This window comes from Carassius gibelio, chromosome A3 (genome assembly GCF_023724105.1).
Source record: "Carassius gibelio isolate Cgi1373 ecotype wild population from Czech Republic chromosome A3, carGib1.2-hapl.c, whole genome shotgun sequence".
NCBI classification, from domain to species: Eukaryota; Metazoa; Chordata; class Actinopteri; order Cypriniformes; family Cyprinidae; genus Carassius; species Carassius gibelio.
In genome coordinates this window covers 30,652,729-30,775,849 of record NC_068373.1, presented here as the reverse complement: position 1 = coordinate 30,775,849, position 123,121 = coordinate 30,652,729, and the positions used below count along the sequence as shown (strand labels likewise).

The window sequence follows — 123,121 nt, the reverse complement described above, 5'->3', positions numbered from 1 at the left end:
AAGAAAAAATAGTTTTATAGCCAGTAGACTAAACTTTTGTTAAGCTAAATGTGAAAGTTAGCTAACAGGAAACATAAATTAATTATGTAATATTTTCCAGTATTCTCTTTTGAATGGTCAAACAATCCAAATGAAAACAAAAAGAGAAGTCACTTACAAAATAACACTGAATAAATGCCAAAAAGTCTGACAAAATTTTTCAGTGTAGGAGCATTGCCAAAATAAATGAATGAAGACTTCTTCAGAAGAATGACAAAAACAGCAACTCACGTCAATGTCTAACTTTAGTTGGGTAACATTTGTGAATTATCTTAAACGTTATTTATTTTACTTTGTTGGTAAGCAGATATCTAAGAGGCAAGGTCCATACTTTCTCCCAAGGTATATTCTCCACAATGCTATTCCAATTAGGTATTATGTAAGGAATTGGTATTATCTCTCTCTGAAAGAGAGCTCTAATGTTATAGTTATTTTTTTCTTGATCTGTAGAAAAGCAAAGATTTCCGATCATTGTGTGAGTTAAATTCAGAGTGTAAGTTCATGGCCATGTACTTACAATACCTTGTTTAGTGTGTGGTTCACATTTGTGTAAATAAATAAATAAACAGTCGTGGAGCAAAAAGCCCAACTCATCTGGTTCAACGTGTCGAGGACTTTGTTTTTGCATCTTTTTTGTTTTACTGGAAAGACACAATGCAACAAAAATCCATTGAACACTTTAACATGGATTTGACTATGAATGCTTAAAATCACTTTGTGAGCTCAGTTTTGAAGCGTTTCATATTATCATGGTTTTGCGCACTGAAAGATTATTAAAAGCTTATTATATTTTTAGCCTGCACAATACATTTAAAATAAGCATAATTTAATTGTATATTATTTATGTGTAGTGTTAGCATTATAAATATATACACTTCTGAATCCTTGACATTCATATATAAATATTAAATTGTGAAATGTATGATTGCCTGATTTAATTTTATAAGAGTACTAATATTAATTTGTTTTTATTAACATGTTTAGATTGTGTAAAATTACTGTGTAGATTTTTTCAAGAATTACTTTTTGTATTTATTTGCATTACATTTAAATAGTATATGTTGCCATTTTTAATGTGCCCCTCTGGTTAAACACTGGCTCCTCCTTGGCCCCCCTAGTAAAATGTGTCTAAAGCTGCCACTGCAGCTGATGAATGATAAAACTCAGACAGCCAATCAGAATCCACCCTGCTGTAATGAGCTCACGAATTTAAAGTGTTTAAATTGGTGTGGATGCTAATATCGTTATCTTTACATTTATCATTATTGGTGTGAATGGGGCTTTTGGCTTCAATAATTAAGTAGAAATGGGAACACTTTCCATAGCACTCAATGTACTTGCTTATGATTGAGCTGGGCATTTCAAACTTGTCTCTCTCCTCATTGCTATTTGCTGGCCAAGAGATATCTAAAGCTGTGGTAGGATCTCACTTCACAATTAATAACTCTCTTAGGATATGGTGTCAGATCAGGAAGACATTCAAACTGCCAAATATGTAATTTTTTATAGCTTCTGACTGTCACGGGAATGGGCAGGTAGGAGATGTTCACAGTTTGATAAGCATAAAAAATATCACAGTGAATGGGGCTAGAGGAGTTGGGGGCTAGAGGAGTGGTTATGAACAAAGGCAGAGTTTCTCTGTGTCTGGAGAGGATCATTTCATTAAAAACTTTTTAATTAAGTTGAGCTCAAATCTCACTTTTAGTCAGCAGCGAGTGTTTGAAATAACATGATTCAATATGGATTATAATCATCAAACACGGCAGAAATATTTATAAGCAATGCAAACTATGCACGCTATCCATTAACGTTACCATAGTAAACATGGTAAATGTGACCACTTGAAGAGATCAGATTTCAGCTTCTTATTATGTATCACAATCATGTATTTATTTAGTAAAATATTTGAAGGAATGAATTATCTATTTATATAGCACTTAATTGCGTATTATTGTACACTCAAAGCACTTTACAAACTTTACAATCATGTGGGGGGTCTCTCCTTAACCATGACTAGTGTTCAGCATCACCTTGGACAGCAGCGACAGGACAACGGCGCCGGTGTACTCATCACACACCAGCTACAGGTGCAGAGGAGAGAGAGATAGAGCCAATCAAGTGGTTGGGGATTATTAGGAGGCCATGATTGACAAAGGGCAAGGGGACAATTTTACCAGGACACTGGGGTTACACCCCTACTCTTAATGAGAAGTACCATGGGATTTTAAATGACCACAGGACCTCAGTTTAATGTCTCATCCGAAGGACAGTGCTTGTTGACAGTATAGTTACCATAACTAGTGTAAACATGCCAAATTCAACCGCTTGAAGAAATCAGACGTCAGCTTCTTATCCTTTATCACAATTTAGTAACACATTTGATCTGTCATTCTTCTTAAAAGTTTAGTGCTGCATAGCCTGTCTTAATTATGATAATGGTTTTTGTTCAGGAGGTTTTATAAAAATATAGAAATTATAATTCTTTCTAAATGTGATGTATATGCTACTGTGACTTAAAATAAACAGAATCAGACTCTACTGAATAGCAGATTATGTTCATACTGCTTTATTTCTGTGACTCATTTTCAATCCTGTTACATTTATTCATTATGATCAGTCTATCACTTACTATAGTAAAACAACGATGCTTTTGGATTTAAATATTTAACAAAGCATGCAAACAAACAGACGTTTTATGTTCATTTGGCTAATTCCAGTGACTTATTCGTTTTCTGATAACTTCTCTTTGTTGGTGAAATGATGGGGTGGCGTCATGTTTTGTTCATGAGAGGCGTGTAAAGGGTGGGTTTTAGTGAAGCGCAGTGGAGCTTCTTGCCCCACGGTGGAAATGCAGAGCAATGTTGGCCTTGGTGCTACAGGTCCATTCGAAACACTGGCTTGCACTGACTCGACAGTGGAAATGTAACTAATGAATGTTTGTGGCTTACCATCCTTGTGAAGGGTGTCAATGATTGTCTTCTGGACAACTGTCAGATCAGTCTTCCCCATGATTGTGTAGCCTAGTAAACCAAACTGAGGGACCATTTTGAAGGCTCAGGAAACCTTTGTATGTTTTTTGAGTTGATTAACTGATTGGCATGTCACCATATTCTAATTTGTTGAGATAGTGAACTGGTGGGTTTTTGTTAAATGTGAGCCAAAATCATCACAATTAAAAGAACCAAAGACTTAAACTACTTCAGTCTGTGTGCATTTAATTTATTTAATATACAAGTTTCACAATTTGAGTTGAATTTCTGAAATAAATGACATTCTAATTTATTGAGATGCACCTGTAGATGTAGAAGTGAAAACAATGGGGAAAAAAATAATATTGCAGTATTTGACATTTTTATGTAATACTGTAGTATGCAAGCAATATGAAAATGCCAATATGAAATGGTTCAAAACAGTATCAGAAAAACTAAATGAAATCTTTTTACATTTTCTCATTTTGTCAGCAAGGCAATTCTAATCAAACAGCTTAAGGTAAGTTAATATAATAAAAATTAACGGAAGCATAAATGTTGTTGGCACTCATCTTTATGCTTGAAATCAATCACATAATGATACAGCCTGGTTTATTTTTCAGTTTTTCAACTTGTTTTTGTAGCTCTTTTATTTCTTCTCCTTTTTGTGCATGCAGGTGCTGATAGAGTTTTTCCAGTAATTCCTGTTGTTTCTGACGTTCTTCCAGCATCTCTGTGAGCTCCTGAACCTGCTGATTATATCTCTCTCTGAAATCATGCAGTTCTTCTGCTTGTTTTCTGGCTTCATCTTCATGTTTCCTCTTCATCTGTTTTATTTCCTCTTCATGTTTCTGTTTCATTTTATCTCTCTCTTTCACTTCTCTTTCTATTCTCTCTCTTTCTCTTCTCTTTATCTCTTCTTGTTGTTCTTGTTTCAGATCTTCAATCATTTTTTTCCATCTCTTTCTTTCTTCTTCTTGTCTCTCATCATCTTCTTGTTTTCTTCTCTCCCATCCCTTTTTTCTCTCTCGTTCCAATTGTTCATAATGTCTTTCAATTTCAGTTTTCTTTCGTTCATATTCTCTTTCTTTATCTTCTCTTTCTCTTTTCTGTTTCTGTCTCTCATCCTCTATCTTCTGTTGTTCTTCTTCTCTCTCTTTTTCAAATTTCTTTCTCATTGTCTCCATTTCTTCTTGTTTTTCTCTCAGCTGTTCCTCATGTTTCTCTTTTCTCTTTCTTTCTTCTTCCTCTCGTTCTCTCATCTGTCGTTTCTTTTCTTCCTCCCATTCTCTCTGTTGTCGTTTTATTTCTTCTCGAGTCTCTTTTCTGTCATTTTCAGCCTCTTTTATTTTTCTCACCCATTCTTTTCTTTCTTTCTCTTCTTGTTCTTTTTTCCTTTTTTCCTCTAAATCTCTCTTTTTCATTTCTTTTTCTTCTTTCATCTTTAACTCTGTTATAACACGTTCTTGTTCTTTTTTCATTTTTTCTTGATCTCGTCTGTATCTCTCTTCTCTCTTTCTATCTTCTACTTCTCTTTCTTTTTGCTGTTTTTCATACTGTGATCTCTGGTTTTCAATCTCTCTCTTCATTTCTTCAATTTTTTTAATATATTCAGCTCTTCGCTGTTTTTCTTCTTCTGATCGTTTCTGGTTTTCCTTCTCTCTTTCCTTCTTTTCTGTTTTTTCTTTCTCTTCAAACTCTTTTCTAAGTTGTTTCTCTTTTTCTCTGAATTGATTCTCCATCTTCATTCTCTCCTCATCTGCTCTTTGTTTCTCATCCTCGAGTCTCTTCAACAGGATTTTCATGCCCAGCTCATATTTGGCTTCTAATTCTTCTCTTTGAATCTGAACTTCTCTTTCTCTCTCTTTTAGTATTTCCTCCATTCTCTTCTTAATGGACATCTCTGCCTCCTCAAACATGCTGTTAGTGAAGTATCGACCCTGATTACTGTTCTTCACCTCTTCTATCATCTTTAACAGTCGGCTCACTTGAGTTCTGTCTTGTTTTTCTCTATTATTGAAAGCCAAGAATCTGTTTCCACAATCTCTAATCAGTTTCTTGACCTCAGCATGGTTTCCTCTCTCCACATAATCTTGTATGGACTCATCATTAAGTTCGTCTCCTCTAGTGAACAGAACGATGCTGAACTGAGCAGCTTTTGGACCGAAGATCTTCATTATCAGATCCACAGTGTCTGCTTCTTCCTTGGTGAATCTCCCCACACTCAACACAATGACAAATACATGAGGTCCAGGAGATGAGAGTGAAACACATTTCACTATTTCATCGACCGCTTGTTCATTTGAAAGTGATGTGTCAAAGAGTCCTGGAGTATCAACCACAGCTACTGATCGACCATCAACTTCACCAACTCCCTTCTTACAAACAGTCGTCACTGAATCCATGCTTGCTTTACTCTCAAACTCATTTCTTCCTAGAATAGTGTTTCCTGTTGCACTCTTTCCATTTCCTGTTCTCCCAATCAACACAATCCTCAAACTCTCCTGATCATCTGAACATTCAGCACCTGAAACTAATGCATGTACATGTGTTAATATCATGTGGTTAAAAGCACAAGCTACACATTCAAGTGTTACACTTCCTAAAGGGATAGTCACTCTAATAATAAAAATTTGCTGTTAATTTAGTCACCCTCAAGCCATCCAAAATCTAGGTGACTTTATTTCTCTTTAGCACTCTTTATACTAGCACCTAAAACATGAACACACCACATCTCAAGAGCCCTCAGTCTCACTGAGGCTTGTGGTTTTGCCCCTGTTCCCTCCATCTCTCTCAGTTCTAGGTCTGAGTATTCTGGTTTGAACAAGAACGGCTGTGCATAAAATTTCCATGTCATTTCTTTCACATAAAAATTATCAGTTATTGTAACTTTTATGTTGTGAGCTTTAGACGCTGTTACTGCTGATGAAGGTCTGCACACTAGTCCACGTTCTCCATTGTAAACAAAAATTTTCAGTATTTATGTGTAGTATGTGCCTGCACATACACAGAGCTGGGTAGATTACTTAAAAATTGTTATCCATTACTGATTTCAAAATACATGTTGGGAATTGTAGTTAGTAACATAATCTAGGTTGCTAACTTTTCAATGTATTTTGACTGTTTTTTTAATTACTTTTAGATTATATGTAGGGTGCTGGATGTCCTGCTAGAAACTTGGGAGGATGGACCTTCAGAAAGTCGAAATGAAATACAATATGTGCTGGACATGAGAACAAAACTCCACACCTTGGGGTGGCTGTAGATGGAGAATTTGTTACAGGCCCAGGATAGGCAAAGCCAGCTATATAACATGGGAGCCAGACTACGTTAATTTGCACAGGGAGAAAAAGTTCTTGTATTGCTTCCTACGTCTAGCTCACCCTCCACTTGCAAGGGATTTTGTTGCAGTGCGAGCTCTATCACAGCCAGCAGGCTCCAGAACATCGCACCGATGAGGGTTCCATCTTTCTCATCTGCACCCTGCTTATGGGAAAAGCGCTGGAGTGGGCAACGGCACTGTAGAAAATCCTGCTGTGATCTGATTGGCTGACTGTGTCTTGATAAAGAGCACCTGTGGCCCTTACTAATTATGTTTCAGTCTCCTTTTGTTTGAACCAAAAGCTGTTGTTCAGACATGGCTTGTGTGGAATCGTTGCGTTGTTGACTATAAACCAACAATTACCATCACTGCCATCTGTGCAATGTCTACTCCTATATGTCAGCACAAATAAACTGGGAAAAGTACTTGATGACTGAATGAGTTTTAATGGACCCACCATTCCAGTAGCAGATTAGTGATTAGTGATTAGTGAAGTGACATTCAGCCAAGTATGTTGACCCATACTCAGAATTTGTGCTCTGCATTTAACCCATCCGAAATGCACACACACAGAGCAGTGAACACACACACACTGTGAGCACACACCCAGAGCAGTGGGCAGCCATTTATGCTGCGGCGCCCGGGGAGCAGTTGGGGGTTCGATGCCTTGCTCAAGGGCACCTAAGTCGTGGTATTGAAGGTGGAGAGAGAACTGTACATGCACTCACCCCACCCACAATTCCGTCCGGCCCGAGACTAGAACTCACAACCCTTCGATTGGGAGTCCAACCCTCTAACCATTAGGCCACGACTGAAACATAGGCCACGAGTATGTGCCATCTACCTCCTCAATGCCTACTTCCTCAGCAGTCACCACTAGAGGGCCATCAGAGAGACAACACCAGCATCTTTCTGATCCATGTTCGCCTATTAGGCTCTCAGTTCCACTCCCAGATAACCTCAGGCCACCTTTAATGCATCCAAATGTAATGGGTGAAGGCTTAACTCAGCAACAACGTAATGGTCTTTCATCTTCAGTCATCATCAAATGAATCCCAGTTTTTATCCCAGTGATCAACAAGTAGGAAGGGACCAAAGCCTTTGGCCACCTGATCAAATGCAGGGAAATGCATTCTGTATGCCTGGTCACCAGTGGATGCCTCCAAGTTGGCCAACTTTCCCTCCAAATGGAGGATTTTTAAGGCCTCCATATCTACCTGATTATTCGTATCCAGTATTATATCCAGCTCATATCCAGAATGTTCTGCCAGTTCCTTCAAGGGTTGCAACATTGCCTCCTAGAGATTTATCAGCTGGATTTACTTATGCTTCTCTTGGTCATTCACATCAAACTTCTTTAGAACAGCAGACAACTAGTACTGTACCGCAGCAAGATAATCCTTCTATTATGTCTCATCAGAATCCTTTGATACCCAGAGTTATAACCACTGCATCAGCAACTCTGGAGCAGGGGCAGCAAAGAGATGTAAATCCAATAACTGCACTATCCCCAATTGGAATGCAAATGATGGTCCCTAACCAGCATATGTCTATTCATTCACCCATGAATGTGCCCGACGCAAGTATGACAGCTCTACATCCCTCCAGGTCGGCCCGTATTGAAAGACTTTCATTTCCATATTTGAAGAGTGATGACCCCCATGAGTTTGCCATGCTGAATATGGCTTTAAAGAATTTGTTACCCTCAGAGGAAACTGAGCAATACAAGTATCATATTCTTCTTGATCATTTGAAGTTGGAGGCAGCTCGACTTCTGGCCTTGGCTTATGCCCATCATTCCCAGCCTTATACTACTGCCTTAAAAGCTCTTCAGAAAAGATATGGGCAACCTCACCAGTTGGTGCTGCGAGAGATTGCTACAATTAAGAACTTACCCGCTGTACGTTCAGGAGATTCTGGTGGATTTGGTGATTTTGCTGTACGAGTTCAAGCTCTTGTGGGAATGCTTCAATCCTGGGATCATGAAGAAGGAGCAAAGGAATTATCCTGTGCATCACATGTCCATCAGTTACTCAGTAAACTTCCAGCACATCAGGTTGCTAGTTTTGCAAGATATGTCAAAACCACCCGACCAGACCAGTCCTACAACTTGGTGAATTTTTCAGTTTGGTTGGAAGAAGAATCAGATTGTCAGAATCTAGCTACCCAAGTGTTTGAACAGTCTAAAGGTATGAAAAAGTATCAGGTAAGAGAAGCAAGGCCTACCAAGTCCCAATATCACACAGCTACATTTCTTCATGGCATAAGGCAAGAAGTTAATCCAACTCAAAAAAGGAACTCTGAAACTGCAAACCACGAAATTCTGCGACACGGCAAGAAGGAGGGCCTTAAACCGTCATGTGCAAGCTGTGGCAGTAATGATCATCATCTAAGTCATTGTCCTGAATTTCAGAGCTTCGATACGGCAGCCAAACGGAAATGGATTATTGACAATAATCGTTGTTGGAGATGTGGTTGGGCCCATAGATCATCTAAGTGTGACTTAAGAGGAAAATGTCCATTGTGTCAAGATCGTCACTTAGGAGTACTGCATGAAGTAAATGTTCGCAAACCAGATTCTAGGATATTTTATTTGAGCCGATCAAGTGGTCCGAACTCTGTTCTTCTGAAAATTGTGAGGGTAGTTCTGAGCCACAAAGGAAAGACTCTGGAGACATATGCTATCCTAGATGATGGTTCTGAGAGAACTATGCTCATGTCTTCTGCAGCAGAGAGTTTAGGTCTTCATGGGGCGGCAGAATCATTGGTTCTTCGAACCATTCGGCAAGACACAGAGAAAATTGAGGGTGCAACGGTTTCCTTTACCATATCTCCAGCTTCTCACAAGCAAAGTAAATACCAGATACAAGGTGCATTTACTGCTCAAATGATTGACTTACCTGAACAAACTTATCCTGTACAAGTCCTACAGAGACGCTACCAACATCTAAGAGGCCTCCCTCTGGAGGAGTTTCAGAGAGTTAAACCTTTGTTACTAGTGGGATCTGATCATCCTCACCTTCTTTGCTCCAAAGAGCAAGTACGTTTTGGTCCTCCTGGAAGTCCAGCCGCTTTGCATACTCGACTGGGATGGGTACTACATGGACCTACTTCATTGGGTGAGAAGACTAATTCCACGGCTCAGTGTTTCTTCCAGGCATCTCTCTCCATAGATCAGTTGCATAAAGATGTGGAGAAGTTATGGCAAGTTGACGTAATTCCTTTCTCTCAGAATCCAAAGCATGCTCTGCGGTCTAAACAAGATAAGAAAGCTCTCAAATGTCTAGACGAGAAAACAAAGCTAGAAGAATTGAACGGAATCAAAAGATATGCGACTCCTTTACTTCGAGTTGAGAATGCACCAGTCCTTAAAGCATCTCAAGAGGCAGTAATGCCGGCTTTGCGTCGAATGGAGAGACACCTAGCTAAGGATCCAGCACAGGCAGCTATTTATGAGAAAGAGATTCAGAAGCTCATTGAAGCTGGATATGTTAAGAAACTAAAGTTAAATGAGATTAATCTCAGTGACGAATCTTGGTATATTCCCCACCATCTTGTAGAACATAATGGCAAGCATCGTGTGGTATTTAATTGTTCCTATCAGTATCACAGAGAGAGTTTAAATGCCTATTTGTTACCTGGACCGGTTCTAGGCCCTACCTTGATTGGAGTTTTACTTCGGTTTACAGAACATCAAGTTGCGATAAGTGGAGACATTAGATCAATGTTCCATCAAGTTGGTCTCCTGGCTTCTGATTCTCCTTTGCTACGTTTTTTGTGGCGAAACATGAGACAAAATGATCCAGTTGATGTCTATGAATGGCAGGTCTTGCCTTTTGGTGCTACATGTAGCCCTTGTTGTGCCATATATGCTCTCCAGAAATGTGTTCAGAATCTTCCAGTCTAATTTCAAGATGTTCAGTCTTCTGTCTTGCATTCCTTTTATGTGGATAATTGCCTACAAAGTTTTCCAACTACTGAAGAGGCCAAGGAGATGCTTATGAAATTGCGTTCTTCCTTGGCTGAAGGAGGTTTTGAGATTCGACAATGGGCCAGTAACCATGTCTCTGTGACTGACCACTTACCAGCCGAAGCTCGTTCAGTAGAGACCAACCTGGGGTTAAGTCATGACTGCACAGATCCATGCGAGGGAACTCTTGGATTAAGTTGGCATTGCTTGCAGGATACTTTGAGCTATAAGCACCGTCTAGTGGAGTATACTGTCCTAACTTTGCGAGTGATATATCGTATACTTGCTCGCAAGTATGACCCTCTGGGTTTTATCATTCCATTCACGACACGTACTAAAGTTCTTCTGCAACAATTATGGATGAAACCTAACAGAGGATGGGATAATCCAGATATCCCAGGGGATCAAGGCAGCTTGGAAGGCATGGGAAGGAGAGTTGCCAGATTTGGTCAAGCTCCAAGTACCTCGATGGTATGGTCCAAGAATGAATTGGGAAGATCCAGTCATCAGAGAGCTTCACATATTCTGCGATGCATCCGAAAAGGCCTATGGTTCAGTTTCCTATTTGCATCTGGTAAACGGAAATGGTGAGATTTCTATATCTCTATGGCTCATTCAAGGGTAGCACCAAAGAAGACCATTTCTATTCCTCGTTTGGAACTATGTGCTGCTCTGACCGGGGCTCAGCTGGCGAACCTGTTGCAAAAGGAACTCACCTTGGATGTTGAAAGGGTGACACTTTGGTGTGATTCCACAACTGTGTTGACCTGGATCCAGTCCGAATCCTGCCGGTACAAGATCTTTGTGGGAAACCGCATTAAGGAGATTCTTGAGTATACTAGACCGGATCACTGGAGATATTTTGACACTGTAAGTAATCCAGCAGATGACATCACTCGAGGCAAGAGACTTGATCAATTGTCCGCAACCAGTTCTTGGTTTCAAGGACCACCTTTTCTATATTTGCTATCAGCAATGGCCAAAATCTCCAGCCTTAAGAACAGAGGAGGTTGGGACAGAGCTGAGAAAACCTTTGTTTTGTGGACTTAATCAAGCCTCAGTAAACTCTCTCAAGTACGATGCATCTCAATTCAATACCTGGTCAGAGTTGATTGAAGCAACCGTTGAGAACCTCTCTTTGGACTTAAGAGCTGAGACTAAACCTTCTCAAACACAAGCAGAATTATGTCTTTTGCGTCAAGCCCAGGTGGAAGATTTCCCTGAGGAATATAAACTGCTAAAAAACGGTCATGGAGCTCCCTCACACAGCTGTTTAGTTGGTTTGGCACCAGAATATGATCCCGTTACAGAGCTAATAAGAGTGGGTGGACGACTTCGTCAGAGTGAGGATTTGGATCTTGAAGCTATTAATCCAATTGTTTTAGATCCTAAGAATAATGTTACCAAACTTTTGGTTGCTGATTATGACTCCACTCTGTGCCATCCAGGACCACAAAGAGTGTTCGCTCAGCTTCGTCGGAAATACTGGGTTCTGAGAGGGCGACAGTTAATAAAGAAGATTCAGAGATCATGTCTTGAATGCAGGAAGTGGAAAGGTGTGCCTTCAGTTCCTAGAATGCCTGATCTACCAGTTTCCAGACTTCGCCTGTATAAGCCCCCCTTTTGGTCGACAGGTATGGATTGTTTTGGGCCTTTAACCATCAAAGTAGGTCGCCGACATGAGAAGAGGTGGGGCATTATATTCAAATGCCAGACGACACGGTGTCTTCATTTAGAACTCCTCTCTGGTATGGATACTGACAGTTTCCTCTTGGCCCTTCGAAGATTTGTAGCCCGTAGAGGTAGGCCCTATGAAGTAGTATCTGATCAAGGAACTAATTTCAAGGGAGGAGAAAGAGAACTCCAGGAGGCATTTTCGCAGCTTAGTCCTTCCTTCCAAGAGATACTAGCCCAACAGCAAATTAAATTCTCATTCAATCCGCCATATTCTCCCCATTTTGGAGGTACTTGGGAGAGAGAGATACAGTCTGTTAAGACGGCATTACGAGTAGTTCTGGGAATACAAGTAGTCTCAGAGGAAATTTTGTATACAGTGCTCGTTGAAATTGAGGAGTTGTTAAACTCAAAACCTCTTGGCTATGTATCTTCAAAACTTTCACACCCTGATCCAATCACGCCAAATATCCTACTGATGGGGCGGCGAGATGCATCTCTTCCTCAAGTGATGTATGCAGATTCAGAACTACTTACCCGTAGAAAGTGGAGACACAGCCAAGTTCTTGCGGATCGATTCTGGGTCAGTTTTGTTCGAGATTATCTTCCAAGTCTTCAGACTCGTCAAAGGTGGGAACTTGATGGTAATCCTATAGCTCCTTCTGCTATCGTCATGATTGTGGAACCTCAGCTTCCTTGGGGACACTGGCCTATAGGGACTGTCAGTAAGATTTTGCCAAGTTCTGATGGAAGAGTGAGAGTTGCTGAGATTTTCAGCAAAGGGAAATATTTAATTCGTCCAGTCAACCGTCTGATTGTTCTTCCTGAATTGACTGATTCTGATAATTCAACCACATGAACTTTCTGTAAATGCAAATATGTTAACATATTTGGGGGCGGCTGTAGAAAATCCTGCTGTGATCTGATTGGCTGACTGTGTCTTGATAAAGAGCACCTGTGGCCCTTACTAATTATGTTTCAGTCTCCTTTTGTTTGAACCAAAAGCTGTTGTTCAGACATGGCTTGTGTGGAATCGTTGCATTGTTTACTATAAACCAACAATTACCATCACTGCCATCTGTGAAATGTGGAAAGGATCTAGGGAAACTGTTGCTCGCCCTGCGTCAAGAGAATTCCACTGCAGCGGATTACACTCTCTCCTTCTGTATGCACGCCGCTCAGACTGGCTGGGGGGAGGTTCCTCTCAAACTATTGTATCAGAAGGTTTTGAATGCGGAGCTGCAGGGAGAACTTGCTTGTTGTGATGACGGAAAGACCCTCAGTCAGATCATGGAACTTGCCATCTGGCTCGATCATCTCATCCGGGCTTGTCGCACTCCGGTCAGGACCAGCCTGAGTTTCAACCTGGTATGAGCCCGAGCCCATGCAGTTCGGATACACCCACCTCTCCAAGGCAGAACGCGAGAGGAGAAGGCACAATCATTTATGCATGTACTGCGGTCAGGCTGGTCATTTCAGGGCTTCCTGCCCAGTGAAATCCACTTCTTGTAACCCCGCTGTGGTGAGTTCACGTTCACTCTCTTCTAAAAATGTTTTATTTTTCTAAATTAGACTCGGGAGCTGCTGGAAATTTTATTGACTTAACCTTTGCAAAAAGTAACTCACACCACCTCTCACCCTCAGCATCGACTCGCAACATAGGGAGACCATCCAGTTTTACACTATTCATTTGCCACTTCATCCTATGATTCTGGGGTTTCCTTGGGTGGAGAGACATAACCCGCAAATTTCCTGGTCAGAGAGGAGGATTATCCAGTGGTCTTTGTCTTGTCTGAATAAATGCATGCCCACTGTCCAGGGTCCTGAATTGAGTGCCAGCTCCTCCGTGGACATTTATCTACAGGAGATCCATCCATGTTTACCATCATCTTGCCCAAGCATTCAGCGAGCGTGAAGCTTCACACTTACCTCCACATCATGCTGTCGACTGTGCTATTGAGCTCCTGCCGGGAACCATGCCGCCGCACGGTCGAGTAAACCCCCTATCTCAGCCAGAGACCGAGACCATGAATTCGTACATTGAAGAACAGCTTGCTAAAGGCTTTATTACCCCTTCAACATCGCCTGCTACTGCCGGTTTCTTTTTTGTTAAAAAAAAGGATCGGGGTCTCCGACTGTGCATAGACTATCGGGGTCTCAATGAGATCACCGTCAAATACCGCTATCCGCTCCCTCTCGTCCCAGCTGCCCTTAAAATGCTCCGCACAGCCCAATATTTCACCAAGCTCGACCTACGAAATGCATACAACCTTATTCATATTCGGGAGGGTGATGATTGGAAGACGGCGTTTTCTACAACCTCCGGCCATTATCAATATCGGGTCATGCCGTTCGGCCTTTCCAACAGTCCTTCAGTTTTTCCAGCGTTTGTCAATGAGATCTTCAGAGAACTGCTCAATTGGAGTGTAATTGTATACATTGACGACATCCTGATTTATTCAGACAACCTTGAAAGGCACGTTCAGGATGTGTGATCTGTTCTCAAGCGCCTCATCGAGTACCAGTTGTATGCAAAGATACAGAAATGCGAGTTTGATCAAACTCGGATCTCATTCCTGGGTTACATCATCAGCGCCGACGGAGTGGTGATGGATGACAACAAGGTACAAGCGGTGGTCAACTGGCCTCAACCCACGTCAGTGAAAGAGCTACAGCGCCGCCGATTTACCACAGATTTTTTCGAAATTTCAGCATGATTGTGGCTCCTCTCACTTCTCTACTCCAAGGAGGAGGAAGACGTTTCTGCTGGTCTTCAGAATGCACTGCGTCGTTTGAAAGTTTAAAGAGGAGATTCACCACAGCACCCATTCTCCATCACCCAGATCCTGAGAGAGAGTTTATTGTGGAAGTGGATGCTTCTAACACAGGCGTGGGTGCCATCCTGTCACAATATCATGGTAATCCAGCTAAAATGTATCCTTGCGGTTTTTATTCTCATAAGCTGAATGCAGCAGAGCACAACTACGATGTGGGCGATCGAGAGCTTCTGGCGATGAAGGCCGCCTTTGAAGAGTGGAGACATTGGCTGGAGGGGGCGTGTCATCCTTTCACTGTGCTTACGGACCAGAGAAATCTGGAATATCTCAAATCCGCTAAATGTCTGAATGCTCGTCAGGCTCGCTGGTCCCTCTTTTCTCCAGATTTTATTTCAAAATCACTTTCAGACCAGGTTCTAAGAACGGCAAGCCAGATGCTCTCTCATGCCAGTTCGACAGTAATCATGACTGTTCTGAACCAGTCCCCATTCTGCCTGCCTCTCTCATTGTCGCACCAGTGCAGTGGGATATCATCACCGAGGTTTCTACAGCTCAGCAAAGACATACAGAACCCCCGGAGTGTCCGGGGTACCGCCTCTTTGTTCCTCCCAAGCTCAGCGACCGTGTCCTCCAAGGGGTTTATTGCATTTCCAGCGCGGGGCATCCAGGTATCACAGCCACCACTCAGCTAGTCTCCAATCACTTCTGGTGGACTTCCCTTCGAGCTGACGTGATCAAGTTTGTTCATCAGTGTTCCACTTGTAACATGGTCAAGTCTTCTCACCTGAAACCAGCTGGCTTCTTACAGCCTCTGCCGGTACCACAACGCCCTTGGTCCCATATCGCTTTGGATTTTGTCACGGACCTTCCTCAATCCCAGGGTTTCACCACCATCCTCTCGGTAATTGACCGGTTTTCAAAATCATGCCGTTTCATCCCTTTGTCTGGTCTTGACACAGCCTAACAGACCGCCAAGGCCTTCCTCAATCATGTGTTTCAGCTCTTTGGCCTTCCTGAGGATATTGTAACTGACCGAGGCCCTCAGTTTACTTCTCGTGTGTGGAGGGAACTTTGCTCGAAGCTCAATATTAATGTTAGCCTCACCTCGGGCTACCATCCTCAGGCCAATGGGCAGGTTGAGAGGTTGAATCAGGATCTAACTCATTTCCTATGGACCTACTGCCATCAAAATCAGCAGGAGTGGAGTCGTTTCCTTGTATGGGCTGAATACACTCAGAATTCCTTAGTTAAGCCTGCCACTGGACTGACACCTTTTCAGTGTGTCCTGGGATTTCAGCTTCCGCTCTTCCCGTGGGCGGGCGAGCCCTCAGATCTCCCCGCGGTAGATTCCTGGCTTCGGCGCAGCAAGGAATGCTGCTCATATGCATTTAATATCAACACTATGTAGATCAGAGGAGACGCGGGGGTCCCCGGTACCATCCCGGCCAGTGGGTGTGGCTTTCAGCCCGAGATTTCCGTCTCAAACTACCCAGCAAGAAGCTATCCCCTCGCTTCATTGGTCCTTTCAAAATTCTGCACCAGATCACCCCGGTCTCATTTAGGTTGGCTCTTCCTTCTCATAACAAAATCTCACCTACCTTTCATGTGTCTCTTTTCAGCCCCGCAGTCACCCCCAGGAGAGCGGAGGTCCAAGAGGGGAACACACCGGTGCAGAATCCTCCTATTGAGGTTGACGGGGAGGAGGCCTACCAGGTGCAAGCGATACTGGACTCCAGACGTCGTGGCGGGGCTCTACATTACCTCATTGACTGAGAGGGGTACGGTCCTAAAGAACGCTCCTGGGTCAGGTCTCAGGACATCCCGGACCCCTCTCTACTTACCATCTTCCATCATGACCATCCTGACCGACCTGCTCCCAGACCCTGAGGAAGACTTTGTGTGCCATATTGACCCTCTGTTTGTACTTATCTGAGTTCTCTACGAACATCTGCCTGAGTTCCCTTTGATGCCACCCTGAGTTTATGTCTAATGTTCTCTGTTTAATTACCTGTATTAATAAACTGCTGCAGATGGATCTAACTGACTCAGCCGTTTCATCACACTTATTACACTTACGGAATTAGAATCAATCCTAGAGATGGCAGTAATAGAGCCGTCCCATAGTAATTAGGCAGGCCTGATAGTTTTTGTACCTAAAACAGACAGTTCCATCCAATTCTATGTGAATCATCGTAAGGTGAATGCTGCATTGAAATTCTACGCATATCCAATGCCTCGGGTTGATGACTTGATTGGCTTGGTATAGCTCGATTTTATTGGATACAGGATTTGACAAAAGGATATTGGCAGATCCCCTTATCTCCATCATCCAATGAAAAAACAACCTTCACAATGCCGTTTGGATTACACCAGTTTGTCATGTCTCCATTTGGGTTGTTTGCGGCACCGGCCATGTTTCAGCACCTCATGGGCAACATCTTATGGTTTACTGGGGTTTGCAGCAAGAGGGAGCGGTTGGAGATGAGCAGTGAGTAAGTAGGTCAAGTGCAGAATGACATTCATCTGCTTCTAATTACAGTGATTGGCATGAGGATATCGTAAAAAAGCCATGGTGATACTAAAGTGGCAGAGATAGAGCAAATGAGGACTCGTGGGCTGACTCAATGCTGTCTTAGACAAGTATACAGCCAATGTTCTCTGTGTTTATGTTATTTGATGCATGTGATCTCGTCTATATTTATTGTTTTGTCATATATATGGCTTCTATACCAGAGCACGTACACACACGTCATGTGCCGGATGTTGGACATTGCGTTGTATAAGAGGTAAAAAATTATATAAATAATTTTCAGGTTCTTCCACATGCCAATTGTTTTGTGTCTTTACACATCAATGCCACAGGGTTTAATTTTGTTTTGTTTGTGTATGTTTTATGACTCTCAAAAGCCTTGATTCACATTCAATTTAATTATATGACTGACAGACTGCAACGGTTTGAGTTAAAAAAAAATCTTTGTTTGTGTTTTACAGAAGAAACAAAGTCACTTACATCTTGGATGCCCTGAGGGTAAGCAGATAAACATCAAATTTTCATTTTTGGGTGAACTATCCCTTTAATTATGAATCAGATAAATATTGTTCTACATTAACAACAGACTTAGAGAACACACATCATTGTGAGCAAACTATTTCTACATTCTGATGATGAAGCATAAGCTTAAAAAAATCCTTACCTTCTGACTGAAACTTCTGCTTTAACTGTTTGATCTCATCCTCCATTTTCTTCAGTTTCTCTTCATATTTCTCCTCTGTTTCATGTCTGGCTCTGTTCTCTTGAACTTTCAAATACATCTGAAGTGAATAGGGTTCAGTCTTCATGTTCTCAATATAATCCAGTAGTTCTGGGATCTGTCTTGAGCTTTCATGCTCTTTTAAACCCATCACTCTGTACCGACCTCCACAAAGACTGATTAACCTCTGAGATTCTGGGCTGTTTATAAACTCTGTATCTTGTCTTTTAACAGTGCCTTCACTGATAAACATTACCATGAAATGCTCTCTGGAATAAAAGTTATTCTGGATCTCCTCTATTTCTGCTTTGACTTCATCAGTCAGTGGACCAACAGGAACAATGAGGAGGAAAACATGAACTCCAGGATGACAGAGAGACAGGCAGTGCAGAGTCTGACGCATCACTTCCTCCTCTGAGAGACGAGACAGAGCTGGAAGCTCTATCACACTGATCTGACGACCATGAATCTTCTCATCTTTCTTCACACACTCTTCACTGCTCTCTCTCTGAGGTGAAGATTTTATAGTTTTTCCACGTAAAAGTTTGGACACATAGACTTCAAATGTTGGATCACTTCCACACAGAACCAGATTCAGCTTCTGTTTTCCAGAGTAATTAGCTGGCACTGAAAAACATATTAAAAACATTAGACTTCCGTAAACAACAACCACATTTTAGAATATGAAATTCTTAACTTCCAATAGTTTCGTCAACTTACAGTTGGAGCGAATCCACTCTCTTATGTCAACTGTTTAAAGAGAAAGAAAAACACAACTAAATGTTTGAAAATTTAATGTCATTACAAATTTAAAATCTGCAATCATCTTTCATATAAACTGTTTTGTTTTTGTTTTGTTACTATTCATTTTATTTTGTTATTTGATCCATTATAAAGCTGTTCTCTCTTCTCCATGTGTTTTTCAGTTTACATTATACACATGCACACTTTATTCATTGAGAATGATTAACAGTACAGGTTTTGTGAAAATCTGTCTGCTGGAATCTTTCCAGGACAAAGGACACAGGTCACAAGTTTACAGTTTTTCTCAGTCACTTTGGTGCATTTTTCAAAACAGAAATGAAATTCTCAAAACTACTTGTACAACCTCCACATCATCTAGTCATTTATACACATCATAAAACCAGTTTCTCATTCTTTTGAACAAGTTGCGATTGCTTTTGTACATTCATGCAATTGATTATGCATGTTTATCGGCAGTTTCCTACATTATCAGTTGCTCATGTCATGTTGCTCAAAACGTATTGCATAGTTTTCTGTGCAACAGTCTTACCCTTCAAAACATCTAGTCTTTAGTTCATCATATAAGTCATTAAATGCAAAATGGTTAATCTAGTTGTCAAAAACTGTCTAGCACACTTTTTATATTTATTTTTACACATTATTATTAGACTTTTTGTACATTTGGCATGAATTGTCCAAGTGAATCTTGACTTATGTAGAGAATGTAGATGATAAACCAATGATAAACCCTTTCTCTGAAATAGCTCAAAGGTTCATCTCATGAATCTTCAGTAGGAAAGCTTATACTGTATAGACAGAGGACAACACAAGAGTTACACATTCTGAAAATGGACTTATTTTCATATTTGTGTCCATATTTGTTTTTCCTTTTCTATATAACAATGACATTGTAAAGGTTTTTTTTTTTGGTCAGACTTTGTAAAAGTGTAACTGGGAATTCTATCCAGTCTCTTTCAGTCAATATCCCACATACAGTAATGTGTAAATGTGTACGTTTGAAATGGATATGGCATACATAAGCATATGGCATATTGTTCAATACAGAGGTTTACATCAGATCATCCCTCCAGAGTACACTGTTATATTGACAACATGACTAAGCAATTTGACTGTCTTATCCGTACACTATAACACAAGGACTTGTCATTCTGATGGCAGTGATATGTTCATTGACACAGATATTTATTTTTGAGAGATGAACTAAGGATTTTGAGCAGGAGACTGGCTTTTGCAGGTAATTCATGGTGATTTGCTATTTGTACGGGTTGTTTTGAGAAATGCACTTTATGTTTTGCAAATTGTGAGTTTGATTCAAGAAATGTACCAAAGCGACTGAGAAAAACTGTAACAACAGTAACAAAATAAGTGCTTCTCATAGTCAAATTGGTATGAAAGCTCTTGCCATGTTTTGTTTGGAAGCTTTTTTTGTTTATTAAAACGTAGTTTTGTTTAGTTATTCTATTTGATTATTATAATAAGAAAATTAATTCTGAAATTGTACTTAGACTTCCTTCACTTCTCTTGCTCTGTTCGAGTTTTCCATCATCTTTGTAATAAGAACGCTCTTTGTATTTTTCCTCTGATCTGACTGAACCATGAGATCTTCGCTCTTCATCCACTGATGTTCCTTCAGCATCATGAAATATTTCACATGTGAGGTATTCTTCCATGTTCTCCTGAAGTATCTTATCAGTCCTATGGAATATGTCAAATTGCCATTCTGGGTTTTCTCTTTCAAACTCCAAATGTCTTGCTCCACACTCCTTTATTAACTGATGAATGTACGAGTCATCTCTCTCTTCATCAGTCGTGACAACGATAGAGCGTTTTATCGCTTCTCCACTGAATTTGTTGAGCACATGTTTCACTCTTCTCAGGTCCTCCTCAGTGAAGTCTTTATATTGCAGTATGATTATGAACGCATGAGGTCCTGGATCAGACAGAAACACACACTCTCTCACTGTCTGTGTGATCTGAAGATCTGAGATGTCAGGATTCAGCAGATGAAGAGGATCAATGACTGTGACGTGTCTGTTCTTCACTGTTTCACTGATTTTCAGCACATTGTGCTGCTCTATAAGTGCATCTGTTCCCAGGATTGAGTTTCTGACTCTGCTGTTTTCTGATAGATTCTTCCCCAGAAGAACAATCCTCAGATCACACACTGGAACACACAAGAACACATGCATATGTAGAAACACTGAAAATCCTTAATATTCTGTTTTTAATTAAGGAATGATAAAAGGCTTGGCTGTTATTCATATAGGCTAATTGAATTAATTCACAACATTAAGAACAATTCTAAATATTTTGAAAATATCTATATTTTATAAAAGTCTGTGGTTATAATATAGCTATAATTTAATGAACTTACTGTTAGGGCGTCCTCCACTGCGACTTCGTCGCCTTTGCTTCCCTGAAAATAACATCACCCATATAATATCAGATGTGATAAATATGACAATAGAATAACGGTCTGTCATATTAGGTTACTAGGAAATAATTCAGGACAAATGAAGATCACTATATTAACATTTCACTAATATGGAAAGAAGATTAACAAATCGGTAATTAATAGCAAATTTAGAACTGTTACAGTTCATTATTACTGAATGGGATTAGATATATTAAGAACTATGACCAATTATAAAGATTTAATAATTAATTATGCCTCTTTAGAGAAAACTCAAATTTATATTTAATATTAACCAAATACCTATTGCTTATAATTGGTCATAGTTCACAGTTTCTTAATTAAACTACTCTCAGTGAACAATGACTGATTACCTAATAATGATGAACTTAGAAAATGCTAAATTCATAATCCTAAAATCAATAATATTTACTGATTAGTTTGTTTACAAGTTAAAAATAGTTAAAAGGTAGTATAAGTAATGTGATAACGTAGTGCTACTCACTGTCCTGCATTACTTTCTGTATAGTTTGTTACCATTATTTAACACATTTCAGCTTTGGCATTAAAAGTCAGTAACCTTTGGTAGATAGAATATATACCTGGAAATCAAATAGGGATATTAACATGTGCATCATCAATTTATATTTCATTTATTTTGTAAAAAATTACCAAACTAAACATTACTGGGTGAACCTTTTAAATCAGACACATTATAATAATCAGACTGGTATATGAACACATTCTTCATAGCAGTAGATAGCAAGTGTAGAAGACTTACTGCCGTCTTCTTCATGCAGAGATGAGATCTGCTGTGTCTCTTCAACTACACCTTGACTGATTATTTCATCCACTCTTTGAAGTATTTGAGAGTGTTTTGTATTTTGTGCAAGTTGAAGGCATCCTCCTGCACATTCTGTAGATATTTCTTGAATATATTCATTTTCAAATGTATGTTCAGCGCTGCGTGTCTCATCATCAGTAGTCAGAATCATTGTGCACTTCATCGCATGCTCACCAAAGCAGTTCAACACTGAAGGCAATATGTCTCTATTCTTCTGACTAAAATCATTGAGCTGCAGCACCAGTATGATCACATGAGGCTCTGGAGGACACAACCTGGACACGTATTGTGTTATTTCTTTAAGTCTGAGTTCTGGATTGAGCAGATGAGTTGCGTTGATGACTGTGATGTTTCTTCTCTCCACTCTTTCCGTGAATGTCTCCACATCAGGTTGTGGTGTTTTCTTTCCAAACACATTTTTATTGAAAATTAAGTTTCCCACTCTGTTGTTTTCTGACTCATTTTTCCCCACCAGGACAATCCTCAGATCACTCACTGAAACACACGATACATACTGTACATACATGTCGTCAAAAGGAGTTTTACCATTTTGATTACATAATACTGACTCAAACAAACAAACAAGCGTTTTTGAGAATAAGAATCTTTGAATTAACATGCAAACATTAAGTCTGGTTTAATTATTTATGGTTTAGATCCTGTATCCAGTTATTAATTAATATTAATAATATGTTTTTGTCAATCATAATTTGTTATGTTGTACTTACTGTTGGGACTATCAGTTGGGCTTTGGTCTCTCTTGCTTCCTATAAATGAAAACAAACAAATTAATTAATTAATTAATTAATGCTAATTAATATCTGCATTATTATCTTACTGACTAGAACACATTACAAAGACTTTTTTTTTTTAATCTGAAACTGAGTGTTCAAGTTACTATCAATTTTACTGTTTGGGATTCATGAATAATTTAAGATGTAATACTTTAAGACCTCTGTATCAAAATGTTAATTAAAATCAGATTCCCTCTGTATTTCTTGATTGTAGCTGAACCACTGCTAGATCAAGTACGACTATGGATAGAAACAGCCAAGTTTTATTATTTTTTTTTATGTCTGAACAATGAAACTTCCTGTGGTCAGAATGATTGCTGAACTGTGCCCAACCCTGCGTAGAAAAAAAAAGGAAAAGAAAAAAAAACCTTGGTCTCATGGTCTGTACTCTCTTACTCTCAGAGAGCAAGGAGCTAGACAGTTTGTCAAGTCAATCTAATGTGTATATATATATATATATATATATATATATATATATATAACTTTATACAAATGCAAACTGCTTCAGAGTTACAATAAATGTGAGCAACACAGAAAGCTGTTTTATAATCAGTATTTTCATTTCGACAAAGCAGCTCAACACGACTGTCAGTGAATTAAGTGCTTAAATCAGTTCAAGAAAAAGACAAAACTACTTAAGATAGTTTATTGCACCAAAAGTAATTTGTAAGGGATCATTAAATATGTTATATGTACACCTGAGTTCACTAGAATAGATGCACCTCTGTAAAATTATCATTTAAAAAGAAAATACAATATAAGAATTGCATTTTGTATTGAATGCATACTTCGGGTTATGAAAAAGTGAATAAACATATTTCAAGTTACAGCAGGCCACGTTTCTCTTGAGCACACTAAGTTTGTCATCAGAATGACATTAGCAACTAATGTAGGAAACCGCAGATAAATGTGTGTAATCAATTGCATGAATGTACAAAAGCAATCGTAACTTGTTCAAGAGAATGAGAAACTGGTTTTATGATGTGTATAAATGACTAGATGATGTGCAGGTTGTACAAGTAGTTTTGAGAATTTCATTTCTGATTTGAGAAATGCACCAAAGTGTCTGTAAATAATAAATGTACTAGAGAAATATTAGATATGAACTAATGTTTTATGTAAAATAATATATATATATTATTTTAATATTCAATTCAAATTGTTCAAATTGTTCAAATTGCAGAATTCAATTCAAATTGTCAACCATTATTTAAGTAAAACTGAGCAGGACTTTCGGTTTGCCCCGAGACTCACTCGAGGAAGTTTAGGCAAAAGGAAATACCCAAACTACGCAGCAAACATCCTTAATTACAGGAATGTGAAGAAGAAGAAGAAAAAAAACATCACGAACATATTCGAACCGAATTGCACAAAATTGGTCAGCTCCCGATAGCATCAGGTGTTTTGATTATGGGAAGTAGAGTTATTTAAATGAATGTCGTCGATTAGATATCGTAATATTTAGGCTATAATATTATAAATAATGTTGATTTGCACTGGTGATATAATAGGCTATGTAAATTCGGCTTTATGTGTGCGGACCGCGAGACTTGCACTTGGACCATAGTGCGGCTCAGTGGGAAAAAGGGTTGGGATCCACTGCCATAAAGCACGGACTTATGTAATGTAATGTTAACAGCTAAAATGAACTAACGAGCGTTTATACCAGCAATACTGTAAGGCAGGGTCTGTACATAAAACACATTAATTTGTTATAATTTGATACTCACGCAGATGTTGTGCCATTTCTGCCTTCAAGTTTCTAAATCCAACGAGAAATCTGATAGAGGAGAAAAACAGCGAGGAGAAAAATACATGCGCTTATCAGAAGAGACTACAACATAAAGATTCAAAACTCGAATATTCGCGTGTGATTAATTCTGCTCTTGTAATTAAAAGCTCAACCCAGTTATGGCGTTATTTTACTGACAAATCTCGAGAGCGCATTAACTACAATGGAAGGGCGCGAATCTCTCCGCTCGCCCGCGGATTTCCTTTGCTCCTATGGCTAGGAAATCCGAGCGCGAGCGGAGAGATTAGCGCTCGTGCATTGTATTAATGTGTTTTCGCGCTACAGTAATGCGCTCTCGAGATTGTTCCGTAAACCAACGCCAAACACAAACGTCTGCACACAGCAGCAGGCGTCTGGAGTATTTATTTCTTAAGGAGAGTATGTTTTAAGACAGCAGTAAAAAAAAAATAAAAAAATTATTCCTTGTAAAATAATATTTTGATAAGTATTAAATATATGGATCTTGCCGGAAATGTGCGCCGTTACAGGCTACAAGCAACGCCTCATCGTTTTCCAAACCGAAAGTAAAGTCACACTGTAGAAACGATCATGTACGAACTAAATCCACCACAGGAGGGCGCTGGTCAAAATATTCATATCCTCTAACTTCATACAGTGCTATAGAACAAGCTGAATGTATACTATTAATACTCACAGAAACATCAGTAGGGGAGAGCAGGGGCGAAAGTACCATTTTTCAGAAAAACTTCATTTTAAAAGATAATGTTGTATACAGAGATATATTTCTGCTGTGGCCAGTAACTCAGAAGTGTGATCTAACAATACCAGGTGGTATTTTGTAGAAATGTAGAAAGACTTCAGTATAATTTCACTTTGAACATAAGTTGCACATTGTTACTTTTGACCCCATCGGTTGGGACGAAAGTAACAACAATATAAGCTAGAATTATTTCTCTTATTTTTCTTGAGTATACCTGATTGTGACCTTGTTAATAAGTAACTGCAAACATATTTTATCCTTTATCTTTGCAAAAAAAAAAAAAATATATTAAATCACATTTTCATATTTTCATTTTAAGTTTAAGTTTAAGTTTCATCTGATGTCTTAAAACCTGACTGTATTTTTTTTTATTGTAAATTTCAATGTATTTTTATATAATAAAAAAAATTCTACAGAATGCACAATATAAAAATTTAATCACATTAACATAATAAAAAAACTCTAAACATAATGTAACAGTAGGCCTATTTATGTTTCCATCCAGTTGTTTTTATGCATAAATTGAAAATGTGCGTTAAAACATCTGGAAACACTGCAAATTCACAGGTGGAGGTGTAAAGACTAAGATATGGCTAAAACCTAAATATAAATGTGACGTAGCAGCTGCCCAGAGAGAGATGTTCCTCTATGTCCAGAAACACCCTCTCAAAAACATCTGGATAAAACCAGACCTCTGTCTGTCTTTCTGACCCTCACTCAGACATATTCTTTTGGTATAATATGACATAAACATTTGTAAGAAATGATGCAAGACACAGAAATTCACAGTTATAGCATGCACCGGAACAAAATAAATACTTTTTGTCACTGTAGCGGGACAAAAGTAACAACTGTTACTTTCGTCCCTACAGGAACTCAAGACATTTAAACTCGATTTACTTTTATATATATATATATATATATATATATATATATATATATATATATATAAAATGTAAAATGCAAACTTTAGGATGTGTTAAAGCACTAAATAACCTGTAGATTGATCATTACTGTGACACATGAAACAAGAAAAACAACACAACTAATAAAAAAAAAATTACCGCTTCAATAATTTACTTTTTGTACTCGAAAACAGTTTTACGGACCTAACTTCGGGAAACGATGAGGAAATCACGTGATATTTCTCAGGATTGCATGCTGAATATACCGTCATAGCTGGGAATGCAAATGCAGAAAGAGGCTCAGAGAAAATCGTTTTTTTACTTTCGTCCCACGTTACTTTCGCCCCCGCTCTCCCCTACTTTTATAGAAATGAAAACCGTGGAGAAGACGGAAGTTTCTAACAGTTCTGTTTTTTTCCTGTCCAAACCACAATATTTCATACAAATAATTCATAGTTTTACATCTTATTTTGAGCCTTGAGCAAAATCCTGTATTATAATTGTTAACATATTAACATAACTTATTTCATTGGGATGCATTGACTTAGTTAAATGCAATTTGAAAGGTCATGTTTAAATTGTTGTTTACCTACACAGATGGACTCATATTTGCAACATTAGTTCAGATTAAAGACTATATGTGTCCCACTTTGTGTTTGCATTTTTTAACATATAGCCTAATGATAGAAGTAATTTATAATGCATTGTGGGTTACACACTGTCACACCACCATCAGCTGTGTTTACCTGCTGCTCAAGAGACAAACTGAACTGAGAATCAGCAAAAAACAGCACTGTTTATTTTAACATTTATCTGAAAAACAAAACAAAACACACGTTCCAAACCATTTTAAGTTAAATCTGAAGAATACACAGGCACCATTTTTAGAAAGACTGAATAAAATGTGTAGAAAAAAAAAAGATAATGATGAACAATTAATATAGCCAATCCTGACAAACGTTGTTAGACTCTGACCCAAAAAATAAAATAAAAAAATACAAACAGACTTATTGTGAAAGTGAAAGGCTTGAAATGCTTCTGTGCTTCTCTGCGTTTGAAGTTCTGCTGGATTCCTCCAAGTCTTCTCTAACAATCCTGTTGAACTCAAGAGTGATTTATGATCCATGTGTCAAACGCTGAGGAGAAGCTGGTCTCTCTGCTCTAGTCTGGAAGACAAGGCATGCATGGTTTTAAAATTAACATAACTTTTTGATTCATCTGACCACAGAAAGAACAGTTTTCCACTTTACCTTCTCTATTTTAAATGAGCTTTGGCTCAGACAAGACAACAGCGTTTCTGGATCATGTCCACAAATAACAACTAATATGTTTAACGGAGCTTTAACCTGCATTCATGGACCTTGTTCATAGACAGTGATTTCTGAGCCTGTGCAGTGATCTCCATTACAGAGTCGTGGCTGTTTCTAATGCAGTGCTGCCCGAGGGCCTGAAGATCTGATTCTCACCCTCGTCCCTTGTGCAGAGAGTCTTTTGATGATATTATGTACTGCAAATGATGAGATATTCAAAGTCTTCACAATTTTATTTAGTGTAATCTTGTTGCACAATTTGTGGATGCAGTTTTTCACAAATTGGTGAACCTTAGCCCATCTTTACGTCTGAGAGACTCTTTTTATGCCCACACTTATGTTACTGACCTGTTGCCAATTAACCTAATAATTGTTAAATGTTTCCCCAGCTGTTTCATTTTTAGAAACACTAACTCTTCCAGTTTCTTCCCCCGTCCCTGCTTTGATGTGTTTGCAGCCATCAAATTCAAAATTGCCTTTTCCCCTTAAAATGGTACAGTTCCTCAGTCTAAACATTGGTTATGTTTTTTATGTTCTATTGTGAATAAACTTAGGGTTTATGAGATTTGCAAATCACTGCATTCTGTTTTTATTAACATTTGTGACCCTGTCTGTGAAATGCAGGCTAAAGTCTCAAACTCTAACTATGAGATAGCAAGCATCAAAGTTTGATTTCAACCATTCATTTCTCTATGATTTCAATCTGTAAGAGGCATGATTTTATGTAGACAACAGTAAAACACAAAGATTAACTTTAACTGGGTCTTCATAGGCAGAGTCACATTTTGCACAGCGTCCCAGTTTGTTTGGATTTGGGGTTGTACCTAAACTCATTCTTCAGTTAGCTGTTGAGTTTGACATTTAGACCGTATGCTGGTAATCCAGCACACGAGGTCTTCAAAAGAACCGATAAAACTTCCAGTGGCTGCTCCGATAAACCCTCCGAACTGACTCCAGTCACGAGCTCGTTTTGCACTGTGTGGTAGTTGTTCTTCAGCTTTTCTTAAAGCTTCAGCTACTTCTCTTTCCAGTTTTATGAGATATTCACACTCTGCTTGCTCTCGTGCTTCACGCTGAATCTTCTCCTTAAGTTTTTGTTTTTCTTTCTCGTGCTTTTCTTCCAAGTATTTTATGAAGTTCTGTTGTTGTTCTCCCAAAGCCTTTTCTTTTCTTTTATTTTCTTCTTCAAATAGTTTCTGGTTCTCCTCCAGTTTTCTCTGTAGCTCTTTCTGTAGATTTTCGTCTGTTTCTTTCTTGATCTCTTCTTCTCTCTTTTTGAATTCTTCCTCACTTTTTCTCAATTCTTCCTGCATTTCTTGTCTTTCTCTCTGATTTTCTTTCTTCATTTCTTCTATTTCTGCTTCATACTTGGCTCTCAGATCTTCTTCTTTTCTCGTGATCTCTTCTTCTCGCTCTTTCATGATTCTCTTTTGGTCTTCTCTGATGTTCTTCTCCACCTGCTGGAACATCTCATTGGTGTAGAAACTCCCTCCATTTGCTGCCACCATACAGTCAATCTTATCCAGCAGCTCAGAAACCTGCGCCTGATCTTTAGTGTCTTTGTTATTGAACACATGGTATCTGTGACCACACTGTTTGATGAGGTACTGTAAGCTATCATCACCTTCAATAAAATCTTTAATCCTTGTTCCTCTAAGATCATCTCCTCTGGTGAAGAGCACCATGGTGTACATTCTGGATTTGTCTCCAAACATCTCCTGGATCATCTTGACTGCATCTTTCTCCTCTTGAGTGAATCGTCCCAGTTGAATCACCAGCAGAAACACATGTGGTCCAGGAGCTGCCATTGAGACGCACTTCACAATCTCTTTCCTGGTCTCCACATTATCGACTCCAGTATAAAACAGGCCTGGAGTGTCGATCACAGTTATCCATCTTCTGTTGAATTCTGAGGATTCTTTCTCACACTCTCTGGTCACAGAGCGTGAAGTCAGTTTCGATATAAAAGCTTCTCTTCTCAGTATCGTGTTTCCCGTTGCACTTTTCCCAACACCCGTCTTTCCCAGAAGCACAATCCTCAAAGCAACATAATTGTGTGATAGACCTGGAAACAGAAAGAGAAGAACAATTACTGATGTGAAACACAAGAGAAAAATTAAATCACATTTACTATAGAGTTTGACTCCTAACCCTGTAACAGATATGCAGGTCAGCGATTCATGGGTTAAATTCTGTTTTATAAATTCAGACTGTTGGTACTAAATGCCAGCCTGGCTGGACTTAAATTACTTTACGATACCCATGCGAGCCTCAAAGGATACCTGAAACCCCCCCCCAAATTTCTCCAACACACTGGAGACAAAGGAAACCTTTTTGTATAAGTTCCTTACTTTCATTTTATTATTAATATGTATTTTAATTATGTTTTTGGATTGCATAAAATGGTTAATCCTTGTTATGTGAAGAGTATAAGTTGCAAGCTCATACTTTAGGAAATGTCTCTCCTCACTTTAACTTTCTCAAAAAAAGAAATGTTCTGCAACCCCCACACTCCTTGGTAGCTCGTAAAATTTTACGACCACACAGGACAGGAGAGAAGCCAAGTCACTGGCTTCTTTTGAACAATGCATTCTATGGAATGTATTCATTAACTTTCTGTTTTCATGTTTTATAAATGTATTACGTATTCCCTTTTGGTACATTTAGATGTTTCCCAACATCTGCAGTGTTATCATGTGTTAAACAAATCTTTAAATGTGTAATTCGATCTAAAAATTAGATCTTTGGTCATATATATATTATGTCTAGTCTTGTTCTAATCGTCATGCTTTGACAGACCCATTTATCTAGAGCAAAGTAATGAAAAATGTATTTAATCTGGAATAATGAACTTGCTTTAATATTCCTGATGAAATCGGACAGGCCCTAAATCATCAGGGGGTTGTCTCAACCGAGACAAAGGAACTTTCCCTCCGCTTCAGATCGCGGACATTCATTGGATGCTCCCTCGAAAATGGGCGTGAACTATTTCAAGCTATAAGAATTGACCAAACAAGGTCCACTCTCTCTTCTTGCGCTCTTCTTGCTCTTCTTCCCGTTCTCCGTTCTCGGACACGTCGGGCCGCGCTCAGTTCTCCTCCCCCCTCAGCACACGGACTGAGGAGAGGAAAGCCATTTTCATGGCTCATTTGGAAACTTTCATTTTCGTTGTTTTGTTTTCTTTTCTTTACTAAGTTTATTCAACTATTCGCCTCTCCACACAATGAAGACGAATTCTGGAACATTGTTTGTTGAACCTTTCAAATACCGCGCGAAGATGAACAAACACCTCTTTGCAACAAAGGAATACGTGACTCCACGCTCACGCCAAGATCCAGCGCAGCTTGCACGCGCGTCACACGGCCTCCGGCCCACGCGCGCAGTTTTCAAAGGACCACGTGACATCACACGTGCGTCGCCGGTACCACGCTCACCCACTGGGCCATGCAAGTATCGTTTTCTATGGAGATTTAAATGCTGCTTTAAAGTGTTGCTATTATTTGATTCGTTGTTGGTTCCACTAAGGTTTACTGACTGATTTTCATACCTGAGCTCATTCTGTGATCTCTCTCGCTTTCTCCACTTCTCTCTCTCTCTCTCTCTCTCTCTCTCTCTCTCTCTCTCTCTTTTATTTGGATTCCGTTATGTCTTGTAAATGTTTATTGTCTGTATTTTCGTACGCATATTTACTCTGTGTGATTTGTAGTTTGATGTATTACTAGTTGAATTATTAAAAACCCATATATAAAATGATTGGCCTGGACTCCACCCCACTCACATTACGAGTCACTGAAATGTTCTGATCTTTAGCTACAAGCTCTAAATTTAGAAACTAAATTTATCATAAGGATAGGATAATATTTTCATGGCCAGAGAATACTTTTCCTTGAATTATAAGGCGTGATAACTTTATTGAAAATTGATAGGTCTACAGTGGTGTGCTGGACATACCACGGTTTGATCTGCAGTAATTTACAGTAAGAGATCACAATAATTGATATGAAGAATGTAATATTGACATATTAATGAGTAAATTACAGTGCCCTGTGATTAGTATTGGTATTGGCAATTGAGCTATTTTTCATAATCAATAAAATTAAATGTAACTATCATCTGAGATATATATTAATCAAATTCTTGATTAATTATTCAAATTCCCTATATATCATTTGAGTTAATTACTATGTAAAACTCATTGTTGTTACAACCCTAAGGTCGCGGGTTTGAGTCTAGGGCCAGCAATACCATGAATTAGGTGCCCTTGAGCAAGGCTCCGAACCCCCAACTTCTCCCCGGCGCCACAGCATTAATGATGCCCACTGCTCCGGGTGTGTGTTCACGATGTTTGTGTGTTCACTGCTGTGTGTGCACTTTGGATGGGTTAAATGCAGAGCATGAATTCTGAGTATGGGTCACCATACTTGGCTGTATGTCACGTCACTCACTCACCAGATGACATTGCACCCCAAATCATCACAGACTGTGGAAACTTAGTACTGGACTTCAAGCAGCTTGGGCTATGAGCTTCTCCACCCTTTCTGCAGACTCTAGGACCTTGGTTTCCAAATGAAATACAAAACTTACTCTCATCTGAAAAGAGAACTTTGGACAACGGCAACAGTCCATTTCTTCTTCTCCTTAGCCCAGGTGTCTGTGGTTACGTAAATCTCTTGACACGTCTGTGTGTGATGGCTCTTGATGCTTTGACCCCAGCCTCAGTCCATTCCTTGTTAAGTTCAATCAAATTCTTGGATCAATTTTGATTGACAATCCTCATAAGCAGTGGTTCTCTTGTTGGTTGTGCATTTTTTTCTTCCACACTTTTTCCTTCCACTCAACTTTCTGTTAACATGCTTGGATACAGCACTCTGTGAACAGCCAGCTTCTTTGGCAATGAATGTTTGTGGCTTACCCTCCTTGTGAAGGGTGTCAATGATTGTCTTCTGGACAACGGTCAGATCAACAGTCTTCCCCGTGATTGTGTAGCCCAGTGAACCAAACTGAGAGACCATTTTGAAGGCTCAGGAAACCTTTGCATGTTTTTTGAGTTGATTAACTGATTGGCATGTCACCATATTCTAATTTGTTGAGGTGGTGAATTGGTGGGTTTTTGTTATATCGGAGCCAAAATCATCACAATTAAAAGAACCAAAGACTACAGTCTGTGTGCACTGAATTTATTTAATACACGAGTTTCACAATTTGAGTTGAATTACTGCAATAAAACATTTCCACGACATTCTAATTTATTGAGATGCACTTGAACAAAAGCACTGGTTTGTACAAAAACACTTTTACAGTTTCCTTTCATAGGTCACTTCGATGCTGCGGTGACGTCACTGTATGGAACACCTTTTGTGTGAAGAATGTTTGAAGCCCTGTACCATCCCACCAATTTTCATTGGCCAAATATCGCTTGGCACCGCCATATTATATCCCTGGTTGCCGCGCGCTATTTCTCTCTGATTTAATTTCCTTCAGCAAATTTTCGGTGCCCAAGGAAAGCATCTCACATTCTCAGCGACAATTATACCAGCAGTGTTCAACTCCTCTCCGCGGATGCGATGGGTCAACGAAAGTTAAGGAGCATGTAACAGTTTTATCAAGGGGAGGGGGGGAGGGCACTCATGAGAGGTAAGTTAAGCAGCCTCTCTGCATGTTCTGTGTGATAGCCTGCGGCTCGGGTGTATAACATTTCTTTAGGTCGGCTTGGGTGCGATGTGTGCAGCTTGAACTATGAGGACAGTGCTGCACTGGAGTTTTCCATTTCGCTGTGTGTTATAAATCAGTAGAATTGCTTTTAACCCTCTGCACAACTAGTCTGTTGACTCCTTGAATATTTACGAAATGCATGGACACAGTTCTGGCCCCATTGCAGCACCAGGGCATTCATGCATTAAATTACTTGGATGATTGGCTGGTGTTCACACAATCGTAGACTCAAACACACTCTCATTGGGATCTTGTGCTGAATCAGATAAGCAGCCTGGGTTTACGTACAAATTTCCAGAGAGGTGATTTAATCCCCTCTCAGTGGATAACCTTTTTGGGAATAGACTTGGACTATCGTGCACAGTCAGCAAGATTGTCTCTCCCGTGCGTTCAGTCTCTCACGTCATGCCTTCGCCACTTCAAAGCAGGTCGCTCAGTATGGTGAGTTTGAGCCTCAGACTTTGGGTCTTATGGCAGCAGCATCCCCTGTAATCCATCTCTGCTTACTTCACATGCGCCCATTACAAAAGTGGTGGAAGAAAAGCCGAAGGATTTCACCCTGTTGTTTCCCACATTGAACGATTTAGGTGACACAGAGGTGTATTATGACAATAAAACTTTGGAAGTCAACAAAATTTCCTTGGACTGGAGTTCGATTGGGGGATTTTTTTTGTCAATGATGCCCAGCTCACGAAGTCTGGATGGAGACAACACGGCTGGCATATAAACAAATTGAAGATGCTGGTGATTTTTCTAGGTCTCCAATATTTTTTTAAATGGCTGATGTGTTAATCAGGCAATACAAGATACAGGCCTCCTGTGCAGGCTAGCGAAGAATATTCTTCTTTGGTCTCAGAACAGATTTCTGTTGATCCGAGTGGTTCATGTCCCCGGGCACTTGAACATCGGCGTGATTTGTTCTCGAGAAAGAGCCTGGAGGAAGGGGAATGGAGGTTGCAACCCCAAATGGTGAGCCATACATAGCAGGTGTTTGAAGAAGCAGAAGTGGACTTATTCACATCAAGCACGACTAGGTAATGCCCACTATGGTTCTCCCTATGCCCTCCATCGCCCCTGGGCTTGGACGCGCTTGCACACGATTGGCCCTGGACCAGCTTATATGCTTTTCCTCAAATTCTACTAATTCCAGCGGTGCTATCCAGAATACGGCTGGACAAAGTTGAGCAGCTGCTGTTGGTGACTCTGTTGTGGCCCACTCAGCCATGGTTTGCGGAACTGGTTAATCTGCTAATGGGCTCTCCGTAGAGATTCCCCTCAGACAGGACTTACTGTCGCTAGCATGGGGAATGATTTCGCACCCGAGGCCAGACCTATGGAAGCTAGTGGGCGTGGCCTCTGAGTGGTGTGAGTTAATATGTCCCGGTCTCTCAATTGGAACTACAGAGACTATAATAAATTCTAGAGCAGCTTCTACAAGACGCTTATATGTCTTCAAATGAAAACTGTTTACTGCCTGGTGTGAAATTTGTAACACTGATCCAGTTTACTGCCCTGTGGCTTCAGTACTGGAGTTTATTCAAGACCGTTTTTCAGATGGAGTAACACCAGCCACTCTTAAAGTGTACGTGGCAGCCATTTCAGCTAACCACGTATATATAGATGGTACTTCAGTGGGCCGTCATCCTCTGATCTCTCGCTTTACGCAGAGGCCTTTCCACCCTGCATGAGTTCCATTGTGGGATTTATCTATTGTATTGCAGGGTTTATCAGGACATCCTTTGAGCCCTTGGAAACTGTAAAAAAAAATCCTACTCTTAAGACATTTCTTCATTTGGCTTTATCCTCCCTCAAGACAGTTGGGGATTTACAGGCTCTTTTGGTTTCGCCTTCATGCATGGACTTTCGCTTCCAGCAAGTAGTCTTGGAGGCTTTCTCAACGCATGTCCCATTGGCTAGTGGAAGCTATATCTTTAGCCTATATGAGACGTGTGGGCTCGCTTCGCCCTTGGGAATTAGAGCTCATTTCACGAGAGCAGTGGTTTCATCTCAAGCTTTTCTCAGTGGATCCTCAATAGATGATATTTGTGATGCGTCAGGATGGTCCTCACCGAACATTTTTGTAAAGTTTATAGTCTTGAAGTGTGGACGGCTCATGGCTCATGGGTTCACTCCGCTTGAGCAGATGCTTTCCTTCGATCTCAGCTATCTCAGGTACGTCAGGAGTGATGGTATAGGGTTCCCGTACGGTTACGTCACCGCAGCATTGAAGTGACCTATGAAAGGGAACATCTTGGTTACATACGTAACCACAGTTCCCTGAATAGGGAAAGAGATGCTGTGGTCCCGGCCATTCCGTACCTTGATAGCGTTTCCTCAGTTCATGAAATCAGAGTGAAATAGCATGCAGCACCCAGGTATACTATGCGTAGGGCAGTGCCAAGCTCTATTTGGCCAATGAAATTGGCGGGATGGTACAGGGCTTCATACATTCATCACACCAGTTATTACCATACGGTGACGTCACTGCATCATCTCCGTATTCAGGGAACTGTTGTCAGAATCAGAATCAGAATCAGAATGAGCTTTATTTATTTACACATACGAGGAATTTGTTTTCGTGACAGAAGCTCCGCAGTACAACATAATGACAGCGACAGAACATAAAACACATAATAAGAGAATAAAAAATACAAATAAGTAGATTTGACAATATACAAGTTGACAATTGTAGGCAGGTATATTACAAAATGCAGTTATGTATGTACATGTATATTATGTGCAAAATTTAAGTGTAAGTATGTGTGTTAGATAAATAAAGTGTATGTGTATATAAATATAAAGTGTAGTGTGTTCCACAGTTATCATCAATTGTTCATTAGATGGATTGCCTGAGGGAAGAAACTGTTCTTGTGTCTGGTCGTTCTAGTGCTCAGTGCTCTGTAGCGTTGACCAGATGGCAACAGTTCAAAGAGGGAGTGTGCTGGATGTGAGGGGTCCAGAGTGATTTTGACAGCCCTTTTTCTCACTCTGGATAAGTACAGTTCTTGAATAGAAGGGAGGGTTGTGCCAATGATTCGCTCAGCAGTCCGGACTACCCTCTGTAGTCTTCTGAGGTCAGATTTAGAAGCTGAGCTGAACCAGACAGTTACTGAAGTGCAGAGGATGGATTCAATGATGGTGGAGTAGAACTGTTTCAGCAGCTCCTGTGGCAGGTTAAACTTCCTCAGCTGGCGAAGGAAGTACAACCTCTGCTGGGCCTTTTTCACGATGGAGTCAATGTGAATGTCCCACTTCAGGTCCTGAGAGATAGTGGTGCCCAGGAACCTGAATGACTCCACTGCAGTCACAGTGCTGTTCATGATGGTGAGTGGGGGGAGTGCAGGGGGGTTTCTCCTGAAGTCCACGATCATCTCCACTGTTTTGAGCGTGTTAAGCTCCAGGTTGTTGAGAGTGCACCAGACAGCCAGCTCTTTAACCTCCTGTCTGTAAGCAGACTCATCACCGTCCTGAATGAGGCCGATGAGTGTGGTGTCGTCTGCAAACTTCAGGAGCTTGACAGAAGGGTCTTTAGATGTGCAATCATTAGTGTACAGGGAGAAGAGCAGTGGGGAGAGAACACAGCCCTGGGGAGCTCCGGTGCTGATTGTACGGGTGCTGGATGTGTATTTTCCCAACCTCACTAGCTGCTGCCTGTCTGTCAGGAAGCTGTTGATCCACTGACAGATGGAGGTGGGCACGGAGAGCTGAGTTAGTTTGGGCAGGAGGAGGTTTGGGATGATCGTGTTGAAGGCCGAGCTGAAGTCCACAAACAGGATCCTCACATAAGTCCCCGGTCTGTCTAGGTGTTGGAGAACATAATGCAGTCCAATGTTTACTGCATCCTCCACAGACCTGTTTGCTCTGTAGGCAAACTGAAGAGGATCCAGCAAGGGCCCAGTGATGTCCTTCAGGTGGGCCTGCACCAGTTTTTCAAATGACTTCATGACTACAGACGTTAGAGCCACAGGCCTGTAGTCATTTAGTCCTGTAATTTTGGTTTTCTTAGGGATGGGGATGATGGTGGAGCGTTTGAAGCATGAAGGGACTTCGCACAGCTCCAGTGATCTGTTGAAGATCTGTGTGAAGATGGGGGCCAGCTGGTCAGCACAGGATTTCAGACAGGCTGGTGTAACACAATCTGGGCCTGGTACTTTTTTCCTTTCCTGCTTCCGGAAGACCTGGCGCACCGCATCCTCGCTGATCTGAATTGCAGGTGTGGGGTAGAGGGGGGATGCAGGAGGTGTGAATGGAGAGAGTGCTTGATTGGAGAGGTGTTCAGGATGGGTTGCAGGAGCTGTTAATGGTGTGAACGGTAGTTTGGAGAGGCATTCAGGGCTGGTTGCAGGAGTTGTGAATGGTGTAAATGGTTGTGTGGGGAGGCATTCAGGGCAGGTGATGGGTGTTCTTTCAAACCTGCAGTAAAACTCGTTCAGATCGTCTGCCAGTCGTTGATTCTCCACAGTGCTGGGGGGTGGTGTCTTGTAATTTTGTGATCTTCTTTAGACTTTTCCACACTGATGCGGAGTCGTTCGAAGTGAACTGAGTCCTTATTTTTTCAGAATAATTCCTCTTTGCCACTTTGATCTCTTTTTCCAGTGTGTATTTAGCCTGTTTATACAAGACATTGTCCCCCTTCACGTAAGCATCTTCTTTGGCCTGACGGAGCTGTCTGAGTTTTGCAGTGAACCACGGTTTGTCATTATTGTAAATTAGCTGAGTCTTTGTAGGAATACACACATCCTCACAGAAACTGATATATGATGTTACGGTCTCTGTGAGTTCATCCAGATCGGTGGCAGCAGCTTCAAAAACACTCCAATCAGTGAGGTCAAAACAAGATTGTAAATCCTGCTCTGCTTCATTAGTCCATCTTTTTACAGTCCTTGATACAGGTTTAGCTGATTTTAGTTTCTGCCTGTAGGACGGTATAAGATGAACCAGAAGGTGATCAGAATGTCCCAAAGCTGCTCGTGGAACAGAGTGAAATGCATCCTTTATTGTAGTGTAACAGTGATCCAATATATTACTGTCTCTTGTGGGACATGTAACATGCTGTCTGTATTTTGGCAGTTCACGGGAGAGATTGGCTTTATTAAAGTCCCCGAGAATGATTAAAACAGTGTCCGGGTGTTGTTGTTCTGTGTCTGTGATCTGATCAGCAAGTTTCTGTAAAGCTGAGCTCACATGCGCTTGAGGAGGGATGTAAACACTGACCAGAATGAACGAGTGAAACTCCCGTGGCGAATAAAACGGCTTGCCGTTAATGAAGAGTGTTTCAAGATTTGAGCAGCACGTCTTCTTTAACACAGATACATCTGTACACCAGCATTCATTGATGTAAAAGCATGTCCCGCCGCCACGCGATTTCCCCATTGATTCTGCGTCGCAATCCGCTCTAAACAGCTGAAAGTCCGGCAGATGGAGCGCGCTGTCCAGTATGGTGTCATTCAGCCAGGTTTCCGTGAAACACAGAGCAGCAGAGTGTGTGAAATCCTTATTTGTCCGAGAGAGCAGAAGGAGTTCGTCCGTTTTGTTGGGTAGAGAGCGGAGATTTGCCAGATGGATGCTAGGCAACGGCGTTCAAAATCCGCGCTTCCTGAGTCTGACGAGCGCTCCCGCTCGCTTCCCCCATCTGCGCATCCTGAAGCGTTTGATCAGCGCCGCCGCTCCTCCGATAACAATGTTCAGTAAAACGTCTGAATAATTGAAATCCGGAAAAACATCTTGTGGTGCGTTCTGCCGAATGTTCAGCAGTTCATCCCTGGTGAAACTGATGGCAGGAATATAACTAAAGACAGGACAAACTAACAAAAACACAAAAACATATGCAGAGCCCGTCACGGAGGCAGCCATCCTGTATCAGCGCCAGAGTCATTTTAATTGAACACATCTGTCTAAAAGCAAGTCTGGAAATACTGTTTAACTTGCCATGTGACACATCAGATCTTCAGTTAATTTGGACAAATTAGATCATTTAAGGCTGTTCACAGCCAGAATAGTAACTACAATAACTATTTTAGCATCCACACCAAGAGAAGATAGTTATGTTTATTATTATATACTATGCAGTGATGTTGTTGTCCGCCACTTTAAATGCTCAAGCTTGTTAAACGCAGGTGCATTCTGATTGGCTGTTTTTATTGTTCATCAGCTGGAAAATATATTCCAATGTTGTTGTACTTCTGAATCATTAAATGTTAAATCAAAATTAAAACTGATACTAATGATGTTGTTCCTCTGTGTCATTAAATGTTAAATAGTTGCAGTATGGACTCATCCTTGGTATGAAGAGATCTTTAATCTGCTTACAGAAATACCATGCGATTTTAAAACAACAATTTTCAGGCCTAAAAACGTGTTGAAAAAGTTGTGGAATATTATTTTTCAAATCTCTGTGTAATAGAGTTATATTTAATCAGGCATTTAATTTCTGTGGGGGACTATGTGTAGCTATATCGCATGGTTTTAATAATTTTCACAGCTTTCAAGTTTATAATGAGGTGAATTCCTGCATTTATTTAACATAGCTTAGGTTTGAATAATAAAATAAATCAATACAAACTATTAGATTAAATCAGTCATTCGAAACCAGCCTTCGAATCCATGAACTCTCTCGGAGCGCGGTTCTCATCAGCGCATCTTGTCTGTACTAAAGCGATCTGCTGCATGATGCAAGACTCACATTTCGATCGGGACAGCTGACAGAACTGTCACTTGACTAATCAGGTTATTGTTGTATTGTCACAAAAATGTATAATTTGAACACATTTTACGTATTTTAAGCCATTTGGTACTCGCGCGCTCCACAAGCTGTAAGTGCCCTCAGTCACATCCAAAGCTCACGAGTATAATATAAAATTTTTTTTCATAGTTTTTTTTAGTTTAAGCATCATAATACAAACAATATAATGTCTGAGGAGTTTTGACAAATACAACAGTTTCATGGCACACTCTACTGAAATACAGGGGGAAAAAGAAAGAAAAGGCGGGAAAATCAATAAATAAACAACACTGCGTTGTCAGTGTTGGTGTTGTATCAGACACGAATGGAGTTAACAAGGTCTTTGGCCGGCGAATGAGGAGATCTGTGTTTTGTCCGCATCTGAGGCAAGTGCAGCGCAATATATGCTATCATCACCTTTTACAGGCTATATAATGCTTATTGTTGCTATATGGGCGCTTATTTATTATAATTTTTTTTTTTTTTGCTGTTTTATACAATTGGCCAAAATCTCATGATATAAGTGATTTGATTTGGTCACATGACTTGTTCATCATTTGTACTGTTGTACTGGATAACATTTGCAAATTGTTTATGACACTGAAGAAGATTATGAGAGTGAAAGGAATTCAATTATTTCCTTATGAAATTAACACCCCAAGCAAAAACTCAGGAGCTCACAGAAAACAGATACCATTCTGCCATGCAATAAAACTGATCTGGAAAAGAGATCTTCAAGGAGTGTAAACAACACCTATTTACGACCTCCTTCCTCCCTCTCATCTCCCCTCCTTGCCTCTGACTCTCACTCTTCTCCAAAAGCAAGAATATCCATATGCCATGTTATATCTTGTGAAAATTTTGTTTTTTCCACTTCATGTTTAGAATCATTTTAAAGGTCTATGTGCGATTGGTAAAATGGTCTCAATTTCACAATAGTCATTTATATTATGAGAAAGATCAAGAACTTTTGTAGAATTGTGTTCTGCTGAGAAGGTGTGTTCCCCTTTAGGGGTCTTTGAGAATGTTTAACTCCAACCAGGTTTGACCCTTATGTGACCGCGGGAACCTATTGAACCAAAATGAGCGTTATGGTTTTAAAACTGATTTGAAGATTCCTTTGTTGTCTGGTTTGAGTATTTAAGGGGAGTGACAAAACAGTACGGGGCGATTCTGTAGTCAGATCAGCCCATAGTGTGGATTGTATCTCATATGCTCCATACTATGTATCTTTCTGAAGTCAGGTATATTATTATTTACTCAAAAATGTTATTGTGTTGAACACATTCTGCCCATAGAGAACAATGTATAGTTGTTTGTGTTACTTACTGTGGACATTGTCTAGTTAAGTTTATTCTCTGAGTACTTTGCTATGCATTTTAGAACATGTGTCTTAAATTAGAATAACTGTTACATGTGTGACTATGTTGAATTGGTTTGTCTCCTGTGTGAATCATGTGGTCGTTCCCCATATGAGTACAGTGTCTATGCAGGAGCAAAGTTGCCACGAAGTTACAATGTGATTCGCAATTGCAAATATCCTTTCTAAATTGGCTTCTAATTGTTTCATTATGTAATTGACATGATACAATTATACCTGACTAATAATAAATTGTTATATTTGATTTATCCTAAACTGGTCTGAAATCATTATGACTAGTAAACTGTGAGGAGGCTTTTGTTACCGGAAAGTTACAGCCAGGGTAGGTCAAACTGAAGGCTGGAGAATGATTGGAGCAGTAGACACATCATCGGAGACCTTCTGATTTCTGTTAGCAAGTTGTATGGGAAAAGACTAAATAAACTACACTTTTGTTATAAGCAAGCAGTAGGTGGCAGGCAAAACATGTATTAGTTTACCTACACCCTGTGACTAACATCAGACTGGAGAGTTGAGAGTCCCCAGTGAATGGATAACCGAAAGTATAGTGAGTCCGGAATAATCAAATATCAAAATTGATACATACATTTGTGATCAGTGTTTAAATAGAAACATTGTCTAAATGCAATGAGCACATGAAACTGGAGTCAGATTGAGCATGGAGCTAGACTAGGATTCAAACTAAATCCTGATAAATTCAGAAGCGCAAGTAAAAGACCGAATACACATTAAACCTTTGACCAGGTGCTGGATTCTGCTATTTGGGCTGGCGAGTGGATCCTTACAGTTAGATATTATTCATAAAATGTAAGAAATAGTGTGTCTGATTGGTCCAAATGCTACAGTGGTTAAGGATATTTTACAAGCCATCAAACTGAAACATCAGAAAAGGTTTGCCATTCCAGAGCATAGCAAATGTGACAGATGACAGATTAACACATTTATTAACTAAGCTATTTTATTCATTACTTCAAAACAGTATCAGAATAACACAATTACTTTTTTCATTTTGACAGCAAGGCAATTCTAATCAAACAGCTTAAAGTAACTATGAACAAACAAAAAGTAAAAACACTCATCATTATGCTTTTAAATCAATCACAGAATGGCACAGCCTGGTTTATTTTTCAGTTCTTCAACTTCTTGTTGCAGCTCCTTTATTTCAGCTCCTTTCTGCTCCTGCAGGTGCAGATAGAGTTTTTCCAGTACTTCCCGTTGTTTCTGACGTTCTTCCAGCATCTTTTGGAGCTCCTGAACGTGTTGCTCTTTTCTCTCTCTGAAATCATTAAATTCTTCTGCTTGTTTTCTGGCTTCATCTTCATGTTTCCTCTTTATGACTTTTATTTCATCTACATGTTTCTGTTTCATTTCATCTCTTTCTTTCTCTTCTCTTTCTTTTCTCTCTCTTTCTCTTCTCTTCATCTCTTCTTCTTGTTCTTGTTTTAGATCTTCAATCATTTTTTTCCATCTCTTACTCTCTTCTTCTTGTCTCTCATCATCTTCTCGTTTTCTTCTCTCCCACTCCTCTTTTCTCTCTCGTTCCAGTTGTTCATAAAGTCTTTCCATTTCAGTTTTCTTTCGTTCATATTCTCTCTCTTTTTCTTTTCTCTCTCTTCTCTGTTTCTGTCTCTCATCCTCTATCTTCTGTCTTTCTTCTTCTCTCTCTCTTTCAAACTTCTTTCTCATTTTCTCCATTTCATCTTGTTTTTCTCTCAGCTGTTCCTCAAGTTTCTCTTTTCTCTTTCTTTCCTCTTCCTCTCGTTCTCTCATCTGTCGTTTCTTTTCTTCCTCCCATTCTCTCTGTTGTCGTTTTATTTCTTCTTGAGTCTCTTTTCTGTCATTTTCAGCCTCTTTTATTTTTTTCACCCATTCTTGTCTCTCTTTCTCTTCTTGTTCTTTCCTCCTTTTCTCCTCTAAATCTTTCTTTTTTATTTCCTCTTCTTCTTTCATCTTTAACTCTGTTATAAAATCTTTCATTTTTTCTCGATCTCGTCTGTATTTCTCTTCTCTCTTTCTATCTTCTACTTCTCTTTCTTGTTTCTGTTTTTCATACTGTGATCTCTGGTTTTCAATCTCTCTCTTCATTTCTTCTATTTTTTTATGATATTCAGCTCTTCGCTGTTTTTCTTCTTTTGATCGTTTCTGGTTTTCCTTCTCTCTTTCCTTCTTTTCTCTTTTTTCTTTTTCTTCAGACTCTTTCCTGAGTTGTTTCTCTTTTTCTCTGAATTTATTCTCCATCTTCATTCTCTCCTCATCTGCTCTTTGTTTCTCTTCCTCGAGTCTCTTCATCATGTCTCTCATACCCAGCTCATATTTGGCTTTTAATTCTTCTCTTTGAGTCTGAATCTCTCTTTCTCTCTCTTTCAGTATTTCCTCCATTCTCTTTTTAATGGACATCTCTGCCTCCTCAAACATGCTGTTAGTGAAGTATCGACCCTGATTACTGTTCTTCACCTCTTCTATCATGTTTAACAGTTGGGTCACTTGAGTTCTGTCTTGTTTTTCTCTGTTATTGAAAGACAATAATCTGTTCCCACAATCACTGATCAGTTTCTTCAGTTCAGCAGACTTACTTCTCTTCACATAATCCTCAATAGATTCACCCTCAAGATTGTCTCCTCCAGTGAACAGAACAATACTGAACTGAGCAGCTTTTGGACCGAATATCTTCTTTATCAGATCCACAGTGTCTGCTTCTTCCTTGGTGAATCTCGCCACACTCAACACAATGACGAACACATGAGGTCCAGGAGACGAGAGTGAAACACATTTCACTATTTCATTGACCGCTTGTTCATTTGAAAGTGACGTGTCAAAGAGTCCTGGAGTATCAACCACAGCTACTGATCGACCATCAACTTCACCAACTCCCTTCTTACAGTCAGTCGTCACTGAATCCAGGCTTCTTTGACTCTCAAACTCCTGTCTTCCCAAAATAGTGTTTCCTGTTGCACTCTTTCCATTTCCTGTCTTCCCAATCAGCACAATCCTCAAACTCTCCTGATCATCTGAACATTCAGCACCTGGAAATAATGCATGTACATGTGTTAATATCATGTGGTTAAAGGCACAAGCTTCCCATTCAAGTGTTAAAATTGGAGATTAGACTGTAAAAAGTAAAACATTGCTGTATTTCATGATATATATTTTTTTTCCTTCCAATAGCCTAACATTATTAGATTGTTAGGTAAAATTACATTTTGTAATTTGCATGTGTCTTTCAATCCATTTTCTAAGACTGATACAATATAAAATTATAACATAATGAAATTAAAATTATACATTCAATCAAACGACTTTTATTAAATTATGCATGGTTTGCGTATGCTCACAGATGAAAACTCGAGAGAAAGTTCTGGAAGAGACCGAATGGAGCAGAAGTCGGAGGAGGCTGGTTATCTTATTACAGTTAAAATCCTCCATTCAATCTATTTTAACTTCCAACCTTTTCGGAGAGAAATGTTATAGCACGTGCATCTGCCAATAATTATATTTTTTATTTTAATTAATGCATTTTGTTCAGGTCGTGGACATTAAGAAAAGGAGGGAATCCGTTCTTAAATGTTTAATCATCTACATTGGTGAATTTGTTCACCATTTCTCAGCCATCCACACATACTTACTCGTAGGGCTAAAAAAATTAGAATGGCGTTACAAACTAAGTTACAAAAAAAAGTGCAACTCATGCATTATATATATTACATTATATACATTACACAAAGTGAAATATTTCACGCAATTATTTGTGCTACTTCTGTTGATTGCAGCTTATAGCTATGTTCACGTATATGCACTAAATACATGGTTGAGTATTTTGGCCTCCTTTTGCAGATTTTCTGAGATACTGAATTTGGGGTTTTGAGTGTCTGTAAGCCACAACCATCAAAATTTACACAAATATTTACTTGAAATATTTCACTTTGTGTAATGGATCAATGTAATATACAAGTTTTCACTTTTTACCTTGAATTATTGAAATTTATTAACTTCTTGACCATGTTCACATTTTTTATCCCACACACACAGAGAGAGAGAGAGTTTAAGACACACACGCTCAGCATGTCACAAAGGCTGCATTTACACTGCAGGTCTTGATGCCCAAATCCGATTTTCTGACTATATCCGATTTTTTGATGACCTGCTTACATCATCTTTTAAAAGTGTCCCGTATCCGATTTTTGCATTTACACTACACACTGCTGAAACTACCAAACGTAGATGTTCTGACCCGGAAAAAGAAGTAAAACAGCACAAAATACAATGGATGCAAATGTAAATAAAATTATACAGTAGGGCTGCACGATATTGGGAAAAAAATGACATTGCAATATTTTATTTTTCTACGATATATTATTGCGATATGAAATCTAATCAAATTTTTTCTTACAAACAAAAATGGGGAGAGCAGATTTACATTCTCATTTTAAATGATTATGACACCATCGTGTCAATTGATTAACATGCGCGAGGGAGAGAGAGCAAGACAGCACTCGTGTTGTTTGAAGATAGTCGTGCAGCCAGGACTCGCTCTCTCTCTCTCGCTGTCTCTCACGCGCACTAGCTCTCCATCTCTCTCGCGCTCTCTCTCTCGCGCTCTCTCGCTCGCACTCTCTCTCTCGCTGACCTGTCAAAACTTTTTTGAGCTGTGCAATTAATCCGCGATTTACATTCGTCAAGGGCCAGGGAGCAGCAAAAAAAAAATAATAATAAAAAAAAAATCACCAAAACATTGGTCTCGTATGGCGGAGAAAAATAGGAGAGCCCTTTATTTCTGTAACAACCCTGCATTTCAGCCCCAAAGACTGAAAAGACATGAAACCTCGGCATTGCTCCACTGTGTGTATCCTTCGTCCTCCATCACGCCTATAATAAGTCATGTGATCTCAGTTGGCGGTGTCCACCTGAGTTGACGTCACTTTTTTAATGAGGTACGACTCACATTTACTGGGGAATATCCGATTTGTCTGCTTACATGGCACACGCAAATGCACGTATCCGATTCATATCCGATTTATTACCACATATGAATGAGGCCTGAATCCGATCTAAAAACATTGGAATCCATGCGGTTTTTTCCTGCTTACATGTACACCGGTCAAATCCGATCTGTGCCACATGAGATCAAAAAATCGGATTTGGGTCACTTGAACCATGCAGTGTAAATGGGGCCAAAGTTGATTCATGACAATTATGTTTCAGGGAGGACATTGGGAGGACACAGCTTCTGCTGTTTTAGTGTAACCGGTCCTTTTCTAACCGCTGCTACTATCATCTGCGTTGTGTGTAAGAAGGCTCAGGACACTTTCACTTCTGCTCACCAAAGGGGATTTATTGACAATGATGCCCAGCAATAACTTTACTCCATCTGTGGATTAATGTGAATAAAGTTCAAATCTCTCTCATGGGCATTCCAAAGACATTCCTCTCATCAGCAATTACAATGCGAACTCACTTTAACAATTGAATCTAACAATTAAAGACACAATTAACACTGAAACAGAGTATTAACATAATACAAGAATATAAAAGAAAATAAACAATAAGAGTGAAATACCTGTGGATTAATATGAATAAAGTTCAAATCTCTCTCATGGGCATTCCAAAGACATTCCTGTATGATATAATATTTGTTAGCTAATTAATGACTCAAAAGCATATCATACAGCCCACACGATATAACTTCATATTCTTAATCCACTCACGCATAAAATGTATAACACAACACTGCATACAGTCACAGAAGCACATGTAATACAATATTTAGTCAGTTTATACACTTTGCAAACGTAATTCACCGATAAAATGAAGAGCTCTGACAAACGCTTACCTCTCATCAGCAATTACAATGCGAACTGAAAAGAAGCGCGCACTCGATTGAAAATGGCGTCAGTACAGCGCCAACAGGAACTTTCATAATAAAAGTCTCTAAACAATAAACAACAGTATCGACATATACTGCTCAAAGAAAAACAGAAATAAAACAATAATACAATAAAAGGGATTTTAGTGAAAAAGAAAAATGTTACATTCAAACTGTATTCACTATAACTCGTTACATTAGGTCAGACTATCGTTTGAAATATTCACTATCCTTGGCTGCAATTTATTTCAAAGTTTTGCCTCTACTGTTTTGACTAACTTTCTTTTCATCATCTAGTCTGTGAAATTATAGCTGGCTAGCAATCGAACTTGTCTCTCACACACTCAACTGGGTCTGGTCTGGTCTGCTTCCTCTTTTTTTCGCAAGACAAGTATTTAATTAAGAATTCTTCTTTCTTAGTGTGCTGAGCTGTCTCTTCCGTCGCGTTTCTTGAAGGCGGAAGTTTATACCCATCGTTAAAGGAGGATGCGCTGCTGGTTTGGAGTATTATAGGTGGTGGTGCAGTTGTGTGGAGTGCAGTGCTGCTTGGATTCACTTCTCACTGTGTGTGTGTGTGTGTGTTACACGAATCCACAGATAGGGTCTTCACTCCATCTGGCCTGCCCCCTGCCACTGGAAGGCCTGTGTCTTTTATTATTTTGTTGTTTATTTTTTTGTTGTGAGTATTTTCAAATCGATATTTTTATTTTGCACAGTACACAGAGTTTCTGATTGTGATAGTGTTTGATGACCTGACAATTGACATTGATTATCATTGAACGTTTTAACTAATTATGGTGATTTGAATAAAGTCTTTTGTACATTGTTCACACGCCTCTCTCAGATTACTTCAGCCTACGAACCTGTGTTCCTTATTTTTGGTTATTTCCCCATTTCTTACGGGGTGGCGTAGTGGGATTTTCTTTGGGTGTGTTTCCAAACTTATTTCCAACGTTCCTCCTTTCCTTCAGCATTGCCACATTTGTGGCGCAGTCGGCAGGGTAGGCTTTCTTTTTCGGGAGAGACGTGTACATGTATATGGTTTGCTCTGTGTACTGTCTGTTGCTTGTTTTTTTCCCCTTAGGACTGAGTTTGTGGTGAAAATATTAAGACAAAGGAAAAACAGCAGCGTATGTCCAGTGAGCACTTTTCTCTTGTGGTAAGTGAAGATTTGTAGTTAAATATGGAGGAAGAGTTGGGAGAATTAAGAGAAACCGTAACTCAGTTGAAAGCAGACAATGACAGATTGCGGCAGGAGCAATCATCTGCTCATCCGGGTCCTAGTGGGCCGCAGGCAATGGCTTCTGGCCCCCCTCTTTCCACTCCACAGTCAAGTAATGAGGGCGTTGCCCCACCAGAGAGGTACGTCTTTGTACCACGAGATCGAAGGTGGCCAAAATTAAGTGGCAGGTCTAGTCTTAATATTGAGGAGTGGATTGAGGAGGCCCATGCTTGTATGCAGGCCCATTATATGTCTCCATCTGATAAAGCATTCTTCCTCTTTGACCATTTGGCGGGAGAAGCAAGGGAAGAGATTCGCTACCGTTCTGATGATGAACGTAATGATCCTGTAAAAATTATTTCGGTGCTTAGGGAGTTGTATGGTTGCTCACGGTCATATGTTTCTTTGCAGGAGGCTTTCTTCTCTAGGAGGCAGCAGGAGGGGGAGTCTTTGTTGGAGTTTTCCCTTGCTCTGATCGGCCTCCTGGAGCGAGTGAAGCAAAAGTCGCCTTATGCCATGCCAAATTTTCAAGTTTTGTTGCGTGATCAGTTTATTGAGCACGTGAATGATAATTCTCTTCGGCGAGAGCTTAAACAGTTGGTACGAGGTCAACCTACTCTGACTCTTTTAGACGTACGTTGTGAGGCACTTCGGTGGGAACGGGAGGGCATGCTAGGGGTTTCAAGGGGTCGTAGTCATTCGCTCCCTTCTGCATATGGTATCCAGTATGGGGTGCGGAGTGAGCCTCGTGAGAACACCGTGAGGTCTTCTCAGGAGTCCGAATTGGGGGAAGTTAAAGAAATGTTGCGGTTGCAGCAAGAACAAATTAGTAAACTGAATCAAGGTATCGCCCGGTTACAGGCCCCTCAACCCCGTAGTCAATCCCCTCGTCGTAATCAGATTGTGTGCCGTAGATGTCAGAAATTGGGCCACTTCACTAGGGAGTGTGATGGAGAAACGCGTACTTACCCGTTTCCCTTCAAGTGCTTCATCACTAAAGGTTAGTGGACAGCCTGACTCAACTATGTCGTCGGGAAACTAATTCCCACCACGTTGCCGAGCCAAGGCGTGGTTGGGGAACAAAATGGCTCCAGTACTATTTTATCCCATTTGATGTCGTCATGCCCACACCTGCTTGTTCGTATGGGTAGTGTTCCAGTGCCCTGCTTAGTGGACACAGGATCAATGGTATCTACCATTACCGAAAGCTGTTTCCAAACTCATTTCCAATCATGGGGCGTAGACCGTTTAAAGTCGTGCCATTGGCTCCAACTCCGTGCAGTGGCTTGTCAATTCCCTATATTGGCTACATGGAATTGGATATTGAGATGTGTAACCGTTTGATTTCTAGGTGTGGGGTCTTGGTGGTCAGGGATCCTCCTGGGGGCATCTGTACTCAAGTTCCTGTAGTACTGGGAATGAATGTCCTTAGTCGATGCTACCGGGAGCTCTTTGGACAGTATGGCCCTGGCTTATTTGATTCTCCCTCTTCCGTGGAGGCCCCAAAATTTGTCTTGCAGGCGTTACAACATTGTCATCTAGTGGGAGACCAGTCTTCTGTGGTGCGTATTGGTAGGGCTAAATTGCGGGGTCGTAAGTCGTGTCGCATTCCAGGTGGTATGCTGAAGCTAGTGCCTTCTACTTGTTCCGAACAATATGCGGATAGAACCGTGTTGTTCGAGCCTCCAGTGTCTAGACTGCCAGCTGGCCTGCTAGCCTCGCCTGCACTGGTTAGAGTGGTTCAGGGTACAGTTTATTTGCCCATGGTTAATGTGGGGACCGCAGATGTAATGTTGTACGCAGGTGCGACATTGGGAACACTTAATAGTGTTCAAGTGGTAAGTCTGCCAGCTGGGATAACTGAGATAGAGCCAATGAGAGTCTTAGTGCGTCCCCAGGTTGCGGAAATAGTTGCACCAGTTCAAGAATCGATTGATGCAGTTGATCTTTCAGTCCTGTCTCAGAGAGAGCAGGGTGAGGTCAGGGCATTGCTGAAGCGATATCAATCTGTGTTTTCAGCTCATGACGGTGATCTGGGTTGCACCAATTTGATTTCGCATGAGATACCACTGTTGGATACTGTGCCCGTTCGTCAGAGGTATAGGCGGATTCCGCCTTCAGAATATGAGGTCGTAAAATCCCATATTAACCAGCTATTAGAAACCAACGTGATCCGAGAAAGCTGTAGCCCGTATGTGTCACCCATTGTGCTGGTTAGGAAAAAGAATGGTAGTCTACGCATGTGCGTTGACTACCGTCAGCTAAATGCGAAAACAAGAAAGGATGCTTTTCCCCTCCCGTGCATTGAGGAGTCGCTAGATTTCTTGACGGGGGCTGGGTGGTTTTCCACCATGGATTTGGCTAGTGGCTATAACCAGGTCCCCGTCAATGAAGAAGACAAATCGAAGACTGCATTTTGTACACCATTTGGCCTATTTGAATTTAACCGTATGCCCTTTGGGCTCTGTAATGCTCCAAGCACCTTCCAGCGTCTGATGGAACGGATGTTTGGAGACCAAAAGGGTAGCTCGTTACTGCTGTATCTAGATGATATTGTAGTATTCTCCTCTTCTGTTTCGCAGCATCTGGAGCGTTTGGAGGTTGTGCTGGGTCGCTTGGAGCATGAGGGTTTAAAGGCCAAATTGGCAAAATGTGCATTCTTCCAGAAAGAGGTCAAGTATCTTGGTCACGTGATTTCGGCTCAGGGGCGTATCCACAGATTCCAGCAAGATAGAGGCGGTGTCACAGTGGGGGTGTCCTACCGGGGCATCAGAACTGCGCTCATTCTTGGGGTTTGCCAGTTATTACCGCCGTTTTGTCCAGGGATTCGCGAAACTGGCAGCCCCCCTGCATCGTGTGGTAGCTGAGTGTACTACTGGCAGGCCCCGGGTATGGGCTGGTAAGAGCTTTGCTGATGCCTGGTCGGAACAGTGCCAACAGAGCTTCGATGAATTAAAGGTGAGGCTTACAACGGCACCGGTGTTGGCATACGCAGATTTCTCCCTACCTTTTATCCTGGAGTTGGACGCTAGTTATGGTGGTTTGGGAGCAGTCCTCTCTCAAGAGCAGAATGGGAAAGTAAGACCTATTTCGTATGCCAGCTGCAGTCTTAGGCCGACTGAGCGCAACATGGTTAACTATAGCTCCATGAAATTGGAGTTTTTGGCGCTCAAGTGGGCCATGACTGAAAAATTTCGCGAATATCTGTTAGTGCACAAGTGTATTGTTTACACTGACAATAATCCTCTTAGCCATCTGTCGACCGCTAAGCTTGCTGCTACTGAGCAACGCTGGGCTGCCCAGCTGGCAGCGTTTGATTTTACTATCAGGTATCGCTCGGGTAGGAGCAATAGAAATGCGGATGCCCTCTCCAGACAGGACCCCTCTGGGCAGGGTGAGATGAATGCACTCTTGTTGGGAACTGAAGTGCCAGCCACTGTTAAGCAGGTGTTTGTGGCAGAATTGCGTCCTCAAGCAACTCAAGCTGTAGTCTCCGTGTTGCCTGGTTTTGAGGGCGACATGGGCGCTTGTCAGCAAGCCGACCCCGTAATTGGTCAGATTCTAAAGTTTTGGAGACAAGGTGTTCCCCCTTCCCCAGCAGAGCGGAGACAGCTGCCTAAAGCTGCCCTCCTGTTACTCCGCCAATGGGATCGGCTGGTGGATAGAGAGGGTTTATTGTATCGCCGTGTCTTTCGCCCAGATGGAGGTGAGGAGGGTTTTCAGTTGGTTCTTCCAATTACTTTGCGATGTGAGGTCTTGGCCCAGGTTCATCAAGGGCATGGGCACCAGGGCATTGAACGCACCACTGAGCTGGTTCGACAGCGCTGTTATTGGCCAGGCCTTACAGCTGATGTAGCTCGGTGGTGCCGTGAATGTGAGAGATGCCAGGCTGCCAAGGACAACCAGCCTGTAGTTCAGAGTTTTATTTTTTTTTTATCGATGGCCAAGATCTGATTTGGCCTTCCTGCCAAGAGCAGAAAGGCCAAATCAGATCTTGGCCATCGATTTCACCTTGCTTGAGCCCTCACGTTCAGGAATTGAGAACGTATTGGTAATGACTGACGTCTTTACTAAATTTACGCAGGCAGTCCCTACCCAGAACCAGCGAGCTGAAACCGTAGCCCCCAGGTACTTGTGTCTGAGTGGTTTTGTAAGTTTGGCGTTCCTGCCCGCATCCACTCAGACCAAGGCCGTAGTTTTGAGTCCTCCCTTATCCAGCAGTTGTGTCGCTTATACCAGGTGGAGAAGTCTCGCACTACCCCGTGGCATCCTGCCGGCAATGGGCAGTGTGAGCGCTTTAACAGGACCCTGCACAATCTCCTGCGTACCCTGCCTAGTTCACAGAAGGATGACTGGGTCTCTGCATTGCCCCAACTACTCTTCTGTTATAACACTACTCCCCATCAGGTGACTGGAGAGTCTCCCTATTTTCTCATGTTCAGACAGGAACCACGGCTACCTGTAGATTTTCTGTTGGGTCGTGCTCAGGAGAGGGGTCCTGATAGTGTTAACAGTTGGGTGTTGGAGCATCAGACGAGACTGCAGGTGGCCTTTGAAGGGGCCCGGGAACAGCTGCGTCTAGCTGCAGAGCGCCGCAAAGAGATGCATGACTCTCGTGTCCTGGACGCACCCTTGAGTGAAGGCCAGTTAGTCTATCTCCGTAACTATGGTCTAAAGGGTCGTCACAAGATCCAGGACCATTGGAGTGCAGTAATGTATCAGGTACTGAAAGCACCTGGAATAGGAGGCTCAGTATACACCATTGCACCGGTCAACGATGTGACCCTGCCCTTGGCCCCCCACCCGCCCCCCCCCCAGAGAATAGGGCATCGGTTAGCGAGGAACCACTGTTGGAGGATCCTTCCTCAATGGAGGAAGTTGACCTTTTTAGGGTGGTACCTGAGACTTTGCCGGCTGCCATGGAGTCAGGGAGTCAGGGCCCCGTTTTGGCAGACTCCAGTTCAGTAGAGCCTGTGATGGATGTGGAGATTGAGGCTCCTGTGGTTCCTGGACCATCAGGGCAGGGCGCCGTAAGTCAATTTCCCTTGACTGATTTTGGTCCCTTTGGTCCATCTTATGTGGATGGGGCAGTGAGACGTACTAGGCGAACTACTGCTAGTCATCATTCTAAATGTAACCATCTTCCTAGGGCTGTAGGGAGGGTGGCAGGTTTGGAGGCTGTTGAGGCCTCAACCGGTTCTATATCCGCATTGTTTAGACCTTGGGATTAGGGTTATTGGAATAATCGGCGGGGCGACGATTCAAGAGCTGGGTGTAGATTGTGGCAAGGTGGGTGACGTAGTTCAGTTTCATTGGCTCATTGGTGCATGATTGTCACCCACCATAGCCTATTGGAGGTGGCGCTGATGGTATTTTAAGGCTGGAGTTAAGATTGCTTTGGCGTGCGTCACGACTGGGACTGCTGATACGGAGTACGCCGGTGCAGACGTGTGTTTTATGCCCGGTTGGGTCACAGGCTGTCCACTGCATGTCAGCCATGAAATCAGTGAAAAGTCTTCCTGCATGTTAATTCATTATGAGCTGTGAGCGACTATACACTTCGTGTGGTACGAGGAATTGCCTTGGGTAAGCGTGATCAATCTGCTTCCTCTTTTTTTGGCAAGACAAGTATTTAACTAAGAATTCTTCTTTCTTAGTGTGCTGAGCTGTCTCTCCCGTCGCGTTTCTTGAAGACGGAAGTTTATACCCGTCGTTAAAGGAGGATGCGCTGCTGTTTTTCTTTCCCTGCTGTTTTTGGGCTGGTTTACATCTAGGGCATTATTAGTGTCATTGCTCGTGCCCTGATAAGGGTTTCGAAGCTAGTGTTGGGGAACTTTGATTCTGGGACCTGCTCGGTTCGGACTGTTGCATTCATTTAATTTTGTGTAGTGTTGTTTATATCGTTGTTTATTAGTATTCTGTTTTGTATACTTTCAATAGTTAAGTTTGATATTGTAATAGTGTTTCTTTATAAACGTTTTTGTTTATTTTGATGGAAATATTTCAACTGTATTATTGAATTTAATTTGTTTTGGTTTACTCTAGGCACTGCTGGCCCGGGGCTGGGAGGCTGGTTTGGAGTATTATAGGTGGTGGTGCAGTTGTGTGGAGTGCAGTGCTGCTTGGATTCACTTCTCACTGTGTGTGTGTGTGTGTGTGTGTGTGTGTGTGTGTGTGTGTGTGTGTGTGTGTGTTACACGAATCCACAGATAGGGTCTTCACTCCATCTGGCCTGCCCCCTGCCACTGGAAGGCCTGTGTCTTTTATTATTTTGTTGTTTATTTTTTTGTTGTGAGTATTTTCAAATCGATATTTTTATTTTGTCCAGTACACAGAGTTTCTGATTGTGATAGTGTTTGATGACCTGACAATTGACATTGATTATCATTGAACGTTTTAACTAATTATGGTGATTTGAATAAAGTCTTTTGTACATTGTTCACACGCCTCTCTCGGATTTCTTCAGCCTACGAACCTGTGCTCCTTATTTTTGGTTATTTCCCCATTTCTTACGGGGTGGCGTAGTCGGATTGTCTTTGGGTGTGTTTCCAAACTTATTTCCAACGTTCCTCCTTTCCTTCAGCATTGCCACATATGTATTGTCTCACCAGGATATGCCAGGTGATGGACTGGAGCAAACAATGGCCGTCTTAATCAGTGAGACAGACACCAGGGTTCTCATTGAGTCCATAGAGCCCCCTTCCTCAAATCTTGCCCTGGACGTCCAATGCACTGCAGAGTTTGGCTCCAACCCTGATCAAAACCACCTGCCTGTGATTTTTCTAATGATCCCAAAGACATTGATTAGCATGCTCAGGTGTGTTTGATTAAGGTTAGAGACAAATTCGGCAGGAAAGTGGATCTAGAGGTCCAGATTTGAGGATCCCTGCCATAGAGGTCCTCAGTAACGTGCCCTCAACTGCAGCTGCTGTAGCAATGCTATTTGGACTGACATATGTGCTAAACCTTGAGTATCCAAAAGAACTGAAATTCACTTGAGTTTTTTTTTTTCAGAAAGTTTTAATGGAACTTGACACAAGAAAAATGACCCCGAAAAAATGACGCCTCTGCTGCATTGTCAATGACTGACTGACAGCCTCCATTTCAATGCTTTGATGAACACAGGATGGCAGAAATGCTTTCACCCCAGTCTCCACTACATCATATTAGTAGTTAAGTAGTTGTTTGTTGTTTATTGGATGTGGCAATATCTATGTTTTGTATTTGATTTACATTTATTTCTTCTGACAAAAATGTGAATTCCTGAAGCAGAGAAGCAGTCCAGTTGTTTTTAGGAATTTGTTCTTATTTTTTATTCTTGTTCTTATTTGTTCTTGTATAATTTATTTATATTCACATTTAATTACTGCTATATATTAAATTCAACTTGAAATAAACTGATCACTTGATCTCTCTCAGAATTACATTTGTATTTGTAAAACAATGTTTGTTTTGCCCCCAAAAAAGTATAATCTTAAAAACCGTGGTTTTCATACAAATTTTAATAAATCTTTAAAAGAAAGTTTGATCCGACTCATTTAATATATTGAGAGAATTAAGCATTTTTAGATTATGCCCATTCTGAAGCCTTTTATATTACTTGAAATTAATACATATTTCAGATTGAAGTCTGTTTTTTTAAGCCAATTTAAAATATTGATTTACAACAAATTCAGAAAAGAGTTTGCAGGAAATCAAGTCTGTTAAAAAACATTTTGTTTTAATTTAAGCCAATTAAAAATATTGATTTACACCAAATTCAGAAAAGAATTCACATGAAATGCAGAAAATTAGTTTGAACTGAATGTGCTGGAGCCATCTCATTGTAATTTGTGTTTGTGGCACTAGAGGGTATATGAGTATTTTTGAGTACATTTAAACGGATAGACATCAGAGGGTCAGTTAGAATATTTTGAAGCATTGATTATACATTTTGGTCCAAAAATAGCAAAAACTACGACTTTATTCCGCATTGTCTTCTCTTCCGTGCCTGTTATGAGAGAGTTCAAAACAAAGCAGTTTGTCATTATCGTGAACGAGTCATTATCTGGCTTTTTGGCTTTGAAAAGGAAAGAATTAGAAGAGCAAAGCGCCATTTCGATGAATTATGTCAGGATGAACGTTTGGCTGATGCTGAAAGTTACTTCAAGGTAAATGTTTTTAACACTTGCCTAGACATTATGATTTCACAGCTGAGTCTGCAATTTTCAGGTTTGCGATCACTTGCAGATTTGTTTAGAGTGATCCAGCCACGTATACTTGCAACTGAGGAGAAGAACGCAATATACGAAGGGGCACAGGGGTTATTGGAGAGATACAACCAAGACTTGTCTCCAGCCCTTCCACAATAATTGATCGCATTACATGCCGCCTTTAAAAGACAAATCTCTGGGATGAAAACAGTTCAAGATCTGGCCAATTTTTTGATTGTTGAAAACAATTCTATCACATCTAGCTTTAGTGACATGTGCATCGTTTTATTTCTCTTTCTTACCATTAGGGATGTCAAGATCCGAATACGTGATCGGAAATCAGACCCGATCGCGTGGTTTCAGTCTTGAAAGGAATCGGACGTTACCTCCCGATCAGGACTCGGATATATATATATATATATATATATATATATATATATATATATATATATATATATATATATATATATATATATATTCTCATTAATTTTTAACAAATCTTTAGTTATGTGGTGACACAGAGTTAGACCATTTTGACTCCACACAGAAACAGCAATGCGTGCGGCATGACATCACTTTGTTTTGGTGTGAATATAGATTCAAACTCAAAAAGCATGATAGTCTGCGCATGACCTGATATTTCATTCGGACCCAGAATACAGCGAGATGAACATCACAGAGCGCTAAACTCTCATGTAGTTTGTGTTTCATTCATACACGAAGCCGGAGCGTGCTCTCGCGCTGATATCAGGAAATTCCTAATATGGACAAAAGCGTCCAGCTATCGCTGTGGTGCTCACAGGAAAACAGAAACTTATGCAAACACGAAGAAATATGTGAACAATGCTGTGCTAATTGACATAGCATTTATTACAGTATAGAAAGTATTCTGCCTTATTATGTGATAAACAGTGTTTGAAGCATATAAACAAATCATTATTATTTGTTATTGTCCAGCATTTATAGATTTCCAAGCCAATTAAAAGCTAGAAATTAGAGAAAAATTTAAGTTGCCTATACTACCAGTCAGAAGTTAAGAAGTTAAGAAGCTTGTTAATGTTTTTTTTTTTTTTAAAGAAGTCCCTTATGTTCACCAAGCCTGCATTTATTTGATCCAAAGTAAAGCAAAACAGTAAGATTTTGAAATATTTTTAGTAGCCTATTTAAAATAGCTGTTTTATATTTGAATATATTTCAAAATGTAATTTATTGAACATCCTGGATCTGTTTTTTCACTCTTTTTTATGTATTATAGAAGTATCGGATCGGGACTCGGTATCGGCACATCCCTACTTATCATCCCTGTTACTGTTGCTTCAGCGGAGCGCTCATTTTCAAAACTGAAACTAATACAAAATTATTTGCGGAGCACCATGTCGCAAAACAGACTATCGGGACCGGCAACTCTTTCCATCGAGAATGCACGAAGCCGTGAATTAAACACCACGTTCATCGTGGTTGAATTATGAATTTGCCTAAAGAAAGCCCCGGAGAATGCAACTAAAATGAGTGAGTATATATATATTCTCATTAATTTTTAACAAATCTTTAGTTATGTGGTGACACAGAGTTAGACCATTTTGACTCCACACAGAAACAGCAATGCGTGCGGCATGACATCACTTTGTTTTGGTGTGAATATAGATTCAAACTCAAAAAGCATGATAGTCTGCGCATGACCTGATATTTCATTCGGACCCAGAATACAGCGAGATGAACATCACAGAGCGCTAAACTCTCATGTAGTTTGTGTTTCATTCATACACGAAGCCGGAGCGTGCTCTCGCGCTGATATCAGGAAATTCCTAATATGGACAAAAGCGTCCAGCTATCGCTGTGGTGCTCACAGGAAAACAGAAACTTATGCAAACACGAAGAAATATGTGAACAATGCTGTGCTAATTGACATAGCATTTATTACAGTATAGAAAGTATTCTGCCTTATTATGTGATAAACAGTGTTTGAAGCATATAAACAAATCATTATTATTTGTTATTGTCCAGCATTTATAGATTTCCAAGCCAATTAAAAGCTAGAAATTAGAGAAAAATTTAAGTTGCCTATACTACCAGTCAGAAGTTAAGAAGTTAAGAAGCTTGTTAATGTTTTTTTTTTTTTAAAGAAGTCCCTTATGTTCACCAAGCCTGCATTTATTTGATCCAAAGTAAAGCAAAACAGTAAGATTTTGAAATATTTTTAGTAGCCTATTTAAAATAGCTGTTTTATATTTGAATATATTTCAAAATGTAATTTATTGAACATCCTGGATCTGTTTTTTCACTCTTTTTTATGTATTATAGAAGTATCGGATCGGGACTCGGTATCGGCACATCCCTACTTATCATCCCTGTTACTGTTGCTTCAGCGGAGCGCTCATTTTCAAAACTGAAACTAATACAAAATTATTTGCGGAGCACCATGTCGCAAAACAGACTATCGGGACCGGCAACTCTTTCCATCGAGAATGCACGAAGCCGTGAATTAAACACCACGTTCATCGTGGTTGAATTATGAATTTGCCTAAAGAAAGCCCCGGAGAATGCAACTAAAATGAGTGAGTAGTAATTGTGTTTTAACATTTTTGGCCGCCGTGCCAAAATGACTGAGTCCTTTTATGTTTTTACATTTTAGGCCATCGTGCCAAGATCAGTAGTTTAAAACATTTTTTTTTTTTTTTCACACCTGGCATCCCACTCAAAGTTGTTCTTAAGTTAAGGGGGCCCATATTTTTTTTTTTACATATGGGCCCAGGACTGACTTGCTACGCCACTGTAAATGGCCATAAAAAAAATTGTGCGCACAAAACAATAATAATTATTTACCCATGTTTATGATGTCTGAGGTGATGTTTATGTAAATATGCAGTGAGTATTTAAAGGTTTAAAAATGGCAGATGAAAAGGAGTTTCATAATTCTGAAATTGAGCATGATGAGGCTCAAACTCATAATGCAGAGGAGGATAATGTTGAATCATCCGAATGAAAAGAGGCTCAAACTCAGAATGCAGTGGGAGAAAATGTTGAATCATCCGTAAGAAAAAGAGCTTGGTTCGCATTGCCGGCAGTAAGTCAGACCTGTTCCCGGTGCATGTTGGACTCCGGCAGGGCTGCCCTTTGTCACCGGTTCTGTTTATAATTTTTATGAACAGAATTTCTAGGTGCAGCCAAGGGCCGGAGAGTGTCCGGTTTGGGGACCATACGATTTCGTCGCTGCTTTTTGCGGATGATGTTGTCGTGTTGGCCTCCTCAGACCAGGACCTTCAGCGTGCACTGGGACGGTTTGCAGCCGAGTGTGAATCGGCTGGGATGAGAATCAGCACCTCCAAGTCCGAGGCCATGGTTCTCCGTCGGAAAAGGGTGGATTGCCCACTTCAGGTTGGTGGAGAGTTCCTGCCTCAAGTGGAGGAGTTCAGGTATCTTGGGGTCTTGTTCACGAGTGAGGGAAGGATGGAACGTGAGATTGACAGACGGATCGGTGCAGCTTCTGCAGTAATGCGGTCGCTGTACCGGTCTGTCGTGGTGAAGAAGGAGCTGAGCTGTAAGGCAAAGCTCTCTATTTACCGGTCAATCTACGTTCCTACTCTCATCTATGGTCATGAGCTGTGGGAGAACTCCTCCCGAGTTCTACTCTGAACTCGGGAGGAGCTCAGAGTAGAGCCGTTGCTCCTCCACATCGAGAGGAGCCAGCTGAGGTGGCTCGGGCATCTATTTCGGATGCCTCCTGGACACCTTCCCAGGGAGGTGTTCTAGGCACGTCTCACCGGGAGGAGGCCCCGGGGAAGACCTAGGACATGCTGGAGGGATTATGTCTCCCGGCTGGCCTGGGAACGCCTCGGGGTCCCCTCGGAAGAGCTGGAAGAAGTGGCTAGGGAGAGGGAAGTCTGGGCGTCTCTGCTTAGACTGTTGCCCCTGCGACCCGGCCCCGAATAAGCGGAAGATGATGGATGGATGGATGGATGGAAGTATGTTTGAAAAGTTTATAACACAATGCAAAGAAGCAAAAGAAGCACACAAGTCTCTGATTGTTTTATTGCCTGATGAAGAGAAAGACAGGCATGAAACCTGGTTTAAAGCAAAAATGTTATGGGTTGCGGAATTCAGCACTGTGGTAAATAAATGGTTGGATAAGCTACAGGAGGAATGTGATCATGCTGCCAGTGAAATTGAACCCAGTGATAGCGTTTCAAATGTAGAAACAAGGGTCAGCAGTCGCACTTCAAGCCACAAAAGTAGCCACCACAGTTCTCGCTCCAGCAAATCCAATGCCTCTGTGCAACTTTCACGCATTCAGCTTGAAGCAAAAAAAGGCTGCTCTTGTCGCTCAAGCAAAGTCTTTAAAAGCGAAGCATGATATTGAGCAACAGTTGAAAATGTAGGAGAAACGTAAGGAACAAATGGATATCGATGTAAAAATCGCAGCCTTCAAAAATCTTCAGTAGATGGTCGAAGGTTTGGTTTCACACAGAATATACTTCAAAACATCAATGAATACCAGACCTGCTAATACAGCAGCAAAAGTATCAACACTTGCCACCACGTGAGATCCCAGTGTTTGAAGGGGATCCATTGCAATTCAGTTTGTTTACCAAAGTTTTTAAACATTTTGTGGAGGAAAAAAGAATAACAAAGGTGACTGCTTGTACTTTCTTGAAAGGTAAACAAGAGGGCGCCCAAGAGAAATAGTTCGAAGCTAAATGAATATGGCACCTGAAAGAGGTTATGATACAGCTAAAGCTATGCTTAAACAGCAGTTGTTTCTGCTGCATATATGAAAAAAGTGCTTGGATGGCCTATGATCTGGTACGAAGATATTACAGCTCTTCAAGATTATGCACTTTTTTTATGTGGTTGTTGCAATGCAATGGCAGATCTACAGTACATGCAAGAACTAGACATGCCAACAAATATGAGAGCAGTAATTTTAAAGCTTCCATTTAAACTTAGAGAAAAATGGAGAACAACTGCTTGTGATATCATGGAACGACAGAAACGAGGAGCCAAATTTAGTGATGTTGTCAACTTCATTGAATACCAAATTAAAATCATTACAGATCCAGTATTTGGGTCCATTCAAAATGTAGAGATGAGAACAATTGGTAAACCCAAAGATGTCTACAAATGGAAATCACAATCCCAGTCAAAGCCTAAGTTGAGAGGGGAAAGTTTTGCTACCAGTGTCACCAACGTTGACAAAACCATTGTGGGTGAAATCCAAAAGGCAAATGCTGAACAGTCAATCAGCCGGTTCAAGTGTATCTCCACCACCTGTTTGTTCTGTTCACAAAATCATTCTTTGGAGCAATGTAAAGAGTTTGAAAAGAAGAAACATAGGGAAAAGGTCAACTTTATAAAGGAAAAAGCTGTCTGTTTTGGTTGCTTACATGTTGGACACCTGAGCAAAGAGTGTAAAAGGCGCTTGACTTGCAAAGTGTGCAACCAAAAACACGCCAGTGTTCTTCACCTTCATTTTAAAGAGTTCAAAGTTGATAAAGCTGTCAACACAACCAATGAGCAGTATGTAGGACCAACTATCAACAACACGCTTGTATCTGCCCAAACATGTGGTCATATAGGGGCCGGGGGTAGCAGTGGTATATTACCTATCCTTCCAGTCCAAGTAAAGTCTGCAATGGTCAACAAGATTTTCCAGACCTATGCATTTTTGGACACAGGCAGTAACTCTACTTTCTGTTCTGAAAGTTTGATTAAGAAGCTTCACCTGAATGGACAAAAAACAAAAATTTGCTTGCTTACAATGAGTCCCAAAACAACGGTCTCAAGCTATGTGGTAAACAACTTGGAGATTTCAAGTCTTTCTGGAAAAGATTTTTATGGGTTACCAGAAGTTTACACACAGAAGCAAATGCCTGTAAACCAATCTAACACGGTCAGTCAGGAAGACCTAGCTAAATAGCCATATCTTGATGGTATTCACATTCCACAGATTCAAGCTGAAGTAGAGTTGTTGATAGGTACCAATGCCTCCAAATTACTTGAGCTGTGGAAAGTAGTAAATAGTCAGGGAGCTGGTCCCTATGCCATACAACCCTTTTGGAGTGGGGCCTTAATGGTTCTCTAGGCAGTTATCAAAATGAACATATTGCTAGAGTAAATAGGATCTCTGTTGAAACCTTGGAGTTGCTATTGGAAAAGCAATACCAGCATGATTTCAATGAGAAGATGTCAGAGGACAAAGAGGAAATGTCGAGAGGATGCAAAATTCATGGAAATCATGGAGATCTCTGTGAGCTTTAAAGATGGACATTACAGTGTAAAGCTGCCTTTCAAAAACAAAGATATTTTTGTGTCCATCAATTTTAACATTGTCAAACAGCGTCTTGTTGGGATAAAGAGAAAGTTTGAAAGGAATTTAAAGTTTCAACAAGAATATGCAGACTTTCTCAACAATATGATTATCCAAGGCTATGCTGAGAAAGTGCCAGAACATCAATTGGATCGATGTGACGGTAAGGTTTGGTACATCTCACATCATGGTGCACACTCATAAAGGCAAATTACGAGTAGTATTTGATTGTGGAGCAAAATACCAAGGCACATCATTAAACAGTCAACTTCTACAGGGCCCAAACCTGACAAGCTCTTTAATTGGCGTTCTTCTGAGGTTCAGACAAGAATGTGTTGCTTTCATGACTGACATCAGAGCAATGTTTTACCAGGTCAGAGTGGCAGAGGAAGACATGGATGGATGTGACGGTAAGGTTTGGTACATTCCACATCATGGTGCACCCTCATAAAGGCAAATTACGAGTAGTATTTGATTGTGGAGCAAAACACCAAGGCACATCATTAAACAGTCAACTTCTACAGGGCCCAAATCTGACAAGCTCTTTAATTGTTGTTCTTCTGAGGTTCAGACAAGAATGTGTTGCTTTCATGACTGACATCAGAGCAATGTTTTACCAGGTCAGAATGGCAGAGGAAGACAAAGACTTTCTTCGTTTCCTATGGTGGCCAGGCGGAGATGTAACACAAGATGTTGTTGTCTTCAGAATGACTGTTCATTTATTTGGAGCAGTTTCATCCCCAAGTTGTGCATGTATCTCCCTGAGGAGAACTGCAAAATACAATCAGCACTGCTTTAATGAAGAGGTAATTGAAACTGTGCATTTAAAAAATGTTTGCAAAGAAAGAATGCCAGCTAGACGTGGCATATTGTCAGTGATTAGTTCAGTGTATGATACTTTAGGATATCTTGCACCACTTCCAGTCAATCTTATCCTCCAGGAGTTGTGCAGAACAAACCATAACTGGGATGATGAGTTCTTGAACAAAGGTGGGTTAAGTGGATTGCTGACTTGGATCAGTTAAGTACTTTTAATGTTGAAAGATGTCTGAAGCCAGGGGATTTTGGACAAACGGTTAGTTCCCAACTACACCATTTTTCAGATGCCAGTGGAAGTGGATATGGATCTGTCACCTACTTGAGGCTGCAGAATAGTAACAATGTTGTTCACATTTCCTTTCTGCTTGGCAAAGCCAGAGTGGCACCTCTAAAACCAGTTACCATTCCTACTTTAGGGTTGATGGCTGCAATCCTAGCAATTCACATTGGCAAAATGCTCAGAGAACAAATTCAGCTCCAACCGGAAAATTCTTGTTTATGGACTGATAGCACCTCTGTCCTGAAGTACATAAGGAATGAAAACGAGATTCCATAGCTTTGTGGTGAATAGGATCTCTGCGATCAGAGAAGCTTCAGATGTGACACAGTGGAGGTATATTCATACTTCACAAAACCCTGCAGGTGATGAATCCAGGGGAATGGCTGTACAGCAGCTCATAACCAACAAAAGATGGTTAAATGGACCAGAGTTTTTAAGATAACCAGTTCTTAAGTGGTCAAATAAAAACATTGAATCATACATTGTTGATGATGATCCAGGACCCAAGAAAGAGCTCTCAACAAATGTTCTAAGTGTTGATGTTCTGACTATTTATGCAGTCATTTAATTTTGGTTTTATTTAATTGGTTAAGATGCATCATGTGACTTAGGTTAGAGGTCGTGGTGGCCATCTTAGTTTTCACTTCTCCACAGCAGTGATGCAGCAGCAGATGTCTCTCTGATAAAATATATATTCTTCTGTTATTTCATGCCAAAGAGGCCATCATCTGTAAGTTTGATTAGTTAATATCATCCATGTTAAAAAAATAGTATTTCATAGGATTTAAGAAAACATTTGCTGTACATTTCAAAGAAGACTATTGTTGTCTTTCTTACTATTTACTTTTATTCATACTTAATACTTAATGTACATTTTCTGTTTGTATTGTAGTTTCACAAAAATGTACGTTGTGGGAAAGAAGATTTCTAAGTAAAACACAGAAAAATAACCTTTTTTGGTTTCGACTTTTTCTTCAACCCTCATCCTGTTTAACTATCTGTTGAGGTGCAACATACTTGCATCAGGGACAGAATAGTTGAGGACACCAACAATGCAACCCATAAGCTGATCAATTACTTTTCTGATTGGAAAATACTCAAGACAGCAGTTGCATGGATCTTGAAAGTAAAGAAAGTTCTACGTGAATTAAGTCGCCAAAGAAAACAATTGATCACTTTAAATAATTCCAATGACTTGGAACAAGGGTTGCAACAAACCAAAGCTTTGTTTGTTGGACAGTGCTTGTCTTCAGATGACCTTTCCGAGGCGGAAAATGCTTTTATTCAGTTCTGTCAATGGGAAAAGTTTAGCATGGAGATTTCATCACTGAAATCTGGAAGATCTGGAATCAGAAAAGACAGTTCTATTCACAAATTAAGTCCAATTCTACAAGATGGATTTCTGAGAATCGGTGGGAGGTTATGCAAAACTCCAATGCCTGAAGAAAGGAAACATCCTGTTATTTTATCTAAAGATCAGCATATTTCCAAACTGATTCTTAGGCATATTCATGTGCAAAGTGGCCATAGTGGGAGAAACTACATGCTCTATAAATTAAGAGAGAAATATTGGATTACCCATGCCAATGCAACAGCCAGAAAAATTATTTCAAGCTGTACCTTCTGCAAACCACACAAAGGTAAGCTAGGAGAGCAAAAAATGGCGGACATGCCCACAGAAAGAGTAACTGCAGATCTACCTCCATTTTCTAATGTAGGAGTAGATTATTTTGGCCCAATTGATGTAAAAAGAGGTTGCACTTGTGTGAAATTCTATGGCTTAATCTTTACATGCATGGCCAGTAGGTCAGTCCATTTAGAGAAGGCATACTCGTTGGACACTGATTCTTGCATAATAAGAAATAAAAGGTAATTCACTTATGTAAAATGAACTGTTGATTGGCTCCTTATATGTAAATATATGAATTTAATTGTTTATGCCCTACATCATTAACAATTAGGGGCAGGTATGTTGGAGCCATTTCATTGTAATTTGTGTTTGTGACACTAGAGGGCATATGAGTATTTTTGAGTACATTTAAGCCAACTGCTGATGAGTTACAGGTGCGCAATGGAAGGTCAAACAAACTTTTTGACCGTGCTGTGATGAAGGTAGAGGAAATTGTGACCGCACCTCTATAGGTATCTAAACCTATAGACCTTAGATATAAGTTACTAGTCATGCCTCGAGCCAAGACAGAGACCATCCTAGAACTGGCACATTCCCACCCCATGGCAGGACACCTCGCAGCAGCCAACACCACTCAACGCATCCGCGACCGCTTCCACTGGCTGGGCCTGGAGGCCAAAGTAAAGCGGTTCTGCCAAGCCTGCCCGACCTCTCAGGCCACGTCGCCCAGGACTCCTCCCCCCAGCCCGCTCATCCCGCTGCCTATCATCGAGGTGCCCTTCGAGCGGATTGGAATGGACATAGTGGGGCCATTGCCGAAGTCTGCCCGAGGGCATGAGCACATCCTGGTCATCATCGACTATGCCACCCGGTACCCAGAAGCAGTCCCCCTACGGAAGGCCACCGCGAAGTCCATCGCCCAGGAGCTGTTTCTGCTGGCCAGCCGAGTCGGCCTCCCCTCGGAGATCCTGACTGACCAGGGAACCCCCTTCATGTCCCGGCTAATGGCGGACCTCTGCCGGCTGCTGCGGGTGAAGCAGTTGAGGACCACCGTTTATCACCCCCAGACCGATGGGCTCGTAGAGAGATTTAACCAAACCCTCAAGCAAATGCTCAGACGTGTAGCGGCGGAGGACAAGCGGGATTGGGACCTCATGATCCCCTACGTGCTCTTTGGGATCCGCAAAGTTCCTGAGGCCTCAACTGGCTTCACCCCCTTCGAGCTCCTATTCGGCCATCAACCTCGGGGCCTCTTGAACGTGGCCCGGGAACCGTGGGAGCAGCAGCCGGCCCCTCATCGTACCATCATCCAACACATCCGACAAATGAGGGAACGGATAAATTTTTCTATATATATATATATATATATATATATATATATATATATATATATATATATATATATATATATATATATATATATTAGGGGTGTAACGGTTCACAAAATTCACGGTTCGGTTCGATACGATACACTGATGTCACGGTTCGGTTCGGTTCGGTTCGGTTCGATACGTTTTAGATACAGCAAAATGTAAAAACATCTCAACTTTTCAGAATGCCGCAAGCGCACCGCGGGTCATGTGACAAGAACCAACCAATCAGCTTCATCCTTTCCCGTAACAACGTTGAGAGCTCAGCCAAGATGAAGGAACAGCTGATCATAGTTGTATATGGATTGCAATTTTGAAATAAATTCAGTAGCAGAGCTACTGCAAGCGATTTTTAGAGCTGCAAATCCATTTATCCTTCGCTGAAATTTCCGCGTCTCATGGAGAGAGCACGTCATTGTTGCTTAGCAAAGACAGACGCCTCATGAGCGCTTCTGCCCGAGCGATTTGGAAAGGAGGAGAAAGACGCGCTTAGCGTTTTCCATGCGTTTTCTTTTACTGTCTATGGTTTTTAGGCACGATATGTGAACGGCCCCTAAGGCGCTCGCTCACTCAGCACGCGCTGAAGGCTCGTTGCAAAATGTCTAATGCATTTAACAGACCAGAAATATAAGATCCTAAAATAACCAACAGGTCTGGTGTTTGGGTTGGATTCCCTGTAAGCTATAGTGTCTAAATGCTGCAGGGATAGTTTGCTGCGTGCATGTTTCTCCTTTTTTTCCGTCTTTTCCCAGATAGTACTGACCCATATATCCCAGATATTCCCGCTGGTTTTTTTTTTTTTTTTTTTTTGTATTCCCGCTGGTGTACCCTGTCATGTTGCAGATGCGACATACCGTTGTTTTTTTATCCACCACTCTCTTGCCATCACCATTATAGCTTAAAGGGAATCCAAAGTGCACCCAAACACCAGACCTGTTGGTTATTGGGGGATCTTCTCATTTCTAGTCTGTTAAACGCATTGGCTATTTTGCAACGAGCCTTCAGCGTGTACTGAGTGAGCGAGCGCCTGCTGAGTAGCCTAACATAAACATATAAGATGGTGTTTTTTTCTTCTTCGGGAGTGTCAGGGGCGTTGCCTGTTACGTTGTTTGGGTTATTGGGCTACCTTGTTGAACGCATATCATTATATTTCTTTCTCTCTCTTTTTTTTTTTTTTTCAAATATAATTAATTACTCCAACGAACCGTTCGGTATACATAATGCGTACCGCGTACCGAACCGAAAGCGTCGTACCGAACGGTTCAATACGAATACACGTATCGTTACACCCCTAATATATATATATCTTATCGAGCTGAGTATGCGCATTTCACACACCCTCTCTGGTCATGCTGAGTTATTACTGACAGCGGCGAAAGCGATACATGTGCTTTTAAATTGTAAAATTCAAGGGTGTATGGGTAATGTAGTCTTTGCTCTCGGTGGGACGAATTAGGAAGCTTGCATTGTGAAGGGCGCTCTGAAAAGCAGCAGCGCAGGCAAAAAATTAAAATCTCTATTTAAACAGATGTCCAAATGAGCGTAACAGTACGCTAAAAGCACGTTCTGGTCACACGGAGAGGTGGCGGTACGCTCAAGAGCTATTTTTGGAAGTGGCGGTACTGAGTACCGGTGCGTACCGTCCCACTTAAAGCACTTAGAATCATTGATTGTTGTATTTGTCCTGTGGGATTTTCTGATCACCACCTGGTGTTTATTTCAATTAATATGGTACACTCACTCACATATTGGCATTTCAATGCTAAATTATTGCAAGATGTATCTTTTTGCAAACATTTTATAACTTTTTGGAATCAATGGAGAACCAAGAAGGTTTTTGAAAATTTAAAGCAGTGGTGGGAAGTTGGCAAAATTCATATTAGAACATATTGTCCACAATATACTGCATATTCATTCCACTGTCATAGAAGGAGAAACAGTTCAAAGACTTGAAAAAGACATAGATTCTATAGAAACTGCTGCATTACAAAGAAATGATCAAACTATGATAAATAATTTGCAGCAGAAGAAGTCACAGTTAAGTTCTTTATTGAATGAAAGGGTGAAGGCAGCATTGGTAAGGGCACGGTTTACATCAGTTGCTGAAATGGATGCTTCAAGTACTTTCTTTTTTAATCTGGAAAGATCAGTGGCACAGCACAAACAAATGACATGTTTGCGCCTTCCTGATGGGAAAATAACCAACATTACAGAAATGCGTCGTCATGCTGTTGATTTTTATTCTTGACTATATAAGGCTGATGAATGTAACTCTGATTGTGCTGCACAGCTGTGTCAAGATCTGCCAAAGATAGACTGTAAATCAAAGACTGCTTTGGAAAATAAAATTTATTTTCATGAACTCAGTGATGCTCTTGGACAGTTAAAACCTTGCCGTTCTCCTGGCATTGATGGACTGACTTCTGAATTTTATAAACATTTTTGGAAATGCATTGGTATGGACCTCTTTGGAGTATTTTGTTAAAGTTACAGAGATGGATTTTTACCAACTTCATGTCAACGTGCTGTATTGTCTCTTTTACCAAAAAAGGGAAACTTAACTCTCCTAAAAAACTAGAGACCTGTCGCCTTGTTTACAACAGAATACAAACTTAAATCTAAATGTATTGATAACAGACTTAAGAAGTATCTACATTTCATAATCCACCAAGACCAAACCTACTGTATCCCAAACCGATCAATAATGGACAATTTTTTCCTGGTGAGAGATGTCTTGGATATTTGTAAAACATATAATGAAGAGATTGGAGTATTAACATTAGATCAAGAAAAAGCATTTGATCGTGTAGACATAACTACCGCTTTAATTTACTTGAAAGTTTTGGTAAAAAATTTATAAAATGGATTCAACTTTTATATAATGGAGCTTCTTGGATGGTTAAGCTGGGTGGTGGCTTAAGCAGGCCCATTTCAGTTTCAAGAGGTATCAGACAAGGCTGTCCCTTAACAGGACAATTGTACAGTATTGCAATTGAACCTTTTCTCCTTCATATACGAAAAGCTTTAACTGGCTTTTCAATACCCATTATGCCTCAGGTTTCAAGCATTATGGTTACTGCTTATGCTGATGATGTCACAATTTTTGTCAATGATCGAATTGTTATTGATGTTTTAATTAAGACAATTGACATGTATGAAAAGACGTCATCAGCCAAAGTAAACTGGGAAAAGACTGAAGCCTTTTGGGCAGGTTATAGAGGTTTAAAAAGGTTTCCAAAACTACCCAGTAGTTTAAGTTGGAACACAAGGGGATTAAAAATTTTGGGTGCGCTTTTGGGATCTGAGGAGTATCAAAAACAGAACTGGGAAGGAGCATTAGAGAGAGTGTGCACCTGACTGTCGAAATGGAGATGGCTGTTGCCACAGATGTCTTATAGGGGGAGAGTTTAAGTTGCTTATAATTTAATTGCTTCCGCTTTGTGGCACAGATTTATTGTGCTACAACCACCTGCTGGATTAATTAAAGAAATCCAAAGGAAACTAGAGACATTCTTCTGGTCTGGACAGCATTGGGTTTGCCAGTTCAAGAAGGGGGGCATCAAATCTTGTGGACATCAAATCTAGACTTATGGCATTTTGCCTGCAAGCTGTTAAAAGACCACTTTACACCAATGATATTGCTTGGCAAAATACAGCAGTTGCATTGTTAAGAAAGGCAGGAAATATGGCAATTGATAGACACTTGTTCCTAATGGACTTAAATTAAACAAATTTAATAGATCTGACCCCCTTCTACAGGTCTTTGATGGAAGCTTGGAAAGTATTTTGTGTGTCAAGATCAGCTGAAATGAGTGCAAGTCATTGGCTTTTTGAAGAACCATTGTTTTTTAATCCATTTTTACCCTCTAGACATTTATGCTGCGCAAATGTGACATCACGACTGATAACAGCTGGATGTGTGAAATTGGGCCATCTTCTAAGTATCAGTTTAGACAATCTGAGTGAGAGAACTGGGATAAAATCTACTCGATTTAATTAAACTTAATGGTAACTGCTAATTCAGGACAATGGCAGGAGAAGGAAAACCTTATATTGTCTTTCAATACTCCTCAACTGGGCAGTTTTGAGTCTGCTGAGAAGACGGCATTAAATGTGACTTGTGTCAAAATAACCAATGCACAATTTTTGTCTGGAGTGACTTCATCTAGATGGACTGAATTTTTAGAGATAATACCTCCCCAAAAGGCTGTTGGCGGTCATTGTATAATCGCCCAATTGACAAACGAACAGGCGATTTGCAATGGAGAATAGTTCATGGTGCAACGAATAGACATGTGGTGCACCTCAATCCAAATACAACAGAGGGATGTACTTTTTGTTCTGAAAGTGAATCTGTTTTTCATTTGTTTGTGCAATGTGCACGGCTGGGAAATTTGTTCACTGTTTTAACCCATTGGGCATCAGCCATATGTGAAGATTTTTCTTATCAACTGTTTATATGTGGACCAAAATACTCAGTCACAAAAATGCTTTGGTTTTATGAAATTATGTGTTTGGTATTGCCAAGTTGGCTATTTGGAAAACAAAGATGTTGGGCAAAGACAGTTTAGATCCCTTGTTCATGTTTATGGGGTTGGTGAAATCAAAACTTAAGATTGAATATGCATACTATAAACTTGTAGGATGCTTGCCAATGTTTGTAAATATATGGGCTGTAAATGAGGTACTATGCACAGTTAATGAAAATTATGATTTAGTGGTCAGTTTTTAACTATTTTGTTGTGATCAAAGTTTAAATTGTGATTTATGAATTGTATGAATGTAAAAGTGTTACACAGTTTGGTTTTACCTGTATGGTATAAATAAAGTAATTTAATCCTCTCTCTCTCTCTCTCTCTCGGTGCATGCTGGGAAGGGTTGGGGTACGTGTGAGGGTGTTCACGAGGAGAGGAAGGCTGATTTTGGGTTTTTTTTTTCCACATATATTTTGTTTGTTTTTTTGGTTTGTTTGTTTTTTTTATGTTTCTAAGTCTATGAATGTTTGGTTGTTTTTCTAAAAATAACATCTGATTTGTTTTGTGAGTGTTTGTGAGTTTTTGAGGCAGCACTGGGATGGCGTCTGTCCCTGCGAGGACAGTGTCACAGGTGTCGCTCCGCCATGGAATCAGGTGTGTACCAGCTCAGGGCGTCACTGTTGAAGACGTGTTGCTGGCAATCGGTGAAAGAGTTGGGTATGAGAACATTACTACAGCATCCAGGATGAATAAAGCAGTGGTGGTTTTTGTCGAGAAGGAAGACATAGTAAATCAGTTGATAAGCGACGGAATTGTGGTAAGTGGTGATTTTCTTATTATCTCACCGCTTGTTGCTCCGACAACGAGAGTTACGATATCCAATGTGCCGCATTTTATTAGAAATGACGAAATTGAGAAAGCTTTGTCGCGATATGGAAAAAAGGCTAGTGAGATTAAGATGATCCCGCTGGGGTGTAAAAACGCTGCTCTTAAACACGTTATGTCTTTCAGGCGGCAGGTGTTTATGTTCTTAAATGAACCAGAGCTGGACATTTCGTTCAGAGTCATGCATGAAGGGAAAGCGTATTTTATTTACGCAAACACGGGTAGTCTGAAATGTTTTGAGTGCGGGGACATTGGGCATAAACGGCACGCATGTCCACACAAGGCCCAGGTTAGTGAACTTGAAGTTAGGCCTAGTACTTCTACTGCTGGTGAGAGCAGCAAGTCAGCTTCTGAGGATGTGCAGCCTCAAGCTGGATCACAGAGGAACATCGACAGTAATGGAGTGAGTGAAAGTCAGACTGAGAATGTCCATGAAATGGTTTATTCTGGTAAAAATAATGATATTTCTGAATTGGAGGACGCTAGTGTACTGAATGATGATGTAGCTACGGTTAGCGTTGAAAGGGTTTTTAATGAAAATTCTGAAATGTCTAATTCTGGTGAAATGTGTGATGCTGATTCGGGGATGAGAGATGATGATGCTTTCTCTGATATATCTGACATTGGATCACAGTGTGGAAGTGTGGACGATGTGTATAAATTGCAAGATATAAATAACTTCCTGGATGAGACCTTTGGAAGAACTGTTGAAGTTAAAGAATTTTTTCCTGATGAGAATAAATTCATACATACAGTGAAATTGTTGCAGAGAAATGTTAGCTTTGATGCGTTAAGCAAACAAAAAAGATTCAGGTTGAAGAAGATGTTAACAAAGCTAAGAAGGGATAAAATAAGCGTTTCTCAAAACAAATCAAATGTTTAAGTCACATGTGGTGAACATTTCTCTTTGTTTTTTTGTTCTTTTTCTATCCTCTTTATATTTTCTTTCTTCCATGGAGCTGTTGAGGGTTGGCTCTTTAAATATTAATGGGGGTAGAGATGGTAATAAATTAGCAATGGTATCGGAGTTATTTGGTATTAAAAAAATTAATGTAGCTTTCTTACAGGAAACACACTCAAGTGTAGACAATGAATCTGAATGGAGTAGATGGTGGGAAGGAACGAGTGTTTTAAGTCATGGGACAAATATGAGTGCTGGCATAGCCATTTTATTTGCTAAAGGAATGAATGTTAATATTTTAGCTGTTGAAGAAATTGTAAAAGGAAGAATATTGTTGTTAAAAATCAAATATGAGGGATTTGTATTTGTACTGATAAATGTTTATGCATCCAACAATGGACCTGAGCGTGTGAGGTCTTTTTTACAATTGAGGAGTGCTATTCAAAAAATTGATGACGATGTTTGTACAATCATTGGAGGTGACTGGAATTGCACTATTGATTTTATTCTTGATAGAAAAGGGAGAAGAACCCCATCATGAGTCAAGTGTTGTATTGTTAAAAATTTTTAAAAAGTTTGATTTAATAGATATTTGGAGAAGAAGAAAACAGTATACTTGGCTCAAAGCATCTAATAATAGGGTAAGCGGAGCTAGATTAGATAGATTTTATATAGGTAAAGAATGGAATAATAAAATAGCTGAGGTTTCTATTTTTCCCGTTGGTTTTTCAGATCACCATTTGATATTGTTTACTTTGAATATGAAAAAAACTTCAAAACCAAACTATTTTTGGCATTTTAATACTAAACTATTACAAGATGCTTTATTTTGTGAGAATTTTATATTCTTTTGGAATGACTGGAAGTTAAAAAAGGTTTCTTTTGAAAACGTGCTTATGTGGTGGGAGGTCGGTAAAGCAAACATAAGAACCTTTTGTCAGAATTATAGTTCACATTCTACTTCCATGGTGAAAGCAGCGGTACAAAAACTTCAAAGGGATATACAATCTTTGGAGAATATTCTTGTGATTAATAAGGATGATGGAAGGATAAAAAATGAACATTTGAATAAAAAGAAAGAACTTGGTTCATTATTACAAGAACAAGTGAAAGGAGCATTAATAAGAGCAAGAATTTGTTCTATTAAAGACATGGATGCTCCTTCCTCATATTTTTTTAATCTTGAAAAGAAAAGTGTGCAGCAAAAGCAAATGTATCATCTTCGGCGGCCTGACGGGGCCATAACCTCTGACCCATTGGAAATAAGGAAACTGGCAGTCAATTTCTATACGGATCTGTATGATGTTGAGACTTGTGATCTTGAATGTATGTCTGATTTGCTGAGTGATCTACCGAAATTGACAATTGAACAGAAGGAATCCTTGGATGGACAGATTACTTTCCAGGAGATCACCGAGGCAATGAGACAGTTATCAAATGGCCGTTCACCAGGGATTGATGGCTTGCCGGCAGAGTTTTATCAGACATTCTGGAATGTACTTGGAAGTGACTTGTATGAAGTTTTATTGGAAAGTGTAAGGAATAAGGTACTTCCTGTAAGCTGTCGAAGAGCAGTCCTTTCCTTGCTCCCTAAAAAGGGGGATTTGTGCCTGCTAAAGAACTGGAGACCTGTCTCTTTATTGTGCATGGACTATAAAATAATTTCAAAATGTTTAGCAAATAGGTTGAAACATGTTTTGGAAGTATTAGTTCACAGGGATCAAACATACTGTATTCCTAATAGGTCAATTTTGGACAATCTTTTTTTGTTAAGAGATGTCATTGATCTTAATCAATTCAATAATGTTGACCTGGGTGTTCTGTCGTTAGACCAAGAGAAGGCTTTCGATAGAGTTAATCACACATATCTTTATGAGGTTTTGAAAAATTTTGGGTTTGGAAAGAATTTTATATCTTATATTCAACTGTTATATTCTGAAGTGTTTGTGATTGTGAAAGCTGGTGGAGGATTGAGTGCACCAATACCTGTGTTAAAAGGGATCAGGCAAGGCTGTCCACTGTCTGGACAATTATATAGCCTTGTTATTGAGCCTTTGCTGTGCAGGCTAAGAAGAGATCTCAGTGGAATTAATGTCATGCGTGGAATCTCCATATCAGCTTATGCTGATGATGTAACTGTTTTTATTTCAAATCAAAATGATGTTAATATTTTAACTGAAACAATGAGAAATTATGGAAAGGCATCTTCAGCTAGGGTAAATTGGGGAAAAAGTGAGGGACTTATTATTGGTCAGTGGAAGGGTGGGCAAGGACCTCCAAAACTACCTGGTGGATTGTTGTGGCAAAGGGATGGGCTGAAAATGCTTGGGTGTTTTTTTGGAAATAAGCAATTTCAGAATAGAAATTGGGAGGGAATGCTGGAAAAGGTGTCTGCCCGATTGTTTAAATGGAAATCGCTATTACCATTGATGTCATACAGAGGAAGAGTTCTAGTTGTGAACAATCTGGCTGCCTCAACTTTATGGCATAGACTCATTGTAATGGAACCACCTGAAGAATTGATTTGCAAAATACAGAGGATATTTGTGGATTTTTTCAAGCGGCAGCTCTCTACCTTCCAGTGTACGAGGGAGGTCAAGGTCTGGTGGATGTGCGGAGCAAGATCTCTGCTTTTAGAATACAAGCAGCACAGAGGTTTCTGTATTGTAAGGATTTAGCTTGGACTGAGACTGCAAAAATGATTCTACAAAAAGCAGGTGGTCTTAAATTAGATAGACATCTGTTTTTAATGGAACTGCATAAAGTGAATCTGTCCGAAATTACACCTTTTTACCGGTCAATGTTGCACTCTTGGAGAACTGTTTTTAAAGTGGAAAGAGATGTTGATGAATCTGGGAGTTGGATACGAGAGGAATGCTTGTTTTTCAACCCAATGATTCAGGCAAGACTTTTGTCAGCTGTAAGCGTGCGTGCATGTTTACAAAGACATGGCATTGTGAAGTTGGGGCAACTTTTAAATAATGACCGATGGGAATCTGTGGAAACCTTGAAAGAATTGACAGGATTAAAGTCCTCACGCTTGACGGAAAAGCTGGTGGAAGAAATTGTCAATGCATTACCAAGTGGTTATAGGAAAAGCATTGGACAAGGATTTCTGTCAGACCCAAGTAATGAACCGGACTTTCCAAAAATAAGAGTTGCTGCTGTCGTCGGTGAAAGACAAGAGGATGAATCCACAGGTTCAATTTTGTCTTTTAAAACTCCACAACTGGATTTGTTTAAAACAACATCAAAGAAAGCCATATATAACACTGCAGTAAAAGTTTTACATCAAGTGTTACTCAGAGGACAAAAGATCTCAAGGTGGCCAGTTTTGTTGAAGGCAGACTTTCTTGTAAGAGATAGATGGAGAACTCTGTATAAACCTCCAATCGAGAAAAGAACAGCGGATCTTCAATGGAGAATAATTCATGGTGCAATAGCTACGGACAAACATGTGGCACACCTGAACCCAGTAGTAGGGGTGGGATGTAGGTTCTGTGGGGAGGAAGAGAATTTAGAACATTTGTTTTTAAAATGTAAAAGATTGGAAGGTCTTTTTGATGTTCTTAGTAGACTGTTTCAAGCTTTGGGTGAAGAATTCTCAGAGGAAGTTTTTATAGGGGGTGTGAAATATAATTTTTCAAAAAGAAGGAAGATGTGTCTGTTAAATTATTTAATAGGAACTGCGAAATTGACAATATGGAAAACCAGGAAAAATCGAGGTTTACAGTTAAATAGTACTAATGTTGAAGTGATGTTTAAGAAATTAGTAGCTGGCAGACTAAAGATAGAATTTGTATATTATAGTCTTGTAAACAATGAGACGGGTTTCAGTGATCTGTGGTGTGTTAATGAGGTTTTGTGTGTTGTTTCTGATGGACATCTGGTTTTGCAAATGTAATTTTTGTAAAAAAATTATTTCTTCTATATAATGTGAATTGTTGAAGATTTAGTGTTGTTTTAAATAAAGTTTTGTAAAACCTCTCTCTCTCTCTCTCTCTCTCTCTCTCTGTCTCACTTTCCGGTGTGACTGTTGCGCGAGGGAGTGGATGCAGGTGCAGGTGCGTTGAGGAGAGCGGTTTGCGTGAGTAAATGTTTGGGTGTTTGAGCGCTTGAGTGGTGTATTGCGAGCCAGGTGAGTGAAGTGGATTTTTGTGTCTAAAAATCTTTGCTTTTTCCGCCTTTTTTCTTTGTTTGTTTGTTAGTTTGTCGAGCCCAGCTACACAGGTTTTGTCTACACTCACGCGACGCAATGCGGTCAAAGTGGCGTTGGCGGCGAGTGTAGAGGACATTTGTTTAGCGATCGGCGAAGTTGTAGGACATGGTTGTATTCTATCTGCATCGAGAATGAATAACGCTATGGTGATTTTTCTTAGTAATGTTGAAAAGGTGAATGAAGTAGTTGAGCGTGGGATTGTAATTAGTGGCGAGTTTGTTCCTGTTCTTCCCCTTTCACTACCTTCTAAGAGGGTCACCTTATCTAATGTTCCCCCCTTTCTCAGTGACGAAATAATAACAGAAGCTTTATCACGATATGGAAAATTGGTATCCCCAATTTAAAAAATCCCGATTAGCACGGATTCTCCCCTTTTGAAACATATTGTGTCGTTCAGGAGATTTGCATACATGATAATTCAGGATGATGAGGAATTGGATCTTAAACTTAGTTTTAAGGCTGATGAATTTGATTACATCATTTTTGTAACAACTGCTAAAACCAGGTGCTTTTCTTGTGGAAAAACGGGTCACCTAATTCGTAACTGCTCAGAAAAGAAAGTCACTGAGAAAGGAGACATGGTCTCCAATCCAAGCACGAGTAGAGAAGCTGGTATAGTTTCACTGAGCTCAGAGGTGCAAGGTGACCACAATAAGGAGACTGAAGTGGTGATTTCCAAGAAGTTAGCTGGAATAAACTCTGTTGATGTGTCTGGTATAGATTCAGAAAAGAAAGACAAAGTTGATATGATATCTGATGTAAAACAATCAAAACGTCCTGAAAAAGAAAAAGAAGGTGGTACTACTGGGACTGATGTTAATCAGGTTAAGAGTGGAATTGATTGTGTGGAAGTGGAGATGGAGACAGGAACAGAATTGTTCAAAACACCTCGAAAAAGAAAAAATGAGTGATAAGTCTCAAAATAAGAAAGTTGTGAAGAAAGCTGACTTATTTGGTAACGATGATAATGAAACAGAAAGTGAAGGTGAATCATCAGATTCTAGTGTGGCGTTGTCTCTGAGTGATTTCTCTGTTCGTAGCTATGATGCTGAAGAGATCAAATTATTCCTTAAGTCAACGAAGAACAAGAGAGGGGTGTGTGTACAAGAGTATTTCCCTAATGTAACACAGTTTGTTAAGAAAACGAGGAATTTAATGGTTGAAGGTTGCTTCACAAATAAAGAAGTATATCGTTTAAAAAATTGGTGAGGAATGTAGAGAAACTCAAGAATGATGCTGAATAAGTTAAGCTCATGTTCCACATTAATGAGTGTGGTTTTTTGGGGGCTTTTTTTACTCCTCTCTGTCATGAGTGAAGTTCGTCTAGCAACCCTGAATATAAAGGGTGCTAGAGACATTAAGAAAAGAGGAATGATAAATGAATTAATGAAACAGAAGAATCTTGATATTTTAATGTTACAAGAAACACATAGTGAAGGGGGGAATGCAGCAGATTGGGAAAAAGAATTTGAGGGGCTGACTGTTTTAAGCCATAACACTTCAATAAGTGCAGGAGTTGCAGTAATTTTTTCTAAGAGTTTTAATCAAATTTCTTATGTTATTGATGAAGTTGTGAAAGGAAGACTAATAAAAATCAGAGCTGTTTATGAAAGTTATATTTTAATTATAATCTGTATTTATGCTCCAACAGTCCCTATGGAAAGATTGTTGTTCTTAGACTTATTGGGTACTACTTTACAAAATTGCTCGGAAGAGGAATATTTGTTTTTGGGGGGAGATTTTAATTGCACAGAAAATATGATGGATAGGAACCACGTAAAACCCCATTTGTTGTCTCAGAAACGTCTTATTCATTTCATTAAGAAGTTTGATCTTTGTGATATTTGGAGACAGTCAAACGGAAATATAAGACAATATACATGGGTTCATGTGAGGGAAAACATGATTTCCCTTGCCAGATTAGATAGGTTGTATGGTTTTACACATCAGTTTAATATTTTCAAGAATTGCTCTATAATCCCAATAGGTTTTTCTGATCATAGTATGGTACAATGTAATTTTATTTTAAATTCATTTAAACCTAGCAGCGCCTATTGGCATTTAAATATTTCTTTATTGAATGATAGTTTTTTTAGAGATTCTTTTAAATATTTTTGGCAGAATTATAGAAAATCAAAGACTAATTTTAGATCAATACAACAGTGGTGGGACATTGGTAAAGTTAAAATTAGACAGTTTTGTCAACAATACACTCGCAACGTCACTATAGAGTTTAAAAGATCTCTGGAAACTTTGGAGAATGAATTAAGTGAGTGTAAAAAAATAGCTGAATCAACTGGTACAAGTAATCATTGGGAACTATTTTTTAAAAAGAAAGCTCAGTTAGCGGATCTGCTGGAATACAGAACACAGGGCGCATTGGTCAGATCAAGATTCCAAAATATAAATCATATGGATGCACCGTCAAAACATTTTTTCTGTTTAGAGAAAAAAATGGGCAGAAGAGATTGTTTAAAGCCTTGCGATCAGAAGAGGGTCATTTTTTGTTGAACCCTAGTGATATTCGAAAGAGAGCAGTTGATTTTTACAAAGATTTGTATAGAAGTGAGTATGCAATGGAAGGTGATGAGGACAGTAACTTTTTTAATTCCCTACCAAAGATGTCAGAAGAAGGTAATGTGGCTCTTTCAGGCGGGCTAAGTCTGGGAGAGTTATATAAGGCCCTTCATGAAATGGAGTCGGGAAAAGCTCCTGGGATTGACGGCCTTCCAATTGACTTTTACAAGTCCTTCTGGGCAGAGATGGGAGCGGATTTGTTACAGGTGCTGAGTGATAGTCTGGCAAAAAGTATGTTGCCGTTGAGCTGCAGGAGAGCAGTGATAACGCTAATACCAAAGAAAGGAGACTTGACAGACATAAAGAACTGGCGCCCTGTATCACTTCTTTGTTGTGATTATAAACTGCTCTCTAAGGCTTTGGCAAACAGATTGGCTGAAGTAATAAGGCAAGTAATACATCCAGACCAGTCTTACTGTATTCCGCGCAGATCCATTGTTGATAACATCTCTTTAGTTCGGGATGCTTTCGAGGTGTCAAAATTGCTGGATTTGGATTTTGGAATGATTTCACTGGACCAAGAGAAAGCTTTTGATAGGGTTGAGCACCCCTATTTGTGGAAAACTTTAGCAGCGTTTGGTTTTAAAAAAGATTTTATTATGATGGTCCAGGCACTCTATAGTGAAATTGAAAGTGTATTGAAGATTAATGGCGGTTTATGTGCTCCATTTCAGGTTAAAAGAGGTGTAAGACAAGGGTGCTCTCTATCTGGAATGTTGTATGCCTTGGCCATCGAACCTTTATTACAAAAAATAAGGGAAAAAATTGATGGATTACATTTGCCTAACTGTAGTAAAAATATATGTTTATCTGCTTATGCTGACGATGTAATGGTGTTTGTAAGTGGACAAAAAGATGTGCAAAGTTTATTTAATCTAATTAATGATTTTACTCTTGTTTCTTCGGCAAAATTGAATTGGAAGAAATGTGAAACACTTTTGGTTGGTAAATGGAAAAATGGTAAACCAAAAATACCAGAAGGTTTGGTCTGGGGTGAAGGTGGTTTAAAATATTTGGGAGTTTTTTTTAGGTGATGACACGACTCAACAAAAGAATTGGGAAGGAGTTGTTGAAAAAATCAAAGGACGTTTGGAAAAATGGAAGTGGCTGCTCCGCGTCTTCACTGTGGCATAAATTGGCGTGTGTTGATCCTCCTCCTCAACTTCTAATGAAAATACAAGCGATTATTGTAGACTTTTTCTGGGATAAACTACACTGGATTCGGCAGAGTGTTCTTTATCTACCGAAAGAAGAAGGAGGACAAGGGCTGATTCATTTACAGAGCAGAACTGCTGCTTTTCGTTTGCAGTTTCTGCAGAGACTTGTAGACGGTGCATCAGATGTCAGCTGGAGGGTAATGGCCCATATTGTCTTGCAAAGTTTTGGAGGTTTCGGACTAAACAAACATCTGTTTCTACTAAACCCTTTAAAAATGGACTTGTCTGTATTTCCACCTTTTTATAAGAGTCTTTTTAAAGTTTGGAGTCTCTTTTATATTCAGAAATCTGAAAACCCGAACTCACTTCACTGGCTTCTGGAGGAACCTTTAATTCTTGGAGCTCGGCTAGATGTGAATGACAATAATTGTGGTTTTAAGCTTAAAGAATCAAAAGTGATTATTTTAAGACATTTGCTGGACATAGCTGGGGAGAAATTGGACAATGCTGTTAAAGTAGCTGATTTTTTAGGCACTAGATCTGTTCGATTAGTTGCAATTCTTTTAGCTAAGTTAAAGTCTACCCTCACAACAGAAGAGGTTTTAATGTTGAAAGATTATTTTTCTGGAGTGTCCATTCCTGATGAAAGTGATTTTTTCCCTTGTTTGATGATCTCACCAAAGTTGGATGGTTTTAATGGTTTTCCTTTTAAAACTTGGGACTCCCAGTGGTTGGACGTAATATCTACTAGAGGAAAAATACTGTATGGAGCCTGTGTAATGGGTTTTAATAAGAATCATTTGGCAAGAAAAACAGATACACCGTGGAGATCTTTTTTTTGCTTAAAGGAAAATGAAAAACCAGAATGGAGAGTATTATATAAACCGCCATTATCAAAAAAGGTTGGGGATTTGCAATGGAGAATTCTTCATGGAATTTTAGCTGTTAATTCTTTTGTTTCGATTTTAAATGTGGAAGTTAATGATGATTGTCCCTTCTGTTTACAAAGAGAAACAATTTTTCATGCATTCGTACAATGTGCTAGATTAATACCTTTATTTGTTTTTTTAGAAAAATGTTTTTGTGGTTTTAATGAATTGTTTACGGAAACTGTGTTTATTTTGGGTTTTAAATATAGTAAAAAAAATAAGTACTTTTGTCAGTTACTGAATTTTATAATTGGGTATGCAAAAATGGCAATATATATTACTAGAAGGGATAAAATTGAACAGAAACATGGGCAAAACATCATTGACACTTTTTTAACATTGGTAAAATCAAGAGTGCTGATTGATTACAAGTTTTATAAAAATATGAATGATCTGTTTACTTTTGAGAAGATTTGGTATTGCAAGGGAGTTTTTTTTTCCTGTTGTCAGCTTGTTTTATGTTGTGTGTATTAAGATGATTGTGAATTAAAGTTATTTTTCAAATTCAAATTCAATTCTCTCTCTCTCTCTCTCTCTCTCTCTCTCTCTCTCTCTATATATATATATATATATATATATATATATATATATATATATATATATATATAAAAATCTCTCTCTATATATATTTTTTAAGTTCAGAGTCCAGCAGCCACAGACATACAGTGTATGAATCACTTTCTTTACTGTTCTACTTTAGAAAAAAATCCACCTATACATCTTGGATGGCCTGGGGGTGAAACATTTAGCAGCATATTTCCATTTTAGTTGAACTATCCTTTTAAATATAAAAGGCATGAAGCTACAGACTTTCTTCACTGACAATCCATGAGAAACCTCTAACAACAGACTTAGAGAACACACATCATTGTGAGCGAACTGTTTCTACATTCTGATGATGAAAAAATCCTCACCTCCTGACTGAATCTTCTGCTTTAACTCTTTGATTTCATCCTCCATCTTCATCAATTTCTCTTCATATTTCTCCTCTGTTTCACATCTGACTCTGTTCTCCTGAGCCTTCATGTACATCTGAAGTGAATATGGTTCAGTCTTCATGTTCTCAATATAATCCAGTAGTTCTGGGATCTGTCTTGCGCTTTCATGCTCTTTTAAACCCATCACGCAGTACTGACCTCCACAATGACTGATTAACCTCTGAGATTCTGGGCTTTTTTTTATGAAGTCTGTCACTGGACTTTTAACAGTGCCTTCACTGATAAACATTACTATGAAATGCTCTCTGGAATAAAAGTTCTTCTGTATCTTCTCTATTTCTGTTTTGTCTTCATCTGTCAGTGGACCAACAGGAACAATGAGGAGGAAAACATGAACTCCAGGATGACAGAGAGACACACAGCTGAGAGTCTCACGCATCACTTCCTCCTCTGAGAGACGAGACAGAGCTGGAAGCTCTATCACACTGATCTGACGACCATGAATCTTCTCATCTTTCTTCACACACTCTTCACTGCTCTCTCTCTGATGTGAAGATTTTATAGTTTTTCCATGTAAAAGTTTGGACACAGAGACTTTAAATGTTGGATCACTTCCACACAGAACCAGGTTCAGCTTCTGTTTTCCAGAGAAATTAGCTGGCACCGAAAAACATATTAAAAACATTAGACTTCCGTAAACAACAACCACATTTTAGAATATGAAATTCTTAACTTCCAATAGTTGCTTCAACTTACAGTTGGAGTGAATCCACTCTCTTATATCAACTGTAAAAAACAAACAAAAACAAAAAAACATGAATGTCTGACATTGTACAAATAGTTATGCTGTATTCTGCCATTCTGCAATCATTTTTCATATAAACTGTTTTGTTGTTGTTGCTTTTATTTTCTAAGCATTTTTTATTTAGTTATTTGGTCCAAAAGCATTAAAGCTGCTCCTAGTTCCTTAATTAATTCTTGAGTTCTTGTTCCAGTTCACTTCCTTTGAGTTTTTCATTATACATTATTTACATGTACACTTTATTCATTGAGAATGATTAACAGTACAGGTTTTTTGAAACTCTCTCTGCTGGAAACTTTCCAGGACACAGGGCACATCCCACAAGTTTAATAACAGTGACAAAATATGTGCTGCTTATAGTCAAACTGAATATGCAAGCTCCTGTTTTATTTGGAAGATTTTTTTTTTATCATTAAAATGTAGTTTTAGTTATTCTAGTCCATTAGCCTAATAAGAAGATACAGTCTGAAAACATACTTAGACTTTCTTCACTTCTCTTGCTCTGTTCGAGTTTTCCATCATCTTTGTAATAAGAACGCTCTATGTATTTTTCCTCTGATCTGACTGAACCATGAGATATTTGCTCTTCATCTACTGATGTTCCTTCAGCATCATGAAATATTTCACATGTGAGATATTGTTCCTTGTTCTCCTGAAGTATCTTATCAAACCTCTTGAATATGTCAGATTGCCATTCTGGGTTTTCTCTTTCAAACTCCAAATGTCTTTCTCCACACTCCTTTATTAACTGATGAATAGCTGTCTGCTTTATTACTGGACTCATGTATGAGTAATCTCTCTCTTCATCAGTCATGACAATGATGACACGTTTAATCGCTTCTCCACTGAATTTGTTGAGCACATGTTTCACTTTTCTCAGGTCCTCCTCGGTGAAGTCTTTATACTGAAGTATGATTAGGAACACAAGAGGTCCTGGATCAGACAGTAACACACACTCTCTCACTGTCTGTGTGATCTGATGATCTGAGATGTCAGGATTCAGTAGATGAAGAGGGTCAATGACTGTGACGTGTCTGTTCTTCACTGTTTCACTGATTTTCAGCACATTGTGCTGCTCTATAAGTGCATCACTCTCATGCACATTTATTCCCAGGATTGACTTTCTGACTCTGCTGTTTTCTGATACATTCTTCCCCAGAAGAACAATCCTCAGATCACACACTGGAACACAAAACACATTCATTTATTCTTTCACGAAAATATTTAGAAAATAAAAAAATAAAGTCTGTGGTTATAATATAGCTATAATTTAATGAACTTACTGTTAGGCCGTTCTCCACTGGGACTTCGTCGCCTTTGGCTCCCTAAAAATAGCATCACCCATATAATATTAGATGTGATAAATATGTAATGATTGAACCTTCACAATCATCATGACCAGAGATGTATAAAGTACTAGAGACCCATACTTGAGTAAAAGTACAAGTGCTCTATCAAAAAAGTGACTTGAGTAGAAGTTGAAGTGCTCTTTAAACACCACACTTAAGTAGAAGTACTAAAGTATTCAACATTTTTTGTACTTAAGTATTGCAAGTAGTCTATTTAAAAATTTACTACTCAAGTACTGAAAGTAAAAGTAGAAGTATTGTGTTACGTAGCTATTAAAGAAAGTAGTCAAAAGTTTGAACATATTGTTTTTACTATTTCAAATGATTAACCTAAAGGACAATCACAATTCCTTTGACTGTAACTTCTTGTAAACAAAAAACGGTTACTAGGGTTAGTTAGCCCAATTTGCAAAATGATGTCATTAATAACTTACCCTCATGTTGTTTCAAACCCATAAGACATCAGAGGGTCATTTAGAATTTTTTGAAGCATCAAAAATACATTTTGGTCCAAAAATAGCAAAAACTACGACTTTATTCAGCATTGTCTTCTCTTCCGTGTCTGTTGTAAGACAGTTAAAAACAAAGCAGTTTGTGATATCTGGTTCGCGAACGAATCATTCGATGTAACCGGATCTTTTTGAAACAGTCCACCAAATTGAACTGAATCGTTTTAAACAGTTCGCGTCTCCAATACGCATTAATCCACATATGAATTAAGCTGTTAACTTGTTTAATGTGTCTGACACTCCCTCTGAGTTAAAACAAACCAATATCCCGGAGTAATTCATTGACTCAAACAGCACACTGACTGAACTGCTGTGAAGAGAGAACTGAAGATGAACACCGAGCCGAGCCAGATAATGACTCGTTCACGAGTCAAGAACCGTTTCTGTCAGACGCGTCCGATTCGTGAACCGAGGAGCCGATGATACTGCGCATGTGTGATTTAGCGTGAAACAAACCGACACACAGAGCGTCTGAACCGAACTGATTCTTTTGGTGATTGATTCTGAACTGATTCTGTGTTAATGTTATGAGCCCAGGTGCAGTCAACGCCAATGACGCCATTGCATCGAGCGCAAAAGAATCGATGAACTGTTTTCTTCAACTGGTTTATTGAATCGAACTGTCAGAAAGAACTAACGTTACTGGTCATCCGAGAACCGATGCAACCGGTTCTTGACTCGTGAACGAGTCATTATCTGGCTCGGCTCGATGTTCATTTCTCTCTTCACAGCAGTTCAGTCAGCACGCACAGTCTTCTTAATCGCTTGTTTCGCTCAATGATGTGCCAGCTTCATCAAACCTGCCATCTACAGTTCTGGCAGTGGTTTGTAATGGAATGATTCGTAACATTATTATAATTGTAACGAGTAACGATGCAGCACATTAAAAAAATATCGGAGTAAAAGTATTAAACTCAGCGAAAATATGTACCGAAGTAAAAGTGGAAGTAGGAGAAAAAAATAATACTCTAGTAAAGTACAGATACCGCCTTTTAGTACTTAAGTACAGTAGTGAAGTAGTTCTACTTCGTTACTATACATCTCTGATCATGACTGACTGGATTTAGTGAATGTGTGCAGAACAATGTTAGAATTAACATGCAAACATTAGGTCTGGTTTAATTATTAATGGTTTACAACATTAATCCTGTTTCACATAAAATGCAGGTTAATAATTAATATTAATGCTATGTTTTTGTTAATCATAGTTTTTTTTTCTTCACTTACTGGCGGGACGATTACCAGATGAACTTTGGTCTTTCTTGCTCTCTATAAAAAAATAAAAATAAAAAAATTCAAAGTTAAAAAAAATTTAAAATACTTACTCCTGCTCACTCACGCCAAAGAACTCCCCGCTCAAGCTCGCCGTCTCTGCAAGATTAACGATGGCAGTTTGCACGCACAGCTACTAGAAGATTTACATCTGTCAGACAGGTTGCTAATGTCATCAAGCATAGTTTGAGTCTGCGCGTCAGAAACGGAAGTGCTAAAAATGTCAAAACTTTTGGAAGATTCAACAACAGTCCTTGGGAGATAAAGGTAGTCAGGGAATCTCACTCTGTAAATGGGGTGTAGAAGTTGGCAGCTCTCACAAACACTGCAGCGTGATTGAGGTCTACGTTACTCCGCCACTCACAGACAGCAGCGTGCTCGGAGTGAGAGCTGTGCTGGAGCTGCCCAGAATGGTGAATGACATTTGTTCGGAAGCATGGTTTGATGCAGACAATAGCTAGGTTTCCATCCAACTCATTTGAATTTATGGATGTCAATATTCGATAATTTCCATGATCGATCGACGTTTAAATTAACGATCAATTAATAACCTTAATACTGCAAAATGCGTCTGCAGCGGTATTATTATTATTATGTGCAAAGCCTGTCATAGGGTTTGGCAAGGAGGAACTCAAATGCAGACAGGAATCACATCACGAAGGGTTTATTAAACACAAAAAGGGGAAAACAAAACCCACGAGGGGGAAAACAAGGACTAGGGCAGATTCAAAATAACTTAACAGGACTATGTTGACACAATAAACAAAGACTCAAAACACTAGAACACTAACTACAAATAAACACTCACGGATATACAAAGACTTCTCAAAGGGGTGACAAGGATACACTCTCTCACGAGGCTGACAAGTAGAAACGCATATAAGGAGACAATGAACCGACGAAAGACAGAGCACACTAGGGGATCTAAATAGGGGAACTAATTAAGACACAACAGGTGGCACAGATACGGCAATCACGGCAAGACTAGGATAACAAGGAGGGCGGGGCAAGGGAACGAGACAACACAAGCACATGGCCCAAAGACAAGGCCATGTGCTTGTACACAAAACACGGGTCTGTCATGATCCTGCCTCAAGACTAGAGAAAAGTCAGGACATGAAGGCAGAATCATGACAGGACCCCTCCCTTAAGGAGCGGCTTCCAGACGCTCCTCAAGGGAACATCAAACGCGGGACATGACTGACTGGGACAGAGACAAAAACCAACAAGACATGACAAATAACAACAAAGGCAAACACGAATACACTACGACAGGGTTAGGGTGGCAAATAAAAAAAAACAAACAGGGAAGGGAAGGGGAGGAGGCGGGACAACAAAGTTCATGGGGGACAGACCAGGTTGGGTGGGTGGGGCAGGAGTCTTAGAAGGACGGGACGAAGGCTGACGGTGAGGGGTCCGGGCAGGTCTGGGTGGTGAGGGGTGGGGAGTGGTCTCAGGACAACTGACAGAGGACATGACAGGAGAAGTCACAGGACACGGGGAGACAACGGCTGGACACGGGAAGACAACAGCTGGACACGGGGAGACAACGGCTGGACACGGGGAGACAACGGCTGGACACGGGGAGACAACGGCTAGACACAGAGGAGACAACAGCAGGACGCTCGACGACATCAACTGGACACGGGGCAACATCAACAGGACACGGGGCAACATCTACAGGACACGGGACTATATCAACGGAACACTCGACAACATCAACAGGACACATGACAACATCAGCGGGACACGGGACAACATCAGTGGAGACAGAAATTGGGTCAGGAACTGCGCTAACTGCGGCTGGCTTGGGATCTCTGGGGACAGGGTCTGGGGACAAGACAGGACTGGTAGGGACTTGAAGGATCTGGGCAAGACGAGACAAATAATCAGACAAAGTCTTGGCTGCAATAATAACCGGCATCTCCTTACGAGACGAGGCAGACTGTAGTAATGTTTCTGCTGCAGAGTCTGTCGCGGCTCTCTCCTCCGCCCTCACGACTGCGGACTTGGAAACAGTTCTTTTAGTCGCCGGTTCGGGGCCAAGGCTCACCGCTGCTGGCTCGGGCACGCCAGCGCTCGCCGCTGCTGGCTCGGGCACGCCAGCGCTCGCCGCTGCTGGCTCGGGCACGCCAGCGCTCGCCGCTGCTGGCTCGGGCACGCCAGCGCTCGCCGCTGCTGGCTCGGGCACGCCAGCGCTCACCGCTGCAGGAGAAGACAGAGTCGCAGGACCGGAAGACCCCTTCTTCCTCCTCTTCCTCCTTGCCCGCGGTGCAGAGGTCACCGCTGGGTCTGAGACGGGTTGGGGGAGTGTCTCTGGCAGGGCTGACTCCGATTCCCACGAGAACCGTCTCCCTCGCTTCTTGGGGAGACTGATGGGAGTGGGAGGCGCCTCAGGATTCGGGGAGGGATCTGCCTGTTCCCCCAGTGTTGTGACGGCCAGGAGATGACCCTCTGGGATCCCTGGCAGTTGGGTAGATGGTGGGGACCTCTGTGGCTCCTCCTGGGAGAAACTTTCCCACAGCCGGGCATAATTATTAAGAATCCACCTGCTCTGACTCAGACGAGTATGGGAGGGCGACCCTCTTCTTGTCGGTGGGGAAGACATCCAGCATTGCTGGCGGAACTCGAATTGGGATTGTAGACCGGAGGACATCCTGTCTGCTGAGTTCTGGTTTGGTCGGTTCATTCTGTCATAGGGTTTGGCAAGGAGGAACTCAAATGCAGACAGGAATCACATCATGAAGGGTTTATTAAACACAAAAAGGGGAAAACAAAACCCACGAGGGGGAAAACAAGGACTAGGGCAGATTCAAAATAACTTAACAGGACTATGTTGACACGATAAACAAAGACTCAAAACACTAGAACACTAACTAAAAATAAACACTCACGGATATACAAAGACTTCTCAAAGGGGTGACAAGGATACACTCTATCACGAGGCTGACAAGTAGAAACACATATAAGGAGACAATGAACCGACGAAAGACAGAGCACACTAGGGGATCTAAATAGGGGAACTAATTAAGACACAACAGGTGGCACAGATACGGCAATCACGGCAAGACTAGGATAACAAGGAGGGCGGGGCAAGGGAACGAGACAACACAAGCACATGGCCCAAAGACAAGGCCATGTGCTTGTACACAAAACACGGGTCTGTCATGATCCTGCCTCAAGACTAGAGAAAAGTCAGGACATGAAGGCAGAATCATGACAAAGCCCCTTAAAAAAAAAAAGCTTTCTCACCCGGATTAAAGGGGTTTTAGTCTGAATAAAATGCTAGTAGCAGGACTGTAAAATGAATAGGTTTGATTATGATCATTTGATAAAATGAAGAGAGTGCGCCATACGTTGGAGATCATTTATCTTTGTTGACTGTTTCCCATCAAGGAGACCGCTGAATGCGCTTCTTTAAATGGTTTCGTGGTGCTCGTTGTTGTATTTTAAAACGCAATTGCAATGGGCCATGGGACTGGTGTGCACGTCAGGTGAAGGAGAGATGCGGAAGTGCTCGCTGGGGGTGGTGATGCGGGTGCTGACATGAGTGTACGGCAGAGTGCATCAACCAGTTCCTGGAATGGGCCGCGTCCCAGACCCTCTCGCTCTCCCGGAACCAACAGTCGACCGTGGGAACATCATAGGGTTCTCCAGACCAGGGGAATAGAGGTGGTTGGTAGCCGAGTACGCACTGGAAGGGTGTGAGACCGGTGGTGGGTTGACAGAGGGAGTTCTGTGTGTACACGGCCCACCCCAGGAATTGGTTCCAGGAGTTCTGGTGACCATGACAGAAGGTACAGAGGAAGCGTCCGATCTCCTGGACCTTTCTTTCCGTCTGCCCATTGTATCCGAAGGACAGGCTGATGGCCACACCTAGGGAGGGAGTGAAACGCTCTCCATACCCGGGAGATGAACTGGGGGCCCCGATCTGACACGATGTCCTCTGGAATGCCGAAGTACCTGAAGACATGGTTAAACATCAGTTCTGCCGTTTCCATGGCAGTGGGGAGACCCTTCAGAGGAAGAAGACGACAAGCTTTAGAAAATCTATCCACAATTATCAGAATACAGGTACAATTGTCAGAAGGTGGAAGGTCTGTTATGAAATCCACCCCTAGGTGTGACCACGGGCGGTTGGGAAAGGGCAGAGGATGAAGTTTGCCGGATGGTAGATGGCGAGGACTTTTCGGCATTGCGCAGCTGGTACATCCACTCACGTACCTTCTGACATCCGAGGCCATGTTGGGCCACCAGAAGCGTTCCCGTAGCAACGAGAGGGTTCCATTGACCCTCGGGTGACCAGTGCCAGGTGATGTATGGGTCGAGTGAATGAGAGGAGTGCGCTGTGTCCTGGGGATATATTGGAGTCCTGGTGGGCAACCCGGCGGAGTGTTGTTGCGGGCCTCGGCTGGAGGGAGAGTTTCTGCAGACCAGGAGATGGGGCGATTATAACCTTGTCAGGAAGGATGGATTCGGGGTCTTCCGATTTTTCTTCGGGTGCATAACATCTGGACAGAGCATCGGCCTTGACATTCTTAGCCCCGGGGCGGTAGGTGATGGTAAACTGGAAGCGGGTGAAGAATAGCGCCCAGCGGGCTTGTCTTGGGTTGAATCTCTTGGCTGCTCTGAGGTATTCCAGATTTTTATGGTCTGTGAGTACTTGAAAGGGGTGTTTAGCTCCCTCCAGCCAATGTCTCCACTCCTCCAGGGCAAGCTTGATGGCTAGTAGCTCCCTATTGCCAATGTCATAATTGACCTCTGCCGGGTTGAGTTTCCGGGAGAAGAAGGCGAATGGGTGGAGGCGGCTGGGTGTCTCCTGCTGCTGAGATAGGACCGCTCCCACTCCGGTGGTAGAGGCATCCACTTCCACGACGAATGGTAATTCTGGATCCGGATGCACAAGGAGTGGGGCAGTCGTGAAAGCCTGTTTTAGGGTTTGGAAGGCTTCGGAGGCGGCAGGAGTCCATGACAGGGACTTGGGCTTCCGACGAAGGAGGTTGGTAAGCGGGCTGGTGATGGTACTAAAGTTTTTAATGAATCGTCTGTAGAAGTTGGCGAATTTTTTTTAATGTAAACTAGATGGAAAAGATCATCCTCTTCACATGAGCAAAAACGTCCTTGGCATAACAGCAGAGAGGACCGGTATACTACGGTCTATTTAAACTGACCAGTGTAACCTTTCATATGCTTGGTTGACTGTACTTTATTTTAATAATGAACAGACTGCGATGTAAGTTTGAAATTAGAATGCACTTTAGATGTTCTGTGTCATTTATACCAAACACAAATGTTGCTGGTTGCTAGTGTGTTTGCAGCACTACTGTTATTTTATATATATATATATATATATATATATATATATATATATATATATATATATATATATATATATTGTTTTTTTTTTTTTTTTTGTATTTTCCAGTTTAATTGATTTTTTTTTTAACATTTTATTTATTTTATTTAAATGTATATTCATGTTTAAATTTATGTTCCAACAAACTTGAAAAATTCTGCGTGATAAATGCTCTAAAACTTTTTTGTAAATGATTGACTTTCTGATTGACTTCTGTCAGTGCTCAATAAATGATGATAAGTTTAGAAATGTTATGCATCCACTTATTATTAGTGTGACATTTTAGCATGCAAATGAAGGGGAAAACTTCGAGATATCGGCCCTAAAAATCGGCAGCAGATTTCGGCCATCGGCTGACCTGACCTCTAAACATCGGCATCGGCTATAGAAAAAACCATATCAGTCGATCTCTAGTTGTAATGCAGTAGTTTTGCGGTCACTGTGTTTTTTACAGGCTAGTTTACTTTTAATATGGACCACAGAAAGAATGGCGTAGTTTTTGTAGCTAGGGGGTGTCATAATAGCTGGTGGAAGCGTACAAAATAGTCAAGTCACCTTTATTTATATAAAATGGCAGTTAAAGGCAGTTCATCATTGAATTCAGTGATGTAATCTCTGTTCAGTTAAGTAGTGTCTGTGCATTTATTGCAATCAAGTCAATGATATCGCTGTAGATTAAGTTGAATACCCGCAAGACACTTGTTTTGACCATAAGCTGAATGTGGATGGGGGCACCCTATGATTTGCATGCCCTTCCGAAGGGAAAAGCTCATCAGCTTTTTTTTTTTTAAACTAAAAGCTTTATAGAAACCACCACAATCTCTGTAAGTTTATTCTTTCCACTTCGTTGATGGTAGAACCATATATAATCATCCTTTACCCAAGAAATGATGCTCCAGTGAAGACTCCGAGCGAGGTGACGTCTCATCAGGATATTTACACAAACAGGTAGGTTACAGGTTTTTTTTTTTTTTTTTTTTTTTTTTTATAACTGCATTGGAATGCTGTCAATGGCTCAAGCCTCCATTTACCAGTCTTAAAATGACTTTCTGGAACTAGCAAAAGAGGCGTTGGAAGAGATTCGGAAGAAATAGTCCTACTCACAATAGCGATTTAAGTACAAAAACCAGACGGATCCCTTTAAATATGTCTAATTGATATCTTGAGGTGTGGTAATCGTAGTATGAGTGTAATAATTTACTCCAGGCCATTAAATTATTAGAACGATAATGCACACCCGAGGTGTAACGGCTACAACGTGAATTATTTTTCTAATCATCAGTTATTTCTTACATATTTATCTTAATACAAAAAGAAACTGCTTCAGAGTTACAATAAATGTCAGCATCCAAAAAAAAAAAAGTTTCATTAGTAGTTTAAATTCAACAATGCAGCTCAACATGACTGTAAGTGAATTAAGTGCTACAATTATTTCAAGAAAGTGACAAACTACTTAGATTGTTTATTGCACCAAAAGTTATTAGAAAAGGGGTTATTAAATAGGCTATTTGTACAAGATCATACGTTTAATTACACCTTGCTGAATCTGCATATATATATATATATATATATATATATATATATATATATATATACAGTATTGTTCAAAATAATAGCAGTACAATGTGACTAACCAGAATAATCAAGGTTTTTCGTATATTTTTTTATTGCTACGTGGCAAACAAGTTACCAGTAGGTTCAGTAGATTCTCAGAAAACAAATGAGACCCAGCATTCATGATATGCACGCTCTTAAGGCTGTGCAATTGGGCAATTAGTTGAATTAGTTGAAAGGGGTGTGTTCAAAAAAATAGCAGTGTGGCATTCAATCACTGAGGTCATCAATTTTGTGAAGAAACAGGTGTGAATCAGGTGGCCCCTATTTAAGGATGAAGCCAACACTTGTTGAACATGCATTTGAAAGCTGAGGAAAATGGGTCGTTCAAGACATTGTTCAGAAGAACAGCGTACTTTGATTAAAAAGTTGATTAGAGAGGGGAAAACCTATAAAGAGGTGCAAAAAATGATAGGCTGTTCAGCTAAAATGATCTCCAATGCCTTAAAATGGAGAGCAAAACCAGAGAGACGTGGAAGAAAACGGAAGACAACCATCAAAATGGATAGAAGAATAACCAGAATGGCAAAGGCTCAGCCAATGATCACCTCCAGGATGATCAAAGACAGTCTGGAGTTACCTGTAAGTACTGTGACAGTTAGAAGACGTCTGTGTGAAGCTAATCTATTTTCAAGAATCCCCCGCAAAGTCCCTCTGTTAAAAAAAAGGCATGTGCAGAAGAGGTTACAATTTGCCAAAGAACACATCAACTGGCCTAAAGAGAAATGGAGGAACATTTTGTGGACTGATGAGAGTAAAATTGTTCTTTTTGGGTCCAAGGGCCACAGGCAGTTTGTGAGACGACCCCCAAACTCTGAATTCAAGCCACAGTACACAGTGAAGACAGTGAAGCATGGAGGTGCAAGCATCATGATATGGGCATGTTTCTCCTACTATGGTGTTGGGCCTATTTATCGCATACCAGGGATCATGGATCAGTTTGCATATGTTAAAATACTTGAAGAGGTCATGTTGCCCTATGCTGAAGAGGACATGCCCTTGAAATGGTTGTTTCAACAAGACAATGACCCAAAACACACTAGTAAACGGGCAAAGTCTTGGTTCCAAACCAACAAAATTAATGTTATGGAGTGGCCAGCCCAATCTCCAGACCTTAATCCAATTGAGAACTTGTGGGGTGATATCAAAAATGCTGTTTCTGAAGCAAAACCAAGAAATGTGAATGAATTGTGGAATGTTGTTAAAGAATCATGGAGTGGAATAACAGCTGAGAGGTGCCACAAGTTGGTTGACTCCATGCCACACAGATGTCAAGCAGTTTTAAAAAACTGTGGTCATACAACTAAATATTAGTTTAGTGATTCACAGGATTGCTAAATCCCAGAAAAAAAAAAATGTTTGTACAAAATAGTTTTGAGTTTGTACAGTCAAAGGTAGACACTGCTATTTTTTTGAACACACCCCTTTCAACTAATTGCCAAATTGCACAGCCTTAAGAGCGTGCATATCATGAATGCTGGGTCTTGTTTGTTTTCTGACAATCTACTGAACCTACTGGTAACTTGTTTGCCACGTAGCAATAAAAAATATACTAAAAACCTTGATTATTCTGGTTAGTCACATTGTACTGCTATTATTTTGAACAATACTGTATATATATATATATATATGTGTGTGTGTGTGTGTGTGTGTGTGTGTGTTATTTTTATAATTAGTTGATAGTATGATTCTATACTATCAAATACTATACTACATACTATAATTTGTTTTTATTTATTTTATTTTTACCAGAAAGTAACTGGGACATGCATTCACATTAAAAAAAAAAAAAAAAACACCCTGTGAGGACTTAGTCTCCTTATGTCACAATGCCACCCCAAACAGCAGTCACTGAAACTATGCTGAATCAACATTCCTTTGTCAACATTAAGTCATTGAATCAACATCGAACTCTGATGTTGATTCAACATCATTTTGCACCCTGATTTAATATTGAAACAATGTTGAAATTTTGTCCATAGATCAACGGAATTTCAATGGTATTTCAATTATCAGGAACATTGAAACAATGTGGAAATTTCAACTGAACTAAGGATCAACGTGATTTTAATGGAATTTCAATCATTTTTAAATTTTAATTTTAAATGTAATGCCATAAATTAAATAGCCTGCTTTATCTACAGCCAGGATATAAAAAATTAATGGAACATTTTAAATCTTGTATAAAACACAGAACACACCACACTATTTAAAATCAAATTCATGTTTATTATCCTCTCTACTCTTTATTTACACTTCATTGTCATCTAATGACTGCATAAGTTGTCGTCCAGTCCCTCCTGTCTGGTCTGGCGCATAGCGCAGCCACTTTTGGGTGAAAATTGGGTGATGGTAGCTGTCCCCATCTGCTGAGTAAGAGCATCTAAAACAGAAGATAAAATCACAATGCAAAAAAAAAAATAGCACTTAAGTTAAACAGAACATATATTTGAACACTTGGAACAAACTCAGTAGCCTAGGCCTATGATTTTTCAATGATCGGATAAGGCAATAAGTCTAGATCATATTCCCCCTATATTCAAAGCACTTTTCAAAACTGCCTGTTCATGGATGTATTCGAATTAAAGGGAGGCAAAAAGGATTAGCTTGCAGTGACCTCTTTCATAAGGAAAATTTATGAGGCCAAGTGACTCTAAAAATGTTATGTTTATTATTTTATTAGTTCAGAATTAGTTGTTAACTCCACAAATTTAATAAAAAATAACTGGATACTAATTAAATAGTTAATGTAGATTAGAGTTACCATAGACAAAAGATGTTTTGACAAAATAATCATAGACAAAAACGTTGCATTCAGTTTTTGACAAGGTTTTGGGCTGGAAAACCAATTGCAAGTGGTGCAAGTTGTTTGCAGAAATAAAATAAAATGAAATCAAAAATGTTGTTTTGCTTACTTGGTGTGCAATAGTGATCTGTAAAAGAACAGAAAAGACAAAAATCTCTGTTAAAACAGCAATTAAAATTCACAATCATACAGTGTGACTGTACTTTATACATATGTACTCAGGTAACCAATCTGTTATTAAAAATATAAAAACAAAAAATATAAATAACATAATATACAAATTAAATATACAGTGGTTTATTCTTTTCAGCTACAGTTGATGTAATAGTAGCATTCAAGAAATAAATGTAAAATATAAAAAAACGAAATACACTTTAATGTAGGCCTATAAAATATACAATTCTCATTAAAGCTAATGAATAACGCCCCATTAACTGGACTCCCCCTCCCCCTCAGATCACCATAAATGTTAAAGGGATTTTAATGCTAAAATATGCAATTTTTTCTATCAGCCATGGACGATGGCATCGTCTATTGGCCCAACCATAACCAGGATAACATAATTAATCAATTGTACACCATTTTGAATAAAGTTTTAATATTTTGTTAGCTAAACAAATGCACAGCTTCCACCAAGAAAAAAAGCAAGCGCGCCAGGTCATGACAAGAACTGACTCAATCAGCTTCCTTCGGGGTGAAATTCCCCGTTGTTTTTGAAAAACGGGGTGCACAAAAACACTGCAGGGTTTGTTTTACATTTCTTCGAAAATAAATCCTGTACCAGAGTTACAGCAAGGGTTTTTCAGTGGTGGAAATCCATTACTGAAATGTCCTTGTTGTAACGGAGATCAAAGCTGATGGATGCCTAGCAACGACAGACACCTCAGGCACGTGCGTGTGTGTTAACTGGGCGCATTGACACACGCAACCACATGCCTACAGACATATTTAGCTGAGCAAGCCAAATTAAACGAGCGAAAAGAAGACCAATTTCGACAGAAAGGGCAATGAAGTTACTTGCAAAATATGTTACGCGGTATTAAAACAAAACTACAATAGTTGTGCAAGTACAATGCTGTATCACTTGCGACGCAAATATCCACAAGCAAATGAAAGCTGATGAGTACAACTGATGAGCAGTTTACACTTTAGATTAGGGGGTGCAGAAAGCTTTGTAAATGATTTATAATGTTTATTGAGATAATAGTACAATGTTGACATTTCAATGATTTATAAGTGATTAATAATATATTAACTAGTAACTAATAACCATTAAGGATTTTGTTTGATTCAGTTGTTTACTGAAGGCCCCGACTGAAACCCCAGGGTACTCAGGGTACTTACTGTCTGACAGCAGGTTCACTCAGACTCTACTCATCATCACTGAAGAGTCCAGGAACAAAACAAGCCATCTGACACAGAGACAACAATATTTACTCTGCAGTTCCAGGTTCATTAGAAGGAAACAAGATAAAAGGAAGAGGTAAAAGACAGAATAATATATAACAATAATAACATATGTAATATACAAATTCTACTACTAATAATATAATCTTAACATAACAGAATCTATATTTTTAATTTTAGGTTGAGTGTGACTTACATTTGATGTCAGGGACTTCTTAAAATTGGTGAAATATATTCTGAAAAAGGCATACTAATGTATTTCATGAGCTTCTTTCATGAGTTCACCTGTATTTCTAAGTCAGTATCTCCCTTCAGGATTCACTTTGTTCTGTAGAGTTTCTTTCTGTCCTCCTGAAATCACAGAACAATTTGTATTAATATCTGTTTATCATGAAATATCAAAACTCATGTGAACTTGTTTTCAGCCGATTAACGTTAAACTCTCAGTGTAAGTGACGTCATCGATTCAGTAAATCAGCCTTTTCCAAAAAAACACTGACAAATCATCAGCAAAACATTCACAGAGCCATCAAAATATCTCATACACACACGAAGATTTGATTAAAAGCCCAGAGTTTCATCAAGAAGACCTCAATCAGAGTTAGCCTACCTGAAAACTGCTAAAATGCTAACAGACTTTTTCGAAGACACTAAACCATTTCTATATAATAAATGTAACTGAAACATGTCAATAACAAGTAGGAAACGTGTCAGGAACATTTGTATATCATATTTGTGTGATTTTAGCGACTAAACATACCTAAAACAGTGTAAAACGCAGCGAGAGACGGAGATTACTGCTTGTCAGTAACGGTTTTTGTGTTGACGCCCCGTTTCCATGGCAACTCTGCTCTTCACTCGTGCAGAACTCACCGCACACACAGCATTCACACAAACAAACATCTCGAGTTAAAACATTACATTTATAATGTACAGCCTCATTCAATAATCGCTCACTATAGAGACAGATTCTTTCTGGCAGCCTGTAAAAGAGTGAAAAACACGACAAAAATGCAGTCAGGACATCTCTTTAATAAACCGCTTTTACATTTTCCCTCCGAGAAACTGCTGGAAATGCAAGGCGTTAACATTAATTGACTGTGACCGTTGTCTAAACAAGTTAACGGTAACATTATTTGAAAATTAGCCTCAGTCTCTTCAGCTGCCCATAGACTGTATAAAACACACCGCGTGCCTTAGTAATGTTACATTTTCAGTGTCACAGAATTAACAAAGTGGTATTTTATGTCTATTTGAGCTGAAGTGAAATCGTAACGTTACCTGAAAGCCACAGATGTCGCTGGGATGAGTCTCTTCTCTCTCTCTGTGTGGCTAAAAGAGACAAATAACTTGGCCAGACGTACATGTGCTGTCTGAGTTCATATCGAACATTAAGCAAGCTTACCTGTACGCTTGTGCCAAGGGTCCAGAAATGAGCTGTGTCCGGTGCAGTCCGTTGGGTATACCACCCGTTGATCTCCCGGTCAACCAAAAATCGATGGATTTTCAATCATATTTCCCTGTCAACTATATTTCCATGCATTTTCAATCATATTTCCCGGTCAAATATATTTCCATGCATTTTCAATCATATTTCCCGGTCAAATATATTTCCATGCATTTTCAATCATATTTCCCGGTCAACTATATTTCCATGACTTTTCAACAACCGCATCGTTTCTCTGTCCACTATAAATCAATTACTTTTCAACACATTCAGGGATCACCCGGTAACCAAATATCAATGCTTAATCAATCATAAAGATAACTATACCCTTACGAAAAATAACCATGGTTTTATTATAGTAAAACTGTAGTAAGTAACCCATGGTTTTTTGGCGTATTGACTGCCATTTGTATAACCACAGATTTACTACAAATACCATGGTTAAACTATGGTTAATTTGGCAAAACCATGGTTAATTTGTGGTTACCATGGTTAAACTATAGTAACCATGTTTTTTTGGTTTTATTTGTAGTAAAACCATGGTTAATTTTCGTAAGGGTAGATCAATGTTGTTCCAATATTGTTGCCATCAACAATAATAACATCAGGTTTTCATCGATATGGTAATGGTGATTCAACATTTATTTTGCATTGAAATTTCAATATCAACCATAATGATGATTCAGATGGAAAAACAATGTTTATTCAATGTTGGCTTGCTGTCTGGGACAGGCCTCTGATGTTTACATACAGGAAACTAAAATAATATATAAAATAAAAAACACAGTTTAAATGTTTACATGTGCTTTCCCCTAGTTTATAAAATTGGTACAACATACTGTTATTTTTTTGCTTCTGCTTTCAGAGCAAATAAGAACACATAAATAATATTATATAGGCCTACGTCACTTGGGCCTACTTTCACACTATGACATCTTCCGTACACTCGGGAACAATGTAGTTTATAAAGTTCATCATTCGATGTTTGAGGTTGCTGTATTGGTGCCTTAGGTTTATATTGACGACTTGTTCACGGTTGTTTTGCAGGCCATAAAGCATGGACTTAGAAATGCAATGTTAAATGCTAACATGAACTAATGGGAACGATCGTTTATAGGCCTACTCCACTCTAAAAACGGCTGTGTTATTTTTTAACCCAAAATGCTGGGTTGAGTCTGTTGGGTCATTTTGTTGGGTTATTTTATTTCTTTTTAAACACTTTTGGGTAGTTTCAATTTACCACGTGTTGGGTTAAACCTGCTGGGTTGCATCGCTGGGTTATTTCAGGTCAGGTTATTTAACGCGCCTTGAAGATGTTTAAATCGTTCCCCAACTGTCATTTTGGAAGAACAACGGGGCAAAGCCACGGCTTTCAACTGTTTTAAGGTAAGTTTTAAAATGTTTTTTTAATAATTAATAATTATTTTAAATTGGCAGAATTATAACTTTTTTTTGCGGCAACAATACTGTTAAACGTCTACAGGCCAACATTATTTACGTTAAATGATGAACTGTTTACCTCAAACGGCCAACCTACGTTACGTGACTCGCATAATCGTGAGATGACAGATTAATAGTTTTATTAAGTTTCAGACAGTACGGATGGCTGAAATATGCGAATACCTGTGAAAATAGAGGAAAAAGTCGTTTCTGACACTGAAAAGCGAATTTAACATTTAAGTGAGTCAAATTAGTTCAAAAAGTGAATACGACTTTCTGCTCTAATGTAAACCCCTGCAGTTGTCCATATCGACATGTAAATCATACAAATTAAATACAATATAGTCAGACCGCAGGTCTAAAAGAACCGACGATCCAGTTCAAATAAACCGGTTCAGTAATTCTCGAACAAATTTCCCGGAAAACAATCGACGTCTCAGGGCATTTCAAAGTGCACGCACGCACAGCGATTGACTTAGGTCGCGTTAGTGAGGTGTTTTGATGCTTTTGTGGTTTATAAAGTCTTTTTAGATACAAATTATAATTCAAAATGTGTTTTTTTCTGTCAGAAAAGCAAATGGATACATTTGTGAGAGAATAACTCGTAGAGTGCAGCTTATTGATGCGTCTAACGGTAAGTTTGTGTTTATTATACATTTTACATAATTGCTTTTCTGTTATAATCAACTAACGTTAACCCTCACGTAACTTAAACGCACATATATTTGTATTTCGTGCTATTGTTAAAGCTAACTTTGTGTTCAGAATGTACCTAATTTAGCAGCGTAAACATCATATACCAATTTTCCAGCTCGTGTTTTTGACTTGTCCTTATCACTTTGGTACATCTATAAGTGTTTATATATGGACTGTTTTAAAGCTGCGGGGTAACCCTGTACCTGCGTGACTTGTCATAGAAATGTCTGTGTGCGCGCATGCAGTGTGATCTCCCTTATCTGTGCCAGTGACTGTGTGTGTTTGATATAGCCAGCATATTAACATAAAACTGTGCTTTATAATAACTGGAACATCCCATTGATTAGACAGTTTGAAAGCATACCTTTCAGCCATCACTATATCATATTCTGCTTAGATATAACAATTTGTATTTTTATTTTATTTTTTTACTTTATTTTAAAGGTTGGAACAAACATGGAATTCCTTAACCAAGCAGAGTCCACAAAACCCCATCCAATTGTCATGGCGATTTAAAAATGCCAGCAGATCTCTCAGGCATTGATCATAATCAATGGACAGGTAAGGATATTCTGGACTATTTTCCAAATAAATTGCAAATTGTATATTTAATTGCATTTTTTCACATGTGGACGCATACATTGTGACATAGTCCAAACGCAATTGAAAAGCATTTGAATTACAGATGCTTTACACAGAAAGCTGTCAATTTGTGTCAAGGGTGGGACTATACTATGGGGCATGTTTTTAATTGGGATATATTCTGTAGTTTTTACCCCAAATCTCTCACTGTTTGCACTCTGATGCACGTCAGCAGATCTACATTGCAGTTCTACTCTTATTTACCGATTTGCATCTTACCCTTTATTTTATACCTCAGGTGAAAAGCATTTGGTTAATAGTGAATATTGACCAATAGTACCATGTGGCTCTAACTGTTAGCAGGGGATAGTAGTTGTATTTGGGGTAAAAATGACAGAATTATTTATTGTGTGAGGGGCCAAGAATATAGGGAGATCTGGGTTGCACTGTCTGTTCTTTATCACACATCTCTCGGAGCGGCAGCTGCCTTTAGTAGTGCCTTAACCTCTATTGTTCAAAGCATTTTGGCGCAATTGTCTTTGAGTGACATCACCTCCAAATACAAACACTCTCCATAGTATGGTCCCACCTCTGGCAAAAACTGACAGTTTTCCACGTGAGGCTAAAGTAAATTGCTAAAGTAATTGCGATTCCCTTTGAGTTTTGGCAGGTAACGTGCAACACAGTGAAAAAACAGACATGGTAATTAGTAACACCTCATGTACTTGTGCTTATGTTGCATCTATGCTAACATTAGTCTGCTTCTCTGTTATTCCGAGGTCACCGTAGCCACCCGTATCCAGTACGTATCCAGACCAGATGGATCATCATCTAGAAAGGACCTCTACATCCCTGAAAGACAGCGGAGACCAGGACAACTAAAGCCCCAGAAACAGATCCCCTGTAAAGGCCTTGTCTCAGAGGAGCACCAGGACAAGACCACAGGAAACAGATGATTCTTCTGCACAATCTGACTTTGCTGCAGCCTGGAATTGAACTACTGGTTTCGTCTGGTCAGAGGAGAACTGACCCCCAACTGAGCCTGGTTTCTCCCAAGGTTTTTTTCTCCATTCTGTCACCGATGGAGTTTCGGTTCTTTGGTTTTCCTAAGTTGGGGACAATTAATATCAAGCCATATCATCGACTTGATCGCACAGAGGGACGATACATCACTGAATCAATGATGAACTGACTTTAACTGAAAACTGAGAGTTTACTGTTATCCCTTCGCATTATTACACACTATTTTCCTATTTAATACTGTAAAGCTGCTATGATGCAGTATTTGATCAATATGAGAGGCTTATGACTTTGCTTTTCCATTTGAAATTTGGCAGTCACTGTGCATTCATGAAAACTGAAAAGGTAATTTTTGTTCGTTGTTTCTGAAAGTGTTTTTGTTCAAGATTTGCAATTGTGTATGGATTTTGTCACAATTTGTCACATGTGGAAAACGCAATTGAAAACATAATTTGCAATTCCTTTTGAAAATTGTCCTTCCATTGACAGGCTCTATAGTATGGAGCCAGAAGAGTCTCAATAAAGATAAATGCACACACTACAGTCACATATGCACACATAGGATTCATACATTTCATACAGATGTTTTAATTTTCTACATCAGAAATACATTTCTGAATCTTGTCCTGTGCATTTGTGAATCTTGAGTGCATTTGTAAATGTTGTTTGCATTTCTGAATTGTGTGTGTATTTCTGATTTTTGTGTGCATTTCTGAATTTTGTATGCATTTGTGAATCTTCTGTGCTTTTTAAATTTTGTGTGTGCATTTGTGAATTTTGTGCGCATTTGTGCATCTTGTGTGTGTATTTATGAATCATGTGTGTGCATCTATGAATCCTGTGTGTGCATATGTGAATGTAGTGTGTGCATTTATCTTTATTGAGACTCTTCTGGCTCCATACTATAGCAGAGTACACTGCTCTCAGGTGTACAGTAGATCTTTGAATTTTCATTTTTGGGTGAACTATATATGTTGAACTACCCTAAGCAGTGCACATCTACCTACATATGAGTCTTTATATACTTGATATAAATTTAAGGACATCTTTAAATTATTTTACATTTAAATTTAAAGAATGTTAATTGTCAATGTCATTTCACTGTGTATTTAAATAGCTAAACATGTAAAACTGTAATAGTTAAACAGCTAGACAGGTCATTTAGAAATAATTTTCTTATTTATTGCAACTGTAATTCTGTGATTTGTATTTTATTTTTTATTTTTTTTTTTGCATTTGCTGGAAACAAAAAAAATTGAAAATTCCATGTTGTTTGTCATTGGTACACATTTTTGAATATCAGATGGCATTAAAAATATTTTTTAACAGTTTAAATAACCTGTATTCTTCATTATTTATTAATCCATGATTTCTTTGTTAAGCAAAAGTGAAATTATGAGAATAACCCAGCAAGAATAACCCAGAATCATAAAAATGCAAACCCACAAATGGCAAAAAAGACTCTAACTTGGGCTTTCTAAATAACCCAGCATGCTGGGTTAAAATGTGTAAACCAGCATTCTGGGTTACTTTAACCCAGCACGTGTTCTGTCCAATATTTAACCAGCGCTGGGTTGCCAATTGGGTTATTTTTAACCCAGCCATTTTTAGAGTGTAGCAACACCTATAAGACTGGGTCTCTAAATAAAACACGTTAATTTGTTATAATTTGATGCTCACGTAGATTTTGTGCCATTTCTGCCTCCAAGTTTCAAAATCAAACGAGAAATCAGGCTGAGGGGGAAAACAGCGAAGAGAGAAAAACATGCGCTTATTAGAAAAACACATTAAGATACAAAACTACTAATATTCGCGTGTGATTAGCTCGGCTCATGTCATTAAAATCTCAATCCAGTCAGGTAATAAGAGTTTGCAACTCAAAATAATAAGCTATTACAAAGTAATAAACTGACAACACAAACACGTCAGCACATATCAGCAGCTTCTGGAGTATTAATTTCTTAAAGTAAGTCCGTTTTAAGACAGTAGAAAATAAACATTTTCATCCTTGTAAAATATTATTTTGATATAGCGTACATCTATTAAATATGAGGGTTTAAAATCTTACCCGAAATGTGCGCCATTACAGGCTACAACCAACGACTCGCCATTCTCCAAACTGAAAGTAAATGTATAAACTATAGAAACGAGCCTGTATGAACTAAATCCACCACAGGAGGGCGCATATTCTCAAACCTCACACAGTGCTATAGAACAGGCAGAATGCATACGATTCATGGGCGTAGGTTTAGGGGGGAACGCTAGGTACTAGTCCCTATCAATATTTTGAGATGACAAATTTGTCCCCACCTATATTTAGCAAGCTGCTTTAAACTGCTATTTGGATCTTTGCACTGCTATTTGGATCGATTCTAACGGCCAGGACGACGACAGTACAAGAAACGCTGTAATTTGATTGGCGCCGGGGTATCTGAATGGCTACACGCAGGGGCCGGGACTACTTTTGTGCTTGGGAGGGTTGGGGGGGTGCTTTGGGTTATGGGGGTGTACCCACCAAAGCTGAGACCAAACCTACGCCCATGATACGATTAATACTCACACAGAAACATTTGTACTGTACTGATACAGAAATGAAAACCGTGGAGAAGACCGGAACAAGTTTGTTACAGTTCTGTTTTTATCCTGTCCAAACCACATTATTTCATACAAAAGATTCATTGTGTTTTCCATCTCATTTTGAGACTTGATTTTGTTCAATGTTTGCTAAAATCTTAGACAAAATTCTAAGAAAATTATTAGAAATGTGGGCGTTTACTCTTAAAATTACAGAAAAAATCCTAGTAAAGAAAAAAGTAATTCAGAAAGCATCTTAACCCTTAAAAGAGGTCTTAAGGTCAAACTTGTTAGAAGCACAGACGAGGACTTTTAAGAGGCTAAAGAGTTTCTTTAGCAGAGGAGAAAATGGCAGAAAGACGAAGAGGCAGAAGAAATGCGTTGCAGACCATGGATGACAGTGAGTTAATAAGACGCTATAGATTAGATCGTGCAGGGATCATGTTTGTGACTGATCTTATTAGAGACGTGCTAACATCTCCGACACAGTGCATAAATGCCATAGAGCCAGAAATTAAAGTAATCACTACATTATGATATTTGGCAACTGGGAAAATGCAACAATGCAATAGTGATGATTTGGGTATGTCATAACCTTCTGTAAGCAGAGTGATCACACAATTACAGCACTTTCAGAACATCTTATTGTGTCACAGTTCATTTCATTTCCACTGGACATTCCCACCTTGCAGGCTTAAAAAACTGCATTTATGAATATAGCAGGCTTATAGGTGCACACAAACAGGGGGAATGAACCGTTAATAGTTTGTGCTATTCGCTCCCATGTCTGCTTCTTGTCCCTTGCTGTGACACCCGGCCCAAATTTTCCTTTAAGAATGGCCTTGTGTTCATCCACTAACTGGGCTAACAGTAAACACTGTTCCTCTGTCCAGTTTGGCTTTCTCAACCTTCTTGGATTTGATTCCATGTTTGATACATTAAAGCTACATTCAAACCGCCACTTAAATAGGACAGCAATCACTGTAACTGGAAAGAGTGGAACAATTTTTATCATTCTAAGCCGATCAAATACCTTATAGGAAATTAAAAGCATGGTAAATAAAAAAAGGATTTATATACACACATATAATGTTCGTTTGTGATTGTCAAATAGGAAAAATTACTCATGTAAATTCAAAGTGAGAATTAGAATAGATACTTAAAATCACTCTTTTTTTCCTTCTTGGACAACCAACCAATCACAGTCTTCAAAAGATTGTGTCATACATAGCAACGGGGTCAACCCCGCCTCCTCACTAAGATGAAAGTTTTTGTCTTTTCCTCACTCAGAGTTGCTCTCAGATCGGCCCCGAATCGCTCTTAAGCTAAAACTCCCACGTAAAAGTTTTTAAGCTAAATTAAGAGTCTTCTGAGAGGATTCTTAGAATCTTTATGAATACGGGCCCTGTATTATAATTTTTACCATATTAACATAGCTTATTTCATTTGGATGCACTGACTTAGTTAAATGCAATTTGAAAGTTTATGTTTAACTTGTTTATCTACACAGATGGACACATATTTACAACATTAGTTTGGATTATAGATGATATCTGTCCCGCTTTGTGTTTGCATTTTTTAACATATAGCCTAATGATAGAAGTAAGTTATAATGCATTGTGGGTTACACACTGTCACACCACCATCAGCTGTGTTTACCTGCTGCTCAAGAGACAAACTGAACTAAGAGTCAGAACAAAACAGCACTGTTTAGTCGGACATTTATCTGAAAAAATAAAAATAAAATTAAAAAAATAAAATCCCGGTCCAAACTATTTTGCAGTTCAGTCTGAAGAATACACAGGCACAATTTTTAGAAAGACTGAATAAAATGTGTAGAAAAAAAGATAATGATGAACGACCCAAAAAATACAAACAGATTTATTGTGAAAGTGAAAGGCTTGAAATGCTTCCGTGCTTCTCTGCGTTTGAAGTTCTGCTGGATTTCTCGAAGTCTTCTCTAACAATCCTGTTGAACTCAAGAGTGATTTATGATCCATGTGTCAAACACTGATGAGAAGCTGGTCTCTCTGCTCTAGTCTGGAAGACAAGGCATGCATGGTTTTAAAATTAACATAACTTTTTGATTCATCTGACCTCAGAACAGTTTTCCACTTTACCTTCTCTATTTTAAATGAGCTTTGGCCCAGACAAGACAACAGCGTTTCTGGATCATGTCCACAAATAACAACTAATATGTTTGACAGAGCTTTAACCTGCATTCATGGACCTTGTTCATAGACAGTGATTTCTGAGCCCGTGCAGTGATCTCCATTACAGATGCATGGCTGTTTCTAATGCAGTGCTGCCCGAGGGCCTGAAGATCTGATTCTCACCCTCGTCCCTTGTGCAGAGAGTCTTTTGATGATATTATGTACTGCAAATGATGAGATATTCAAAGTCTTCTCAATTTTATTTTGAGTAATATTGTTGCACAATTTGTGGATGCAGTTTTTCACAAATTGGTGAACCTTAGCCCATCTATACGTCTGAGAGACTCTTTTTATGCCCACACTTATGTTACTGACCTGTTGCCAATTAACCTAATAATTGTTAAATGTTTCCCCAGCTGTTTCATTTTTAGAAACACTAACTCTTCCAGTTTCTTCCCCCGTCCCTGCTTTGATGTGTTTGCAGCCATCAAATTCAAAATTGCCTTTTCCCCTTAAAATGGTACAGTTCCTCAGTCTAAACATTGGTTATGTTTTTTATGTTCTATTGTGAATAAACTTAGGGGTTTATGAGATTTGCAAATCACTGCATTCCTTTTTTATTAACATTTGTGACCCTGTCTGTGAAATGCAGGCCTAAAGTCTCAAACTCTAACTATGAGATTGCAAGCATCAAAGTTTGATTTCAACCATTCTTTTCTCTATGATTTCAATCTTTAAGAGGCATGATTTTATGTAGACAACAGTAAAACACAAAGATTAACTTTAACTGGGTCTTCATAGGCAGGGTCACATTTTGCACAGCGTCCCAGTTTGTTTGGATTTGGGGTTGTACCTAAACTCATTCTTCAGTTAGCTGTTGAGTTTGACATTTAGACCGTATGCTGGTAATCCAGCACACGAGGTCTTCAAAAGAACCAATAAAACTTCCAGTGGCTGCTCCGATAAACCCTCCGAACTGACTCCAGTCACGAGCTCGTTTTGCACTGTGTGGTAGTTGTTCTTCAGCTTTTCTTAAAGCTTCAGCTACTTCTCTTTCCAGTTTTATGAGATATTCACACTCTGCTTGTTCTCGTGCTTCACGTTGAATCTTCTCCTTAAGTTTTTGTTTTTCTTTCTCGTGCTTTTCTTCCAAGTATTTTATGAAGTTCTGTTGTTGTTCTCCCAAAGCCTTTTCTTTTCTTTTATTTTCTTCTTCAAACAGTTTCTGGTTCTCCTCCAGTTTTCTCTGCAGCTCTTTCTGTAGATTTTCGTCTGTTTCTTTCTTGATCTCTTCTTCTCTCTTTTTGAATTCTTCCTCACTTTTTCTTAATTCTTTCTGCATTTCTTGTCTTTCTCTCTGATTTTCTTTCTTCATTTCTTCTATTTCTGCTTCATACTTGGCTCTCAGATCTTCTTCTTTTCTCTTGATCTCTTCTTCTCGCTCTTTGATGATTCTCTTTTGGTCTTCTCTGATGTTCTTCTCCACCTGCTGGAACATCTCATTGGTGTAGAAACTCCCTCCATTTGCTGCCACCATACAGTCAATCTTATCCAGCAGCTCAGAAACCTGCGCCTGATCTTTAGTGTCTTTGTTATTGAACACATGGTATCTGTGACCACACTGTTTGATGAGGTACTGTAAGCTATCATCACCTTCAATAAAATCTTTAATCCTTGTTCCTCTAAGATCATCTCCTCTGGTGAAGAGCACCATGGTGTACATTCTGGATTTGTCTCCAAACATCTCCTGGATCATCTTGACTGCATCCTTCTCCTCTTGAGTGAATCGTCCCAGTTGTATCACGAGCAGAAACACATGTGGTCCAGGAGCTGCCATTGAGACGCACTTCACAATCTCTTTCCTGGTCTCAACATTATCGACTCCAGTATCAAACAGGCCTGGAGTGTCGATCACAGTTATCCGTCTTCTGTTGAATTCTGAGGATTCTTTCTCACACTCTCTGGTCACAGAGCGTGAAGTCAGTTTCGATATAAAAGCTTCTCTTCTCAGTATCGTGTTTCCCGTTGCACTTTTCCCAACACCCGTCTTTCCCAGAAGCACAATCCTAACAGCAACATAATTGTGTGCTAGACCTGGAAACAGAAAGAGAAGAACAATTACTGATGTGAAACACAAAAGAAAAATCTAATCACATAGCGTAATATCTTTAGTCCTAACCCTAAAGTCACTGGTTTGAGTCTAGGGCCAGCAATACCATGAATTAGGTGCCCTTGAGCAAGGCTCCAAACCCCCAACTTCTCCCCAGCGCCACAGCATAAATGATGCCCACTGCTCCGGGTGTGTGTTCACGATGTTTGTGTGTTCACTGCTGTGTGTGCACTTTGGATGGGTTAAATGCAGAGCATGAATTCTGAGTATGGGTCACCATACTTGGTTGTATGTCACGTCACTCACTCACCAGATGGCATTGCACCCCAAATCATCACAGACTGTGGAAACTTAGTACTGGACTTCAAGCAGCTTGGGCTATGAGCTTCTCCACCCTTTCTGCAGACTCTAGGACCTTGGTTTCCAAATGAAATACAAAACTTGCTCTCATCTGAAAAGAGAACTTTGGACGACGGCAACAGTCCAGTTCTTCTTCTCCTTAGCCCAGGTGTCTGTGGTTCAGCAAATTCCTGGACACATCTGTGTGTGGTGGCTCTTGATGCCTTGACCCCAGCCTCAGTTCATTCCTTGTGAAGTTCAATCAAATTCTTGGATCAAATTTGCTTGACAATCCTCTTAAGCTGTGGTTCTCTTGTTCATTGTTGCTATTTTTCTTCCACACTTTTTCCTTCCACTCAACTTTCTGTTAACATGCTTGGATACAGCACTCTGTGAACAGCCAGCTTCTTTGGCAATGAATGTTTGTGGCTTACCCTCCTTGTGAAGGGTGTCAATGATTGTCTTCTGGACAACTGTCAGATCAGCAGTCTTCCCCATGATTGTGTAGCCTAGTAAACCAAACTGAGAGACCATTTTGAAGGCTCAGGAAACCTTTGTATGTTTTTTGAGTTGATTAACTGATTGGCATGTCACCATATTCTAATTTGTTAAGGTAGTGAATTGGTGGGTTTTTGTTATATCTGAGCCAAAATAATCACAATTAAAAGAACCAAAGACTTCAGTCTATGTGTACTCAATTTATTTAATACACGAGTTTCACAATTTGAATTGAATTAATGCAATTTCCACATTTCCACGACATTCTAATTTATTGAGATGCACTTGAACAAAAGCACTGGTTTGTAGCGAAAACATTTTTACAGTTTCCTTTCATAGGTCACTTCGATGCTGCGGTGACGTCACTGTATGGAACACCTTTTGTGTGAAGAATGTTTGAAGCCCTGTGACATCCCACCAATTTCATTGGCCAAATATCGCTTGGCACCGCCATATTATATCCCTGGTTGCCGCGCGCTATTTCACTCTGATTTAATTTCCTTCAGCAAATTATCTGTGCCCAAGGAAAGCATCTCACGTTCTCAGCGACAATTATACCAGCAGTGTTCAACTCCTCTCCGCGGAAGCGATGGGTCAACGAAAGTTAAGGAGCATGTAACAGTTTTATCAAGGGGAGGGGGGGGGGCACTCATGAGAGGTAAGTTTAGCAGCCTCTCTGCATGTTCTCTGTGATAGCATGTGGCTCAGGTGTATAACATTTCTTTAGGTCGGCTTGGGTGCGATGTGTGCAGCTTGAACTAGGAGGACAGTGCTGCACTGGAGTTTTCCATTTCGCTGTGTGTGATAAATCAGTAGAATTGCTTTTAACCCTCTGCACAACTAGTCTGTTGACTCCTTGAATATTTACGAAATGCATGGACACAGTTCTGGCCCCATTGCAGCTCCAGGGCATTCATGCATTAAATTACTTGGATGATTGGCTGGTGTTCTCACAATCGTAGACTCAAACACACTCTCATTGGGATCTTGTGCTGAATCATATAAGCAGCCTGGGTTTACATACAAATTTCCAGAGGGGTGTTTTAATCCCCTCTCAGTGGATAACCTTTTTGGGAATAGACTTGGACTATCGTGCACAGACAGCAAGATTGTCTCTCCCATGCGTTCAGTCTCTCACGTCATGCCTACGCCACTTCAAAGCAGGTCGCTCAGTATGGTGAGTTTGAGCCTCAGACTTTGGGTCTAATGGCAGCAGCATCCCCTGTAATCCATCTGGGCTTACTTCACATGCGCCCATTTCAAAAGTGGTGGAAGAAAAGCTGAAGGATTTTACCCTGTTGTTTCCCACATTGAACGATTTCGGTGACACGGAGGTGTATTATGACAATAAAACTTTGGAAGTCAACAAAATTCCCTTGGACTGGAGTTCGATTGGGGGATTTTTTTTTGTCAATGATGCCCAGCTCACGAAGTCTGGATGGAGACAACACCGCTGGCATATAAACAAATTGAAGATGCTGGTGGTTTTTCTAGGTCTCCAAAAAATATTTTAATGGCTGATCGTCCATCATGTGTTAATCAGGCACTACAAGATACAGGCCTCCTGTGCAGGCTAGCGAAGAATATTCTTCTTTGGTCTCAGAACAGATTTCTGTTGATCCGAGTGGTTCATGTCCCCGGGCACTTGAACATCGGTGTGATTTGTTCTCGAGACAGAGCCTGGAGGAAGGGGAATGGAGGTTGCAACCCCAAATGGTGTTTGAAGAAGCAGAAGTGGACTTATTCACATCAAGCACGACTAGGTAATGCCCACTATGGTTCTCCCTATGCCCTCCATCGCCCCTGGGCTTGGACGCGCTAGCACACAATTGGCCCAGGACCAGCTTATATGCTGTTCCTCAAATTCTACTAATTCCAGCGGTGCTATCCAGAATACGGCTGGACAAAGTCGAGCAGCTGCTTTTGGTGGCTGGTTTGCGGCACTGGTTAATCTGCTAGTGGGCTCTCCGTAGAGATTCCCCTCAGACAGGACTTACTGTCGCTAGCATGGGGAATGATTTCGCACCCGAGGCCAGACCTATGGAAGCTAGTGGGCGTGGCCTCTGAGTGGGGTGAGTTAATATGTCCCGGTCTCTCAATTGGAACTACCGAGACTATAATAAATTCTAGAGCAGCTTCTACGAGACGCTTATATGTCTTCAAATGAAAACTGTTTACTGCCCGGTGTGAAATTTGTAACATTGATCCAGTTTACTGCCCTGTGGCTTCAGTACTGGAGTTTATTCAAGACCGTTTTTCAGATGGAGTAACACCAGCCACCAGACATTTCTTCATTTGGCTTTATCCTCCCTCAAGACAGTTGGGGATTTACAGGCTCTTTTGTTTTCGCCCTCATGCATGGACTTTCACTTCCAGCAAGTAGTCTTGGAGGCTTTCTCCCCTGCAGAGGTGAGTCTGACCAGCTGTTCATCTGTTTTGAACATGAAAATAGAGGCCGTGGTGTCACAAAGCAACGCAGGCTGGTGGAAGCGATATCTTTAGCATATGAGACGTGCGGGCTCGCTTCGCCCTTGAGAATTAGAGCTCATTCCACCAGAGCAGTGGTGTTTCATCTCAAGCTTTTCTCAGTGGATCCTCAATAGATGATATTTGTGATGCAGCAGGATGGTCCTCACTGAGCATTTTTGTAAAGTTTATAGTCTTGAAGTGAGGACGGCTCACGGCTCCTGGGTTCACTCCGCTTGAGCAGATGCTTTCCTTAGATCTCAGCTATCTCAGGTACTTCAGGAGTGATGGTATAGGGTTCACGTACGGTTACGTCACTGCAGCACTGAAGTGACCTATGAAAGGGAACATCTCGGTTACGTATGTAACCACAGTTCCCTGAATAGGGAAAGAGATGCTGTGGTCCCGGCCATTCCGTACCTTGATAGCGTTTCCTCAGTTCATGAAATCAGAGTGAAATAGCATGCAGCACCCAGGTATATTATGCGTACGCATGCGTAGGGTGGTGCCAAGCTCTATTTGGCCAATGAAATTGGCGGGATGGTACAGGGCTTCGTACATTAATCACACCAAAGGTATTCCCATACGGAATACGTCACCGCATCATCTCGTTCCGTATTCAGGGAACTGTGGTCACATACGTAACCTAGATTTTTTCTGTTATTCTTCTAGTTATATTCACAGAAAACAGTTACTTGCATATTACAAAATTAGGTAGATGTATAGAACATTTTAATTCACAGGATATTCATAAACTGAATAAAAACAAAGCAATGCACATCATTTATTCATCTTTCTGTAGAAGTAGAGGTTTTTTTTTTTTTTCAAAGTAGAGAATTTTTCAAAGTGATGTGAATTAAAACAAACTTCCCAGGAAGACCTGATAACATAATGTCAAACTCATACCTGCTGTTGACTGAGGTTTCATCATAGATCTTCTCAGTTCCTCTATTTCAGCTCTGTGTTTGTTTCTCTCCAGTTCTACTCGAGCCTGAAGGTACATGAAGGTTGTGTAACAGCTTCCTTCATTCTCTTGTACAATGTTCTTCACATCCTGCAGTAGATCTGGAATCCGTGACCTGTTCTCCAAAACAAACTGACGACCTTCAAATGACTGAAGACACATCTGAGTAGATGAAATACTAAGTAGACTACTTTTGCTACTAAAAAGTTTATGAAACATGTTCTTCTCTTGTATTATAAGAACCATGAGGTGTTTTTTGATCCTCGAGCTGAATATCCTCTGGATCTCCTCCATTTCTGCTTTGTCTTCATCAGTCAGTGGAGCATCAGGAACAATGAGGAGGAAAACATGAACTCCAGGATCACAGAGAGACACACAGTTGAGAGTCTGACGCATCACTTCCTCTTCTGAGAGACGAGTCAGAGCTGGAAGCTTCACCAGATTCATCAGATGAGCATGAAGCTCCACGTCTCTCCTCACACACTCTTTGTCTTTCAGGTGCAAGGGGGAAAGAAACTGTTTTTTTCCTCTTATGAGATTTGATATGGAGGCCTTCAGTCTTCCATCACTTCCACACAACACAACACACAGCTTCTGTTTCCTGCTCACATTTACACTTCCTTTAACAAAAACACCAAAAAAAGGTTACTGCAACATTTTCAGATACGTTATATTAATGTTACAGCAGTTAAAAAACTTGCTTGGTTCATAAACTTACTCTTTGCTTGATCACGCTGATGTCTCATATCTGGAGTACTAACTGTAATAAATGAGTGACACATTAATAGAACAAATCTCATAGTCTCAAACCTATGATGCTGCCTACAATTACTATATTTAACCTTTTTCACTGTGCATGTATTATGAAACAATGCAATGCATACGATTCAGTATGCAATGCTGCATCATAATTGAATCCGTTGTCCATTACAGCATATCATATGAGCATCTTTAATCACATTTAAATTACTGAGAAAGATATATTTATATGAACTGCTTCTCAATTAAACAATCATTCAGACCCTGATAAAGAAACCTGGTGTTTCTGAATCCACTGGAGAGTTTTGAGTAGCTCTGTTCTATCATGCACAACTAAATCAATCAAATGGCTATACATAAAATGACTTGGCCTGAATTATACAGCTATATACTGTAGTCTAAGCATAAATCTCAATACTACTAACAATATTATGACAGAATCACTGTTTTTGGCAACTCACCCAAAACTAGTATTCAGCAACATGGTGCTGAATATGTAATTACAAAAGTAGGAATACTTACACAACGATAATTTTGGTATATTTTGAAGATATCCTTTGGCTTCCTTTTTCTGTATATGAGTGTCTTGGATTTTTCCATCATCGTCTTCATCCGAATCTTCCTCTTCGGTTTGGAGTGAAACAAAAGATCTGCTGTGATCTTCATCGACTGATGATCCTTCTGCATCATAATACAGATACTCTTCACTGTTCTCTCCGAGGATCTTCTCTAATCGCTGCAGTATTACAGAGCTCAATTCCTCATGTTTATGATCTAGCTGCAGATGTCCTCCTCCACATTCAGCAGTTAATCGTTGAATGAATTCATTAGCTTTCGTCTCTTCATCAGTCGTGATCACGATAGAGCGTTTAATAGCCTCTTCACTGAATCTGTCTAGCATATGTTTCACGCTTCTCAGGTCCTCCTCGGTGAAGTCTTTGTACTGCAGTATGATTATGAACACATGAGGTCCTGGATCAGACAGAAACACACACTCTCTCACTGTCTGTGTGATCTGATGATCTGAGATGTTCCTCTGGAGCAGCTGAGGACTGTTGATGATCATCAGGTGTCTGTCCTTCAGTCTTCCTCCGACTCTCTCTACAACATCTGGAGCAGCTTCACTGTCAAACACTGCTCGTCCTAAGATGAAGTTTCCTACGAGACTGTTTTCTGACACACTCTTCCCCAGAAGAACAATCCTCAGAGGAATCACATCACGCACTGAAACACACAAAACATGGGAGAGAAGCAATCCACAAATAGGCCTATCCTACTGGTGGATTATGTTTATATGTATGGGTTCTACACTATGGGCACTTTTATATTCTTTGGTCATATTTTTACAAATAAATATAATTTTTAACAAATTCCTCTTTCTTTGTCAAACTGACAATAAAACCACCTTATAAACTTCAACAATGAAAATAAAGTTTAATAATATGACTTATCTGCAACTATTAATGTACCTAAATTAAGCACTCGCAAAAAAAAACACTAAGACCACTATCATTATTACTTTTTATACAAAATATAGCTGTCGCACAATATTGGTGCCATTTATGGAAATGTTCAGTGACTTCAGAGCATATGTTGGAAATAGAGGGAATTTAAATTTTTCCTCAACAACAGATGAAGAAAAATCTATGTAAATATTGATTGATCTGTTAATATATTTATTGTACATCATTTCCAAACATGGTGTACCTTCAAGGGTGTTTTCCAAAAAGCTAAACATTTTAACTTAAATAAGACTATTTTGCATACATGAAATGCTAAGTATAAATTCCAAACTAATCAGTGAAGCTATCTTCCATTTTTTCACAAAAAAACTACAGATATGTCATTTCCACCACACTGCCCTCTGTGCTGGAAATGACATTTATGGTTACAAAGTACAACTGATATGGATTGCAATAGTAGATATATATTATGTTTAATATATAATATATTACAGAACTTCTTTATATTTATATATGATATTTTTATTTCTAAATTATATACAATTTATATTAATTGATTTCCTTTTTATCTATTTTCAAGATGCCACCTAAGACAACAAAATAAAAGCTGACCCCATGAAATATGAAGAGAGACTTAAAAGAGACGGAGAGAAATTAAAGATAAAGTATTTCTTAACGCAGTTGTAGATCTGGCAAACGTCCTAATCTCAACACACACACACACACACACACACACACGTGCAAACATACAAACAATCACGCATTCAAGATGATCATAATGTTCCACATCTCTGTATAAATGATACAGTTTCAGGTGTTCTTTACAGTTACTCTTTACAGAAGATGAGTGTTCATTTAAGAGACCAATGAGAACATTTCAGTATCAAACTCTCACAATTATATAGTCTCATAATTATCTCACAATGGTGACATTTTGATGCATCATTTATTACTTATATTTTTGCCTTGCCATTAGTTGTGTCAGTTATTTAAAATGTGCACTGTAGCGGTTCATCTGAGACAATCTGTGTTTCTCTACATTCATGTTAATTCATTGTCATTTCCATCACCACACACATAAAAAAAATAAATAAATAATTAAAGTTCTCATCACACATTAAAAAATGTATCCACAATTTATGGGATCATGCTCTACTTAATATACAAATGTAAGTTATTTAATTTCTAATAAGCTTTTACCCAAACCAATATGAAAATTCAGTGTGACAGATGTACAGTTCAGCATTTGGTCCTTAGGGCAGTTAATTTATCTCATTGACAAATGTATAATTATTGTAACTAAAACAAAACTAGTTAGAATTATTATTATTTTTTAATAATAAGAGCTGTATATCGAGCTGATGCAGTGGAAATGACATTTGTTCATTGCAGGTTGGAAAAAAAATAAAAATATTAACAATTCCTCTTGTAATCTAAGTTTGTCCTCTTACAGACCTTAAAACTAGACAAAATATTTAAACTTATGAGACTGTTGTGACTTTTGAAGTTGAAGAAACGCCAATATATTTGTGTGTGTGTGTGTGTGTGTGTGTGTGTGTGTGTGTGCTTTTAATTAATAAATAATCTCCACAAATATAAATATATAAAGACTTACTGTTAGGAGGAAGACGCTCCAAGCTGGATCTGTAGCGAGCAAGATCATGTGCAGCAATCACTGAAACAAAAGTCTGACGTTACAATCTCCACAATAACACGCTGAAAATAACTTTGAACGATTTCTACAAGCAGCTGTCATTAGCGCGAGTTTGTACAAGTGATCACATTAGAATTAAAGTTTTCAGTGTTGTGCCACTATGACAACAACATAAAAACAACATGCCTAAAAATAGAATTAGTCAATGTTGTTGTTATTCCATACACGGATTTCTGTCGCTGTAGGAAGAGTTTGTGTAGAATCTGATCAAATTAAACTAACACAGCTCGACGGAAAAACAAGGTTTAGTTGATTAGGAGAGATAATCTATTCTCAGTAAGGGTTAATTCTGTTGGTTAACTGAAGCGGCATGTTAGTGCAGGTCTCTGGTTAGTTAAATCCAGATCTTACACGCGCTGTGAGCCATTATAACAGCAACCCCGTTAGTTTCTAAAGCGAGAGTCAGTCACGTGACGATCAAAGTCTCTCACCGACGCCCTCCTGTGGAGACGTCATCACGCGCACCGCTTCAGACAGAGTTCATGTTCTCTGAATACACAGAGCATCAAGACAACTAACGTTTAGGATGTGGGTTCTCTCTTAAGAAATCAAGGTATTTCATTTGAAATGATTCACCAATGGTCAACAATCTCCACTAAACATGAGTTATATTCAGAGGTGTAAAAAGTAAGCTCCTCAAAAAAGTTACTTAAGTGAAAGTACAGATACTCAGTGAGATAATCAATTAAAAGTAATATAAGAAATATCATATATATATAATACAAAAATTAAGGAGTAAAAAGTACAGCTTTTCTTCCGAAATTAAATCAAGTAAAGGTACTAGTCATTTTTAGTTGTACTTGTAATAAAGTACAAATCCCCCCAAATAATCCTCAAGTAAAGTAATCAAGTAAAATGACTCAATTATTTACACCTCTGATTATATTAACTCATTTAACATTAATTTATACAGTGAAAACCAAGCGGAGTGAATTAAATTTAAATACTACATCATTTTGTTTTCTTTTGCATTCAAATTCAACTAGAATCGATGTTTGTCCACAAGTTATATGATTTTACAGGTAAAGATAAAAGTGCCAAGATGAATTTTGTCTGTAATATAACTTTAATCATTGGAAAGTCTCTTTGTTTTGTTAAGAATTTCTTAGATATGACTGATCATCATAGAAACACACTCAAACTAAAGAGGATTTCTCAGTTATACGAGGAAGCTTCAGACAGCTGCTTTCAAACATCTGTGAGGTTTAATCTGTCATCTCCCTCATGTTTACATCCGTATATTCAGACCAACAAAGAACAAAATTTTTAACATTCAAGAGAAAATGTGCAGCCATTCACAAGGTTTAAGGCATTTCAGTCATTAACTAGTTGCTCCTATTTATTGTGCAGCAGTTTATAATCTAGATACTTCATGTAAATAAATTGTCACATGACCCTGAAATACACACGTAGAAAGTATGACTGTGTGTGTGTGTGTGTGTGTGTGTGTGTGTGTGTGTGTGTTTGTATGGTTCGACATCATGATTCATAATCATCCTCCTGTCTGTCTCACTGTCTGCTGCAGCTAATAAACCCTCATTAGTGAGTGATCTGAGACGCCCTACACAGGCAGCAGCTTCACGTGACACACATGCAGTGATCCAGTTTGAATTAAACCAGGGATTCTCAAACTGCACTTTTAAATAAATAAATATATTTAATTCTGAAGATTACTCAAATGTTTATTCTTTCATTAGATTTGAAATGTGCAGAAAAGCAGCAAACATCATTCTGTTTGCCTTTAAAGTTTAGTGAGTTTGACTCAAACACTGGTTCAGTGCTCAGTTGAGCATCACATCGTTAATGAAGCTAGACTGAGCGGGTCAAGAGGATACAGTGTATGAATATATATTTATTCACTGGTTATTGGGTTGAACTTGGTTGCGGTATTAAAAAAAAAAAAGCTTTTACATGTTATTCTTGTACTTTTACACTGGGAGCCTGATAGCATCATGATTTATCTGATCTATTATTGATATTGATTAGAATATGTTTAATTTATTAATTGAAACTTCTATCTTATGAAGTGTGGTTCTCAGTTTTTTGACATGTTTTAAAATCATTTCTCTCTGTTGTGCAGTTCTGGGAACATTCCATTTTACTGTGCGAACATTCTGGGAACGTTACTTTTGAATGTTCTCTGAACATTCTGAAACATAAAAAAATCATTCCATAAACAACGTTTAAACGTTTTTGTGCTAACAGATGTTTGAACAAACATTCTAGTAACATTACTGGAAGAATGTTTCCGTTCATTTCTGTGATTGTGTGCTCTGATTTGATCAAAGCTGCTATTGTTTGCTATGTTTCAGAACCACTGGATTAAAGTATGTTCTATCAATATTTTGGCCACAGCGTCGTACCTCAAGACAGCATACATTAGTTGTGCTGCCTTCTGTCTGGAAGCACTGATGATGCCTAACCTGCTGTCTATGTAGGCACCGTGATCTCACTAGGGTTTGAGAGTGCGTCAGAACTCGTCGTCAACTCATAGCCTTTAGTTAATGCCACAGACAAAACCATGGTAGAAGCATGTTACCATTCATTTTTACACAAATCTTATAAAATAAAAAAATAAACATATTTCCGGTTGAGCAGCAGAGCCGTCCAGGTGAAGATCCCTGAGATGGTCTGAGCTGCAGGGGTCATGAGGAAGATGGGCGTCTCCGGGGTGAACACCGGGGTCTCCCACGACCTCTTGTGACCCTCAGGGCCCTGGCGCCATGCCGAGTCATCCCCTGACCGTCCTGATAGTGACAAGCTCCTCCTCCACAGCGGACATGAGCCAATCAGAACGCTGCAAACACACCGCTGGGAGGAGCCAACACTAGTCATAACAAACCACTTAAACACAGGTTTTCACTAGTAGAACATGTTTATGTATGGTGTTCCTAAAACACCTTCCTAAAGCCTTGTGATATGAAACAAAAATTAATGATTTCGTGAAATCTACAGATTTTGTACATGACACTGTTGATGTATACAAAATGATGTGCACTAAAGACCAATGTCTTTAAAAACAAAACAAAACAAAACAGCATCATCTAAATGCTGGACTAAAGTATTATCATTACACACTTACAAATATATACACTAATACATTTACTGTGGTATCATTACAAGTATTATTGCACAGAAATCTCCAGTTCTGATACATGGTCGATTAGAGAAATATGCCAAATTTGCTGCAGTGTCGCGTCGCGTGCGGACGCACTGATGCTGATGTTTCACCGGATGATCTTGGCTTCAAACAGATCTCCTCAACATACACCACAGAAAACACAACATAGCACTCACGTCATTCAGTGGATGCCGCTCATCTCCAGTCACGCAACCTCACAGAAGAGTACCTTTCCATATAAGGAAGCGAACTGAAGCTGAATTACAACGTTTAGAGAAACTTGACATCATCGAAAAAGTGGAAGGGCCCACTCCATGGGTTTCTCCAATTGTTCCTGTTCCAAAGCCAAAAGACCCAGAAGCAGTGAGCATCTGTGTGGAAATGAGGATACCAAATCAAGCCATTGAACGAGAAAGACATCTCACACCTACAGTAGATGATGTAATACAAGCGCTCAATGGAGCCAAGTTCTTCTAAAAAAAAAAAAAATCATCAGCTGGAACTGGAGCCATCATCACGACATATCACAACATTGTCCACTCATGTAGGACTGCGACGTTATAAAAGTTTTGGAGTTTCTTCGGCAGCAGAAGTATTTCAAAATGCCATTCAGCAAGCCCTGGATGGTATTCAAGGAGTGATGATATTCTGGTGTTTGCCAGAACGAAAGCTAGCCATGATCAAGCTTTTAGGGCAACATTTCAGCGACTTAAAGAGAAGAACCTGACTCTTAACAAGGCAAAATGCTTCTACACACAAACAGCGTTGGACTTTTTTTGGTTACACATTCTCAGATGGGTTTTTTTCTCCTGATCCCAAGAAGGTTCAGGCGCTACATGATGCTGCTGCCCCAACCAATGCCAGTGAGGTCCGCAGTCTTCTCGGCATGGCAAATTACAGTGCCTGCTTCATCAAAGATTCTGCCACTTTAACTCAACCTTTGAGAGAACTTACAAAAAAAAAAAAAAAACAGGTTAGCTGGACTTGGACAGAGGAACTTCAGGAGTGCCTTGATAAAATGAAACAAAGTCTAACAAATGATGCTGTCATGACATATTTTGACCCGTACAAACTAACTGACCTGGTGGTTGATGCAAGTCCGGTAGGTCTTGGAGCTGTGTTGGCACAGAGAAATGGCCCATATGAATCAGCCAGGGGGATCAGCTATGCAAGCAGACACCTGTCACCCATCAAACAAAAATAGTCACAAACCAAAGTGAGGCTCTCGCTATTGTGTGGGGCTGTGAGCATTTTCACATGTATCTTTATGGGGCACCATTTACCCTTGTCAGTGACCACAAACCTTTGGAATGAATTTTCAATAACTCCAAATCCAAGCCGCCTGCTTCGAACACTGAAGTCTACACCTTCAGCTTTACAACTACACGGTCCGTTACAAGTCTGGCAAGGACAACCCAGCGGATTACATGTCACGACACCCCACACAGGTTTCACATGTCTTTCAGGAGTTTTCAAACACCGAACAACAAGTGGAAGAATACGTGAACTTCCTTAATGCAGGCAATGACATTAACAGAAATT

The 123,121-nt window shown here is 39.7% G+C and overlaps 3 protein-coding genes across 5 annotated transcripts; all 3 read right to left on the bottom strand.

The window, feature by feature from the left end:
- Positions 1–2,589: 2,589 nt before the first annotated feature.
- LOC127942403 (uncharacterized) lies at positions 2,590–24,823 on the bottom strand. Its single transcript, XM_052538102.1, has 8 exons — positions 24,549–24,823; positions 22,753–22,791; positions 21,962–22,519; positions 21,142–21,183; positions 20,269–20,931; positions 18,723–18,752; positions 17,946–18,629; positions 2,590–5,541 (listed from the first exon to the last, which is right to left on the bottom strand). Exons 1-8 carry the CDS (start codon positions 24,562–24,564, stop codon positions 3,599–3,601), a joined length of 3,975 nt encoding a protein of 1,324 aa, XP_052394062.1. The 5' UTR covers positions 24,565–24,823; the 3' UTR covers positions 2,590–3,598.
- Positions 24,824–26,509: 1,686 nt separating this feature from the next.
- LOC127942456 (GTPase IMAP family member 8-like) lies at positions 26,510–118,842 on the bottom strand. 2 transcript variants are annotated; one of them, XM_052538167.1, is made up of 7 exons: positions 118,810–118,842; positions 118,360–118,419; positions 115,804–116,505; positions 115,241–115,282; positions 114,465–115,142; positions 108,999–110,239; positions 26,510–27,402 (listed from the first exon to the last, which is right to left on the bottom strand). In XM_052538167.1, the coding sequence occupies exons 1-6, from the start codon at positions 118,823–118,825 to the stop codon at positions 109,005–109,007; spliced, it is 2,733 nt and encodes a 910-aa protein (XP_052394127.1). In that variant the 5' UTR covers positions 118,826–118,842; the 3' UTR covers positions 26,510–27,402; positions 108,999–109,004. The 2 variants fall into 2 exon arrangements, with proteins under 2 accessions (XP_052394127.1, XP_052394118.1); XM_052538158.1 differs by lacking the exon at positions 26,510–27,402 and having other exon boundaries at positions 107,857–110,239.
- On the bottom strand, positions 42,301–105,551 carry LOC127942419 (GTPase IMAP family member 8). 2 transcript variants are annotated; one of them, XM_052538121.1, is made up of 8 exons: positions 105,487–105,541; positions 105,099–105,152; positions 87,006–87,047; positions 85,204–85,245; positions 84,398–85,102; positions 83,875–83,904; positions 83,095–83,775; positions 42,301–44,383 (listed from the first exon to the last, which is right to left on the bottom strand). In XM_052538121.1, exons 2-8 carry the CDS (start codon positions 105,112–105,114, stop codon positions 42,459–42,461), a joined length of 3,441 nt encoding a protein of 1,146 aa, XP_052394081.1. In that variant the 5' UTR covers positions 105,115–105,152; positions 105,487–105,541; the 3' UTR covers positions 42,301–42,458. The 2 variants fall into 2 exon arrangements, 1 of the variants encoding a protein (XP_052394081.1); XR_008149327.1 differs by lacking the exons at positions 42,301–44,383; positions 83,095–83,775; positions 83,875–83,904; ... (2 more) ...; positions 87,006–87,047; positions 105,099–105,152 and adding exons at positions 96,229–96,403; positions 96,936–96,953; positions 98,171–98,238; ... (1 more) ...; positions 98,994–99,565; positions 99,639–99,760 and having other exon boundaries at positions 105,487–105,551.
- Positions 118,843–123,121: the final 4,279 nt, after the last annotated feature.

Bases quoted from the DNA above. Each gene is read 5' to 3' on its own strand.
- LOC127942403 (XM_052538102.1), bottom strand. The intron at 20,932-21,141 runs GTAAGTTCATTA...TGTGTGTTCCAG, and splicing joins CAGTGGAGGACGCCCTAACA to TGTGTGATCTGAGGATTGTT. The intron at 18,630-18,722 runs GTAAGTTGACGA...TATGTTTTTCAG, and splicing joins AGAGTGGATTCGCTCCAACT to TGCCAGCTAATTACTCTGGA.
- LOC127942419 (XM_052538121.1), bottom strand. The intron at 83,905-84,397 runs GTATGTTTTCAG...TGTTTTTTACAG, and splicing joins GAGAAGTGAAGAAAGTCTAA to TTGATATAAGAGAGTGGATT. The intron at 83,776-83,874 runs GTAAGTTGAAGC...TTTCGGTGCCAG, and splicing joins AGAGTGGATTCACTCCAACT to CTAATTTCTCTGGAAAACAG.
- LOC127942456 (XM_052538167.1), bottom strand. The intron at 116,506-118,359 runs GTAAGTCTTTAT...TGTGTGTTTCAG, and splicing joins GGAGCGTCTTCCTCCTAACA to TGCGTGATGTGATTCCTCTG. The intron at 110,240-114,464 runs GTATGAGTTTGA...TTCTGTTTCCAG, and splicing joins GAAACCTCAGTCAACAGCAG to GTCTAGCACACAATTATGTT.